At 38.3% G+C, this 110,153-nt stretch overlaps 1 protein-coding gene and 2 pseudogenes across 2 annotated transcripts; all 3 read left to right on the top strand.

Moving 5' to 3' along the window:
• Window positions 1-7,016: 7,016 nt before the first annotated feature.
• Window positions 7,017-104,084, top strand: SMC5 (structural maintenance of chromosomes 5). Of its 2 annotated transcripts, XM_047829557.1 has the most exons (25): window positions 7,017-7,289; window positions 9,649-9,790; window positions 23,823-23,875; window positions 31,108-31,270; window positions 32,263-32,397; window positions 34,280-34,420; window positions 35,810-35,971; window positions 36,987-37,058; window positions 57,161-57,416; window positions 60,014-60,168; window positions 63,801-63,914; window positions 66,398-66,492; window positions 67,091-67,223; window positions 69,627-69,800; window positions 69,895-70,064; window positions 82,129-82,252; window positions 82,616-82,738; window positions 95,155-95,280; window positions 97,997-98,041; window positions 98,460-98,555; window positions 98,997-99,101; window positions 99,304-99,423; window positions 100,242-100,421; window positions 100,501-100,596; window positions 101,741-104,084. In XM_047829557.1, the coding sequence occupies exons 1-25, from the start codon at window positions 7,096-7,098 to the stop codon at window positions 101,879-101,881; spliced, it is 3,315 nt and encodes a 1,104-aa protein (XP_047685513.1). In that variant the 5' UTR covers window positions 7,017-7,095; the 3' UTR covers window positions 101,882-104,084. The 2 variants fall into 2 exon arrangements, with proteins under 2 accessions (XP_047685513.1, XP_047685514.1); XM_047829558.1 differs by lacking the exon at window positions 97,997-98,041.
• LOC125150445 (complement component 1 Q subcomponent-binding protein, mitochondrial-like) lies at window positions 13,341-14,070 on the top strand (annotated as a pseudogene).
• LOC125150444 (circadian locomoter output cycles protein kaput-like) lies at window positions 73,846-76,908 on the top strand (annotated as a pseudogene).
• Window positions 104,085-110,153: the final 6,069 nt, after the last annotated feature.

Here is a 110,153-nt window from a genome sequence, read left to right as displayed (position 1 = left end):
CACAAAACAACACATTCATTATCGCACAGTTCTGGAAGTCAGAGTCCCGAAAATGAATCTCATGGAGCTAAAATTAAGCTTTCGGCAGGGCTTTGTTTCTAATGGAGACTCTAGCAGAAAATTCATTTCTTGTCTTTCCCAGCTTTTAGAGGCTTCCCGCATTCCTTGGCTCATGGCCCATCTCCAGCTATGCCCTCGCTCTGATTTCATTGTCTGACTCTGACCCCCTGCCTCTCTCTTCGAAGGACACTTCTGATTATACATGTCCACTGGATGATCCAGGATAATCACCCCATCTCAACACTCTTCACTTACTCACGTCTACAAATTCCCTTTTGCCCTGTAAGCTGCCCTATTCACAAGTCTCAGGGATTACAATGTGGGCATTTTCGAGGAGCCATTATGCTGCCTACAGCAATTTTCTTTTGCTGTAGATTTCTTAATAAGGCCCGTTTTGGTTTTCCTTTTTTAACTCCTCCAGCTGCTCTATTTTCTTAAGTGATTTGGCAGGCTAAGATCTCCATAAAGTGCTCAATAGAAGGAGTAATAGAATTGTCCTGAACTTGTTCCAGAACTTAAGACAATATTGCTAAACATTCCATCATTGAACAGGAGTTTGCTGAAGGGTTCTGAAGTTGCCTTTTCCTGGTCAAAGGGAGTTTTCTTCTACTTGTGTTTTCCTAGAAATTTCCTAGAAAATTCCTTCTACTTGTATTTCCTAGACCATGAATGTGTGTTGAAAACAATTGAATGCTTTTCTTTTTCTGCCTTTATCTTTCTCCTATAAGTTTCTAATCTGGAGAATCATAGTGATTTATTTGATTTGCTAGTATTTAATCAACCTTGAATTCCTATCACAAACCCAATTAGGTCACGATATATTTACTTTTACGAGCATTGCTATATATTTGCACATATGTCCATGAGTAAGATAGATAGATAGGAAATTTTCATTTCCATTAATTTACCAAGAAATTAGGAGATTTAGACATGGTAAGATTCATAAGAGGAGTTGGAAAGGCTTCCTTCTTCTTCTGTACTCAGAAAGTATGGGTAGGATTAGAGTGCTGCTTCTCAGCTTGGGGGACGGGGGCAATTTTACCTCTTCAGCGACATTTACCAGTGTCTGGTGACATTTTTTGTTGTCAAATCTGTGGAGACACTGCTGGCTTCTAGCGCACAGAGGCCAAGGATGCTGCTGTCTTACAATGCACAGGACAGCTGCCTCCTCTTTCCCCCAGAAAAGAATTTTATCTTACCCCAAATGTCAACAGTGCTGAGGCTGGGGGTTTCTTCTCACTCTGAAATAAATCATCACCATCCTAATTTGTAATTTTGTATTTTTTGAGAGGGGCTTCAAAACTTTTATAAGTTTCTAGGACCTAGATCTTGTGGGAAAAAGAGAGAGCACTGTGTAGAGGACAGGTGTGTGTGTGTGTGTGTGTGTGTGTGTACGCGCGCGCGCGCGCGTGTGTGTAAGCAAGAGAGACAGACAGGGAACAGCCAGCTATTGGGCCAAAGCCAATATGAGAAACAGGTGGAAAAAGAGAGAGATTTTTGTCTTCATATAATTCTCAATCACAGTTAGTAAGAAATTGGCCACATGCAACAATGTCAAGAAACTGAAGGAAAGTCATCAGTGTGGTATATAGTCTAGCGATTTTAATTCTTGGTATCTATCCTAGAGAAATGCTAGCACATATACATAAAGTTGTGTCTGAGGATATTCCCTGAAGCAATGTTTGTAAAAATGAAAAATTGGAAGCAATCTGTATGTCAAATCAGAGCAATAAAGTGAGATACAGTCATACAAAAACCCTACAGCAGTTATAAAGGAACTAGTTTTATATGTGTCAACATGGATATATCTCAAAAATACATTTTTTCATGAAAAACAAAATTGCATAACTATTCTTACCATATTTTGAATGTTAATACATTTATATATGTATGCATGTAATATCTTATATCTCTATACAATACATTTATGTAATGCATTCACACTCAAAATAATACTACATATTTTCAGTAGGTAAAATGCATGTAAATATAAAAATGGCCTTAAAGGACATCATGTTACACCCTGAACAAGTGTATAGAGGTATCTAACTCTGGAGAATAAGGAGTACAGCAACAAGATTGAGAAAAAAAATGTCAAGTGCACACTAATTTGATCTGTGTTGTTCTAATTTTTAAGAAGAGAATGTATACATGTGTTTCGTGGGTTATTGTTTAAAAAGTAGACAATGGAAAGACAATGAAATCATGCCCCATTGTTAACAGTGTTCATTCTCGATTGCAGGAATAATGCATGGTTGTTGGTTTCTGGTTTGAGTTCTTTTGGGTTTTCCAACTTCCTAAAATCATAACAAAAACACAAGTACAATTTTAATTGTGAAAGGAACATGATGGCTATTAGTCAAAGTGTTGGAGGTGAGAACTTAAAACCAACAAGTTCCTGGGAGAGTTTATCATTTGTGTGGCCGATTTCAACAGATTTAGCATGGTTCTGACAGTCACCAACTTTCTTTCCTTTGGGAAGTAACACGGTGCGGGGGGAGACACTCGCCCTTCCCTTGGAGACCCCTGACCTAGTCTGAACGAGGACCATCAAATCATTTTGCAAGGACTGGTGGAGGGGATTGCTCCTAGCACCTTGTTCCTGATCTTTCCGAAATTGAAGGCAAATTCCTCTCAGAGCAAGTTAATACCGTTCTTCCCATTTCATATCCTTAAAAGAAATGAAGGCCCATTTAGCTGTATAGACTCTCTGTCATGCCACATTACAAAGCACATGTGAAACCTGATATTAATCCCTAATGATCTTTCGATCTTTCCATTGGTTTCTGTATCCAAGAGATGGAAAATTGAGAAAGACGCAAATCTGTTGAGATACTGATCCAGAATAGAAAAATGAGTTATGAAAAGGTACTTAGAACAGTAGTTGGTATATATGGTATATGCTGTTAGTATTAGCTATTACTACTAATGGCATAGCTATTACCACAACCAATTCCAAGGCTAATAACACCACGGGAAGAAGAAGCAGATATTTTGATTGTTTAGAGCTTTTCTATGACGTTAGAAACAAATTTTTTAGAAGTTAAAATCTAGAGAGAAAGTGTCCTTATCTCTAGCAGAAGCTTGTTGTATGTGGTGTAAGTTCCCCCCCCCCCCCCCCCCGGGAAGGGCGTTCACTCTCCTCAGGACCCCTCATCCCTGCCTACATCCTCCCCAGCTGTACTTTAACAGAGTTAATCAGAAAGTGTGGATGAGGGGGAGCTGGGGAAGAGGGGTTGTTTCTGGGTCCCAAGGACTTCCGTTTCAGCACCCTTTTCCCTCCTTTTCAAGCCTTGAGGGCTCACTTTCCACTATACGAATTTGCCGGAAGCGAAGGTAGCATTTCCTCTCACTTGGTATATAAACCAGGAGATCATCTCTGTCATTCTGTGAAGGTTCTTATCAGAACTGGAAGAGTAAACCATCTTAGTCCGTGAAGCCTCTGCAGAGTCTCAGTTCGTGTATCTTGCCCCACCTTCTTGCTATTCTAGCACCATTATCAAGGGCTTGGAGTAAAGCCAAGAAAGACAACACAGAAGGTGGCATTTTGAGGGGGAGGTGAAATATATTCATGGTCCTTGACCCTGCCCCTTTCTTAACTTTTTAAAGTTTGTTTATTTATTTATTTAGAGAGAGGGACAGAGAGAGCTCATGAGCAGGGAAGGGACAGAGGGCGGGGTGGGGGGGGCGGTGGTGGGTAGAGAGAGGAAATCACAAGCAGGCTCTGCACTGTCAGCACAGAGCCCCATGCAGGACTCAAACTCATGAACAGTGAGATCATGACCTGAGCCAAAACCAAGAGTGGGACAGTTAACCTACTGATCTATCCAGGCATTCTGAGTCTGCCCCTTTCTGCCAGCTTTTTGCCAGTAAATAGTTTATTTATTTTGAGAGGGAGAGAGGGAGAGAACGTTTGAGCAGGAAAAGGACAGAGAGAGAGAGGGAGAGATAGAAAATCCCAAGAAGGATTCCTACTATCAGTGCAGAGCCCGACATGGGGCTTGAACCCATAGACCATGAGATCATGACCTGAGCCATGATCTATTTAGAAGATCTATTAGTAAATAGCTATTTACTATTTATTTATTTTCAGAGGGAGAGAGAGCAAGTGGGGGAGGGGCAGAGAAAGGGAGAGAGAGAATTCCAGGCAGACTCTGCACTGTCAGTGAGGAGCCCGATGTGGGGCTCAAACCCATGAACCATGAGATCATGACCTGAGCCAACATCAGATGCTTAACTGAATGAGCCACCCAGGTGCCCCTATAAATAAATAGACTTAAAAAAAAAAACAAACCTATATCTCAGAAAAATATTTAATTTCATGGAAATACAATCATAATATATTATGTGAGAAAAAGAGGGTGTAATAAGAGTATTATAAAATAATATAATTCATGCAGCATCATCCTGAGGTTTTTTTGGCAGAGGGGAACAAAAGGAGTATATATATCATACATACACAAGGAAAAAGATTTAAAAAAATGCACTAAAACCTTAGCAGTGATTAGTCTGGGTAGAGTAATTAGGAGAAAATTTTCCTTTTGTGTATGTTTTCCTGTGTGCTCCCAAAGTTCCTACAGGAACTTAACCAGTTCCTATACTGGTTTTGTAATTAGAAGCAAAAGCAATAATATTTTCCTTTTTAAAAGGTGGTCGTAGAGCATGACTGGCTGGCTCTTTAGATAAGAACTCATAGCCTGTGTGCATTTGTGGGTCATCATACGCTCAGGGACCCCTTCTCAACTTTCAAGGTCATAAGCACAATTTGATTCCTCCACTAAAGAATAATGGTGCAGAAATGAGTTCCTGCCCTCAACCACCATTACTCTGCCTATGTTATATTTCCATTAGGATAGAGTCCCCCAAATGTAGTAATTTCTTCAAAGAATTCGACTCTTCGAAGGCTCTTGAAGTGCGGTAACAAATTACTTTTTAAAAACTTTGTAGTAGCGTGGTTAGGGAGCGACAGTCTAGCGCTCTCCTACACTGAGCATTTGGGCAGTTTTAAAATTCTTTTCTGTATTATAATTTGTATTTATTTCTAGTAACCCTGACAAGTTCATATGCTTTCTTTCTCATTATATGTTCTTTGGTAAAAACTTTTAGAGAGCACTGATTCCACTCGTGTGAGAGGAAGAAGCAGGCGCCTAGGAAAGGAACACTGTTCCTCGGAGTCAGGAATCAGGGTTCCTGATTTCTTTCTTTTTTTTTTTTTTTTTTTAAATGTTTATTTTTGAGAGAGTGAGCCAGAGCACAAGCCGGGGAGGGCAGAGAGAGAGGGAGACCAGAGGATCCCAAGCTGGTTCCATGACAACAGAGACCCGGATGTGGGCCCGAAACACACAAACCCTAGATCATGACTTGAGCCCAAGTCAGCAGCTCAACCGGATGAGCCACCCAGGCGCCTCTACTGCAATAGTTTTCTACATGGCCTCCCCACCTCCATGCTCAAGCCCCTCCAAACACCAACCAGAGGGATTCTTTAAAATTTTTAATCAGGGCCGCCTGGGTGGCTGAGTTAGTTAAGGGTCCAACTTCAGCTCAAGTCATGACCTCCCAATACTGAAACCCGTCAGGCCCTGCCACTGGGCTCTGTGCTGACAGCTCGCAGCTTGGAGCCTGGAGCCTGCTTCAGATTCTGGGTCTACCTCTCTCTCTGCCCCTCCCCTGCACCTGCTCTATCTCCCTCTCTCAAAAATAAATAAACATTAAAAAAAAAAACCCACAAAATCTTTAATCAGATCATGTCCTTCTCCTGCTTAAAACCATCCAATGGCTTCCCAGTGCTTCAAAAATAAAATTCAGCTCTTTCCTGGTGGGCAAGGCTCTGCTTTGCGACGCTGTTCACTTCACTGCAGCCACACCAGCCTTTCCTTTGTTCCTCAAACATCCCACTTATTGCCATTCCAGAGCTTTTGTCCTTGCCCGGAATACTCTTTTGTCATTTACCTTGGTTCCCCCTCATTCTGGGTTTAACTCAAGCATCGCCTCTGCGCCTCCCCCCATCACATTTGTTCTGGTTATTATTTTTCACAGCACCTAGCATAGCCTGGAAATGCCCTAATCCTTTCTCGCTTCACTGGTTCTTTTTCTGCCTCCCGCATCAGAAAGCGCCCAGACACCCAAGCTTGACTGGCTCCTTCAGTGCCCCGGCCCCAGCCTCTTGTAGGTTGCCCATTATTAGCCGAGTAAATGAGGAGCTGCGTAACCCTCCGTGCACCTCTTCTTCAGGGAGGTTAACCACCTGCGTGCGAGTAGGTTTCAGTGAAAGCACGCGCTCATTGAAGCCAGTGAAGCCTAGCTCGTGGATTTCTAGAAACTTCGGGAGAGGAAGCCTTAAAAGGCAAGGAGGGAGCCAGGGGGGCAGAGAGTCTCTGCCGAGTCTGTTCACAAGTGGGAGCGCGCAGGGGACCTAGCCCGACGCTTTTAGGGGAGACACGGGCATAGGGTCATTGCAAGAGTTTTCTTTTTGGGACGCGGGGACCTGATTGAAGGCAAACAGGGAGCCAAGTGAGAAGACGAAGAGCCAAAGACCGACGAGCCCGGGTGCGCTCGGTCGGTGTCCCGACACAGCTGGTCGGAGGTCGCCCGCCCTCGCTCTCAGGTGTCGCCGCGAACGCCTCCCTCTGTCCCCTCGCCGATGGGCTTCCTCAGAGGGCTGAAAGGACTTTCAAAGTACTAAATGCCATTGACATCTCTGAGTTAAAAAACAAACAAACAAACAAACACCCAACTCTGAAAAATGCACAAACGCTCGTAGAGAAAGATGAGGTAGCCGTCTCCCGGGAGGACGCCGCCCCCACCCGCTCGCGACCCTCATCCTCGCCCGCGTTCTCTTTGCCTCCCGCCTCCTAGGCCGCGCGCCGAAGGGCGGGGCGGCCCGCAGACGCCGCCGGGCCGGGACTGCGCAGGCGCGGGGGCGGGCTCGCGGGCGGTGTCGCGCGCCGGGCAGTTCGCGCGGGAGCCGGGCGCAGGGGCGCCGGGGCTGCAGGTCAGTGGGAACGGAAGCGCTTGCGGGGCGGAGGGGAAGCTAGGATGGCGACTCCGAGTAGGAAGACGTCGACCCCAAGCTCCCTGGCCTCCAAGAGAGCTCTCCCGAGAGACCCCTCGTCGGAGGTCCCGAGCAAAAGAAAGAGCTCGGCCCCGCCGGCGCCGCCGCCGCTGCCGCTGCAGTCGTCCAGGCCTTTCGTGGAAGGCTCGATCGTCCGTATCGTGATGGAGAACTTCTTGTGAGTGGCCGGAGGCCGCGCCGCGGCGGGGGGGCAAGCTGCGTGGGTGGGTGAGGGTGGGTGGATGTGTGGCCGGCTGTGGGTCTGGTCGTGAATTCAAGTCGGCGTTACCGTGAGGATTTTTACTGAGAGGCCGTGGGGATTGACGTAGGTGTTGGTGTGGTAGGTGTGCGTCTGATGTGATGCGGATATTTTATTCATTCAGCCAGCGTTTTCTGAAGGCGTCATATGGCGGGCAGTGGACGTGGTAGGGAATAGATTTCTGGCGGCAGGGAGTCACGGCCTACAGACGGAGGACATAATCTGTAATTGACCAAAGTATGGGCGCTGGGAACTCACAGGAAGCAACAGTTAAATCAGAGGGGCAGTGACGCTGTGGCAGAATCGTGAAGAGTAAGCAGTTGCCAGGGGGACAAAATGGTGAAGGTTGTCGCGGATGGAGGTTGAAATGTACCAGAAAATTAAGCCTTACTCTCAATTGTTGGACCTCCCAGCAGACCCTTGACCCCTCCAAATCCAGCTATCTTTCCTGGTTCCTTTTCTTTCTCTCCAGACAACTAATAATCATAATAATCGTCTTAGAATTTAGTATGTTTTAGCACAAATACTGTGTATCTCTCTAGCATCTTACATTTCTTTTGATCGAAGCCTTTTTTTTTTTTTTTCTTTAAAGCTTGCACATAGTGGCTTAGGGTAACAGAATTGTGGTAGCAATACCAGCGTGTTTTTCTTACCCCCAAGTATCTATCCTGTGCCAAGTGTAGAAGTAGATGCTTTATTTACACAGTGCTCTCATTCTTGTAACATCTCTTCATCTCCATTGATGAGATGAGCTTGGAAAGGTTAATTTACTCATGTTTACACTGCTAGTAAGTAGCTGAATTGCTGTTTGAGTGCAGGTCAGGAAAGATAAATATAATCAAATGAGTTATCTACCATAATAATATAGATGAGTGTGTGTGTGTGTGTGTGTGTGTGTGTGTGTATGTATTTGTGCCATGGGGCACAAAGGATGAAGTGGTTAATTTCATCCACAACTGTGAGAAAGAGCTTTGTACCGGAGGTTATAAAAGTCTTGAAGGAAGAGTGTTGTAGATGGAACCACCTGCAACAGTTTGTATATTTAGGAAGTGTCTAGTATTTTAGTATGGCTGGAACGTAGGATGTGAGCAAATATGTGAGCAGAGCTGATACTGAAGAGGGAGGCAGCTATTGAGAATCTGCGTTTTCTATACTAAGAAATTCCAATTTCATCCTGTTGGCAACCAGGATGCATTTTAAGCAGGAAATGACATGTGATTTATATTACTCTGGAAGCAGTGTGAAGGATGATTTAGAAAGGGTGCAAGATTGGAGGCAAGAAGACTTACAACAGTAAGGGATGATCAGAGTTTGAACCTTGGAGTAGCAGTGGGAAGTAGGAGCAGAAAGAAGAGATTTGTCAGGATTTGGCTTTAGACTGGGAGGCTGAGGGTAAGAGAGTTATGCAGTATTTTTCTCAAGTCTCTGCCTTGGTTCTTGGTCAGATGTGATGTTATTCAGCAGAAGGAACAATTTGGGGGGAAGAATAGTAAATGCTTTTTGGATCCTGTGATTTGAAGTTTCCTGTGGGACATCTGAAAAAGATCTCACATAGGCAGTGTTTTTAAGGGTCAGGAAAAGTGAACAGGTGAGAGATTTGAAAATCATGCATGTAAGTTGCAGAAATGCTTGAGATTGCCCAAAGGGAAATATTAATAGGAATAGAAGGCCAAGTATAGAGCCCTGGAGGAATGCCAACATTTAAGGATGAGCACAAGAGGACCTCGGACTGAGAAGGAAGTGTTCAGAGAGGCAAGAGGAGAACCATGGGAGAGTATTCTCTCAGAAGCCTAGTGGAAAAAGTGTTTCAAAAATATCTGCTGCACCGGAGTTGGATAATAAGACTGAAAAGAGCCCACTGCGTTTAGCAAGTAGAAAATCTTTTACCCTTTGAAGCCATGGAAGCAGAAAATTTTGCAAGTCCTAGAAGAATGAATGAATGTGAGGAAATAAAGCTTGGGTGTGAAGAGAAAGAAAAAGGTGGCTGCAAAGTGTAGAGCTAGCCTGTTTTATTTTCAGGATGAGTGGACTTTGAGTTTTAGGAATGAGGTAGGAGATAGGAGAGGTAGGCTTAGAGAACCGAAGTGGCCTGGAAGACAGTGGTTACTGGAAGAATTCCTATGAGTGAACCAAGTCCAGTTGGATTAGACGGTAAGGTCAGCTGGCCTTTAAAGGAACTCAAGAAAAACCTGTAGGTAATGTAAAGCAAGAATAAATGTTTTGGCAAAGAAAATATTCACTTCTTATGTCTTAGTAATTTCGCCTTTTTACAATTCAGGACGTATGATGTCTGTGAAGTATCTCCCGGACCTCACTTGAATATGATTATTGGAGCTAATGGGACAGGAAAGTCGAGCATCGTGTGTGCCATTTGTCTTGGGTTGGCAGGCAAACCCGCTTTCATGGGACGGGCAGACAAGGTGAGTTAACAGAAGTATTTTTTAAAAATTTGGAGTTGTGACTTGCTTTTAGTATCGAATCACTTCCTGTATCTCAATTCCTCGGGTGTAACAAACATATAGAGCTTGAATATAAAGAATGAAGTTGGCAGGTAGAGATGGCTGGAGGAGATTGCCACTGTAAAGGTATTTTGGACTATATATGAATCTAGAGAATTCTCCAAGTATGTGACACTTAAAATTCTTAGGAGTAGAGTAAAATGTCTTCTTAAATGTGTATTGTTGGGCTTGTGGAAAGGTGAAGTAAATTTACCAAGGGCAGAAACAAAATTGTGTGGATCTGAAGACTTAAGCTCTGGAGTTGTTTCCCCAGGGGCATTTGCTTACTTTGCACCCTAAAGCCTAGTTTTTGATTGGTTGCTCTGGATTGGGGGTCCTGAAGGTAAAGGAGGGCTAGAAGATGAAACTTGAAGTCAAGCACTGTATTTAGTAGGAAAAATAAACACTGCAGAATGAGATACAGAGTTACTTACTTACTTACCCTGATTGTTAGCTCTGAATTTGGTGGAGAAAAAAAAAAGAATTACTATTATTTTCTATTGAAAAATAATTGACATACGATATTGTATTAGTTTCAGGTATACAATATAGTCAATATTTATATATGTATGAAATGGTCACAATAAGTCTAGTTGCTGTCTATCACTATACAAAGTTGTTAGAATATTATTGACAATATTCCCTATGCTGTAATTACGTCCCTATGTCTTACTTATTTTATAACTGGAAGATTGTACCTCTGAATCCACTTCATCTGTTTTGTCCACTCCCCTGTCTCCCCTCTGGCAATCATCAGTTCTCTGTGTTTATGAGTTTGTTTCTGTTTTGTCTTCCAAAGAATTCTTAACCACAAGCCTTAACACATGTTTAGAGCCACGATTCATCTTACCTCTGTGGCCTGATATCATAAATGATAATTTTAAAGTGGTCCCAGTTAGTAATATCTCCAGGCACCTGGCAGAAGCAGGTGCAAATCCTATGAAGAAAAATACATGAAATTCAGTCCTAAAAATTCTAACGTAAAAGTCCCGAGGAGTTCATGAATCCATACTTAACAATCAAAACATAGGAGGAAATGCCAACACAAATAGCAGATTGCATCATCAGACATGCAAAGCTTGTAGATGGAGAAAATAAACTAGGGATATTTAATTTGTTTAAGGAAATAAAAGAAGTTTGGAAGAATAACAGGAGTAAGTAACAGATGAAGTAAATTCGACACAGAATCAAATAGAACTTAATAAAAATATGTTCCTTGAAGATAGAAATTTGGTGGACAGGTGAAACAAAGCAGACATATTTGAGAAAAGAATTTGTAACTAAAATACTTGAACATATTTCTTAAAATATTATAGAAGTAAAAAGAGAAAAATCAAGGTTAAGACATGGTAGGTAAAGGAAGATGATCCACTGTATGTCTGAGTATTTCCAAAGAGAGACCATAGACGAGGAAAAAACAATATTTCAAGAAACCATGACTGAGAATTTTCTAGAAACCTTAAAGTTTAAATCCTCAGATTCAAGAAGCCTGATCTAGGCAGGATAAATAAAAGAAATACACAAGCAGACATGTTGTAGTGAATTACAGAAGAGCAGGCACAAAAGTATTGTTCTCAGAATGAAAGAAGTGGAAAAAAAAAGAAAGCCTGAAATTCTCTCACTGAAATATTTTTGAAAGTATATAATTTAGGAAGAAGGAAAAATAATCCTGGAAGAAAACTCTTAAGAAGTGAGAAGAAATGTTGAGCAAAAAAAAGGCAAATGTATAGGGAAATTATATGGAAACTGCATAAAATAATGTCTAATTTGTGAAGTTTAGATCAAACCAGATAGAACTGTTGTCTTTTCTGGTAGTAACCAGAGTTAAAACACTCCATGGATTTGTATTGTCAGGGAGAAGTTAAGATAATTGGTTAACTTCCAGTTTATTAAATTAAATATGCATGTTAAAGTTACATAGGTAAACCACTAAAACAATTGAAATTTATAAATCCTCCAAATAAAGATAAAAACATAGAGAGATGGGAAGGAAGAAACAATGACTGCCCAAATAAGACAGAAGAAGCCTTTAGAGAGGAGGAGAAAAGAAACAAATACAGAAAAGGAGATTATTACAAAACATAAAATGGTTGAATAGTCGCAATAATTATTAGTGGTCTAAGTTCATGTTTAATTTGGAAGTCTGCTGGAGTAGATAAAGAAAGAAAGCTCAGTTCTCCTGTTTACAACAAGCCTATTTAAAGTAAAAAGCAACAGAAAAGTTAAAAATGAAAAGATGAAGAAATACATAGGCAAATATATGAAAGAAAGGGATAACTGACTTGATACCAGGCAAAATAGACCTTAAGCAAAAAGTACTTATGGAAGTAGATACGGTCATTAAATATTGATGAAAGGTCCAGTTTAGCAAGAAGGTAATTCATTTCTCAACTTGAATTCACTTAATGTAGGTCTAAAACATATAAACAAAATCAGAATTCCTATTGACAAGTTAACAAATTCATAATCGTGGTTGGAGAGCTATCGGTAATCAGATCAGTCAGATAAAAATTAGAATACGGAAGATTTGAACAACAGTTAAGCTTGAGCTGGTGGTCAGGTTATAAACACTGCGCTAAACACTCGGAGAGCTCACATTCTTTTTAAGCACAAATGGAACATTACTAAATCCACATACTGAGCCATATGCAAATATAAAAAAAGTCAAAAGAATTGCTACCACACATACCATATTCTCTGATCATAATGCTATTAAGAGAGAAACAAGATAAGTAAAGTTTTCCCATTTGTTTGGAATGAAAAATATGCTTCTATATTATATATAGGTCAAAGAAGAAATCTTAATGGAAAATGAAAATAAGAGCAGAAATTAATTAAAAAAAAAAACCAAAACCCAAATCAGTAACTTTTGAGAAGAAAGGTGTTGGGGGTAGATAAAGTAGAAAAAAGGGATGGGGGTGCCTGGGTGGCTCACTCAGTTAAGTGTCCAGCTCTTGATTTCGGCTCTGGTCATGATCTCGTGGTTAGAGGGATCAAGCCCCACTTTGGGCTGTGCTCACAGCGTGGATCTTCCCCCCCTCCCCCTCTCTCTGCTCACACTCTGTCTCTCTTAAAATAAATAAACATTTAAAAAGGAAGAGAAAAAAGGAATGTAAAAATGCAATAAAGATATGTTGTGGGGTGATTGAAACAACTCCAAAATTTAAGTGGAGTTGTTTTTAAAAATAGAGAAGGTTAATTCTTGTTCTTGCTGCTTACCCAGTGTAGGCCCTTTTGTGGTCACTTGGGTACCTAGGCTCATGAGGTCTTCATTTCAATATATACTTCCATGATGGCCACCTTGGGAAAGGGAACTGGCTGTTCATATTTCCTCCAAAAACTCATGTATATTCTACTCACATTTTCACTGGACAGAGCCAGGTAAAACACCACACCTTGCATCAGAGGGAACGAGCAAATGCAGTCCTCCTGTGGGCTTGGAGCAGAGCTGGAGTTTTCATGAACTGTTGTAATGCCTACCACCAGGGCATTATCAGAATGCAGTCAAGATTTAAATGATTATAAGAGAATATCATGGTGCCTGCATGTGTCTGCCACTGTGGTGCTGCTTCTGTTGGGCCGTGTGCCTTGTGCACTGGGCTCAGCGGCCGCTGCCCACCGGGCCTGCCCTGCTGGGGACAAAGCTTTTGTTGAATTCGTGAGTGATGAAATTGAGGAGGAAAAGAAGATCTGGAAGCATAAATTCCTCCCCAAGATGTCCCGTGGTTGAGAGCTGGAAATGTATGGGACAGAAACCAAATTATTGCAGAAAGGTGCTGGAGAGAAGGTCACTATCACTTCAACATTAACAATAGCATGCTGCTACCATTTGATGGGGGGGAGGAGCCCTCCAAAGGGCAGAAGATTGAAGAACAGTCTGAATTGATGGCCACTCTCAATTTCTTGGAAGTTACAAAGAATGGCTTAGTGCTGGACTGTCACTGTCCAGAAGATGAGGTTGGGCACGAAGAGGAGGTTGGGAGTGATGTTTTCTCATCAGGGAAGTGAGCTATTGATCCATTGGCAAGTCTGCGTGGAAGGATATGAATTACACACTCAACACTGGTCCCCTGGGCTGAACTTTATATGACCACCTGATGGATTTCCCAGTGGACTGAGGATAACACTTTGGCAGATGAGTTGGTAGACTCAGCACAGCCCTGGAGCACCAGGAATACATGACTTTTTTCAAAGATCTCTAAGGTTTGTCAAGAGCCAGTAAAGCAGGCAAGATGTTGAACCCCTTAATTTTATGGCCGGCTTTGGCCAGGGAACAAAGCTACTCCGAAGCCAGACACACATGTACTTTGAGATAATTTTCATGCTAATATCATGGAAAATCATTCAAATTTAAATTATTTCCCTTGCCCTCTTACTTACTCATTTATGTCCTCTCTATAAATCTGTTGTTCCTGGAGTTTTGGATAATATAATGATGGACAATAAAATTGATTTATCTCCTCCAAAAAAACAAAAAAGACTATTATGAACAACTTCATGCTAGTAAAGCTTAAATTCTTAAAGTTGTAAATGTATAGTAGGTTTCTACCAATGTATAAATGATTCAAGCTGATTCTTAGTAGAAAAAAATCAGCTGTTAAATTTTTTCCTAGGACATCAAAGACCATTAGTTTTAACAACGGTCATTTTGTATTTTACACAAAGAACATGACTTAGGTACCAGAATCCATCAAGGAAAGAATGGGAAAACTATAAGCTAGTCTTACTCATGAGTATAGGAGCAAAAATCTCAAGAAAAAGGAACTATAGTCTGATGAATCTAATACATAAAATGCATCATACATTGTGACCAAATAGAATTTATTCAAGGAATGAGAGATTGAACATTAGAAAAAAATGAACACATCACGTTTTATTTTTATTTTTTACATGTCACATTTTAAAGGACAACTGCATGAGCATCTCAGAGAAAAAGCATTAAGTTCCACAGTAATTTATGATTTAAAAAACTCTTAGCAAATTAGGAGTAGAGGATACCTTTCTTTTTTCTTTTTTTATGAATATAATTTGTCAAATTGGCTTACATACAACACCCAGAGCTCATCCCAAAAAGTGCTCTCCTCAATGCCTATCACCCATTTTCCCTCTCCCTCACCACCACCCCCCCATCCACCCTTAGTTTGTTCTCTATATTTGAGTTTCTTGTGGTTTGCCTCCCTCCCTCTCTGTTTGTATCTATTTTTTCCCCCTTCCCTTCCCCTGTGGTCTTCTGTTCACTTTCTCAAGATCTACATATGAGTGAAAACATGATACCTGTCCTTCTCTTACTGACTTATTTCATTCCATGATACCTTCCAGTTCCATCCACATTGCTGCAAATGGCATGATTTCATTCTTTCTCGTTGCCAAGCAGTATTCCATTGAATATATAAACTTCATCTTTATCCATTCATCAATTGATGGACATTTAGGCTCTTTCTATAATTTGTTGAAAGCGCTGCTATAAACATTGAGGTACATATGCCCCTGTGCATCACCACTCCTGTATCCCTTGGGTAAATACCTAGCATTGCTATTGCTGGGTCATAGGGTAGCTCGATTTTTAATTATTTGAGGAACCTCCACACTGTTTTCCAGACAGCTGTACCAGTTTGCATTCCCACCAGCAGTGCAAGAGGTTTCCTGTTTCTCCGCATCCTTGCCAGCATCTGTGGTTTCCTGATTTGTTTATTTTAGCCACTCTGACCAGTGTGAGGTGGTATCTCAGTGTGGCTTTGATTTGTATTTCCCTGGCGATGAGTGACGTTGAGCATCTTTTCATGTGTCTGTTGCCATCTGGCTGTTTTCTTTGGATAAGTGCCTGTTCATGTCTTCTGCCCATTTTTTTACTGGATTATTTGTTTTTCAGGGTTGAGTTTGGAAAGTTCACTATAGATTTTGGATACTAACCCTTTATCTGATATGTCATTTGCAAATATTGTTTCCCATTCTGTCAGTCACCTTTCAGTTTTGTTGATTGTTTCCTTTGCACTGCAGAAGCTTTTTATCTTGATGAGGTCCCAGTAGTTCATTTTTGCTTTTAATTCCCTTGCCTTTGGAGATGTGTCGAGTAAGAAATTGCTGCAGCTGAGGTCAAAGAGGTTGTTCCCTGCTTTTTCTCTAGGGTTTTGATGGTTTCCTGTCTCACATTTAGGCCTTTCATCCATTTTGAGTTTATTTTTGTGTATGGTGTAAGAAGGTGGTGTAGTTTCATTCTTCTGCATGTTGCTGTCCAGTTCTCCCAGCACCATTTGCTAAAAAGACTGTCTTTTTTCCATTGGATGTTCTTTCCTGCTTTGTCAAAGATTAGTTGGCCCTACATTTGTGGGTCCAGTTCTGGGTTCTCTATTCTATTCCATTGGTCTATGTGTCTGTTTTTGCACCAATACATACCATGCTGCCTTGATGATTACAGCTTTGTAGTAGAAGCTCAAGTCTGGGATTGTGATGCCTCCCGCTTTGGTTTTCTTCTTCAATATTATTTTGGCTATTCGGGATCTTTTGTGGTTCCATACAAGTTTTAGGATTGTTTGTTCTAGCTTTGAGAAGGATGCCAGTGCAAGTTTGATTGGGATTGCATTGAATGTGTAGATTGCTTTGGGTAGTATTGACATTTTAACAAGATTTATTCTTCCAATCCATGGGCACAGAATGTTTTCCCATTTCTTTGTATCTTCAGTTTTCTTCATAAGCTTTCTGTAGTTTTCAGCATATAGGTCTTTTACATCTTTGGTTAAGTTTATTCCTAGGTATTTTATGCTTCTTGGTACAATTGTAAATGGGATCGATTTCTTTCTTTCTTTCTCTTTCTGTTGCTTCATTATTGGTGTATAAAAATGCAGCTGATTTCTGTACATTGATTTTGTACCCTGCAACTTTACTGAATTCATGTATCAGTTCTAGGAGTCTTTTGGTGGAGTCTTGTGGGTTTTCCATGTAGAGTATCATGTTGTCTGTGAAAAGTGAAAGTTAGACTTTGCCAATTTTGATGACTTTTATTTCATTTTGTTGTCTGATTGCTGAGGCTAGGACTTCCAACACTATGTTAAACAACAGTGGTGAGAGTGGACATCCCTGTCGTGTTCCTGATCTCAGGGGGAAAGCTCTCAGTTTTTCCCCTTTGAGGATGATATTAGCTGCAGGCTTTTCATATATGGCTTTTATGATGTTTAAATATGTTCCTTCTATCCGTACTTTCTCGAGGGTTTTTATTAAGAAAGGATGATGTATTTTGTCAAATGCTTTTTCTGCATTTATTGACAGGATTATATGGTTCTTATCCTTTGTTTTGTTAATGTGATGTATCACACTGATTGATTTGCAAATATTGAACCAGCCCTGCAGCCCAGGTATGAATCCCACTTGATCATGGTGAATAATTCCTATATGATGTTGAACTCGATTTGCTAGTATCTTGTTAAGAATTTTTACATCTATGTTCATCAGGGATATTGGCTTGTAGTTCTCCTTTTTTGTGGGGTCTCTGTCTGGTTTAAGAATCAAGATAATGCTGGCTTCATAGAATGAGTCTGGAAGTTTTTTGGGAATCTGTTTTTTGGGAATGGCTTGAGAAGGATAGGTATTAATTCTGCTTTAAATGTCTGGTAGAATTCCCCACGGAACCCATCTGGTCCAGGACTCTCAATTTGCTGGGAGATTTTTGATAACTGATTCAGTTTCTTCACTAGTTACAGACGGGTCTGTTGAAATTTTCTATTTCTTCCTGTTTGAGTTTGGGTAGTGTGTGGGTGTCTAGGAATTTCTGAGGGATTGGTTCTGATAAATCCATTTTCATTCATGATTTTATCTATTTTGGTCTTCCTTTTGAGAAGTCTGGCTAGGGGTTCATCACTTTTGTTTGTTTTTTTCAAACAACCAACTTTTGGTTTCATTGGTCTGTTCTTTTGTTTTTTGTTTCTATATTGTTTATTTCTGCTCAGATCTTATTATTTCTCTTCCTCTGCTGGGTTTAGGGTTTCTTTGCTGTTCTGCTTCTAGTTCCTTTAGGTGTGCTGTTAGATTTTGTATTTGGGATTTTTCTTGTTTCTTGAGATAGGCCTGGATTGCAATGAATTTTCCTCTTAGGATTGCCTTTGCTGCATCCCAAAGGGTTTGGATTGTAGTATTTTCATTTTCATTTGTTTCCATATATTTTTTAATCCTTCTTTAATTGCCTGGTTGATCCACTCATTCTTTAGTAGGATGTTTTTTAACCTGCATGAATTTGGAGGTTTTCCAAACTTTTTCCTGTGGTTGATTTCAAGTTTCATAGCATTATGATCTGAATGTGTACATGGTATGATCTCAGTTCTTTTGTATTTATTGAGGGCTATTTTGTGAGCCAGTATGTGATCTATCTTAGAGAATGTTCCACGTGCACTTGAGAAGAATGTGTATTCTGTTGCTTTGGGGTGAAAAGTTCTAAATATATCTGTCAAGTCCATCTGGTCCAGTGTATCATTCTTTATGGGTTTTCTGTCTAGATGATCTGTCCATTGTTGTAAGTGGAGTATTAAAGTTCCCTGCAATGACCACATTCTTACCAATGAAAGTGCTTAGGTTTGTGATTAATTCCTTTATATATTTGGGTTCTTCCAAATTTGGTGCATAAACATTTGTAATCGTTATCTCTTCTTGATGAATAGACACTGTAATTATTATAGAATGCCCTTCCTCATCTCTTGTTACAGTCTTTAGTTTAAAATCTAGTTTGTCTGATATAAGTATAGCTACTCCAGCTTTCTTATGACTTCCACTAGCATGATAGATGGTTCTCTATCCCCTCACTTTCAATCTGAAGGTGTTCTCAGGTCTAAAATGTGTTTCTTGTAGACAGCAAATAGATGGGTCTTATTTTTTGTATCCATTCTGATACCCTGTGTCTTTGATTGGAGCATTTAGTCCATTTACATTCAGTGTTGTTATTGAAAGATATGGGTTTAGAGTCATTGTGTTATCTGTAGGTTTCATGCTTGTAGTGGTGTCTCTGGTCCTTTGTGGTCTTTGCAATACTCACACAGTCCCCCTTAGGATCTCTTGTAGGGCTGATTTAGTGGTGATGAATTCCTTCAGTTTTTGTTTGTTTGGGAAAACCTTTATTTCTCCTTCTATTCTGAATGACAGACTTGCTGGATAAAGGATTCTTGGATGCATATTTTTCCTATTCATCACGATGAAAATTTCCTGCCACTCCTTTTGGGCCTGCCAAGTTTCAGTAGACAAGTCTGCCACTACCCTTTTGTGTCTGCCTTATATGTTCACCCTGTAGGTGAGGGCTGTTTATTCCTGGCCGCTTTCAGAATTCTCTCTTTATCTTTATATTTTGCCAGTTTCACTATGACATGTCATATAGAAGATTGATTCAAGTTACATCTGAATGGAGTTCTCTGTACCTCCTGGATTTCCATGTCTGGTTCCTTCCCCAGATTGGGGAAGTTCTCAGCTATGATTTGTTAAGCACACCTTTGGCCCCTTTCTCTCTCTCTTCTTCTGGAACTCCTGTGATATGGAATTCGCTGCATTTCATTGAGTCACTTAGCTCTCTAATTCTCTCCTTGTGATCCAGAATGTTTTTATTTCTCTTTTTCTCAGCTTCATCTTTTTCCATAATTTTATCTTCTATATCAACTATTCTCCCCTCTGCCTCTTCAATTGTGGCTGTCCCCACCTCTAGTTTATTTTGCACCTTGTTTACAACATTTTTGAATTCATCATGACTATTTTTTGGTTCCTTGATCTCTGCAGTGGTAGATTCTCTGGTGTCTTCTGTGCTTTTTTCAAGTCCAGCAATTAATCTTATGACTGTTCTAAATTCTTGTTCAGTTATATTGTTTATATCTGTTTTGAGCAATTTGTTAGCTGTCATTTCTTCCTGGACTTTCTTTTGAGGGGCATTCTTCCATTTCATCATTTTGGGTAGTTTTTTGTCCCTTATGTGTTTTAAAAGCTTGTTATGTGCCCTACACCTGCGAGCACTACTATATTAAAGTGGGGTAGTACACTGTCTGGGGCCTGGCCCTTCAGGAGGTGTTTTTTGGAGAGTGTCACTTGCCCTCTGTTGTTGTAGTGTAGTTACTTTATCTCCCTACTTGTAGTGATGTTTTGAACCCTCCACTAGGTGTGCTTTGATTTGTTCCTTGAAGTGTCCTAGAAAGGAAAACAAAGAAACAAAAAACAAACAGAAAACAAAAACACCCAAACACACAAACAAACCCCAAAAACAAAAATCCAGAAACATCAGCCACAAGTAAACAATAGGGTAGAGGAGGTGTTGGTAGAAGAGGCCTTGTCCCAAACAAAGAGAGAAATGACAGGAGCAGGGAAAAAGAACGAATAAAAATTGACCAGAAAAACTATAGGGCTTAATCCAGAGAGTGAGAAAGGGGAATAAAGAAGGAGGTGTGGAACACGTATCAAGAGAATGGATTAAATATGTCTGCTTAAACGAACCGACAACCAGAGTAACCAGACTAGAGGAGGGAAGAGATAAGAAGGAGAAAAGGAAGGAAGAATATATCTATACAGTAAGAACTGTCTGAGAATTAAATCAGGCAATTAAATCAGTGCAACAGCGCTGGTCTGGAGGAAGGGCCGTCTGGTTCATCAGCTTCAATCCCACTCCAGTAGATACGCAGTTACCAGTCACGGAGGGGCGTGGTTTGGTGTAAGCAGGTCCTGCCTCCACTGTGGGCCCCGCTGTCCCTTTGCTGAAGTCTCCCCTTGTTGGTGATGGGAAGAAAAATGACGACACCGAAGTCTCTCCTCCATGGACCAGGTGTCCCAAACCACTCTTCTGGAGCAGTCTCACTGTGCCATGGGCACAAGTGAGGCGGTTTGTCCTGCTCCGCCAGCTCCTGTGCCTTGGCGTTTGGCAAACTCCTGCTCCGTTCACCCAGGTACTGGGGAAGTTCCTCTCAACGCTGCCGCATGAGTCGTCTGGCTGGCAGATGCAGGCAGGCTTTGGCCTGCCCCACTGTACTCCAGGGAGGGGATTGCTTTCTCCTACTGTGGACAGTGCCCTTGGCCTAGGCAGCTAGCCTGGGGCCGGCTCCCCTCTTACCCAGGTGTGCGACCCGGGCAGCCTGCCCCAGTCTGGAGAAAGCCCTTCAGAGATTGGCTCCTTCTATGTCCTGGTCCCTGTTTTTTTTTCTTGTCCACATACAGTCCTGTGCTTCCCCAGCTGCTCTTTCTCTTCCCTTTGTCTCTCCACAGAAGGGGAACCCTCCCCTCTGTTCATTTTCTCTCTCCCAGTTCACAATCACCCACCTATGGCTGGTCAGGTTGTCCCTGTGGGTCCCTGTAAGCAACTGTCTCTTTTCCTCCCGGACTTTGGAGTTCAGCATCCTTTAGCTTCAACACTGCTTTGTTTGTGAGATGAGGGAACTTAGGATCCCCCTACTTGTCCTCTATGTTGGCCCGTCCTTCAAGGATACCTTTCTTAATTGCATAAAAGACAGCTAAAATATACAGCAAGTTAAAGAACAAGTCAAGGTTGCCTACTATCTGTCACTCCTATTCAGCATTGTACTTGAAGTTCTAGACAGAACAGGAAGGTAAAACAAAAGATACAAGTTGGAAAGAAAGAAAAGTCATTTATAGGTTATATGAATGTTTGCAACGAAAACCACAAAAGAGTCCTCAGATAAGCCTTCTGATGAATTAATATGAAAATTTATTAAGATTGCTAAATACAAGATTATATAACAAATCTGTTGCATTTCTGTACACTAACAACAGAAAAATACAATTAAAACTTGATATCATTTACAGTAGCAACAAAAATGCAGCTTACATAGCAATAAGTTAACAAAGGATATGTAAGACTTACACACAATGTAGAAATTATACAACTTTTTTGAAAATATTAGGAGTTTATAATAGATGGAGAGATGTACAGTATGAACGGGCTGGAAGACCTAATATAAAAATTTCATTCTTCACATTGATGTACATATCAGCATCGTTCCAGTCATAGTTACAAGCAGGTTCTGAAATTCAGATGGAAGAGCAAAGGGCCAAGAATAGCTAAGATACTCATAAAGAAATTCAACACAATGGGAAAACTTGCCCTCTCAGGTATCAAGATTTAACATGAAGTTAAGACATCGTGTAGAATGTTATTCAGCCATGAAAAAGAATGAAATCTTGACATTTGCAACAGCCTGAATGGACCTAGAGGGTGTTATACTAAGTGAAATACGTTAGGGAAAGACAAATACCATATGATTTCACTTGTATGTGGAATCTAAAACAAAATAAAACAACCCACAAACAGACTAACAGACTCCAATATAGAACCAAGTGGTGGTTGCCAGAAGGGAAGAAGACAGATCTTACCCTGAGTGGTAGGGTTTTTGGTTTTTTTTTTTAATTTTTTTTAATGTTTTTATTTATTTTTGAGACAGAGAGAGACAGAGCATGAGCAGGGGAGGGGCAGAGAGAGAGGGAGACACAGAATCTGAAGCAGGGTCCAGGCTCTGAGCTGTCAGCACAGAGCCCGACGCAGGGCTCGAACTCACAGACTATGAGATCATGACCTGAGCTGAAGTCGGATGCTCAACCAACTGAGCCACCCAGATGCCCCTTGAGTGGTAGGGTTTTTGAAGAAGACTGTGGAGTGCAGGGTTTCTTAGGTGGCACATTGCAGACCTTTGGGTATCCCTAGATATATTTAGGGGCTGCACAAGTTCTCACTAAAAACATGTTTAATGTTGTATTTACAGTTAAATCCTGGTATGAAAATTTAACACTAGCATCTTCTATATCATCCATATGTACACTTGATAATAAGAACTGCCTCATGATTTTTTTCCTTCTTAGTGGTACCAAGTATTTTAACTGATGCAAGGCAGTGAGCAGATAGCACTCTTACAAAGATGCCATTGTTTTTTCATGTTTATGAAGAAACTAAAACAGTTTAAGTAGCCTCGTCAGAATCAAACAACTTATATGTTTATGGCAGAGTTGAGATTGGAATCTGAGTGGTGTATATTAATGCCTGTACTCTTAATCATTAAGCTGTACTTACTAGTTACAAGGCAAGTCCTCCTTTTTCATCTTTCTGGGCATCAGTTTCATCATCCGTAAAAGGGATGTAATATATACCTCATGAGATTGGTTATGAGTATTAAAAAAGGAAATTATAAATTGCTTAGCAGAGTAGCATATGGTAACGCATATTAATAAATGTTCACTGTTGTGGTTTCAGTTGTCATCATTGCCGTTACCACTATTAAAAAGATAATTATTTGCAAGGTATATTTTCACTTTTTTTTTTTTTTTTTTTAAGAATTATTTATAGCCTGATTCAAGATCCAGTCTGATTTATTGTTTTAGGCCCAGGGTCTGTCTCAGGCTTTTGGTCATACATGTATACAAACTAGCTTAAATATGAAATATGTCTGTTTTATCCCATAGATTGTACTTAAATTGTATTTCCTATGTGTATTGCTCTTTTTAAGAGAATGACAATTATATCTTCATTAATGACAGGATGGGTAATATTAGAGTGATTGTTGATATTTTATCGGTGCCACTCCAAAGAAGTCTCCAGTGGTAATAAGGAGATTTGGTATGGCTCTATAGTTAAACTGTAGAACCTATTTTCCCACTGGCTTTTTTGCCTATAAGGGGAGTTTTTAGTAGAGAGGCTAAGCACACAGACTCTGGAGCCAGATTATGTGGGTTCAGTTCTTTGCTCTGTATCACTTGCTGGCTTTGTCACGAGTTTTTTAAGAGGCTGTCTGGCACATAGAATGTTCGGTAAATGGTAACTAATTTTTGTCACTGGTGGGTGGAAACAATGGAGGGACTCAAATCTGGGAAAGTGATAGGAGTGGACAGAGAAAATACTTAATGAAAGAATTTTAATTTGATAAATAATAATGACTTCACTAAATCTGGGATAACCTGGGAATGTCATCGCTCAGTGCATATTGTTTTTTTTTTACTCTAGGTTGGCTTTTTTGTGAAGAGAGGATGTTCCAAAGGAATGGTTGAAATTGAATTGTAAGTGTTAAAAGTACTGAAACCACCGTTTTCTGTACAATTTCTTGATGTTCATGCATTCCTCATGACTTTAGAAAACAGTAATAACATAACGTTATGATGTAAATGTTGGAACTACTATTTCAAGGATGTTTTATCCAGAGAAGTTATTTTTTTAAGGTGTCTTTTAAAAACTAAATTGTAAGAATTTTTTTCAATAGAATTCTTAAAGAAATTACCTCTTGGCAGCCATTTCTGATGGATCAGAGTTAGTATTCAAGATGACACCAGTTAACCCTCCTTCGTGTATATACTTTCAGTCTTTTTTACACAGGTTTGTTTACTGCTTAGTTGATTTTTAGTGTTGTTTTTTGGAGTGTTCTACAAAGTCCTGGAATTTCTAGCTTTAGGTTTTAAAAATTATCTGATAGCCTCATCGTTTTATAGGATATGGGGATATGATCTTTTTACTCAAAAACTGTGGGGGAGATGTTATATTTATATAGCAATGAGAAATAGGCATACACAAAAGATTATACTCAGTTCATTAAAATGTAATGATAGTATTTTACTGAAAGATATAAAACCAAGACTTGAATAAATGGAGAAGCTTACTATGTTCCTAGAAGCATATAGTTAATATCATTATTAACATATCAGTCTTTTCCAAATTAATATATAAATTTGACACAATTCCAATCAGAGTATCAACAGGTAAGTTTGATTCTAAAGTTTATCTGGGAGAATAAATGTGCTGGAAAACCCAAGAAGATTTTGGAAAAGTAGAGTCATGAATAAGGTATTTGTGTACTAGATGTTAGAGTGGACTATAATCCTGTTGATAGTGTGGTGTATTAGTACAGAAAATTGGAGGAGCAGAATGGAAAAAGTAGGGACAGACCTGAATATGTAACAGGATTTATTGTAAAGATGGCAGTTTAAGCTTAGGCTATAAATTACTCAAATTGAAGTAAGTTAATTGGCTATTAATTTTGTTAACATAAATTTAGAGGTTTATCAAATATTCATGAATAAAACCTAGATGTGTTAAAGGCTGAGTGAAAAAATATGTAACTTTTGAAAATAATAGGGAAAAAAAATGTAGATTTCTTTAAGTCTTAGAAGAAGGAGGCTCTTCCAAGCACATAAAAGGAAGATAGGAAATTTAGATTGCATCCACATGCAGCTGAAAATAATGGTACTGTAATTAAAAATGAGTGATAGACGGGAGAAAACATTTTCAGCACAAATAACCTGTACATGTCTTAAATTTACTAAAATACCAAGTCTCATGCAAGTCAGTAAAATTACTAACTGGTAAAAGAAACAAACAAAAAAATTTAACACCAAGTAAAATAAGTGGCCAAAATTATAAAAAGGATATAACTCATTAGTTATCAAGGAAATCAAAATGAGGACTTTTTTCCTTTTAGCTTAGAAAAATTTTTAAATAAAATTTAGTAATATGAAGGTATAGAGAAGTGAATCCTGTCATGTACTGTGGGAATGTAAGCACTTTATCTTACTTGGGAGTATATTATCAGGTTTTAAATAAATCTTTGATCCGGTTACTGTCGTAGACATTGTTTACTCATTTGCACAAAATTAGCCTTTTCCTAATTTTAATAGTGAAAAATTGTAAACACCCCAAATGTCTATCGTCTGGTAAATGACTAAACAAAATGTGATACATTCACACAATATCTTATTCAGCTACAGAAAGGCAGGAAGTACTGATGGATCCTGTGACATGGGTGAACCTGGAGAACGTGCTTGGTGGAAGAAGCCAGACACAAATGCTACAGACTGTATCACTGCATTTATATGAAATGTCCAGAATAGGCAAATCTCCAGAGACAGAAAATAGATTTGTGGCTGCTTAGGAAGGAGGAGTGGAGAGAATAGGGAGTGACGACTTAACAGGTTTGGGCTCCTTTTTGGGGGTGGTGAAGAGATTTCGGAAATAGATGGTGGTGATGGTGACACAACCTTGTGAATATGTTAAAGACCATTGTTGAAGCACATCTTCCTTCAACTATACACCTAAAAATGGTTAAAGTGGTAAATTTTATGTTATGCACATTTTACCACAATGAAAAAAGCATTGATTCGTATATTTAAAATGGTATGTGAATTATATCTCCATTAGCCAAAGATAACTCCTGTGTTAACCTTGGTACCATTGATGGGTCACAGTGGTTTCTTCGATATTGCAACTGACATAAATATATGAAGCCAGGTATATTTCTGACATACAGAGGAAGTGTTAATACTTAAGTTTCAGTGTCTTTTACGGATGGCAGCAGGTGTTAAGCATTCCTGATTTTCTACTCCATCACCATGGCCCAATTGTTTTCTTACTTCTCTGAAGAGGCACACATGCTGGCATGCAATAGCCACTAGCTGTAATAATCTAACCAAGTGACCATGAACCAGAGTTCTGTTACCACATCTGACATGGGGGAGGTTTCCGTTTCCCCAAAGTCATTATAGTTACATTGTGGTCACTTGTTGGGAATACCAAACACAAAATGGCTCATCATTAGTTGAAATTACTGCTGTTGAACAAATCTGTTAACTGGTCACATACTCGTCGAGTGGAACAGTGGATAGAATAATCTCTGGCACACACTGATGCAGTCATTTTCAAGTAATTCTGGAGTACCTATACATTGAGGGGGAGGGGCGTACAGCATTCTGGAATTTATGGTTAGGGGCATGAGGAGAGGGACCGATACATAAATAGGTAAAATATTATTTTAGGTGATGATAGGTGCTAACGTAGAAAATCGAGCAGGAAAGGAGGACAGGGAGGGAGTGCCAGAGTAGAGTTTATGGTATTAAATAGGGTGATCAGGAAAGTTCTCACTCAGAAGATGGTACTTGAGCAAAGACTTAAAGGAGATAAGGTGATGAGCATGGAAATGCTTGGGGAAATAGCATTTTGGTGTCTGCAAATGCTAAGACTCAAGTGATATCTTGTGTGACCGCATTGCATTGAACAAGAGAATAGTAAGAGGTAAGGTCTGAAAAGATCAAGGAGCCGGCTCCTAGGGACTTGTAGGCTGCTGTGAGGACTTTGCATTTATTTATTTTCAGTAAGCTGTGAACCCACCAGGATTTGAGCAGAGACATGGCATGATCTAAATGTCTTCTGTAGTAGTATTAACCTCCTTTGTTTTTTTACCCCTTAATTTGAAGGATTTGATTTGTCAGTTTTGTTAGTCTTTTCAGTGAATTGACTTCTGCATTGTTGTTTCTCTGTTATATCATTGTTTTCTACTTCATTAATTTCTACACATATCTTTACTAATTTTTCTTTAAACTTTTGGGTTTTTTTTTTTTTTTTGCTTTTTCTAATTTCTTGAAATTGATATTTATTGTACAAATGTGTAGTCTTTTATTTTCCTTAATATAAACAGGTTAAAAATTTCCCTGTCAATACTGCTTAGCTCTTTCTCCTAAGTTTTGGTATACAAAGCATTTTCCTATTTTTCAGTTCTGAATATTTCCTTCATTTTCTTTATGAGTTCATAATTAGAAGTTCTTTAAAATTCTCATGTAGTGGTTTTCTTGTTATATTTTAGTATTGATTTCCACTTTGATGATAGTACTGTAGTAGAAAAAATATATATTATAAATATGTTAAATTATATATGTGCTATTGTATAATATATAACATTACTATATTATATAGAGTTATACATATATGGTCATGTTACCAACCCTTTGACATTTGTCAAGGTATACTTATCATAGTGAGCTTTCATAAATGTTACCCGCTGGATTGAAAGAATGAGTATTCTGCTCTTGTTATGTGCAGTATTGTCTATTTGTCCATTAGTTCAACTGATTAATTATATTTTTAAATCTTGTATATTTATGATTTGAGTCATCAGATCGATTCTTTACTGAGAAAGGTGTTTTACATTATACTTCTATGTAGATTTGTCAGTTAGCCTCATCCTGTCAGTTTTTGCTTTATGTATTTTCAGGACGTATTAGTTGCAGCTAAGATTCACATTGCTTGATCTTCTGAGTGAATTGAACTTTCTGTTGTTACATACTGACTTCTTTGTCTTTTGATGCATCACCCTTAGAATGTGTTTAACTTGCCACTAATGTAGTTGGCAGCTTTCTTTTTCAAGTATTTTTCAGGTTTTATTCATTTATTTCAAGTTTTTTTAGACCTTTAATATCTCATTTGCACAAGGATAGCTGGTGTTGTTTATATTGCTTTTTACATAATGCATATGATCCATTACATGTATTGAATGACTTACATTTTTGGATTTACTTTTACTGCCTTATTCCATGCTTTTTATTTGTTCTACTTTTCAGTATATCTTTTCTCTCATGCCTTTGTTTGGATTTTTGTTTGCCTTAATATTTTCTTTACTGTTTTGAAAATTAGTCCTTCTTGTTTTAGTGGTTAGAATTCTTAACATATATATTTGAATTTGAGTCTAGACTTAGATGTCTTTATTTTCCTATTGAATAAAGACCTTAGATTACTTTTATTTGAATAATTTCCCTGAACTATTTTAATTTTATCTTATCAAGTCTTTAAGACATAATAACTATAAATAACTCTCATTGTTTGTTTAGAATTATCCTATGTATTTTTGGTTTGCCTTGCTTTTTATTCTTTCTTGCATTTTTGTGATTTCCTCTGGGATTACTTTCTTTCTGCCAGAGGACATTTTTTAAAGTTTTCTTTAATGAGGATCTTCTAGTGGAACACTAAGTTTTTGTCTGAAAATGATGATCTTTTGCTATCAATCTTGAAAGGTGTATATGCTGGATATAAAAGTCTACATCGATAGGTCTTTTTTCTTTTTCTTTTCTTTCTTTCTTCTTTTTAAGGTTTATGTATTTTTGGGAAAGTGCATTCAGGGGAGGGGCAGAGAGAAGGGGACAGAGGATCTGAAGCGGACTCTGCACTGACAGCAGCGAGCCCAACGTGGGGCTTGAACTAACAAACTTCAAGATCACGACCTGAGCCAGAGTTGGGCTCTCAACAGACTGAGCCCTCCAGGTGCCCCAATAGGTCTTTTCTCAACATATGTGAAGTATTATTCCATTGTCTTCAGATGTGAGTCTGATCTTAGTTTCTTTCATAGTAATTCTCCTTTTCTGAAGTGATTTTTTAAAATCCTATCTCAGTTTTTGGTGTTTTATAGTTTTACACCATATATTTAGATGTGGATTTATTGTTTGTTTATTTTGCTTGGGATTTAGTGAGCTTCTTAAATTTATGGTTTGGAAAATTCTTATGTATTATCTCTTCATATATTGCCTCTGATCCATTCTTTGTCTCTCTTCCTTCTGGAACTGTATTTTTTTTTTTTTAACGCTTATTTTTGAGAAAGAGATAGAGGGAGGATGAGTGGGGGAGGGGCAGAGAGAAGTGGAAACACAGAATCCGAAGTAGGCTCTAGGCTCTGAGCTGTCAGCACAGAGCCCAGCGTGGGGCTCGAACTCAGAAACTGTGAGATCATGATCTGAACCAAAGTCAGACACTTAACAGACTGAGCCACCCAGGCTCCCCTGGCACTCTTATTAGATATTGGGCTCTAAGTCATCTGTGTCTCTTTACATCCTTCATATTTTTCATTTTTTTATGTCTTTGTGCTCCATTCTAGTCCATTTCCCTGTGGTTCTTTTTCAGATCCTAGATATAAGTCAATATTTTCCATCTTCTATTTCTTGAAATACAGTGAATATACTTATTCTGTACTTGCCCATTGTTTCCAGTATGATTCTTTGTTATTTCTGCTAGTTCGTACTCTTGATGCTTTGTTTTTGTGTGTGTTTCCAGTAAGCCGCTCCTTTCTCTTTGAACTTCGTGTTAATTCTTTGAGGGTAAAGGTAGATTCCTGCTGAGGGCATTTTCACTGACTTCTGCAGCAGATCATTGGATACTTTCAAACCAGGATCAAAATACACACAATTCTCAGTTGGTGCATTTTTAATCTTAGGTATGTCATGTAACTAAATTCAAGATACTAATCTGTTTGAGACTGACTTGTGGTTAATAAGCGTGTCAGGAGAGACTTTTTCCGTCAAGCCATAGTTTGCGACAGGCACTTCGCTGGGTCTGGTGATGGTGGTGGTGTACTTCTAGTTTACCCTTCCATGAGGGTGTAGTCTTCTGGGGCTGGTTTTTATTAGACCCTCTACTTTGGGTAGCTGTAGGCCTCCTCTGCAGCCCCTCTGCTGGGTGATTATGAAAATGTGTAAGGCTGTTTGGTGGAATACATGCTCCCAGGGTAAAAGCCATTTTCATTTTTCCACTTCTGGATCTCCACCTGCACTGGGATTTTGGCCAGAATTACTTACTTTCAAGCTAACTCATAAATGCATTTGTGAACATATTTTAATATTTCATTATTTGTAGTTTACAGCAAGAAGCTCAGGAACGGTAGTTCATTAGTCATTCTGCTGGAAATGAAAATTTAAAACGACTTTTTTTTAAGTTGTGAAATCTTAATGTTTGGAGTGTTCTGATTACAATATAGTCTATATACACAACATTTACAAATTATCATTGTCATTTAGCCATTGAATACCAATAATTTATCTTTCTACCACATGCTGCTGATTCCCAGTGAAGAAGATGGATGGGAGGTGTGGAGCAGTAGTACTTCTAAAAGCAAGAAATAAGTAAATACCCTTCTTTCAGATTCTGTATTGCTTAATGTTCCTTTATAAGGCTGTATGTTGTGGTCTCCTCTGAATTCAGAGTAGAGTACGTGATGAGGAAGGCATGGGCTACCTGTATGACTGGGCTAGTTCTGATGTCTGGAAGTGCTTATGCAAGAATTGGTTTCTATTCATGTATTTTCCAAGTAGTGGAAGTTTCAGCGTTTAGTTTTTATATGCTTTAATATGCCAACCTATTTTGAATTGCAGTCAACGCATGTGATTGGAGAATAACATAATTTAAAGGATAAATAACTTCAGATATAAATTCTCTGTCAGTGTTTGGAAATTAGTATTGGCATTTGCTGTAACAGTTTAAATAATTGTGATGTTGAATCTGTGGTAACTTACGTGTGGTCAATTAAGTATCATTACCAATAAAATATCAAGATTTCCTTCTTTGGAGGGGCCAAAATATCAGAAGGAATAAAAATTGTAGTAACAATCCTGTCTGGCAACCTTTGTTGCAAGAGAATTTTGGAAATTTTATTTCTAAAGTGATACATATAATTTTGAATGTAAGGATTTTTAAATTATTTTTTAAATAGGTTCAGAAATTCTGGAAATCTTACCATCACCCGTGAAATTGACGTGGCAAAAAATCAGTCGTCTTGGTTCATCAACAAAAAATCTACAACCCAGAAAGTGGTGGAAGAGCAAGTTGCAGCCTTAAATATCCAAGTGGGCAATCTTTGCCAATTTCTACCTCAGGTATGAGAGAAATCAATGTACAGATGGGAAAATTGCATGTTTCTTCCTCTTCATGCCATATGAGAATAGAAATACTTTTCATGAGATGTTCTCATGGGTGCTATTTAAACTAACAGCCTGGTAATGTTAATACTCACTGTTCTTTATAAAAGATAGCATCTCATCTCCTATTATGATCTTATTGTAGTGATTTGAAGTGATAAGAAGTTGAAAGTCTCAATTGCAGAATATTGTAAAGGGTATCAAGTTGTATTGTTTTGAAGTAGAGTAACTTGGATGGCCATGTGCTTACACTTTGTAGTCTCTTAAAATTTTGTTAATAAATAACTTCTTAATCGTGTTTTTGTATAAATACATCAAGTATACTTGATACACTAAAACTCTTAAATCGGTACATGTGCCTTCTAAAACTTTGTCATATTTTAAATTTTAGTAAAAATATCCTGAAAATGCACATTAGATGTTAAATGTTGAAGTGAATGTTATTACATCTTTGAGTGCTGTCTAGTTTCTGAATCATAGTTCATATTTTCCATTCAGAAACAATGATTTGATTACATATGTCCAAATTAAATACAGATTTAAAATTTGAAAGCATTGTTAGCTGGTGTCTGATATGAAGTAGATGTTTGAAATGTCTTTTTTCTTAACTTCTAACATTCCAACTGATGAGTGGTAGATAATGATCATTTCAATCCAGGGGACTGTTTTTTCTTTTATTCCCAAGCTATTTATTATGTGTATATAAACACTTTGCCTTAGAAATATTGGCATAGAAATTTTTAAAAGGTTCTCAGAAAGATGAGAGTTCATACCCTAAGTTTATATTTATCATTTTAAAGAATAGTATATGAGGGACATTTATATTGGCACATCTTATAATTTTTTTCTTTTCAAAGTTTCATCTTGACAGGCGCGATCATTGAATGATATATGTTTTGAAGATATTTATAAGTGATAATAGTTGTTGATATTTAAATTTTGTGCTCTAGGATAAAGTTGGAGAATTTGCTAAACTGAGTAAAATTGAACTCCTTGAAGCTACTGAGAAGTCCATTGGACCTCCAGAAATGCACAGATACCACTGTGAACTCAAAAACTTCAGGGAGAAAGAAAAACAACTAGAGGTATTTATAAATAGACAACTCATTTCTATTGTTCCTCACTTATTTTTGTCTTTCATAATGTGGAGAGTGAATAGGAGCTCTGATTCATTGAGTGACTTCATTTATTTGTGATTTTTTTCTCACGTAGGATTTTATTGCTAACATGAAACTAGGTGACAAAAAGTGAGAAATGGATTTGATCATGGAAAGTTTGAAAAATCTGACTACCATTTCATCAAACACATGTTACAAATTAAATTTCTAAAGAACCAATCATATTATTTTAAAGTATGTTTTTACCTCTCAGGAAGTTTCAATATTATTCTTTTACTCATTTAGCATTTCTTAAACACCTGCCATGAGTCAGGACCCAAAAGGCTTTGGGGGAGTACAGCAGATACCCTGTAGCTTTTGACACAGTGTCTCTTTTGAACCATTTCTATGTTTTTTCAGTTGCAGGAGGTAGGTTAGACTTTATGAGTCCTTTTATAGAATATCCTTTTAAAAGGTGTTTTGTGTAATGAATCATTCTCCATATCCCAGCCACTAAAATAAATCCAGTATATTTTTGTAATCAGACACCTTATAAACAAATGCTTTCTCTTACACCGTAACTGCCCATACTTAATAATATGCATATCGTTGTAATTTAATATTTATTATACTAAGTATAATACTTAGTATACTTAGTATATTGTACTATTATATTAGTATATCATATTATAATATTATATATATATAATATAATATAATATAATATAATATAATATAATATAATATAATATTAGTATATTATACTAAGTATGAATAATCATACTTAATCAGACTGACCTAAGGAGTAGTAATTATTTTATATTGCTCTAGATACTTATTAAGTCTTTTTACCTTTGCCCCCATGGACCAGTTTCATACATTAGTTTCCCCACCGCCCCCCTTCATGCTTTTAGTTATGCCATTTCATTTACCTGCGGTCACTCGCGGTCTAGAAGCAGATGATCCTCCTGACATATTGTCACAAGTACAGCAATAATCTGACATTACATCACAGTGCCTCTGTCGGTCACTTCACTTCACGTGCCATTTTATCACTCATGTCAGTCATCACAAGCAGAAGGGTGACAACAGTACAGTATTTTGAGAGAGACCACATCCACATGACTTTTATTACAGCATATTGTTACAGTTATTCTGTCATGTTATTGTCAGTCTCTGTGTCTCATTTATAAATTAAGCTTTATCATAGGTATGCATGTATAGGGAAAACCAGGTATGTAGGGTTTGGTACTATTGTGGTTTCGGGCATCATCTAGTGGTTTGGGGCTGTATTCCCCACAGATAGGGGAGGGACTACTGTACTCCATCTGAAACACTCACCGAGACCGCTGCCATCCTCTGAAAGAACGCAAGCATGTATTGTACTAGGTTCTGAGTACATCTTTGCGCTTGTGAACTCGCAGTCTGAAAGCCAGATCTCACCTTCCTTCGTCTCATTTCTTAGTCCTTAACTCATGAGTTACAAATCTTAATAACTCATAACATACAAATCTTAATAACTCATAACATACAAATCTTAATAATACTACTTTTCACGTTCCAGCTTTTGTTGAACTTGCACTTATAGTAAGTACATCACTTGTGCCCTTGAGGCGAGTGGGGCAGATACCTATCTTCTCTTTAGGCAGGAAGACTCTAGGCTCAGGTGTGGCAGGGCTTCCTCACAGTTGCCCGACTAACAAATTGTAGAGCCTAGACCAGAACTCAGGCATGCATGTTAGTTTTACACAGTTCTTAAGTACTCCTGTGAAATTCTTTATTGTGAAATTTTGCTAGCATTGTCTTTCATTATTAAAAGATTTGACCTGTTGTCTTCTCAGTTAAGCGACTTGTTACATATTTGTTTTAGACCTCGTGCAAAGAGAAAACTGAATATCTAGAGAAAATGATTCAGAGGAATGAAAGATATAAACAAGATGTGGAGAGATTCTATGAACGTAAGCGACATTTAGATTTGATCGAGATGCTTGAAGCGAAAAGACCATGGGTGGTAAGTCTTAATTATCAGAGGCAAAAATAGTGACTCTTTTTACTGGCAGAAAAGCTATGAAGAAGGCACTAATTGCTCTGTATTCAGATTAGGTGTTTTTGTTCATTTTTGCCTTAAAAATAATCATAAAGTTTGTCTCTGTGGTATGATGTAGCTGTATACTTGTATAGCTCTTTATTTGATTGTGCTCTTTATTTTTCTGGATATGAGTCCTCAACAGGTAGTTTTGTTTTATAAAATGTAATGATCTAAAAATGTTTACACATATAAAAATAAACTCTTGGAGTGTCCTTAGGTCGCTGAGAATTCACTTGGTGTGTACTACTGATACTGATTTTTGGTCTGGAAGGAGCTGCACGCTATGTTCTGTAATTCTCTACTCCTGCTTCATAAGCTTATTGATGCTGCTGTTTTCTTCCTAATCACCCTATGATGAATAGTGTCCCAGACCATAGTTTGGACTCAAGAGTCAGTTCCCTCAGTGCATTTCTTTTTGATGGGCGGAACAGATTGAGGAAGTTTCATAATGTTTGTTCCAGGCTTAGGATGGAAATAGTTGTTAATAGAATGGAAAAATGAGTGGCTGTATTTGTGGCCTTTCTCCCCCCACCTCATCACCCTCTCCTGTCCCACAATCCCATTATTCTTAAACTTTTTCCTTTCTTTAGCTTGTTTTGATTACATTTTCCTATGTCCATTATTAGTCTTAAACCTACTTTATGTTTCTCCTTTAAAGTCTTTTGGTTAATCCTTTTCTTTCTAAGATTGATTTCAATCTTTTTTCGTTTTTTAAAAATTTACTTACATGTTTATAATCTTTTCTTCCTCCCGTTCATTCTTACTGTATGCTCTCTTAGTACTCCACTTACTTTTGTTATTTTTTAGCAAATATTTATTAATTCCTGTGACATGACAAGCCTCATTTTTACCTGCATGCTGCTTTTTGTTCTCCTTTTGACCCATTTTCCTCGTTTTTTTTTCATTTTTACTTTTTACATTTTACTGTTTTTATTTTTACTTTTACCATAATTGAATTTCTTTTGTTTATTTGTAAGTTCTGATATCCTTCCTCTATTGAGAGACTAGAGGAAACCCTTATTTTAGTAGCAATTAGTGTGTAAGTTTCAGAACCCGGAAGGGATGGAAGTCGGAGTCTGACCTCGTAATAGAGGCAAGTACTAAGAGAGTGTCAAGCTTCTTTATACGTCATTGTTGGAATTCACTATATCTGACGTTGTTTCTTATGGCAAACTTTATACTCGTGGACCTGCCGAAAGGATATCAAAAGGGTTTTTTCATAGATTTGGTTTTTCCTGCACCTTGATTTTAGTATATGACTTAGTTTAAGCTAGTAGTGCATTAACTTCTGTTTTTTGAATTAATTGCAAGGAATATGAAAATGTCCGTCAGGAGTATGAAGAAGTAAAGCTAGCTCGAGACCGAGTGAAGGAAGAGGTCAGAAAACTTAAAGAAGGGCAGATCCCTATGACACGTCGAATTGAAGAAATTGAGAGGCAGCGTCAGAGTTTGGAGGCTCGAATCAAAGAGAAGGTACTTCTCTGGCTCATTTTTGAATTTTCTGTGTTTTATTTTAGCAAATACAAGAGCTCTTTTGCCATCTTTTAAGATATTTTGTAGATGGACTTGTAGCTTTCATCGTTTACATTCTCTGACTGAATTCGGCCACCACAGGGTTCTTAGGGTCTGATCATCACATTTGGACAGTTGCTACTTTATAGAAATTCCAAGATACAAAAGGGAAAACTGAAATGTGATTGTTTTAATTATAAGAGGATTCAGAGTAGTGTTCCTAGAAACATTGAACTCCTTTTGTGAGTGTATTGTAGAAAACCTTGTGTGTCTTAGAATACATAGTATTCTATGTATTCTATGCCATATTCTGTGGCATATGGAATATACTATTTTTTTAAAAATGTATTTAAAACATTTAAACCTAAGGGGTGCTTGAGTGGCTCAGTTGGTTAAGCAACTGACTCTTGGTTTGCCTGAGGTCATGATCTTGGGGTTTCTAAGCCGGTGCAGAACCTGCTTGGGATTCTCTCCCTTTCTTTCTGCCCCTCCCACTCACACACACGCATTCTCTCTCTTTCATGTGCTGTCTCTCTCTCTCTCTCTCTCTCTCTCTCTCTCTCTCTCAAAACAAATAAACTAAACATTTTAAACCTAAATTAAAAATTTTTATGGTCATGGCTGTTAACTTTAGGGAGATTTTGGAATCAGATGTTAAGAATGGTTTAAACTATGGGTTCCTGCTATCCTAATAGGATTATTTTTAGGATCAGATGAAATAACATGAGATAATAAATGTGAAGAAATAAAGAAAACATATGTATGCATATTGCTACAGCTGTTGTTAATATCAATAGGAATAACCTTTTATAGATTTGCAGGTAACTTAGTATTTTTGGTGATGATTATGAATTTGGTTTGAAAGAAATCATGAAAAAGCGTGGTGGGTTAATTTAATATTTTGATGGCTGGGGCCACATAATTTGCTTGCTTGAGATTTTAACTAAATTCCCCTCCTTCTGGTTCAATCTTACAGGCAACAGATATTAAAGAGACATCTCAAAAATGCAAACAAAAGCAAGATATTATAGAAAGGAAAGATAAACAGGTAAGATTTTGTATTGACATTTTTATTATGCTAATTTACCCTAACTTTTTTGTGTTCGGGTCTGGATTATGGGACGACTTTTTGTTTGGGAGTTGTTTAAAGTTTTCTTCATTCTCTGCCTCTTAATCTGTGAGGGATACTAAGATCTGGAAGTAGAGAAGTTGCACAGAGGGTGATTAGGAAAAATTCTCAAAACTACTTATCAATAAGCATTATGATCTTTGTAACTGGGTGGCTATAGTTTTTTAATGGTAAAATTGGCTTTAGTTATCTCAGTAGCAGAAATTAAATTTTTTTTTTTTTTTTTTTTTTTTTTTTTAATTTTTTTTTCAACGTTTATTTATTTTTGGGACAGAGACAGAGCATGAACGGGGGAGGGGCAGAGAGAGAGGGAGTCACAGAATCGGAAACAGGCTCCAGGCTCTGAGCCATCAGCCCAGAGCCCGACGCGGGGCTCGAACTCACGGACCGCGAGATCGTGACCTGGCTGAAGTCGGACGCTTAACCGACTGCGCCACCCAGGTGCCCCGCAGAAATTAAATTTTAAGAGATTCTGTTTATGTTAAGATAGGACATTACAAAGCTAATGCAGATTCTTTGTGCACAGGTGTGGGGCTTGATGGCAAAATTATTTTAGGATGACTATGCAAGAAGACGGGCTTTTTAGCTAAGAGATCCCCGGCTATATGTGGGGTTTTGTTCCTTAGAACCATTCAGAAACTAAAATTTGAATTACCTCTCTTAGGGAAAGGTGTATAACCTGAAGCATTCCTGGCAGTTGAAGCATTATGTTAATCTTCCAGTTTTCAGCCTCACCCTTTTTTCTGTGCCTTCATCTTCAAAGCCCAGGCAGGCACCTCTCTAATTTCTCCAGAGAATAAACCTCACATTTCCTTGGCAGAAGCTAGGCTGTCCGTGTCAGGTGCTCAGGTTGTCTGTACGGATGGGGTGCAGGAGGTAGGGCAGGGCAGTCCTTTTGTACTTGCCATCTCCTAGTTGTTGAGAGTCTCTGGGATTTGTATTTTGGTTTTTGTTTTGGAAGAGTCTTTTCCGTGTCCTTTCATGCCTTTTACCCTGTAGCTCTTAGACTAACTAGGCTGCTAAATTAGTTGTCCCTGTGCTGTCTCTCCTTTTATGAATGTTATTGAAATCTCCCAATTGCTGGTGTCTCCTCCCTTGTTCCCTCTATCCTTGTGGGAGTGAACCCTTTTTTTAGAGTTTAGAAGGGAAAAGGCATAAAGATTTCATCTTTAAAACCCTGAACAGGAATACAGGTTGATAAGTTGTGTAATTAAACCATCCTTATGTTTCTGTCACACATCTTACTTGGTATTTTAATATATTGCTGGATTCAACTAGAAAATCTTGTATTTAGGATTTTTCGCACCATGTGAGATTGGCCTAAAATTTTCTTTTGTTTCATCCTTAACTGGTTTTTCAGTGTTATGCTGACTTCTTAAATAGTTTAATGCTCCTTGAACCAATATTGTCTTTTTTTTTCCCTAATGTATTTGTTAGGGCTTGTCATTTTTATAAGTTATTTCATTTTTAACTTTTAATAAATAACATTTTAGGGTATAAATACTTTTCTCGTTATCACTTGGTTGTATCTCCTATGTGTTGATAAGTGCATTTCTTTTTTTTCCCTTTAAGATTTTATATTTTCAGTTTAATATTTTTATTCATTTAAGATTATATAGGAGTTCATACTGTTTTAATGTCTATGAATATGTAATTTCAAAACCTTAATGTAGAGTTCTGATTCTGTTCCTTGATGGTTAATAAATGTCGACTTTATTGTAGATATTTTGAGATCTCTTTGGACTTTTATATTTGGTTTTATACATGTTCTTTATATATATTCAAAAAGAATGTGTATTCAGTCTTTAGGTGTGGAGTTTTATATGTGTGTGTGTATATATATTTGTATGTACGTATGAATATACTTACATATGTGTTAGAACAGGTTTACCATGCTTATATTATGCAGATGTTCTACATACTTTCTTACCTACCTGATTTATCCATTTTTAAAGTGAAATACTTTCTGTGAGTGTAGATATGTCTATTTTGCCTCAAAATTATATTAGTTTTTGCTTCCTAGATTTTAAAACTATGGTGTTTTGTTACTTCTGCATCATGTTTTGATTTATTTGATCTGGTATGAGTAGTATATACTGGGTTTTGTTTTGTAGTTTTTGTTAATTTCGTGTGTTGACACTTTTTCATACAGTAAGGGAGTTGAACCAGTTCCATTTACTGTTGTTTTCTACTTACTATGCTTTTTGTTTGATTTCTCCTGCTTCCCTTCCTACTTTCTGTTGCTGTTGATAAAGGTTTTCTTACTCCATTTTTCCCCTAAAATTATATATTCTAAGCCTATTCTACTGATTACTCTTAAAGTTTAAATAACATGTTTTCCATAGTTATCAGCATTTGTATTCTTCCATTTAATTAAGTTACTTTCTCTTCCTCCGCTCCATGTCTGTACTCAGAAATTTTACTTGTCAGTTATTTAAAATGTTATTTTTTACCATCTGTGGTTATTTAGACTTAATAATGTTTTATTGGCTTTTTCGATCTTAGTACTTCTTATATCATCCTTCTGCCTCTTAGGAGGTGGTTTTTTTGTTGTTTTTTTTCTTGCTGGATATTTTCTGTGGGTGTTTTAGAGATACGCTTTGGGTGATGAACTTTCTGAGGCCTTATATGTTGGAAAATACATCTTTTGCGCTCATTCTAGAATATTAATATTGATGAATCAAATTCTAAATTCTAAATTGTTTTTTCTTAACACTTTGACAGTCTTTCCTGTGTGTCCCACGAGGTCCAGTATTGTTCCTGAGAAACAGCAGATATGAGAGGCCCTTGAAGAAAAAAGAAGGGAAATTAAATTTGATTGTAAATGCTGTGAGAAACTCAGAGGGTGTTGGAGGTTTTTAAGCCAGAGAGAAACAGTATTTCATATATTTTTTTAATAACACCCAGGATTGCCTTATGGAGAATGGACCATGTGGGACAAAAAAGTAGAGGGTTCAGTTATGAGGCTGCCGAGGTAGGCTAGGCACATGAGAACGGTGGCTTCCCCTCACGTGGTAGCAGTTGACAAGCTAATTTAGAAAACTGAACCACAAAATTTGCTGAGGGAGTAGATAGAAGGATTGAATTGTGGAGGAATCAAGGATCATATCTAACATTTTCACTTCACAATTGGATGGATAGTTGTTCCTTGTACTGAAATGAGGATTGCGAAGAGGGGGGAAATGCAGAGTTCTGTTTGACTATAGAAAGTTTCATCCTTTTACTTTAAACCTGTTTGTGTCTTCAAATCTAAAATGTGTTTCCTAGGGCACCTGGGTGGCTTAGTCGGTTAAGCATCCAACTTCTGCTCAGGTCATGATATTAGTGTTCGTGGGTTTGAGCCTCACGTTGGGCTCTGTGCTAACAGCTGGGAGCCTGGAGTCTGCTTTGGATTCTGTGTCTCCCTTTCTCTCTGCCCCTCCCCTGCTCACACTCTGTCTTTCTCTCTCTGTCTCTCTTTCTCTCTCCCTCAAAAATAAATGTTAAAAAAAAAATTAAAATGTTTTTCTGGTGGATCACGGCTTTTCCTTTGTCTAATCGAAATAAATATTAACGTACAGTGTTACGCTGGTTTCAGGTGTACCACATACTGATTCAACAGTTCTGTATATTACTCCTTGCTTATCATAAGTGTAGTCATCACCTATCATCATATGTTGTTATTCCAATATTATTGACTGTTTCCTTATGTTCTTTTCATCTCTGTGGTTTATTTTATAACTGGAGGTTTTTATCTCCTTAATCCCCTTTACTTCACCCATCACCCCACTCACTCCCTTCTGGCAACCACCAGTTTGTTTTTTGTACTTAAGAGTCTTTGTTCATTTGTGCGTTTTTTAGATTCCATATATAAGTGAAATCATATGGCATTTGTCTTTGACTTATTTCACTTAGCATCATTCCTCTAAGTCCATTTATGTTGTTGCAAATGGAAAGATCTCATTCTTTTTTATGGCTAAGTAATATTCTGGTTGTGTGTGTGTGTGTGTGTGTGTGTGTGTGTGTGTGTGTGTGTTCTTTATCCATTCATTTACGGATGGACACTTAGGTTGCTTCCATATTTTGCCTGTTGTAAATAATGCTATGGTAAACGTAGGGGTGCATATATATTTTCAAACTGGTGTTTTCGTTTTCTTTGGGTAGTGGAATTACTGGATCTTACAGCATTTCTGTTTTTTATTTTTAAGTTTTCAGGGAACCTGTATACTGTTGTCCACAGTGACAAATGGTCTGCACCATTTTATATTCCTTCCAGCAGAACACAATGGTTACATCCTTGCTACGCTTGTTAATTGCCTTTTTGATACTAACCTTTCTGACTGGTGCTAAGTGTTCACTCATTGTGGTTTTGATTTGCATTTCCCCAATGATGAGAGATGTTGGGCACCTTTTTATTTATCTTTTGGCCATCTGTATGTCTGCTTTGGGAGAATGTCTGTTCAGGTTCTCTGCCCATGTGTTAATCAGGTTGGTTGTTTTTTGTAGTTTTTTTTGGTATTGAGTTGCATAAGATCTTTATATATTGGATATTAACTTCTTACCAGATTGGATATTAACCTTGTATTGCATGCAAACATCTTTTTGTTCACTAGATTGCCTTTTTGTTTTGTTGATAGTTTCCTTCACTGTGCAAAAGCTTTTCATTTTGGTATACTAGTAGTTGTATTTGGTATACCAGTAGGCCCAATATTTATTTTTGCTTTTGTTTTCCCTTGCCTGAGGAGACATAGCCATAAATACCTTGCTGAGGACAATGTCAAAAAAATTACTGCCTATGCTGTCTTCTAGGAGTTTTATGGTTTCAGGTCTTACATTTAGGGAATTTAATCCATTTTAGTTAATTTTTGTGTATGGTGTAAGGAAGCAGCCCAGTTTCATTCTTTTACACGTAGCTATTGAGTTTTATCAACAGCATTTATTGAAAAGACTGTCTTGTCTTTATTGTATATTCTTTCCTCCTTTGTTGTAGATTGACTATATGGGTGTGGGTTTATTTCCAGGCTCTGTGTTCTGTTCCACTGATCAGTGTGCCTGTTTTTTTGGACTGGTGCCATACTGTTTTGATCACTATAGCTTTGTAGTATATCCTAAAATTTGGGATTGAGATACTTCCAGCTTTGCTTTCTTTCAAATTTTCTTTGGCTATTCAAGATCTTTTCTGTTTCCATCCAAAGTTTAGGATTATTCTAATTCTGTGAAAAAATGCTCTTGGTATTTTCATAGGGATTGCATTGAATCTGTAGATTGTTTTGGACAACAGAACAATTTAATGATACTAATTCTTCCATTCCATGAGCATGGTCTGTCTTTCATTTGTGTCACCTTTGGTTTCTTTTATCAGTGTGTTGTAGTTTTCAGAGTGTATGTCTTTCACCTCCTTGGTTAAATTTATTCCTCGGTATTTTATATTTTGGGGGTGCAGTTATAAATAGGATCATTTTCTTAATTTCTCTTTTTGCCCTTATATTAATAGTGTATGGAAATGCAACAGATTTCTTTATATTAATTTTGTATTCTGCGTCTTTACTGAATTCACTTATCAGTTCTAACAGTTTTTTGGTGGAGGCGTTAGAGTTTTCTGTATGTTAGTGTCACGCCATCTGCAGATAGTGACAATTTTTACTTCTTTTACCAGTTTGGATGTCTTTTATTTTTCTTGTTTGGTTGTTGCAGCTACAACTTCCAGTATTATGTTGAATAAAAGTGGTGATAGTGGATGTTCTTTTCTTGTTCTTGATCTTAAAGGAAAAGCTTTCAGTTCTTCATCGAGTGTGATGTTAGATACGGGTTTTTCATAGATAGTCTTTATTATGTTATGTTTCTCTCTAAACATGAATGGATGTTGTATTTTGTCACATGTGTTTTTCTGCATATATTGAGATGGTGATAGGATTTTTATACCAGAGTATCACATTGATTGATTTGTGAATATTGAACCACCTTGCATCCATGGAATAACTTCTACTTGGTCATGGTGAATGATCCTTTTAATGTGCTGTCGAATTTGGATTGCTAATACTGTACTTTGTTGAGGATTTTGCATCTGTATTCATCAGATACTGGCCTGTAGTTTTTTGGTTGGTTGGTTGGTTGGTTGGTTGGTTGGTAGTATCTTTGGTTTTGGTATTAGCGAAATGCTGGCCTCATAGAATGAATTTGGAAGTTTTATTTCCTGTTCCAATTTTTGGAATAGTTTGAGAATAGGTATTAACTCTTTAAATGTGTAGTAGATTTCACCTGTGAAGCCATCTGGTCCTGGCCTTGTTTGCTGAGAGATTTTTGAGTAGTGATTCAATTTCATTACTAGTATTTGGTCTGTTTGAATTTTCTGTTTCTTCCTGATTTAGGGAAGTTATAGGTTTCTAGGGATTTATCCATTCCTCCTAGGTTGTCCTATTTATTGGCCTATAATTTTTCATAATATTTTCTTATTTATATTTCTGTGGTGTCCATTATTTCTTTTCCTTCACTTGAGATTTTGAGTCCTCCCTTTTTTTTTTTCTTGATGCGTCCAGCTAAAGGTTTATCGATTTTGTTTAATCTTTTCAAAGAACCAGGTCTTGGTTTCTTTTATCTTTTTTTATCTTTCTATATTTCATTTGTTTCTACTTTCATCTTTATTATTTTCTTCCTTTTACTAGCTTTGGGTTTGCTTTGTTCTTTTTCTAGCTTCTTTCAGTGTAAGGTTAGGTTGTTTGAGATTTCCTTGTGGAGATAGGCCCTGTATCACTATGAAATTCCCTCTTAGAACTGCTTTTACTGTGTCCCAAAGATTTGGGCCCATTGTGTTTTCATTTTCTTTTGCCTCTGTGTATTTTTTTATTTCCTCATTAATTTCTTGGTTGACCCGTTCATTGTTAAGTAACATTTTGTTTAGCTTCCATGTGCTTATGTACTTTCCAGATTTTTCTTGTAATTGATTTCTAACTTTATACCATTGTAATCAGAAAAGGTGCTTGATATGATATGATTTCAGTCTTCTTAATTATTGAGACTTTGTGGCCCAATGTGATCTATTTTGGAGAATGTTCTGTGTGCACTTGAAAAGAATGTGTATTCTGTTTTTGGATGGAATGTTTTGTATATATCTGTTAGATCCATCTAATCTAAGTGTTGATCAAAGCTACTGTTTCTTTGTTGATTTTTTTTTTTTTTTGGTCTGGATGATCAAAGTGTTAAAGTCCTCTACTATTGATTTCTCACTTTGTCTGTTAATATTTACTTTATATATTTAGTTGCTCCTTTGTTGGTTACATAGTTATTTACAGTTGTTATATCTTCTTGCTGGACTGATCTCTATCAGTGTGTAATGCTGTAGTTCTTTGTCTCTTGCTTTAGTATTTGTTTTAATGTCTGTTTTGTCTGATATACACACTGCGACCCTTGCTTTTTGTGTTCTGCTTTATTTGCATGGAATATCTTTTTCCATCCCTTCACTTTGGTCTGTAGGTGTCTTGATGTCTGAGGTGAGTCTCTTAAAGGCAGCGTATACATGGGTATTTTTTTTTCTAATCCATTTAGTCATCCTATGTCTTTTGACCGGAGTGCTTAATCCATTTACATTTGAAGTAATTATTGACAGGTATGTACTTATTGTTGTTTTGTTTATATTGTTTTCTGGTTCTTTTTGTAGTTCTGTTCATTTCTTCTCTTGCTCTTATATTATGGTTGAAACTTTTCTTTAGTGTTATGCTTGTATTCCTTTCTGTGTTTTTTTGTGTATCTATTTTAGGTTTTTGATTTGTGGATACCACTGAGTTCATATATAGCATCATATGTGTGTAGCAGTCTATTTTAAGTTAGTGGTTCCTTAAATTCAGACACATTCTAAAATCACTACATTTTTGCTCCCCCTTTCACATTTTATGTATATGATACTGTACATCTTTTTATTTGGGTATCCCTTGACTAATTTTTGTTGTTTTTTTTAAATTTTTTTTTTTCAACATTTATTTATTTTTGGGACAGAGAGAGACAGAGCATGAACGGGGGAGGGGCAGAGAGAGGGAGACACAGAATCGGAAGCAGGCTCCAGGCTCTGAGCCATCAGCCCAGAGCCTGACGCGGGGCTCAAACGCACGGACCGTGAGATCGTGACCTGGCTGAAGTCGGACGCTTAACCGACTGCGCCACCCAGGCGCCCCCCCTTGACTAATTTTTGTAGGTGTAATTGATTTTACTACTTTTGTATTTTAACTTCCATACTGACTTTATAAGTGATTAATCTACCTTTTAGTAGATGTTTGCTTTTACCTATGAGACTTTTTTCATTTCATCATTTTCTTCTAGTTGTGGCCTTTTCTTACAACTTAAAGAGCTCCTGTTAAGTTTAGTGAGAACTCTATTAATTTTTGTTTGTGTGAAAAACTCTTTCATCTCTCCTCCTATTCTAAATGATAACTTTGCTGGGTAGAGTATTCTTGGTTGTGAGTTTTTTCTTATCGGCACTTTGAATATATCACTGACCCTCCCTTTTGGCAGGCAGAGTTTCTGCTGAAAAATCACCTGATAGCCTTAGGAGGTTTCTCTTGTGTTTAACTTTTCTCTTGCTCCTCTAAAAATTTTCTCTTTATCATTACTTTTTGGCATTTTAATTATTATGTATCTTGGTGTGGTCCTCCTGGGATTTATCTTGTTAGGGGCTGTCAGTGGTTCCTAGACTTGGATGTTTTTCCTTCCCCAGATTAGGAAATTTTTTAGCTAGTATTTTTTAAAATAAGTTTTCTGCCCCCTTTTTCCTCTCTTCTCTTCTCTCTCTCTCTCTCTCTTTTTAATGTTTACTTATTTTTGAGAGAGAGACAGAGACTGAGCATAAGTGAGGGAGGGGCAGAGAGAGAGGGAGACACAGAATCTGAAGCAGGCTTCAGGCTCCGAGCTGTCAGCACAGAGCCCACGTGGGTCTCAAACCCACAGAACACAAGATGATGACCTGAGCCAAAGTCAGACACCCAACTGACTGAGCCACCCAGCCGCCCCACTCTCTCTTCTCTTTCTGGGATCCCTATAATGTGAATGTTATTATGCTTAATGATGTTGCTGAATTCCCTTAACCTAGCCTCATTTATGTATTATTTTTTCTTTTTGATATTCAGCTTGATTGCTTTCCATTACCCCACCAGATCATTGATACATCCTCTAATCTGTTGATTCCTTTAGTATATTTTTTCAGTTATTAAATTCTTCTACTCTGTCATATTTTCTTCGTTGAAGTTCTCATTGAGATCATCTGTTTTCTGAAGTCCCAATTTTTGTTACCTTTGTTTTGAGGGTTTTTTTTTTTTTTTTAAGTTATTTATTTTGAGAGAGAGAAAGACATGAGCAGGGGAGGGGCAGAGAGAGAATCCTAAGTAGACTTCATGCTGTTGGTGCAGAGCCCAGTGCCGGTCTCAATCTCATGAACCATGAGACCTGAGCCAAAAGAAACCTAGAGTCTGACATTTAACCAGCTGAGTCACCCAGGTGCCCCTAAATTCTTTATTAGGCATGTTGTTTATCTCCTCTGCATTTAGCTTTGTGAATTTTGTCTTGTTCTTTCATTTGGGACATATCACTATCTCATTTTGTCTTTTGTTTCTATGTATTAAGTAGGTCAGCTACATCTCCTAGTCTTGAAAGTCATGGCCTTGTGTAGAAGGTGGTCCTGTGGTACCCTATAGCGTAGTCACCCACTGGTCTCCAGAATTTGGTGTTCCAGGAGTCCCCTCTGTGTGGGCTGTGTATGCCCTGCTCTTGTGACTGAGCCTCTCTCACCTCTGGCCTTGCTGGCTGCAGTGACCCCAGATATTTGGTGTGGGTGCACTAGGCGGGGTTTGGTCCCTGCGCTGAGGCCTGAGGTTGCCTCGGGCTTGCTGGTGTGCAGGACTTGCCGGCAGCCTAGGTGTCTGCAGTTAGCCTCGATGCCATACTTGCAGGAGCGTCAAAGGCCATAACTGGCTCCCTGCACAGCCAGCTAAGAGTCTGGGCTGCTGGAACTGCGGATGTGCGGGTGTGTGGGGTTATGTCCCCCCAGGGCAGGAGTCACTTTGGAGTGGCACCCCTAACTGCTGGGGCTGTCTGCAGCATATGGTGGGTTAGGGGCAGTTGTTTGGGTGGGCTGGCCCCCAGGAGACTGCTTGGGCGGAGCATGTGATGCTAGCAAGGTAGATGGAGTGTTAATGCCGGCAGACAAGCTACCTAAACGGAGGGAATGGAAGGGCAGCGTCATCTGCGGCATCGCCAGCACTTTTGTTCCTGGAGAGATCTCCTGAAGATCCCTGCCCCTTTGGTACACATTCTAAGATTGGTCAGTAAATTCACTTGTCTTACATACCAGGTACTTCTCAAACTGCTGCTTCTGTACTGTCTTGAGCAGAGTTTTTTTGTTATGTTGGTTCTTTAAGGGCACAGGCTGAATTTCCTCTTGCCCTCTGGCTCTTTCAGAGTTAAATTCTGCTGTGTGTGTTTTTGTTTTTTTTTTGTTGTTTGTTTTTTTTTTTTTTAAACACACACGCAAATTGGAGAGGGGCAGAAAGAGAGGGAGACAGAATCAGACGCAGGCTCCAGGCTCTGAGCTGTCAGCGCAGAGTCCAACATGGGGCTCAAACCCACGAACTGTTTGATCATGAGCCAAAGTCGGACGCTTAACCGACTGAGCCACCCAGGTGCCCCAAATTCTGCTGATTTTTAAAGCCACATGTTACGGTCTTCCCAGTGCCAGGATTGGCTGGTGTGGAGTCGGATCCTCTCACTTCTCTGTGCTTGTAGGGTCTTTGCCATTTGTGGTTACTCCCTCCAGGGCTTTACTTCCCAGAAGTGTCTCTGCCCTTCCTCTCTTTTTTTTTTTTTCCTTTAATGTTTGTTGATTTTTGAGAGAGAGAGTACTTGCAAATGCACACGAGTGGGGGAGGGGCAGAGAGCCAGGGAGACAGGATCTGAAGCGGGCCCCATGCTGACAGCAGAGAGCCCAACGAGGGAGCTCGAACTCCATGAACTGTGAGATCATGACCTGAGCCAAAGTTGGACACTTAGCCAACTAAGCCACCCACGTGTCCCCTTCCCATCATTTTCTCTGTGGCCTCCTCTTTTCAGTTGACTGTGGAAGATGTGTTTTGCTAGTCTTTCAGATTGCTTTCAGGGTTAGTTTCATAGATGTTACTGTTACCTTGATGTGTCTTTGGGACAAAATGAGCTCAAGATCCTCCTACCTAGCCATCTTCTGTATCCATTTTGCCTCTTCCTGCCTTTAATTGGGAGTATTTAATCCATTTGATGTAATTACTGGCAAGGCAGCATTTTTGCTAATTTGTTTCCAGTGTATCTTAGGACTTTTTTGTTCCTCTAGTTCTCCATTACTAGTTTATGTTAATAAGCATTTTCTGTTGTACCATTTAAATTCCCTTCTTTACCATGTATTTTTTGAGCTATTTTCTTTGTGGCTGCCTTTAGGATAACAGTATCTTAATTTATAGTAATCTAATTTATATTAATACCAACTTAATTTCAGTAGTATGCAAAACTTTGCCCCTATATATAGCTCCATTCCATTCTCCCTCCTTTGTGGCTGTTACTGTCCTACAAATTGTACTTTCATTAGTATAAGCCTGTTAGCACAGTTTATAATTCTTTCTTCATGCAGTTTTGTTTTTGTAATGATGTTTGATTCTCTGACACCAGCCGTGTCCTACATTCAATTCAGTTTGGATACTAACTACCTGGAATTAGAGCAGACTATAAGCTAAGGGCTTGGTCCCATAGGACAGCCTTTGCTTCATATATTAGTCTCAAGGACCCAGGACCCAGGGCAAGATAAAAGATAAATCAGTCCTGGTACTGATAAAAAAAGATACAGTTGGTCTTACTCCCTAGTTCCTGGTTTGGAGTTCTTAACATCCTTGAAATTGCCTGAGTGACAGGAGTATCTTTTGTTATTGATACCTGCACTTCTGCTGGACTTGACTACAAGTGCAGGGATTCCCACGGTCCCCCTTTAGGTTCTACATTCATTACAGTGACTCACAGAGCCCAGGAAAATGTTACACCTAACAATTCCCATTTTTTTGTTTTTTGGGGTTTTTTAAAAATTTTTAATTTTTAAAAAATTTTTTAATTAAAAAATTTTTTAAATGTTTATTTACTTATGAGAGAGGAAGAGAGACCAAGCGAGTGAGCCAGGGAGGGGCCGAGAGGGAGACAGAATCCGAAGCAGGTTCCAGGCTCCAAGCTGTCAGTACAGAGCCTGATGTGGGCTCAAACTCTTGAACCGTGAGATCGTGACCTGAGCTGAAGTCGGACACTTAACCGTTTGAGCCACCCTGGTGCCCCAAGAATTTTAAATTTTTAATTAATCTCTATACCCAGTGTGGGACTTGAACTCAAAACCCTGAGATCAGGAGTCTCATGCTCTATCAGTTGAACCAACCAAGGTGCCCTAACAACTGCTGGTTGATTATAAAGGATACAACTCAGTAACAGCCAGATGGAAGAGATGCGTAGGACAAGATATGGGGGTGGGGTGTTCAGAGCTTTCGTTCACCTCTACTAGGTGCTTTGTCTTCCCGGCATATTGACCTCTTCACCAACCCGGAAGCTCCAGAACTTTGTCGTTTTTATTGACATTTTATTATGAGTTTTTATTGACATTTTATTATGTAGGCATAATTGAATAAATTATTGGCCATTGGTAAATGAACTCTATCTCCAGTTCTTTTCTCCTCCAGGAGGTCAGGGCATGGGGCTGAAAGTTCCAGCCCTCTGATCTTGTGGTTGATTCTTTGGACAACCAGTCCCCATTCTGAAGCGATCTCAGGACCCTTCCAAGAATCATCTTATTGGCATAAAATCAGGCATGTTCAAACGTGCTCAGTATCAATAACAAAAGATACTCCTGTCACTCAGGCAATTTCAAGGATGTTAAGAAGTCCAAACCAGGAACTAGGGAGTAAGACCAACTGTATCTTTTTTATCAGTACCAGGACTGATTTATCTTTTAAATCAGAAAAGAGAAAAAAAGTTACAAACAACAGATACATTTTAACTATTTTTTATATTAATTATGTAGTTACCTTTACTGGTGCTCTTTGTTTCTTTGTATAGATTCAAGTTACTGTCTAGTGTCTTTTCATCTTGGCATGAAAGACTGACTTTAGGATTTCTTGTAGGGCAGGTGTGCTAGTGATGAATTATCCCGGTTCACATTTATCTAGCAATGTCTTAAATTATCCTTTGTTTCTGAAGGATAGTTTTACTGGATACAGAATTCTTGTTTTTTTTTCCCCCCAGCACTTTGAATACGACATCCTGCTGCCCTCTAGCCTCCTTGGTTTCTGATGAGGAAGGAGTCAGCTGTTAATCTTCTTGGGGATCCCTTGTACTTGATGAGTTACTTTTATCTTGCTTTCAACGTTTTGTCTTTTAGCAGTTAACAATGATGTTTTTCACTTTATCCTACTGGGAAGTTATTTAGCTTTTTGGATATGCAGATTAATGTTTTAGATCAAAGTTGGGAAGTTTGGGGTTTTTAATTTCCTCAGGTAGTCATTTTGCCTGTTTTTGTTCTCTCCTTCTGAGATTCCTATTCTGCGTATTTCCATCTACATGATGGTACACTTTGATACACATTTTATTCATTTGTTTTCTTTTCATCAAACTGGATAATCTCAAGTGACTGATGTTCAGTTTCCCTTTGTTTTGCTTATTCAGATCTGCTTTTAGCTCTACTAGTGATTTTTTTATTTCAGTTATTGTACTTTTCAACTCCACAGTTTCTAGTTGGCTCTTTTTTATACTTGATTTCTGTATTAATCCTCTATTCATTGAGACATTATTTCCTTGTCTTTAGTAATCTAGACATGGTTTTCTTTAGTTCATTGAAAACATTTTTAAAATAGTTGTTGTAAAGTCTTTACTTTGTAAGTCTATTTCTGGACTTCCTCGGGGATATTTTCTATTGACTGCTAATTTTCTGGTGTATGACCTATATTTTGTTTTTGTTGAAACTGGCAGTTTAAATAGCATGATGTGGCAACTGAAATCATTTGTCCTTCCCTCCCCAGGCTTTTGTTGCTGTTTGTTGATAATGTTTTTGTTGCTGTTGGTTTAGTTACTTTCCTAACTGATGCTTTGAAATTTGTAGTTTTTGTTGTGTGTGACAACGGAAGTCTGTGCTGAGTTAGCATACTGGGCAGATATTTCCTTAAATGATTGCAACCACTCTGTCTCCCAGTCTTTGTTGAGTGTCTCTTCATGCATGTTAGGTCACACCTTCAACACATAGCAGGGCAGTGTTTTTACTTTCCACCAAGATTCAGTAAATGCTCCCTGGGTTGTTGCAAACTTCGGTTAATATCCAGTGCTAGTTTACAGCTCTGTTTTGGGTTTCACTTCCTACTTGCACATAGCCTCAAGGTGAAACATTCTTTGCACAGAGCCTCTGTGAGAGCTTAGGATCTCCTCCAGTCTTTCTGGAGAACGTGTACCATCCTAGGCATGCGCACTGTCCTACTCATATAGCCTTCTAGATTCTCAGGAGCTTCCAGAGTCTCCTATGGGTGTCCTCTCCAGCTTTTTAAGTTTTTTTTGGTTAGCTTTGCCACAACGGTTATTCGGTTATTCGAAACAACTGTGGTGTTAAAACACTGGCCACTGATTGTCTTTGACAAATGCCTTCAGGGGAAAGACTTCCAGCTGTGGTGGAGTCACATCAAAAAAAGACAACCTTTGCAGGTAAGGTTTTCGAGTAAGTGCAGACGGATCAGATAATGGCACTTATCTGAGAATGAGAGCTTGAAAACTTTCTAACCTTGTTCTGACCTCTACAGTGGCCGTTAAGTAGCTGATTTGATTTCACTATGATTGTGGGCAGTTGATTTTCAGGGCTGCCAGCGAACTGGAAGGGAATAGGACATGTTTAAAATCCCACACATCTTGGGGTGCCTGGGTGGCTCAGTCGGGTAAGCGTCCTGCTTTAGCTCAGGTCATGATCTCAGGGTTTGTGAGTTGGAGCCCCACATCGGGCTCTGCGCTGACAACTCGAGGCCTGGGGCCTGCTTCAGATTCTGTGTCTCCCTCTCTCTCTCTTTCTCGCTCTTTCAAAATAAACATTAAAAAAAATTTTTTTTTAATCCCATACATCTTGCTGTTTTTACCAAGATTCAGGCATTTTTCTTGAATAAACAGTCTCCAGGTTATTATAAGCCTTTGATTAAATTCCAGAATTTCAAAAAAGTTAATTTTGACAACTTTTTTTTTTTTTTCAATGTTTTATTTTTTATTTTTGGGACAGAGAGAGACAGAGCATGAACGGGGGAGGGGCAGAGAGAGAGGGAGTCACAGAATCGGAAACAGGCTCCAGGCTCTGAGCCATCAACCCAGAGCCCGACGCGGGGCTCGAACTCACGGACCGCGAGATCGTGACCTGGCTGAAGTCGGACGCTTAACCGACTGCGCCACCCAGGCGCCCCTAATTTTGACAACTTTTGTCAGTGCTTTCATTGCTTTTTTGGAGGAGAGGATTTTCAGTTTGATTTTGCCATTCCTGATGATTTCGAAATCTTTTCTGTATCTATAAAAAATGTTGCTGGGATTTTAATAGGAATTGCATTAAACGTGTATATCAGTTTGGGGAGAATTGAAACCTTTACTTTATTGGGTCTTCCAGTCTTTCAACATGGTATGTCTCCATCTATTTAGATCTTTTATTTCTTCAGTGACCACTGTGTAGTTTTCAGCGTGCAAGTTGTTCTCTGTGTTTTGTGAGATTACACCTAAGTATTTTTTTCTCTCCCTTTCTCTTTTTAAAAAATAGAGTCCCTGGGATTTTCTGCATAGGCAATCGTGTCATCTACACATGGAGACAGGTTTTTTTTTTTTTTTTTCTGATTTGTATGCCTTTTAATTCCTTTCTTGCCTTACTGCACTGGCTAGAACTTCCCGCACTGTGTTGAATAAGAACGGCAAGAGTGGACATCTTTACCTCATTCATGATCTTAAGAGGAAAGCAGTTTGTTTTTTATCATTAAGTGTATTGTTACTGTAGGTTTTTTTATAGATTTTTTTAATCAAGTTTGGTAATTTTCACTCTATTCCTATGTTTCTGGGAGTGTTTATCGTTGAGTGTTGGATTTTGTTAAGTGCTTTTTTTTTTTGGCATTTGTTGATATGATAGTGTTCATGTTCACCTTTAGCATTGCATTACCTTGACCTTGATTTTTTTTTTTTTAATCATCAAATCAACCTTACATCCATGAAAATCCTTCTTGGTTGTGGTATATAATTTTATAATTGTTGAATTCTGTTGACTAACAGTTAAAGGATTTTTGTGTCTGTGAGGGATATGCTCTGTATAGTTTTCTTTTTGTACCATCTGTTTTTGGTGTCAGAATACTAACTAGCTTTATAAGATAAATTTGGAAGTGTTTCACCTCTTCTGTTGTTTTTTTTTTTTATAGAAGAGACTGTGAAGAATTGGCGTTAATTCTTTAAACATTCTGAATAATTCTCAAATGACACTATCTGGGTCTTTAAGATTTTGGCGGAGGGAGGGGAGTTAAAATTATGAATTAAATTTAATTAAGAACTATTCAAATCTATTTCATACTTAATGAGTTGTGGTAGTGTTTTTTGAGGGATTGATCTGTTGTGTCTAAGTTGTCAAATTTGTGCAGAGTTTTTTACTATCCTTTTGATGCCTGTAGTGATACAGTCATACTCCTATTTCATTTCTGATATTGGTAATTTGTGTCTTCTTTTTGGGGAGGAAAGGCAATCTTGCTAGAAGTTTATTAATTTTATTGGTTTTTGCAAAGAACCAGCTCTTTGCTTCATAGATTTTGTTGTTCTCTTTTTAATTATATTGACGTCTGTTCATATCCTAATTATTTCCTCTTTTCTGCTTGATGTGGGTTTATTTTGCTCTTTTTCCAGGTTCTTGAGGTGAAATCTCAAGATTACTGATTTGAGACTTTTGTGTATGGACTTAATGCTATAAACTTGCCTCTCGTCACTGCTTTAGATGTGTCCACAAATTTTGATACTTTGTATTATTATTTTTGTTTAGTTTGATATACTTTTTCACTTTTCTTGAGACCACAATTTATTCACCTATTGATGGACATTAAGATTGTTTCTGGTTTGGGGCTATTACCAGTAAAGCTGCCATGAGTATTCTTGTGCAAGTTTTTGTATAAAATATATGCTTTAATTTTCTTTGGTAGTTTCCTAAGAGTAGAATATCATAGGTATATATTTTACTTTTGAAGGAATTAACAACCTGTTTTCCAAAATGATTGTAATTTATTGTAGTTGTCATTGATAAAAGTTGACTTTTGATGGCTTGGAATTTTTAAAACATGGTCCTTCACCATAAGTAATTAGAGAGACACTGCTTGAAATGGCCTCCTTTAGATCTAGGTAGCTACAAGGACTGTCCTTGTACAAGATAAAATGGAGTGAGTATAGATGGAGATACGGTGATGGGTTTTAAAGCAGGAATTTTAACTATGCTGTTAATGAAGTGTGAGGCAAGGTCATCAGCTGAGTGAGCAGAGGGCCTGCAGCAATAAAGGATTGAGGAAGGTGGAAGACAAGATGTGAAGTCACTTGAGAATGAGCACACATTGATTAGAGAAATGTGATAGGTGTGTCTGGTAGTTTTGAGTTTGTATTTTTGTGGCCGTCAATTCAAAGTGAGATGCCTTTTTGGAGAGTTTCTTCAATTAGTTCAGCCTCTTGGATAGAGATAGACAGAAGGTATGTAGTTAGGTTTGATAGAGACTATGCTTTTTTTTCCTGGCTGATGTGACATAGGAATGGTGGAGGAACAAGAGGTCTTTGCAGTGGGTCCTGTACTGGGTTGTAGAACCTAAGGAGGTTAAAAAAAGAAATGAAGGGGATGATGGATTGTGAAAAGATAGTAGGGTCACTGCATTACAGGACTCTGTGGGGTCAAAGAATAGTGTGAATAATACCACAGTAAATAAAATGCAAGTAAAGGGGACTGGAAGAACAGGATTGTAGAAATGGTTTTCAGGTGGATGATTTTGGGTGATTTACATGATTTGAAGTATAACCATAGGAGAAGGTAGCTGCAGAGGGGTTTAGGAAAAGATGGTTGAAGTTGAAGTCCAGGAACACAAGGACCAAAGAGATTGATTTTCTATATATGTGATGGGCATAATGATAGGAAAGCAGTGAGTGGGGAGCTACAATCATCAACGAATGGAGTGATGAAGGTTTTTTGAGGGAGGTAGTTAACACAGCAACAGAGATAAGGGTGGTAAAGCCTGATACCATGGTCTTGAAGGGAATTCCAGTGGGGCTCAGTTAATGGAAGAAATAGTACAATGGGGATTCATGAGGATTAACACCCTCTCCCCACCTCTGAGTCCTGAAGCAGTCTGAAGGATTATGGCAGGAGAAGGTCTAGAGAGGGCTCTGGAAGTGTGTTTCAGGAATAGCCAAGTGTCAGTTGGAACAATAGAGAACATTCATGGAAATTGAAGATGATGAGTATGGGATTAGCATGGAAGTTTCTTGGATGAGAGTGACACATGAATTAGCGTTCAGAAAACTTAGCTGGAAGGGCAGGGATATTGGGCTGCTTCCCAGTTTTTCAAGTCAGACAAAGACCTCTTGGTACAGATTTCTTTAGTAGTCCAGTGATTTTTGGTAGCTTGGTGGGTCTGTTTTGCTGGGAGTGCAAAGGTTTTGTTAAATTTCTTGTCCCTTTTTCATGGAGCTGGACTGCCTCATGTATTTGGTGATTCTTAATTCTGTACCTGTTAATTCTCATTGCCTTGGACTTCATGGATTTCCAGCCCAAGGTGTGGCTTCTTGTCTCCTTTCTTCTTTTAATCCTATTGAACATTGTGAACTTTCAGGCACAGATATGTCTCTTAATTTTTTCATATATTTCCATCTTCTCCATGTTTGTTATGGAGAGGTGATTTTGGCATATTTCAGTTTGTTATCGTGACACTGTCAAAGTTAAATTTTTAGAAAGGAAAAAGTTGATACCAACCCAGATGTCCAACAATAGGGAATAGGACAAAATATCCATAGATATTATATCCAATGAACATTACACAGAAACCAAAATTTTGTTTTGCCAAGGACATGGGAGAAATGAGAAACTGTTCTCAATACATATTTAGTGGTGTCATTTAATAAAACATATGTTCTATAGAAACATGTAAATAAGTAGGTATTAAAATGGAAGTGTTTAAGGACATTGAGATTATAGATGATTTTTATTAAGTTTCTGTTTTCCATATTTTCTATAATGAATATCTTCCTACTTTTATAATGGGGAGGAGGTAAGGGAGTAAATATGACTTGGAAGGAAAGCAAGCTAACAAATTATGTGATATGTTAACCTTAATTACTATAATATGAAATTCTATTTCTGTAAAAAAACAATAGGTTGTATACATGTACGTGTGTGGGTCTTAAAAATCTTAGCTCTAGGTAGGCTTTATATGGTTTTGATAAAAATCTAGCAGATATGATTTTTTGTTTTTGTTTTTTAATAATTTACCCTGAATATAAGTCAGCAAATCTAAACATGTAGATTGACAATTAAAATCTCAAAATATTAATTTCAAGTAATAGTAGTAAATAATTTTGTTGAAAGACAATAGTTAATTTCAGTTTAAAATTAAGGGTTACATAATCATAATCATCATTTATATTCCTGCTTAATTGAAAGTCTGTCATATACCATACAAATGCTGTTTTAATTTCAGTCTTCTGGTGTGTAGTATGCATTGACTTTCTGTCTGTATTTAGAAATCTCTCATTGGCTTTATAAATATTTTGTTCATTGAGCACATATTTAATGAGTGCTGACTGTAAGCTAAGCTTTGCTCTAGGTAGGTAGGATGTATTAGTGAACAAATAAAGATAACCCAGGTGGTCTGGTAGGAATAACAGCCCACAACACAATACCTTTTAGTGAAGAAAACACCTATGTACTTAGTTTGCATTTTAAAGACTGTATTACTATAAAAGTCTTGTAAAGCAGTACTAACCTACTTTTGTTTTATTAGATTGAGGAACTGCAACAGGCTTTAACAGTAAAACAGAATGAAGAACACGATCGCCAGAGGAGGATAAGTAACACACGGAAGATGATCGAAGATTTGCAAAATGAACTGAAGACCGCAGAAAACTGTGAGAATCTTCAGCCCCAAATTGATGCCATCACAAATGATTTGAGACGAATTCAAGATGAAAAGGCATCATGTGAAGGCGAGGTGATCGATAAGCGAGGAGAGAAGGAAACCCTAGAGAAGGAGAAAAAGAGTAAGTTTTATTAAACTTAGTGAGAAGAGATGTTTATAAAATGGAGATCTGTTTCTGTTGATGGACTTTCTTCTTCCCCTGGAACCAGGTCTTTACCTGCTCAAATCCCCTTGTTGAGGAATCTCCCCTAGGGTTTTCCAAATTGATGCCTTAATTACCTAGATGTATTATATACCGTGCTTTGCCACTGGCTACCACTGTCTTATGTCAGATAATGGTGGTTGATTTAATTCTCCAAAAATGCTTTCCTTTATTTTCTTCACAAAGTCCTCCACCATTGTTTATCAGATCAGATTTAAGCTCTTCATTCTAGTCTTCATAACCTTCCATTAACTTTGCCCCTTCAAACCTGTCCCAAATCATCTTTGCTTTTCTTTCCTGTAGACCATGAAAATAGATTTATAACATGAGTCACATAAAACAGGTCTTAAATTCTATCTGCTCAGTGTATACAACTAAGATCAGTAAAAAAGAACAAAAACCCCTAACTTGGTCTGTTTATCAAAGTATGAGATATGTGTGGTTAAAAAAAAAAAAAAGAAAGAAAAACTAGAACAAAAGTGTGGCCCAACCTCTTTCTAACCTCCAGACCTGCTCTCAGGACAAAGCATGTTTAACTCCCTCGGCAGCGTTTTCTTAATTTTTTTTTTTTTTTAACGTTTATTTATTTTTGAAACAGAGAGAGACAGAGCATGAACGGGGGAGGGTCAGTGAGAGGGAGACACAAAATCTGAAACAGGCTCCAGGCTCTGAGCTGTCAGCGCAGAGCCCAACGCGGGGCTCGAACTCACAGACCGCGAGATCATGACCTGAGCCGAAGTTGGCCGCTTAACCGACTGAGCCACCCAGGCGCCCCTCGGCAGTGTTTTCTAATAGACCTTCATTTATATTTTTATCATGTTCTTGTTTTGCCCTGGCTAGATGAATCAACTTTAGACATTATCTTTTGATGTTTTGTACTTTGGATTTAGATTCCTGCTCATAACATCTCCTGTCCCTATTGTAATTCCTCAAGTGGCATTATTGTATTAATACTAATTACTAATCTTTAACATTTATTATCGGTTAACTGTAGTATCTTTAAATCTTGTCATTTAACAATTGTCAGTATTGCTTGAGTGCACACTTTGTCAGCTAAAAATACCGATACTTTCATCCTGTTTACTTTTCACCCTTCTGACACTCTAATTTGGTCTCTTGAAATTTCTTTCAAGGCTGAAAACATTTTATTGAACACCATATCAAGTTTTATGGGCTCTGTGTATGGGTTAATTCTAAAAGCTAGAAATATCAAGTATTACTTGTTACTACAACAGTGAAACTTATTCACAGAAGAGCCAGGTAGTACATTTTGATCTGATTTCCTTTTATTGATATTTTTTATTTTATTATTTTTTTAAATGTTTATTTTTGAGAGGGAGTGCAAGCAGGGGAGGATCAGAGAGAGAGGGAGACAGAGGATCTGAAGCAGGCTATGTATGCACAGTTAGGTGCTAACAGCAGAGAGACCAATATGGGGCTTGAATTCGTGATCCACAAGACCATGACCTGAGCTAAAGTCATATGTTTAACTGACTGAGGCACCCAGGCACCCTGATAGCTTTTTTAAAGGTTTTAGTTTTCCTTCAAAAACAAAAACAAAAACAGAAAAACATTTGCTGTAGCGTTTCCTTAAAAAACAATTGAGGTGCCTGGCTAGCTTAGTCAGTAGAGCATGTGACTCTTGATCTCAGGGTTGTGAGTTCAAGCTCCATGTTGGGTGTGCCGCCTACTTAAAAAACAAAAACAATTAGGCATTCTTGTGAGTTCTGGAGCCCCCCTATCCCCCTCCTTCCACCTAAATGGATTGTTTTCAAAGCCTCCCATGTGTCTGCCATCTGGGATTTGTCACAGATCCTTGTCTGTATTGGATAAAACTATTCCGTGTCTTTTTCTTGCATTGCTCCATTATACATCTTTGGGTAACCTTGTAAGAAGAGATATTTGGAATTTAATTACAGATATCTGGGATTTAATGACAACACCTTCATTTCATGGTCCCCTTTTATTTTTTTTCTTCTTTTTTTTTTTTTTTAATTTATTTTTGGGACAGAGAGAGACAGAGCATGAACGGGGGAGGGGCAGAGAGAGAGGGAGACACAGAATCGGAAACAGGCTCCAGGCTCTGAGCCATCAGCCCAGAGCCCGACGCGGGGCTCGAACTCACGGACCGCGAGATCGTGACCTGGCTGAAGTCGGACGCTTAACTGACTGCGCCATCCAGGCGCCCCTCATGGTCCCCTTTTAACCTGGTTTTGTTGTATATATGACTCTAGGTTGAAAATAATTTTTCTCTCCCAAGTTTGAAGGCCTATTGCAATCACCTCGTGTTAGGAAATATAGCGATTTCTTAATCTTCTTTATGTGGCCTATTTGTTTTTGATAGCTTAAAGATCATTTTTTTATCCCAAGTGTTTGGAAATTTGATAATTTCTCCAGGGTTTTGCTTTCTCACTGTGTTGGGTACTTGCTGAGTGGTGCTAACTTTGAGATCTAAGATACCCTTTTGTATTATTTAATGCAAGTTTTCAAAGGTATACTTTGTTTTCCTTTTTTAGGTGTGGGTGATAATATTGTACGATTTGACAATCTTATGAATCAAAAGGAAGATAAGCTGAGACAGAGATACCGTGACACATATGATGCTGTTTTATGGCTAAGAAATAACCGGGACAAATTTAAGCAAAGGGTCTGTGAACCTATAATGCTCACGGTAAGAAATTTTGTTTGTCTTGGTAGCATCTGTTAGTTTTATTATTGCAATCGTTATAGATTTTTGTTGTTTTAAGAATTCTTAGTTTTATTAACAACATGCTTTTCTATTATCAGACTTGTGGCAGTTGGTAGGCTGCTGAATCCATACCTGAGTTTTCTAAAGGGCCCTTGACCAACAATAGGAAAAGTAGGAAACTTAGCTTATTGACCAGGAATCATGTATAAAATTAGTTTGGTTAGCTAGTTCCTTCTGGCTGTTGTTTTTCTTAGGTTAGATAGCAGGCAATAGATTAAATGCTGCCAAAGGGCTGGAAACTATTGTAAATAACTATGTTGATATGGGGGAACTGATAGAAGACAGAAGAGAATTACCTACAAATATTAGCATTCTGAGAATTCTGAGAATGAAACCAGCATAAACCTTTGATAGCTCTTTTTGATGATCATGGGTCATTAAGAAGAAGGTAAGCTATATTTAGCAAATCATTTAATGAAGTGTGGCTTCATTGGAATTTAGATGGAATGGCTAGGACAATTTCCATCTAAAATATTTAAAATAATAATTTTGGCCGTGGAAAGGGAAAAGAAAGTAAACACCACAGTCTTTGGTAGCGATATATTAGGTATAATATGAACGTAAAACTTACACCAAAATGACTTAAGGATTGTTTTTGCTGGGTAATTTTTTTTTTTTTTTTTTTTTTACTTTAGAAAAGAATGCACTATAGATCCTTGCAGGATTCATGAAAAATTCTATTTTCTGTAATTCGTGTTTGTGTTATCCTTTATTTAAAATCATTTCATGTAGTTTTCTTTTTTATATCTTAGATTATGTTAGCAAAATTAATATGCATAATACTGTATTCTCTTCTTGCTCAGGTATGTATTATTAGAGTATTTTTGCCAGATCAAGAAGGGAATATCTATTTTGGATGCAGACATTATTGTTTTGATTAATCTGGTAAGGACTGAAAGAAAATATAAGAAAATATTTTGATCCTTAATAAATTATAATGCAAATAATTGTCAACAGATTTTTGTTAAAATGTCAACCTCAAAATTATAATTCACAATGTTAATAAATTTGCCATCCTTCTATCATTTCATCTCCTATCAGTAGCCTGTCACCAAGAGGGATTACTAGCAGGCATATATTTACATTACAAATTACATTCGAATCTTTGAGATGAAAAGATAATACCCTTCTTTTTTTTATCCTTTCTGAAATAACCCTTCACCTTTCCTACCACCTTCTTCCAACTGTGTTGCTCCCCTAGCCCCATCCCGATACACACACTTACCTAACCCTCCAATATCTAGTTGAAATGTCATCAAGGTAGGCAAATTAACAATATATCAACTTAAAATTTTAGTCATAGAAGTTGTCAACTGGCAGTCCATTTCTAGGCATTATTTCTGACCATTCCAATCTACGATGGGAGAAGTGTGCAAAGATTTGTTTATAGTTCTGTTCCTCACAGCAGTGTTTATAATACTGTAATGGTGGTGGGACAGAGAATGAAATTCCCAAAGCTGTTGTTTGGTCATGCAAATTACTGTACATCCATTGAATGGAATACTATGCAGCCATTAAAAATGTTCTAGGTCTCTTGATATAAAAGGACATTTATGACTTATTAATGAATTATAAAGCAGGTTATAAGATAGGATGTATAGAAAGATTTTATTTTTTTAATGTTTACTTGTTTTTGAGAGAGAGAGAAAGAGCTTGAACTGGGGAGGGGCAGAGAGAGAGGGAGGGAGACATAGAATCTGAAGCACGCTCCAGCTTCTGAGCTGTCAGTATAGAGCCCAACGAGGGGCTCAAGCCCACCAGCCCCGAGATCATGACCTGAGCTGAAGTCAGATACTTAACTGACTGAGCCACGCAGGCACCCTGAAAAAGAGTGCATTTTAAAGAGCTGAAACACAAGTCTGCCATCAGCCACCACCTCACCTTGGAGTGCTGTGCCTCCTCTGTCTACCTCTGTGTGTCTTTAGTACGTCGCAAAGACATGGCCTTGAAGAACTTAGCCAGGTATCTTCTTTACCAAAGAAGCTAGTGACATGATGAAATCTTCCTTCAGGATGTCACGAGGCCAGAATGAGTGCAATGCAGTTTGCATTCTACCTGGGGAGAAACGTGTGACTTAGTCACTCCTGGAAGTGCACCAGCTGGGTGGGGATAGAAATGACCCCCCACCTGTGTGACTTAATTTTGAGACTCACTGTCTAAATGAACAAGTGTAATTCTTCAAAGAAATGAATGACCATGTAACCAACTCACACAAGACGGAGGCCCAAAGATGTGACATCTGTTACAGGAGAGAGTGATAAGGAGAGCTGAGTCTTAGGCTGGCTTATCCACAACTATTTTAAAAAGGTGACTTCCAGCAGTCACATTGGGGTTACTTTAACCCTTTCTAAAAGTTATAGCTAACGCCCACTTAAATTTTCTTTCATTTATACCATTCCTTCTAATGAAGTAATTTGGTACCAAAAAATATTGTGAAACAGTAAACACTAACTTGGTATAGTGTCTATGTCCTGGTGATGGTATTAATTTTTTTGTTCGTCTATCAGTTTTCCCATTCTTATGCTAATTGGTATTTTATAATTTAAAATACTAATATTTGCCAACATTTACATGATAAGCATTGCACTAAATTTTTTATTCTGTCTTAATCCTTTTATTCCTGAGATACAGACTATTTTACTATACCCATTTTGGTAAAAAACTAAAATTTTAAGAAATTTAAGTTGTACCTGATTTGAAGCAACATCTGTCTGATCCCAGAGACTTAGCTCTTAACTAGTATGCTATATTTTATATATAGTACATATACTTTTTCTTTCATAAATCTTTATTTTTTCAAGAACACTGATTTCCATCTGCTGAAGGTAATCTATCCGAGCTCCCAAAATTCCATAGATAGCACTTTTTATGCACCTCTGTTATAGAGCTTTATCTTGTGTTCTGCTTTTCAACATACTTACCATCTGCAAAAAATAATAGCGTAGTCTTTTTGAAATAATCTGTTTTCTTGACCAATCTTAGTATTTTCCATAGCATTGAGTGTCACATGCAGAAGTGCCTTATTTGTTAATATTTTAAAAATAAATCTTAAAGTTTCTGTTCTAGTGGTACAAGCCTAGGATTTCTCTTGCAAACACTGTTAAAATTCATTCAGAGCAAGTTTTTTTTTTTCATTGTTTTTTAACTGATTGGTTATTGCCGTGTATAGTATGAATTCCTCTTGAAGATTAAGAAGAAAAATACTAAAAGTGTGGGGATAGAGGAGAAATGTTTATACTCTTAGATTACAATCTAAGCCTATTTCAGAGGTTTTTAATGAGTGGACTAGAAAGGAACTTCATTATTTCTTGAATAGTATCAAATTGATAAGCTTCAGGTACTCATTCGTGTGTTGGCTTTTGTTTTACTATGTATTGAATGTTTCCCGGTACTAACTTATAGAGGTGTTGAAATGTTGTCTCAGTACAAAGTGTTTTTCATTTTTTCCCCTTAAGTATTTAATCTGATTAAATACATCTAAGTAAAACTAATGTTCTTGCAATCAGTTTGGATTTCATGAAAATCAACTTTTATTTTCTTTTCATTTTGTTTAGATCAATATGAAAGATAATAAAAATGCCAAATATATTGAAAATCATATTTCATCAAATGACCTAAGAGCTTTTGTATTTGAAAGTCAAGAAGATATGGAGGTTTTCCTCAAAGAGGCAAGTAACCATCATAATACTTTGATTCATCTGGTGCTTACCCTCTAGTGCTTAAGTTTTTAAATTCAAACTACAACAAAAATAGTGACTAATACCAGCAGTAACTCTTGTGTAAAATCATTCAATTTTGTTAATTTCTTTTTTAATCTGTGTCATTACTGGGGAATGAATTTGTTTTGCAAGAGAAAAAACAGCCCATAATTCCACCTGAAATGTGTTTTGAAGTTATTTGGAATTCGTAAAAATAATTCTGTCACACTCTTTTAAGAGAAAAAAATGTAATGAAGGGCCTTTGGTCTTAGAAATCCTTTTTGGAAATGTATTGGAATGAACTCGGTTTTTCTTTGGCGGGGAGCGTGGGAATCAATATGTTGTTGCTTTCAATAAAACCTCTTCAAAAAGGATGAGAATTCTGTATCTGGCTACAGAAACACCACTGAGAATCTAAGGCACTAAAAGGCAATGTGGATGGCTTAGTAGTTAGAAGCATAGACCTACATACAGGTAGGCTGCCAAGATTTGAATTCTGGCTTTGCTACTAAATTGGTCAAGTTTCCTGTATGTTTTATGCCATAATTTCCTCATCTGTAAAATGCAGATCCATTATCTACAAGATGGTTGTGAGGATTAATTCTATTAATAAATGGAAAAGTATTTAGAACAGTGCTTGCAAATATTTTTATTATCTATGGGTATCTATAAGTAATTTTTTTAATGTTTATTTTTGAAAGAGAGAGAGACAGAGTGCAAGCAGGGGAGGGGTAGAAAGACAGGGAGACAGAGAATCTGAAGCAGGCTCCAGGCTCCCAACTGTCAGCACAGAGCCTGACATGGGGCTCGAACTCGCAAGATGTGAAATGACCTGAGCCGAAGTCAGATGCTTAACTGCCTGAGCCACCCGGGTTATGGTTATCTATAAAACATACATTGTTAGCTGTTATTTGCTATGGTAAGATTTCTTTCCTTTTACATACACCTTCTGCTTCTTTTAAAAGCCCTAAAGATTATGTTTAGATTTTGTTTTGGTTAAACTTTCGCTACAAGTATGAGCGAGGACAGGATCCTGAGTCAGCTGCAGTGGTCCTCTTTGTGTGGTACACTAGTGATTGGAAAGAATCCCTTACTTTCTTTGGCTTTTATCGAAGTGCCCTCCTGGTTTGGGAGTTGGCAGGGAATGTGAATATATGGTAACTGGATGAGAAGTCGCATGTATCAAATTATAGAATGGACTCCCAGAAGTTAGACATTTGTATAGTTTAGAATTCTTTAAGCTTAACCAGTGAGTTTTTGGTCCAGTGTGAGAAGTAGGGCATTTGGATTACAAGTGGAGGACACACTGCAAAGGGCATTCAGTCGGGTGTAATTAGATGCTTTCTGTTGGAAATGACCAGCTTAGCCTACACTGAATACCTTTTTTGAGTCAAAAACTCAATGCTTCGTCTGTGCTAAGGATTTGAATCTCATATCGATAATGTGACGTGGGTTCCTAAAACTTTGACCTGTATTTTTGTGTGTGTGCTCTGATAATTAACTTTCCATAACTTCTCCTCAACAGGACCAGAACTCCCTCATACATGTATGACTTTGTATTTTAAATTGTGAAATGTATTTAACTGCCTCCTGTACTCATATCTACTAGAGTACCATTTCCAATACTGTGTATAAGTATTATGTCTGCTATACATCTATCATAGACACCCTTTATCAGGTTAAGGAAGTTTCCTTCTAGTTCTGGTTTGCTGAGAATTTATCATATTTTTCTGTATCTGCTGGGATGGTCATATGGCTTTTGTACTTTAGTCCATTGATATAATTAGATCGAGTTTTGAATGTTACATCTAGAATTTCTGGGATAAACTCTACTTGGTCATGTGTACTATTCTTACATTAATGGATTCGGTGTACTAATATTTTGTAGAGGCTTTTTGCATATGTATTCATGAGGGATATTGTTTTTGTCAGGTGTTGGTGTCAGGATTGTGCTGGAATCATAAAAAGGATTTGGGAAATGCCTGTTCCATTCTTCCTGTGTCTGAACGAGTTTTGGTATTACTGCTTATCTGTTAGAGCATATCTCTTTCACTATTTTCACTGATAAACTCTTTAAAAACATGGAAGTGTAATAATCATTTTCACACTAAAAAAATTCCTTGTAAGTACCATTAAAGGGGCGCCTGAGTGGCTCAGTCAGTTAAGCCTCTGATTCTTGGTTTCTGCTCAGGTCATGATCTTGCAGTTCATGAGTTCAAGCCCTATATCAGGCTCTGCACTGACAGTGCGGAGCCTGCTTAGGATTCTCTCTCTCTGCCCCTCCCATGCTCACTCTCTTAATATAAATAAACTTAAAAAAAAAAAAAAAAGGTAAGTACCGTTAAATATCCAGCTTCTGATCATCCCATGGATGCCAGGAGGAATGTAACTTAAAAAATCATTTTGATTGATAGTATATGGTAATTAAAATATTTTCTTTTCCTTATATTCAGATTCGTGACAATAAAAAATTAAGAGTAAATGCTGTTATTGCTCCCAAGAGTTCATATGCAGACAAAGCCCCTTCAAGATCTCTGAATGACCTCAAGTAAGTCTTAAAAATACTATTAGAACTAACCTGTTCTTTGAATATTGAATAACCATGTTTAGCTCTTATATATATTTTAATTATCTCTCACATAAATATGGATGTTATAGGCTGTATTATTCCTTTTTAGGATCTCTACTTAAGTCTAAAATAAGGAAATATCTAAGAACAGACAAACCATGGAATACTTACTATATGATGGTGATGTTTCAAATCAGTGCAATAATATTGGACTGTTTACTAAAAGATCCTAAAATAGTTGGTTAGGTATTGGGAAAATAAAACAAATCATCACTTCATAATGCAGAAATAATTCCAGAAGGACTAAATGGAAAATTTGCAATTATAGAACAGCTATAAGTAATTAACTCTGGATGTAAGTAGACATTCTAAATGTAAACACAATGGAAGAAACGAATATATTAATAAACTTTCTGACAAAGAAGTCTTAATCACTTAAGTGATTTTAAAAGACACCAAGAAAAACTTTTTCTGTACTATCATTAAATTACATTTTGTTTATTTGCCACTTGTCGACTGTCAGATTTCTGTAAATGATTTTTAAGAAGAAAAATCTAAGAAGTGCTTTTCATTTCAGACAGTATGGGTTTTTCTCTTACTTGCGAGAGTTATTTGATGCACCTGATCCCGTCATGAGCTTTCTTTGCTGCCATTATCATATTCATGAAGTTCCTGTAGGAACTGAAAGGACCAGAGAAAAAATTGAACGGGTAAGGAAGTACTGAATCAGTACCCAAACCTTGTTTTGTTCAAACTTCTTGGGGCACCTGGGTGGCTCAGTCGGTTAAGCGTCCAACTTGGGCTCAGGTCACGATCTTTCTGTTCGTGAGTTCGAGCCCCGTGTTGGGCTCTCTGCTGACAGCTCGGAGCCTGGAGCCTGCTTCCGATTCTCTGTCTCCCTCGCTCTCTGCCCCTCCCCCATGTGTGCATGCTCTCACGTGCTCTCTCTCTCTCAAAAATAAATACTAAAAAAAAATTTAAAAAAAACTTCTTAGCATATTCAAGAAGTAGGTCATTCTGTTGTTTTTAACCACACAGATTCTTTGTATTTTACATTTTTAATACAACACAAAACATTTTTAATACAACAGAAAACTATTGACTAATACTTTATGACAGGTGTGATGTGGAGGCCCCTAGAGTAAATACTCTAGATCTGTATTTATTGAAGAAAGCTGAGGCCTGTAAAGAGACACCTGTCACTCTTACCTCATTTTTTTCCTGCTTGACAAACCTATGTTGAGACATTATATTAATGGTTTTGTCATTTAAGTTCTCGTATTCTAGATTGTTTTTCAGATACATTACACTTTAGGATGATAGGCTGGGATAGAGAACTGTTTCGGTAAGCCCTTTCTTTCTTTAAGCTGCTGCTTAAGATTATTTCATATATGAGGGTCGCCTGGGTGGCTCAGTGAGTTAAGCATCTGACTCCTGATTTTGGCTCAGGTCATGAGCTCACGGTTTGTGAGTTCAAGTTCCACATTGCCCTCTGCTCTGTCAGTACACAGAACCTGCTTGGGCATCTCTGTCTACTCTCTCTGTGTCCCTCCCCCATTCGTTCTGTCTCTCTCTCACAAAACTAAATAAACTTAAAAAAAATATTATCTTCTATATGAATGACCTCCATTTTAGGATCTCATCTTCCTGGCTAGCATAGCACACAAACTCATAGCTCCCATATTCTGCTAATGCTGCTGGGAGTTCTCTACTCCTCATATAAATCTCCAAGACTCCAAAATACATTCATTGCTTCTGTTACAGACAGAAACAGGAAAGAAATCTCTTCATCCAAAACAGGTTTTTTTCATAACACCAGGTTGCATATTTTTGCTTGTAAGTATCTAGGACCCAGCTAGAGACCTAACTACTATTACATTGGATTTATTTAAAAATATGTTTTAAAATTTTAACACCTCATGTACCAGTATCCCTAGGACAATTTATTTGTAATATAGGGACTCTTTGTACTTTACTGACAGCAGATAAGAAATGAGGGCTCATTACCAATGCATTTTGCCAGGGGGCATGGACACCTCACCAAGCTAATTATAGTAAGTTGCCCGTGTCTTTGATTAAAAATTACATTCTGGGAAATATTTGGGGAAATGAATACTAGAACTCTGCATGTGGGTACATCTCTTTTCTATCTTATGAAAACAGGATAAGACCATACATGGAATTGTTCTCATTAATTTCCAGGACTCTCCCCTTTGGTTAAAGGATCTCCTGCCAGCCTTAACTCAGGGTGTCCTTTTTGCTGGGAGTGCCCTTCCCTCACCATCTCTATCAATTTAAATTCATTAGAACTAGAGTAGGCTAACTTCTTCTAGGCTTTCCTTTCATTCCAGAGTATTCAGCAGTTTATAGATGCCACGTTATACCTTGTTGAACTGAGTGTGCTTAAGTAGGTCTAATTTCTTTACTTAGACTATAAACTTCTGGTTAGAAGCAAGCCACAACAGTATTGGTGGTGAGGCTGCAGAGATCAGAAAAAGCTGTACTACAAAAGGCTATTCTTAACTAATATATAGAAATACAGTAACACTTTAGTGTTTAGAACGTGCTTTAGTTTACGGAACTTTTTGTATAAGTTCTTGAGAGACAAGATCTCCAAAAAATGCAAAGAAAAAGTTTGAAGTAAAGTGTTTCCATTTAAGTATTCTTCCAAATATACAGGAATTGAATATGATCATGTGTCTCTGAACAGTAGAACTGAGGGAAGGTGAGAGTAAATGATTTACTTGAGCTCCCCACATTTCTGTCTCTCGGGCAGCTGGTTCCTCGTATCTCCTCCATAGATCTAGCAAAACTCCAAAAGGACACTTACATAGGAGAGATTGTAAAGTCAGGTAGAAACGTAGCCACCTTTGCTACAGATGTTTTGGTTTTCTCCCTTCTCTCTTCTTCAGTGTTTTCCATAATAATAATCTGAAGTGTATCAGCCACGTTTTTAGAGATATACCTGGATAAGTTTTAAAAAAAAAAAGAAAAGAAAATATATTTTGATCTTCTAAAATGGACTTGGTCTGTGTTTTCAATGGTTTAATCCTTTTAAAAATATTTAATTACTATTACATGTGCACTAATACTTGTTTGACATTGTTTGACAGGTAATACAAGAAACCCGGTTAAAACAAATGTACACAGCAGAAGAAAAGTACGTAGTGAAAACTTCCTTTTATTCAAATAAAGTTATTTCTAGCAACACATCCCTGAAAGTAGCCCAGTTTCTCACAGTCACCGTGGACCTAGAGCAAAGAAGACACTTAGAAGAACAGCTAAAGGTTGGTTATTTTGAGTACTGTATTAGAAAATATTAACTGGATTTGTAATACTTTAAGTAGATCTGTTTTTAAAATAATTTTGAATATCTCATAGGAAATTAATAGAAAACTGCAAGCCGTGGAAGCAGGGCTGATTGCCCTGTATGAGAGAAACAAGCATCTAGAACACAAAGACAATGAACTTAGACAGAAGAAGAAGGAGCTTCTTGAAAGGAAAACCAAGAAAAGACAACTGGAGCAAAAAATTAGTTCCAAACTAGGAAGGTACCATTCAGCCCCTTTGGGTAGAGGGGGCGGGCACAAAGCACTGCGAGGCTATTATGAGTTACATAGGCATACCTCGTTTTATTGCGCTTTGCAGATGCTGCGTTTTCTTTCGTTTTGTTTACAAATTGAAGGTCTGGCAACCCTGTGTCAAGCAAGTCCGTTGGCACCATTTTTCCAGTAGCTTTTGTTTATGTTGTGCCTCTGTGTCACATTTTGGCGATTCTCACATTATTTCAAACTATTTGATTATGTGTTGTGATCTGTGATCAGTGATTAGGACTCTGAAATCTCAGATAACTTAGCATTCTTAAGCAGCAAAGTATTCTTTAATTAAGGTACATACATTGTTTTTAGATACAACGCTGTGGCCCACTAAATAGACTATAGCATAGTGTAAGCATGACTCTTACACGCATTGGGAAACCACAAAATTCTTTTGACCTGCTTTATTGCAGTGGTCTGGAACAAAATCTGCAATATTTCTGAGGTATGCCTGTACCCTGTAAGGCTGATGCAATTCCCAAAAACACGTTTTGTAATAATTTCCCTCAAACTTTAATCCTACTGCCCAAAATAAAATTGTAGGGCAAAGGTTGGTGAATTTTAAGTGCTGTTCTTCTGTCCTTTGATCAACTGTTTTGACCCCTGGACCTCTTGCCATGCTTAAAAGTTATTGAGGACCTTGAGGAAGTTTCACTTATATATCTAGTGATATTTATACATTAGTAATTAAAACAGAATGTTTAAAATATTTATGAAAACCACTGTTTTCCAAACAAAATACATTTAGCAAGAAGAGTGGCATTGCTTTGCATTTTATCAACCTGTTTTGATAAAGTTACTTGTTTATTTCATATCTGCTTTTACTTTCAGTCTATTGTGAGAGGTTGCTTTGAAGTAGATTGATAGAATTTTCAGATAGTTACCTATATCGTCTTGTTTAATATTGCATCAAAACCTGCCAAGATTGTGGTTTGTTAAAGTTCATTTGCACTGTGGAGTCTGCAATTAGTGAGGTAGATGATTATTATGTTAAAACTCATTGTATTGTAATTGGATCTTTTACCCAGTGATCTTGTTCCATCATGCATTGGTCATTTATAGGTCTTTCAAATATTGACATTTTAGTGTGTAAAGAAAATAATTATGTTGATTTCCAATCCCATCAGAAGGATCTTTAAGAATTGGGAAGCTATCAAGCTTACAGTGGTAGATAAAGATTTTCCAAATTCTACTTTTCACTTGAAAGTTGAATTTTATCATTGGGGGCAAATATTATCAGTTATTTTTCTTGAAGTGATAGGCTCACTTCATTCACTTTGGGTTGGAAGGAACAGTCTGCCAAATACCCGAGTCTAACCATAGTTTGTCTGTTATTCTTTCAAGAAAAACTGGTATTTCATGAAAAAAGTAGTCCAGCTCCCAACTCAGTCACGCAAATGCTTTTCCTTGAGGCCGCCATCATACTTTGGTATACATTAGAAGTACTGTGTACTGTATACTTCATCACGCTATTATAAAGATGTATGTAGTCAGTTACCATGGGGAGATGGTTCAAGATGGCAGCATAGGGAGATACTGAATTCCCCCCCTGCCACAGACACAGCATATCAACTGCTACATATGAAACAATTTGCTCTGAAAAAGATCAGAAAACTAGCTGAACTGCTCTTCTGTAACAAGGGATGTAAGGTCCACATCAAGGGGGGTAGGAACTACAGAGATAGGGTCTCAAAACCCCGCCCCTAGTGTGGTGACCAATACTCCGGTAGTGTTGTGATCCATATCACAAATATGGAGCTCTTCCCTGAGGAGTTTGTGCCTACAGCAGGCACCCCAACCCTTGGGACCTGCACCAGAGAGATGAGTCCCCAAAACATCTGGCTTTGGAAACCAAGGGGGCTTATATCTAGGAGAAAGGTACAGCAGTAGAGAATACAGGTTCTGCTCTTAAAGGGCTCATTCAAAGACTACAGGACCCTGGGCAAAGTAACCGTTTGAAAAGTAGTTAGCCCCTATGTGAAGGAGATTCATTTGCTAATCTTAAAGTATCCACCCAAGAGGCAAGAGCCTAATGGAAATTCCTCCTGGGACAGAGGCACTGGTGGGCATCATTTTTGCACTCTGCCTATAATCTGCTGGCACTGGTGGGTATATGCCATGCCCACATCCCCGCCAGAGCTGGGTGGCCAAGGTTCTGAAATGATCAGAGACAGTTCTTGGCAAGCTACTATCCCATGGCCCTGCATAGACAGCAATCAGAAACACTCTCTAGTCGTCTTATGGAAAAGACCCCTTCGTCCTAGAACCACAGCTTCAGGGGTTCCAGGACTACCACACATCTAGAGGCTACAAAATTGTCCTCAGGCAACATGGTCTAGGAGATGTCATCTCTGTCATACTGTGTGTTGGCCTTGCCACAGCCCACCAGTACCTCCGAGAAAGGGCTCCTCTGGAGCCCTCATTTTTGCAGCAGTTTCCGAGGAGACCCCTCCAGATTGTGTGGTGTGTAAGTCAACAGGGTTTATGGTTGTGGTCCCGTAGGACTCTCTCTATATATTTGCATAGCTTAAAAGCTGCTGCCTGAAGTTCTGGCTTCTATTCTAGCTTCTGTTCAGCCTGAAACTAGGGGCAGACTGAAATCCCATCCTCTGGAACACTCACAGCGCTTGGCAGTCCCTCAGCAACTGGGCTGTATTGAGGGTAAATCAGGCTGCTTAGACCACAAAGGTTCATGTGACAACTAAGAGCTAAGCACAGTTGAATGACAGGGTTCATTTCCATAAGGCCAGTTCAAGACTTGTTGAAGCTTGAGAGGGTTGAAGGTTGTTTCATCTGCTGCTTAGAAATTAACACAGGACAGGGGCGCCTGGGTGGCGTAGTCGGTTAAGCGTCCGACTTCAGCCAGGTCACGATCTCGCGGCCCGTGAGTTCGAGCCCCGCGTCAGGCTCTGGGCTGATGGCTCAGAGCCTGGAGCCTGTTTCCGATTCTGTGTCTCCCTCTCTCTCTGCCCCTCCCCCGTTCATGCTCTGTCTCTCTCTGTCCCAAAAATAAATGTTGAAAAAAAAATTTTTTTTTAATTAAAAAAAAAAAAAGAAATCAACACAGGACCAAAAAAGAAAAAAAGAAAGAAAGAAGAAAGAAAGAAAGAAAGAAAGAAAGAAAGAAATCAACACAGAATCAAGCAAAATGAAGAGACAAAGGAGTGCGTTTCAAATGAAAGAACAAGATAAAACACCAGAACAAGAACCATTATGAAATGGTGATAGTTTACCTAAAAAAGAATTCAAAGTAATGGTCCTAAAACAAGAGGAATGAATACAGCAAGAACTTCGCTAAGGAGAAATACAAATAAAGTCCCACACAGACTTCACAATGCTGACGAACACAGTAACTGAAACGAAAAATACACTGGAGGGATTCCAGCAACAGACTAGATGAAGCAGAAGAAAAATCAGTAATGTGGGAGACAGGGTAGTAGAATTCATCCAAAAACAATAACAAAAAAGAAATAATTTTAAAAAGTAAAAATAGCTTAAGGGACAACATCAAGCAGAGTAACTTTTGCATTATATGAGTCACAGAAGCATAAAGAGAGAAAGGAGCAGAAAAACATATTTGAAGAAATAAATGAGAAGTTCCCTAACCTCAGGAAGGAATAGACATCCAGATCCAGGAAGCCCAGAGAGTTCCACGTGAGCACAAGAGGAAATCTCTTCTGCAGAAGAGCATTGATTTTTTTTTTTTTTTTTTTTTTTTTTTTTTTACTGAAAACAAATCACTTTACAGTCGGATGCCAGTGACATTTGACAGTACTGGAAACTGGCATTCCTCAGTAGCGAAGAATTTACACAGTCAATGTTCAAGGCTCTTGGTGTTTCATTTTTAAGCATCCCTGATAGATGGGAGCATATTATTTGTGTCTGAGAGTATGTAACTTCATCACTTTAATGTGTACCATCTGATGTTATGAATCAAAGTATTTTATCTCAGAGAGGGAACATTCACTGGTTTATAAAATGCTCTCTCCCCATCTGCTTGAAAGTGATTCATTAATGCCTGAATATTTAAAATCAGTTAGAATTCTCTTTTCGTATGCTTTGAGGAACAGTAGACCCAAAGGAGTAATACACTTATGAATATGTGGAATTTATAGGAAATTTCAAATCATTAAACACTTCACCACGGAAGGGTTTTGAAGGAACTGTACAAGCTGTCATAGGCCTTATGATGATTGAGATTGTATTGTAGCTATTGTCAGATGAGCTACACCTCAGTTCATCAAAGATGTGTACTGTTGAAGAGCCTAATGAAGAGTGTTAGACATCTAGACGTAGTTTAGAATTCTATTTCTAGGTTACAAGGAATTACCTGTGATAGGGCATTTGCCATTTGAAGTTCTCTGGACATCAGGGTAGGATTACATCATGTGGATGGTCTAGAACATTTGGCAAAGCTGTCATGAGCACCTAATGCAGTCTGGGAAAGGCAAGTCATGTGGCTATAGCTCACTGATCAAAGGTCCACAGTGGATTTGGCTTCACAGTCATCATATCGTTTATCATCAGTGGAATTCAAGGCCAGAGTTTGTTGTTGGTAGTCACACCATAGTAAATTAACTCAGTAGGTGGGACTGGAAGATGAGTACTTGGCATTGAAGAGTCTCTTTCTGAGACAACTGCTGACAAAGGCCAAGATTCTGTGTCTGATAATCCTATAGACCCAGTCTCAACGAAGTATTGGAAAAGTGTGATCATAGCCCAGCCCCTTCTGCTTCCTTCCAGAGTTCAAGAAAATTATCTCACGCAGCAGTCTCAGACCACTCCTCAACACCAACCAAGACCCAGCAGATAGCTGCACTCCTCCCAGACAGTATGTACTAGCTCCTAAAAAGATGACACAAAGGAGGTCATTGTTTAGTCCATAAATTCCCCATCTGTTGTTCAGTCATTAATACAGCTTGATGTCTCAAGCTGCATCTGTACCAGTTCCTTAAAACATGTCTCCGTGTCAGTTTTTAGCTCAGTTATGAGCCATGCAGCATCTTGAGAGACCAATCAGAGCAACAGACTTGGATGATAGAGGCAAATATTTATCAGCCAGAAGATATAAGAAAAGAAAAATTCAAGAACAGCTTCAAATGGTCCATGGTTAAGGGCTGCAGATTTGGTTTTTTTTTTAATTTTTAATTTTAGGGAGTGAGCAGGGGAGAGGTATAAGGGAGAGAGAGAATCTTAAGCAGGCTTCACACTAAGTGCAGAGCCCGAGACAGGGGTCAATCCCACAACACTGGGACCACGACCTGAGCCAAAATCAAGAGCAGAACACTCGACCAAATGAGCCACCCAGGCGCCCCAAGGGCTGCAGTTTTTTTTTTTTTTTTTTAAGTGATCAGCCCCTGGGTTGAATATTGATTCTGTTCAGCTTTCTTCTGAATTCATCTAACATCTTGCAGCTTGTATCTATAAATATTAATGACCAGGTTGTTTAACCAAAATCAAAGTGGAATGAATACTGGACACATTGGCTCCACTCTGCATAGGACACGACAGCAGCCTTTAGAAAGTACATCAAGTCAGAGTCAACAGAATATACTGAGCTGGCACAGACCGTAAACACCTCTTTCCAGTCACAGCACTCTTACAGCCCCACTGTATGGACACTATTATGATTTCGTAGCTAGAAGCATGGTCCCCATTCCACCTAGTATGCCACAAAACCGTACCCAAAGTGCTGCAGTAACTGCATTCACTCAGGACAGACAAGATTTTCTCAAGGTCAGCAGTTTGTGATTAGAGATTAAATTACTAACTGCTCCTGTAGCTTATGGGGCCGTCTTGGTACCTAGCACTATGCCTACGGGTCAGGTGGTGACTGCCTGCCCTACTTTGGCTACACAGCAGCAGCAGCCGCAGCCACAGACTTTGTCAGTCACACGGCACAGTTCCCAGGAATCTCCGGCTCAGCTCACCCAACTACTGCAGCAGTTTTTACAGACTTGAAGGATCCTCAGGGAGCATCCTTGAAATCAGCATATCCTCTCTGCTGCTTTTCCACTACAACAGAGCACTTTCCCCACGATCACATTACCAGCAATACCGGTCTCAGCAACAGCAATATCTGAGTCGGCACAGGACTGACAGTTTGACCTGTTCTTCTAAGGTTCACCCACGGTAGCACATATGCCTCTTCTGACCTCCAGGAAGGAGGGGATTGGCCATCAAGAGTTGCTCAGATGGTCTGAAGCTAGGAGAAGTCCTGGCAGCTTCGCAAGAAGCAGTGTTGAATGTTCTAGTTCCTGGAATTAGTTAGCAGGGAAAATGCTGCCTATTGCTCCAAATACACATTAATTACCAGCCAACAGGAGATGATCTTGGGGCCATAGCCAATTCTGACAGTGTTCTACTTGCCCATCTATTTTTCGATGGAGAAAAGTGTATTGCCAAATGTCAAGCTCAGCTGTGAAACATGATCTTCAGTCATCAGAAAGGCACCAACATTATTAGTAATTTAGTGGTTCTGTGCCTGTTTTCAGGTGTTAGAGGACACATCACTGTCATGTTTGGTTTGCTTACAATAATGCCATGGAGGTAGTCTAGAAGACTCAGTAGGCCCTTTCTCTCTTCCTCTCCTTTTCCAGATAAGGATAGAACAGTAGTTAGTGTCAGAAATTATAGTAAGGACTGTATATGGCAAGTGTATAGCTAACCTCATATTCAACAGTGAAAAGCTAAAGTCTTTTCCTTTAATATTAGGATCAAGGCCAGGAGGCCCACTCTGTGCACTTTTATTCAGCATAGTATTAGAAGTGCTAGGGGCACCTGAGTAACTCAGTTAAGCATCAGACTCTTGATTTTAGCTCAGGTCATGATCTCACGGTTGTGAGATTGAGCCCCACGTTGGGCACTGCGCTGAATGTGGAGCCTGCTTGAGATTCTCTGCCTCTCTCCCCCTCCTGTGCTCTCTTAAAAAAAAAAAAAAAATCTGTCCCTCTGCTTGAAAAAAAGCAAGCAAGCCTAGCTAGAGCAATTAGGCAAGAGAGAAAAAGCAGAAGAAGTAAAACTATTTGTGAGTGACAGGATTTTACATAGAAAACCCTAAACCTATGACCCAGCAATAGCACTGCTAGGAATTTATCCAAGGGATACAGGAGCACTGATGCATAGGGCCACTTGTACCCCAATGTTCATAGCAGCACTCTCAACAATAGCCAAATTATGGAAAGAGCCTAAATGTCCATCAACTGATGAATGGATAAAGAAATTGTGGTTTATATACACAATGGAATATTACGTGGCAATGAGAAAAAATGAAATATGGCCTTTTGTAGCAATGTGGATGGAACTGGAGAGTGTGATGCTAAGTGAAATAAGCCATACAGAGAAAGACAGATACCATATGGTTTCACTCTTATGTGGATCCTGAGAAACTTCACAGGAACCCATGGGGGAGGGGAAGGAAAAAAAAAAAAAAAAGAGGTTAGAATGGGAGAGAGCCAAAGCATAAGAGACTTAAAAACTGAGAACAAACTGAGGGTTGATGGGGGGTGGGTGATGGGTATTGAGGAGGGCACCTTTTGGGATGAGCACTGGGTGTTGTATGGAAACCAATTTGTCAATAAATTTCATAAAAAAAAAAAAAAGAAAATTGACATTTTGAAAAGAAAATTTCTTTCCTGATTAAAAATGAAAAATAAAAGTTTACTACACAGAAATGGGGAAATAGCAAAAAAAAAAAAAAAAAAAAAGAAAACCCTAAACCTTTCTCTACCAAAACAAACTGGTAGAACTAATCAACAACTTCAATAAAGTTGCAGGGTACAAAATCACCATACACAAATCTGTTGTATTTTTATATACTAACAAGATACTCTGAAAGGTGAATTAAGAAAACAGTCCCAGGGCACCTGGGTGGCTCAGTCGGTTAAGCATCTTGACTTCACCTCAGGTTATGATCTCATGGTTGGTGGGTTCGAGCCCTGTATACTGACAGCTATGAGCCTGGAGCCTGCTTCAGATTCTGTGTCTCCCTCTCTGCCCCTTCCCCACTCAGTGTGTCTCTCTTTCAAAAATAGGTAACAAAAAACATTAATAATTAAAAAAAAAGAAAAAAACAGCCTCATTTACAAAAGAAAATGAAAAAGCAAATGCAAAGGAGTAACTTTGATCAATGAGGTAGAAGACCTGTATAGTGAACACTGTAACACATTGAGGAAATAAACTGAATAGGACATAAATAATTAGTAATTATTATTACTATTATTAGTAATTCTGTGCTCATGGATCAGAAGATTGTTTAAATGTCCATATTTCCCATAGCCATCTGTAGATTCAGCGCAAGTCCCATTTCCAAATTCCAGTGGCATTTTTCAGAATTAGAACTCCTAAAAATTTTGGGGACCATAAAAGATACCAAATAACAACAGTTAGGGTATTGACATAAATACACATAGATCATTACAACAGAACAGAGAGCCCACAAATAAACCCATGTATCTATGGTCAATTAATTTGTGACAAAAGAGGTAAGAATATACAATGAGGAAAGGGTAGTCTCTTCAATACATGGTGCTGGGAAAACTGGACCACTCTCTTACACCATGCAGAAAAATCAACTTAAAATGAGTTAGAGACTTGAATGTAAGACCAGAAATCATAAAGCTCCTGGAAAACAACAGGTGGTAAGTTTCCTGATATGGATGGATGTTGGCAGTAATTTTTTTGGAATCCACTTCAAAGGCCTCGGTAACAAAGCGAAAATAAACAAATGGGACTGTATCAAACTAAAAAGCTTCTGCACGGTAAAGGAAACCATCGACACACCAAGAAAGCAACCTATGGAATGGGAGAAGATACTTGCAAATCATATATTGGATAAGGGCTTAATATCTAAAATCTGTAAAGAACTCAATCAAGTCAATAGCAAAAAAACCAATCTATAACAGATGGGCAGAGGATCTGAATAGACATTTTTTCAAAGACCTACAGATGACCAAGAGGCACATGAGTTAAAAATAGAACTACCATACGATCCAGTAATTCCACTTCGGGCTGTTCATTCAAGGAAATGAAAGCACGGATTTGAAAAGATACCTTTTGTGTTCATTACAGCATTATTTACAAAAGCCAAGACATGGAAGCAAGGTAAGTATCCACTGATGGATGAATGAGTAAAGAAGATGTGAGAGACGTGCACACGCTGCAATATTACTAAGCCATTAAAAGAATGAAATCTTGGGGCACCTGGGTAGCTCAGTCGTTTCAGTGTCTGACTTCAGCTCAGGCCATGATCTCACAGTCCATGAGTTTAAGCCCCACGTCAGGCTCTGTGCTGACAGCTCAGAGCCTGGAACCTGCTTCGGATTCTTTGTCTCTCTCTTTCTCTGCTCCTCTCCCACTCTTTCTCTGTCTCTCAAAAATAAATAAATAAATAAATGTTAAAAAAAAGGGGGGGGCGTTTAAAAAAAATAAGAGAATGAAATCTTTTGTGACAACAGAAGTGGAACTTGAGGGTATTATGCTAAGTGAAATAAGTCAGAAAGACAAATACCATTTGATTGCCCTGTAGTTGAAAAAACAAATGAACAAACAAAACAATGCATAGATAAGAGAAAGGGGATTGGTGGTTGCCAGAGGGAGGAGTGTTGGGGGGCTGATTACTTGGGTAAAGGTCATCAAGAGGTACACACCTGCAGTTATAAAAACTCATGGGAATGTAATGTATGGCATGTGACTACGGGTAATAATACTGTATTGCATATTTGAAAGTGGCTGAGAGAGTAGATCTTAAAAGTGTTCATTACTAGAAAGAAAACTTACAACTATGGTGACAAACGTTGACAAGATTTTTGTGGTGATCATTTTGCAGTGTATACAAATATCAAATCATTACGTTGTACACTGGAAACTAATACAACGTTAGGTCAATTATACTTGAAGTAAAAAAATAACATACTCAAAATACATGATTTAATAAAATTAATTTTTGCTGTCATCAAGAATATGAATTTATTAACTATAAGTACACTGTGGGGCTACTACCCAGATTCATTCTAGAGTGCTTGCATTTTTATTCACCACTGCTGGTGTCCCATCAGTACAAATATCACTACAGTGAAAAGGGCAACTGAGATCATCTTACAACAGTGAAAATGGTTCATGATTCGCCTGAAATGGTTTCAGGGGTCCCCAGAGGTCTCTGAACCACGCTTTGAGAACCACTGACCTAGACTTGTATCCATTGAATTTGGATTGGTGGGAGAGGAGAGAGGAAGGTACAGGCAGGGAGATTATCAATCCAAGCTATTAGGCTATGTGCTTTCTCACCGATTCTGAAAGTAGTAATAGGCAAGGAGGAGAATGTGCTGATTTTCACAGAAGAGAATGGGCAACTGGGGTGTGTATCTCCTTCAATTGTAATCTCCCTTATTACAAGTAGAATTACGTTTGCTTGGCCTTAATGGACACAGATTCCACAGAATCCTATAAAAAGATGTGAATAGTCTTCACAAGTCTTTTCCTAAAAGATAACTGCCAGCTTACTGTGAATGTCCCTGCAACCGTTCTTAGAACTGACTATATATTTTGTTTTGTATTTGGGTATTTTATAGAAAGTGGAATATAGAAGGGGGTATAAAAGCTATTGGGGGGGTTCTTTCTAGGGGAAAGTAACATGGCTTCAAGTTTAAAGGTGTTCCCCATATCCTGCCTCAGACCTTTTTGTGATTATTCTTTTATGACTTTCTCTGTAAAGATTTAGATATGACTGACATAGTCAGTCTTTGATAGTAAGTGACCATTCGTTGCCTTTAGTTATGTTTACCTTGACCTAATATAGTATGTGGTTTTAAATACATTTGTAAATTGAATCATATATGAAATGCATTAAGAGAATTTTTTTTTTAAGTAAACAATTGTCCATTAACTATTACTGGACAAATAATGTACCTTGGTTGCTTAAAGCAAGATATTATTTAGTCTGGCTGCCCAGGTTTTTCATCTCTACACCTCTTTTCAGCCTTCACCTTTGGCATCATTTCTATCTTTAATCATCTATAAGACACTTAACCTTTCTGTTTGACCGTTGTGTCGGACCCATGGTCTAAAACTCAGCTTTCTCTGTATAATGTTGTTTTTTGTAGTGAAATGGCCTTTCATACCCATCACCCCGCCACCTATAGTTACAACACTCCTTTCCTTTAGATTGACTTTCAAATTTTCCCAGTCTCCTTTCACTTGACCTATTTCACCTCAGCTCCCTAGCCTCCTCCACACTCTCTTCCATGTTCTGTTGAAGCCCCTCTCTGCCACATCTGCTGAACTTGTTCATCCTTGTTTATTATTGCTTCCAAAGTGTGTTCTTGCCTTTACCTTACTTTTGCCCTGGAGGCAATGCGGCGGAGTAGAAAGTACTTGGACTTTGGTGTCAGACACCTCTTACCACGTACTATACATGATCTTATGTAACTTAATTAATTTCTGATCCTTAGTTTCATCTCAGATAACAAAGTATTAATTTTTAGGATTGTTGTATTACCCTTTTACTATATATTTTTAATCTGTTAATCAAATCTCCCAGTTAAGCTCCTTAAGGTGAGTGATTGTGTGTAAACAACATTAATAACAACAGTAGTAAATAATATTTATCAATCAGTTCAGGGCCAGGCAGTATACTAAGTGTGTTGCATATTTTACCTTTTTTAAAGCTTCACCATTGCCCTATAGGAGAAGTATTATTTTTTGCAGTTTATAGATAAGGAAACTAAAGTTCAGAAGAGTAACTTGTCTGGTTACACTGCTCATTACTGGCAAAAGGAGATTCAAATCCACCTTTTTGACTCTAGGTCCTACACCATTATGGCATCATTACTTAAACTGTGCTGGGCACATAATATCTCAACAAATACATTTTGATCCTGCATGGTCACATGATTGTTTAGTCCAGAAGCCAGTAGTTTATGTCTGAGTAGCTTTGCTAAAAAAAAGCCCATGAAACGGCAGGAGACCTGGGCGCAGTCCTTGTGTTAACTCCGATTTCTACACGATTATGTGTTTCATATAGTTTAAAGCTGATGGAACAGGATACTTGCAACCTTGAGGAGGAAGAGCGAAAAGCAAGTACCAAAATCAAGGAAATCAATGTTCAAAAAGCAAAACTTGTTACTGAATTAACAAACTTTGTAAAGGTAAGGCATTTTCTTAATTTTGGTCACTTTATTATGGCAGGTAGATAAGTACATAGATTAAAAAAACTCTTGCTAAGATTTTACCATCGACAGTTTTAACTTTGCTTGATATTTCTCATTATAGGTCAATAATTTGGTTAAAAGCACTCATTAAGCTAAATTATTTTATTCTAGATGATTCAATTAAATCCAGAGAAAGACATTTTAAAAGTTTCTTGTAAGAAATAGTTGTAAAAAGAACTCTTTGAGGTATCAGATTAGAAAAATGTTATTTTTCTCCTGGTTTGTAATTTTTTAAAAAACTATATTTTTTTTTTCCTTAGTTGTAAAACAAATTAAACTTTCAGGGGTTTTTGTTCCTAGATTTGTACTTCTTTGCATATACAAAAAGTTGATTTAATTCTTCAAAATACTACAGTGATCTCCGAGAAGAACAAATTAGAATCAGATTACATGGCTGCTTCATCACAGCTCCGTCTCACAGAGGTACAATTTTTGCTTTTAGTTTTTGATTATGGGGTGCCAGCCTCAGACCAGTTTGAAAACCTGTATCATCATTTGAAATATACATTTTGTTATATGCTCTCTAATTTACAAATTTAATGCATTCTGCTGATGAGGAAGCCCTGTGTTAAACACTGTACAATGCATCTTACATTATTGATTGGAGGAGGTGTGGTAATGTGAGAAATGAGAGCATCTTAAGTCACTTGACAGGCAAAGTCTCCTATCTGTCCCTTTAACCCATAAAAACTTCAGTCATTCTGTCACCACGTAGCCACTAGTAGCTTTTATTACAGTTTGTACGTCTCATAAAGTCAACTGCAGGTGAGTTATAATCAACACTGAGCGTGGCCTTCGTGTACAGTTTTGGTGATTTAATCTTCTGTTAATATCATTCTGTGAAATGATAAATACTAAAATAGCTTGCAGAGGGTGAAATGTGATGCACTAAGGTCATGAAAATCCCCAAGAAGAACTGGCAACAAAATGATGGTGACAGTGACATCGTCTTTTGAGTCTTCCGAATCCTTTTCCAAAAAATGGAAGAACAGCTAGGATAGCAGCCACAAGCCCATGGACAGCGTATAGAGCGAAACTAAGTTTCAGAGTATCTCTGTTGCTGGTCCACAGTACACTCTCCCACCACCCGCCCAGAGTTAGCATCCGACTGGACAAGGTAAGGGCATGGTCTCCAGCAAGACTCAACTAGCCCCTTTCCCCGGAAGGCTCAAGAATAAGTCCGGAGTGCCTGGGTGGCTTCGCTGGTTGAGCTTCTGACTTTAGCTCAGGGCATGATCTCACACTTCGTGGGTTTGAGCCCCATATCAGGCTCTCTGCTGTCAGCATGGAACCCACTTTGGGTCTTCTGTCCCCTTCTGTGTGCCGGTCCCCCACTTGCACTCTCTCTCTCAAAATAAATAAATAAACTTAAAAAAAAAAAAAAAAGGTAAGACAGTCATAGGACTCAGAACCCCAACCCTCTAACCACAGGATTTGTCCTTCTGGCATTGCCTATCCCCATCTTGAGTCATCTCCTAAGCCTGAGTGTAGGTGTGATTGAAGGAGAAGTGTAGCTCCTCGTGAATAACAAAGACATTCCTATAACTCAGAAAATTCCTAGGGCTTTACAGTCTCCTTCCCAAGAACCAGGGAGTAAGGCCTGATTCTTTCTTACACAACACCTGAGAACTCCAGAATATCAGCAGGTAAGATTAAGTCAGCAGCAAGCTAGCCTGGTATCAGGAAGTACATGCTAAGCAGAGGGAAAGCTCAGAGAAGCCAAAAATGAAGTCACCAGCAGGTTCTCCTTTCTAAAGGAAAGAGGCCCCACTAGGTGTGGAAAGCTCTGCAGATCAGTTTGAAAACCGCTGAAGGTGACTGTCGACTCTAGGAAGGTCGATGGTGCTGTGGAGGTCCAGGCTTGGCGAACTCTCAAATTAGCCTAGACTGCTGTGCAGAAGCACGCTGCTTACTGAGAAGTAGACCTATACTTCTACTGAGTACTCACTACTTCTACTGAGAAGTGATAGACCAGGAAGACCGCAGAATTGGTATTTATATGGTTATAAGGCAGACAGGGTAGCTAACACACAACACTAAAATGGGGGAAGGGAGACAATAGAAGTAAAATAGAATATACTTCCTGATTGTCCTATAGGAATTGTAAGGAAATAAAAGGATATTACTTCAAAGTGGGTACTTTGGGAGACGAAGTAAGGGAGAATTTCAGTATTACTTACAGTGGGAACCAACAGACAGTATTCTAAAAAAGATATAAAGGACATAAGGGTATTATATAAGGTATTTGTGTAAACTTTCCTAAATACCAAAAGATAGAAAAGGGGAAGGAGATAATAAAACAGATCATGTCACTAAAGATATTTTATATATATACATATATGACATGAAAATAAATATGACATAAAAAAGAAAGGGATTCAGAAAGGTTTAAAAAGGAAGACGAAGAGCCCAAGGGATTTTTTTTAAATCACAAAGGCTCAAAAATACCTAAATTTATGAAATCATAATGATACTTAATATTGGTCACCTTTGGAGGATACTGGAGAACTAGCTCATTATTTTGAAAAATGGCAAAGAAAAAATCAAGCATTTATCCAGAACTTCCTAGGTGTTTTTTTTTTGTTTGTTTTTTTTTTTTTTTTTTTGAGAGAGGGAGAGAGAGCACAAGTCAGGGAGAGAGAATCCCAAGCAGACTCCACGCACAGCTTGGAGTCCGACTCTGAGCTCAGTCCCATGACCTAACCCAAAATCAAGAATTGAACACTCAACCTACCGAGCCACCCAGGTGCCCCTGTGTGAACTACTATCTTGGTTAAACAAGTAGAAGTGCCTCTTTACAGAAGCATTTCAGATAATAAATGCAGAAGGAATGATAGTATTAGAATATCCCCCTTGCAGCTGATTATGAATCGGTGGCTCACATTAGCTGCTGACATCACAGAAAAATACCCAGATATTTACGTATGTGCCGACGAAGAGACATAATATGAAATTATTTTATGAAAAAATTCCACTCTGATTAGGCCTCTGGAACAGGGTGTGTTCACATCATCACGGTCAACATTTTATACTGGAAAATTCTTACTGTGGGAGCTGTGCTGTGCATTGTAGGATGTTGAAATTTAAACCCAGTATCCCTGGCCTTTACTTTCTAGATGCCAGTAGTGTACCCCTCCCCACTCCATTGTGACAACCAAATGTGTCTCCAGACATTGCCCAGATGTACCCTGGGGAACAAAATGGCTCCCATTTCAGAACCACCGCCCTAAAACTACCAGTTTAGTCTTCAGAATAATCCATTTAATACTCACATCTCAATTTAGATGATAAATTGTCATCAGAAATATTTGATCGTATTTTGATTTTATAAAAGTTACAGTTGAAGGGCACTTGGGTTACTCAGTCGGTTGAGCATCTGACTCTTGATTTCGGCTCAGGTCATGATCCCAGGGTAGTGGGGTCCAGACCTGCTTTGGGCTCCGTGCAGAGTGTGGAGCCTGCTGGATTCTCTCTTTGTCTGTCTCGCTCTCTCCTTCTGCCTCTCCCCTCCCCTCAAAAGACGTTTATAGTTAAAAAAGTAAATATGTATACTCAAGTTGTTCTAACTAAACATTTTCTAATAGCTGGAGTATTTGTTTTTAAGTTAAACTAAAAATTTAGTTTCTCAGTCACACTAGTCACATTTTAAATGCTTAATGGCTGCATTGGACTTGTTCCTTCTTTACTGGATAGTGCAGTATCTAAGAACAAAAGGAAAAAGGAGATAGAGGACCTAGAAGTTAAAAAGTATTTTAAAACATTAACCAAATACAATGTGTGGACATAATTTAGATCTTGATTTGAACAAAGCAATTGCAAAAATTTTTTTTTTCTAAGAAAGGCATATGAAGGAAATAGAATGTTGGAATTCCTTCAAAATCTTCCAGAAAGGGGGCTTTTTAGGAAGGGAGCATGGATGACACAGTCTTGGTCACAGGTTGATAATTGTTGAAGCTGGACGATAGGTACATGAAGGTTCATTATACTGTTCTCTCTGCATTCATACATTGTTGAAATTTTCCACAATAAAAACCAAAAAGCCTCCATTCTTGGCCATGATGAAATAGCAGGGGCCAAATGTACCCACTTTAAACCACTAAAAGATAGGACTAAATATATGAAACAGTGATGTGCAGACACTGGATAACAGGCAGCACAGGACAGTGATTTTGGGGAGAAGGAACAGTGCGAGGTGAGCCCTGTGGCTCCCTCAGCTTACTTCAGGGAGAGCTTCCGGGCCACAATGTAGGCAAAAGGAACCCGGCGGGAGATCTAACATAGCACTGCAGTTCTTAGATGTGGTAAGCGGGTGTCAGGAGAATATGGTGAACAACTTTCTGGCAGTAAATTTGACAATTCAGAAGAAATGGGCAAACTTTAGAAGCCATGAACTATCAAAAGTTCCTGAAGAGCAATTAGAATAGCCCTCTTTTTACTAAAGAAATTAAATTTGTACTTAAAAACCTTACCACAAAGAAAGCTCCAGGCCCAAGCACGTAACTGAAGAATTAATAGCAATTCTACCTGAAGAGGAGGGGAATACTTCTCAACACATTGTATGAGGCTAGCATTCCCCAGTATCAAAATCACACAATGGAAACTACAGACCAGTATCACTCATGAACCTTAGATGCAAAAATTCTTTTAAAAAGGTGAGCAGATTTAGAAAGTTAGCAAATGAAATCCAACAGCATGTAAAAGAGTATTACATCCTAACCAAATGAGTTTATCCCAGAAGTATACAAAGTTGATCTCACGTTTGGAAAGTCATCAGTGTAGTTCATTATGTGGACAGTACACAAAAACCAGATGATCATCTCAGTGTATACAGAGTAAATATTTGCCAACATCTAGCATCCTTTTTATGATAGAAACTTTCTGCATCTAAGAATAGAAGGACATTTTATCCAGCTTATGAAGGGCATTCACCCAAAACCGTTAGCTGATACCATACCCCTTGGCGAAGGAATGGAAGGAAGCTTTCTCCTACTGATTGCGAACAAGGAAATGCTCACTACTCACCTCTGTTCCACACTGTTCTAGCCAATGCAATAAGGAAAAAACAAAAACCTATTTCAGACAGACATCATTTCTGTGGAAAATGTTAAAGAATTTACAAAAATGCTGTAAGTTCTGTTAGTGCATTTAGCAAGGTTGCGGAATACAAGTTCAATACAGAAGTTCAAAATCAGTTGTGGCTCCGTCTACTAGCAATGAACAGTTGGAAATCGAAGTTTAAAAACAACACTGTGTTTAATAGCTTCAAAAATATGAAATGCTTAGGGATACATTTATAAGACCTGTCTGTATACTGAAAAGTACAAAATTCTGCTGAAGTTAAAATAAGATGTAAGTAAGTGGAGAGAATCATTGTGTTCATGGATAATAGAATCAGGATTTGTTAAAATGTCAGTTCTCTCCCAAATCTATAGATTTAATGAAATTCCCAGCAGGGTTTTTTTTAGAAATTGACAAGCTTATTAGAACTTTGAAAAAGAAGAAGTTCCATGACTCACCCTTCCTAATTTTAAGACTTCTTATAAAGAAAGCTGCAGTAATGAAGACATCATTGTATTGGGGTAAAAATAGACCCATATGGCTCAGTGGGACAGAATAGGGAATCCAGAAATAGATTCACACATATATAGTCAGTTGTTTTTTGGCAAGGCGATATCAAGGCAATTCAATGGAGAAAGAATAGTCTAACAAATAGAGCTAGAACAATAGAATAGTCATATACAAAAAATGAACTACAACCCTTATCTCATACCACATGTAAATGGGTCATAGACTTAAGTAAGAACTAAAGCTAAAAGCTTTTTGAAGGCAAGAAAAGAAATCTTAGTGATCTTAGTTTTAGCAAAATAGAATGGAACACAAGAAGCATGAACTACATTAAGGAAAAGGAATCAGAAGTTTTACTTCAAAATGAACTTGCTTTTCAATAGATGCTGTTAAAGGGCAGGCTACAAATGGGGAGAATATATTTGTAACACATACAACTAATGAAGTGTATCAAGATGAAGGGCTGTCACAGGGGCCATATCTAGCCTAACATCTGCTTATACACAATCCTTACAAGCTAATAGTTTTTCCATTTTTTTTAAAAGATTATATATAAGCCCTCAACACCTAAAATACTTACCTGCTGGCCCTGTGTAGAAAAAGATTGCTGACCCCTGAACTTTTATACAACTATCAATACTAAGAAGACTAACAACCTACTCAGAAAATGGGCAAAAGGTTTTAGCATGATCTCCACTAAAGAAAATACACAGACAGCAAATAAGCACAGGGAAAGATGCTCAGCTTTGTCAGTCACTAGAGAGTGTGAATTAAACTTATAATGAGCTACTACCACAGATGCACTAGAATGACAGACTTTAAGACGGACCATACCAAAGTGCTGGTGAGGAAGTAAAGCACCTGGAACTCACATACATACTGGTAGAGACTTAAAGAATGTAACCACTTTGGAAAATCATTGGAGAGATTCATAAGTGCTAAACGTCTGTATGCCATATGATGCAGCCATTCCTTTCCTAGTATTTACCCAAAAGAAATGAAAGCTTGCATCCATGAAAGATGGGTACAGGAATGTGTGGCAGTATGGTAACAGCTAAAAGCTGAAAACAAATGTCCAGCAGCAGTAAGTGGTTGCAAATTATGGTCTATCCACATAAGGGGATATTACTCAGCCATTAAAAGGGATGAATTACTGAGACCCAGCATGATGGTTCTCAGTTAATGCTGAGTGTAAGAAGCCAGACCAAAAAAACTGACTCCATTTGTACGAATTCTATGGAACGTAGAATGCGCAGTAACAAATCAGTCAGCAGTTGCCTGGGCAGGGTCAGAGGGGATGGATTACAAAGCAGGACAAGGTGTTGACTGTGATAGATGTATTTGTCATCTTGGGGGTAACAGGTTCACTGTTGTGTATGTTCATCAGAACTCATCAGGTTGTACACTTGACGTGTAGTTTGTTCACCAATTACACTTCAACTCTGAAAACACATTTAAATAAAGTCTATTTTTCAAATATTTTTAAGTCTGAAATTGTAAAGCTACACCAGGGTAGGAGGAGTAACATAACTTCCATGTGCCCCTTATCCCTGACAGATGTAACACCGCCATATTTGTTGCGGCTTTTGAAAGCTTGTCATGTATTTGAAGTCCCCTTGTGCCCTTTGTCATCCACGCTCCTACCTTCCCAGGGTCTGCTACGCTCTGGCGGGGTCTGTAGATGATTCACTTTACGCCTGTCTCTTGGAGAACACTCGTGTTGTGCAGTAGTGAAGTGTTGTAGTGTCGTTCAGCAGCAACAGCCTGAGATGATAGGTTTTAAGAAATACAGGACCGCACAGAGAAGTGGAAACATTAAATCAGAGCAGACATGCAGCTTCATTATTTGGAAGGCAGCTTCTTCAGACTCCACTTCCTGAAAAAGCTTATGGCTCAAAGAAATCAGAAGAAACAAGATTTTGCTAGCAGATAAGCATCTGAGAGTAGTAAGCAAGCATAAACACACCTAGCCAGAAGGAGCTAAAGGTCAGGTTTGATATGGTAGGATTGATTAGTTCACTTAGAGCCAAAGCCAGAGGCTTAAAAGATGGGAAAGTCCTTCCCTCCCTTCTTCCCCTCCCAAGCAAAAAAGGGGGAGGAAGGAAGCAGGAGTAGCCATAGTCATTCTGAACATGTGGAAGGGATCCAGGAGAAAAAAGACAAAAACAAAGATAGTACCCAAATGGGGTGGGGGACGGGAGGCCATGGGTGCTCTGGGGGACTGGATATGGAACTCACCTCATCTGTATTTATTTCATGGAGTGTGAGGGAAGTCATCTGCCCTCCTGTGTTCTGTCGATAAATAATTATAGAGCCCGTGCTACACTGAGTGAGCCTGTGAACCTGGTTGTTCAGGATGGGAAGTGGTATCATAGATGGTATCATGAGGAAGTTGACCCATCATGCCAGTGCTGTGTGGACAGAGTCCAGTCACACAATACAGTCTTGGATCCTTGTGCCTCAAGTTTTAATTTCGAATTAAGCATTAATGAGCTGAAGAAACCTATGGGTTTGTGTCCTGTTTACAAAAGCATCAGGAAATCACCATGGCTTGGGGGAAGCGTTCTCCCAGACTTCACCCTACTCTTTGACATAGAGCTGCTCTTCCAGCCTTCGTTCTGTGTCAGGGTTTTCTGTGTTCGTAGCAGCAGCAGTGTTAATACTTTGAGTAGAGTGGACTACTCTAGGGAATAGGAAAGCCTCTTGGGAGGAGGTTTTGTTTTCAGTCCTTGAGTCAGTAATTTTTTACAAAGATGGCCCCATTATACCGTCCAGACAGATAATCTCTGGTTTGTTGCTTATCCCTTTAGATTTCGTTACCTGGAACTAGCCACTCAGTCGTCAGCCTCCTAACCCCTCGCAGACATGCCTGCACGCACACAGGTTTTTCCACACCGATCTTACTCGATGCTAGCCAACTTGAGTTTGCATTTCCTCAGCAGTATCTTGCACCATTCTGTTTCTCTTTGTAACGAGTTGATCTGAAAATTGCTTTCTCCATCTCCTTTGTAAGGTTGTTTGATTTTTTACGCTGGGTCCTCAGTAGTTGTTGCTGACTGACCGTGCTCCCTGAGCCCACATCTTGAATCATCCAAATGAGTGAGAGAATATGTGGTACGATGTGTGGCAGTGCACCTTCTCTTTCCCTTGTTCTCTTTCTTCAGCTGGCTGTCATTGACCCACAGATGCCCTTACTATTCTGTCTTGCTTTCCTCCTTCATTTCAAACAAGGAGAACTAGTGGGGTGTTTTTTCTGCTTGTCCCCTTGAACACATGGCAGGTTACACCAAGGACCCGTTAGTACCACTTCCCATTTTAGCCTCCTCATGAAAACATGTTCACAAAAGAATATTGACACAGAGTTTCAGTAGAGATTGTGTCCATGAGGGAACCCAAGGTGACTTAACCATCATGTAGTTTAAGAAGTCCTCAAACTGTTGGAAGGCAAATAGGGCAGCATGGTTCTGGACCTGTCAGACATCCCAAGGGAGGTGAATGGTGGTGAGCCTGTTTGGTAATGACGTCTGGAGTATCGTCAGGACAAGTTTGTAAGCTGTACGTCTAAATGTGGAGGTGGACACAATGGATATACCTATTACTTGGTTGGGTTTTTAGTTGCTTTTAAACCACGCACTGGTTTTCTAACTCTACTCCGTGTCTCTTGTTTGTTTACAGCCATAGGTATTAAAATACCTGTCTGACTTGTGGGAATATTGTGCTCGTTCACTTTTAAAAAATTTTTTTTAATGTTTATTTATTTTTAAGAGAAAGAGAGAGAGAGACCGAGTGTGAATAGGGGAGGGGCAGAGAGAGAGGGAGACACAGAATCTGAAGCAGGCTCCAGGCTCTGAGCTGTCAGCACAGAGCCTGACACAGGGCTTGAACTCACAAACTGTGAGATCATGACCTGAGCCGAAGTTGGACGCTCAACCGACTGAGCCACCCAGGCGCCCTCATTCACTTGAATATAGATCAAGATGCTTAAATACACTGTCTAGCACAAAGACAGTTTCCTTAAAAAATATAGATTTACATCAGAATTAGTGATAAGAATTAGAAATTGTTAAATGTATTTAGCCTCCTACTAAATTTAGAAATTCTGTTCTTTCATCTAGTATTGCCCTCTGTGGCTACCTGCTTACCTCTCCTGCAAAACGATTTCAGACTTTTTTTTTTATTTAAGGGAGATCTCTTTTGGGGTGAGGGGGGATCATTTAACAAGTCAATAGTATTATTGCCATTACTTCATTTGTTTTTACTATTTGATTGAAATAGAACTTGTAGTCTTGTATATTAGTCAAGATCACTATCTTTTCTTTACATATTTCTAAGATATGTATTCTATGTGATATGCACTAAAACTTAATGTTTAAATTTGAATCTGTTAAATTGCTATGAAATGTGATGCTTATATTTACAGTAGAGGAAAATTCAGGTAGAAATGTTTTTATTTACTAATATTCTAGTAGAAATCCATAAGACCTAGAACTCCAATTTTTTTTTCATACAGGAAATTTCATTTTGACTCTTCTTTTAATAAATTGTCAAGTAGAATACTTAACTGTGTTGATTTTGTGTGCAACATCCTATTTATAGTTTACAAGAAATGCTGTGAACAATTCTGATTTGTTCCACTAGAGGGCCCTCTTAGAGAAGTTTTTCCTTGTAAAATGTCCTTGGACGTGGTTCATGACCATTGAACTTTATCAAAAAGAATTTCAGAGAAAAGCTAATGCTTATTCTTTCAGAATATATACCCACAGAGTAGTTCTTTCTGAGATATTGGTGAGCCATAGTTGGTAAATTTGCCTTTTTCTCTCCCTAGGTCTTACACAGATTAAGTTTGTTGCCTATTAACTGTTAAAGGGTAGACTCTAAGCAAAATTATTAATAAAGCCTTTTTCACTAGTCTGACTTGACAACATTATCTTACATAATTGTATGCTCTCTTTCTTGCTGCCCCTTACTCCCCACAAAAAAAGCTCACCATGAATTCTGGTTTGGAGTGGGGGGCAAACAGGTGCTATATGTAGAGGTATGTCAAAAGCATGTATGTCCAGAAAGAACATTATTCTTTGGGAAAGATTTAATTAGGCAACTGTTGAGTGAGGTTTTGTCTTCTGAAGCCCAGAGGCCTCGATGTTCGACTCCTGTATTTCTTTGCTGTACTGTTGCGATCCTTTGTCAAGGCCCAGAGGAATACAAAGGAGTGGAAGACTCGAGGAGTGTTTGGTTTCCATCTGGCCCTTGTTTATACTGCTTCAGTGTGATCTGCCCTGAGAGCAAAGCAAGGGTGATAGGGAGTCTTTAACATTCTCTTTCTTTTCTCTCAGATATAGAGACCATAGTACCATTGATTCGTGTCAGGCTGGCTTTGTATTTTGAGTTCTGTTCAGTATGTACTCCTGAATTTATCTGCTATCCAACTTATATGCACAAAAATCACCTGAGTACCTTGTTAATAATACAAATGTCCAGGCCTCTGCCCTAGAGATCTTAATCAGGAGATCTGCCTCATGGCTGGGCATCAATACTGTTTTAACAGTCTTCACCATCCCCCTCCCTCACCCCTCTAGTTTTTTTGTGTGGGCAGACCAAAGTTTGAGGTTTAATGGAAAGAGCAAACTAGACTGGTTTTCTTAGGAACCTGTTTGCTTGCTATAACCTTGAGCAAGTTTCTTAGTATCTCTGAGCCACATGTAAAAAAGACAATGCATTTCTCTAAGACTGTAATGATGATTGGATCAATTAACACACAGGATAGTGGTTATAACCAACTTGGCCCACAGAAGGCATTCCACTCCGCCCCCCTCGTTACCCAGAAACTTAACATTTGGCTCTTACCTACCTTACCACTCTGATATTTACAACCTTACCTCCTCTCCAGCTATGGTAGTTTTGTCATTCCCTAAATAAGCCTCTAAGGAGGCTTTCCTTCCATCACATTTGTAATCAGGTGTCCTAGGAATGCTTTCTGCTGCTTCCTCTTTAGTCATTTCTTACTTGTCCTTGAAGACCATTCACCTGTCATAGCTTCTGTGACCACTCTGCCCTTCCTGCATTCTCCCCTCCCTCCCCCCCCCCCCCCCACCTCACATGCTGGCTTTGCTTTCCCCTGAGAGGCATGGTGCCATAATGAAAGGAGCAGGAGTTCTAGAAGCAGGCAAGGATGTGAATCCTGACAGCCTGCAACTAAATGTGTGAGGTTGGCCAAGATGCTTTAATTCTCTTTTTAATGTGCAAAATGGGAAATAATATCATTGTACGGTATTGTGAAGAGGGAATCCTATGTGAAGCGCACAGCACATAAGCTTTCAATAAATAGTAGCTGTTTCTTTTATGATAATAATTTTGTGTAGCTTTCTCCTTATTCACCTCTCTCTGTTCAGTGCATAATAAAATACTGACATTTATATAATGGATTCCCCGTAATTATCTGGTGAAGGAATGAATGGGTCCATGAATAAATGATAAGTACATGAAAGGCACTTGGAAAACTACCAAACACTATTGAAAGGTTCTCTTTACATTTGAGTACTGAGTTTTCAGATAGGAAACCTATGTACTGTGTATTTCAAATTTTATTCGAGCATGATTATATATATAGCTAAGATAAACTGTTTCAGGAGAAAGCGAATTTAAATTTCAGAGGTCTTAAGGACTAGAGAAATGTCACATTATGTGCTGATAAATTTTAAAGTTTAAGTTCAAATTTACTCTCTAACAAAAGCTCTCAGGATTTTTTGAGGTATGGTTTTTAGATGATTTATCAGTTTAAATTCCCTAATTTATTTCATATCAGGCATACCTCATTTTATTTCTTTACGTGCTACAATTCTTCAGATACTGCATAATATTTCATTATTATATTTGTTATGGTCACCTGTGGTAAGCAAGAGGCTTTGCTACTAGCTCATGTGGTGGTTACCATTTTTTTGGCAATAAAATTATTTTTTAAATAAGGTATGTACATTGTTTTTTTAGATAATGCTGTTGAACACTTACTAAACTACAGTATAGTAAATAACTTTTATATATATGACATATGTTTATGTGTGTGTGTGTGTGTGTGTGTGTGTATATATATATATATGTTTGGTTATATAGGAAACCAAAAAATTCATTTGCCTTGCTTTATTGTGATAGTCACTTGATTGAGGTGGTCTGGAACTGAATCCACAGTGCCTCCAAGATACATGTATAATGTGGTCATTTCATAAAGTCATCCTCTAACGGTAACCTACAAATTGTCAAAAATGTTTCCTTACATTTAGCAACATTTCATTGAGCTGGATGAAAGCAGACAGAGATTACTGCAGAAATGCAAGGAGCTGATGAAGAGAGCTAGGCAAGTATGTAACCTGGGCGCAGAGCAGACGGTTCCTCAAGAATACCAGACAGTAAGTATAAAAAGTATATACGGCTACAAGTTATATACTCAGCACGTTATTTTTAAGCTCAAAGTGTGTAGTCATTGTAATGTGCCATAAGAAACATAATGTGCTGAAAGAAATAATGGGATCTTCCCATTTTTAAGCTGAATGTGTATGTCATCAAGCTTAATGGATTTTCTTTACTGTCTTCAAACTTGGGCACCAGTTGTCGGTTGTTGCTGTCCCCTTGCCCAATTACCACTACCAGAACATTCATTCTTGCGACAAAAGGCTTTTTTCCCCCCAACCTACCTGTAAGAGGTGGGGGCAGGAGGTGGGGTGTAATTTTTTATGGACACATAGCATTGGTAATTAGTTTATAAGAAACAGTAAATAGAGGATGTTTAGAAAAAGGCAAAGTGAACATATTTTTCTGGAAATGAGGGTGCTTATTTATGGTTTGATCTTTAGGGCTAACATCTGTTGGTAAGAAAAGGAGAAAAAAGCCTTTCCTCCTTGTATTTTATGTGCTAACATACTGTTCAGTTCAGTTAATAAATGAGACGCTGCCCGTAGTTCATGTTCTACCATGACTTGGGGCCCCGTGACCCTAAGCTTTATCTGGCAAGTAGGGATCACACCTTGTCCAACATACCTACTTCTTGCAGAGTAATGTCTAAAGAAAATAGAAAACTACTTTTAAAATATTTAGATAAAATACTTTATCTTAATTTCAGTAGGTAGTGAAATATGTATTTCCCTATTTCAATAATTAATGTCTAATCTCTATTTTAATAACTAATGAATGTCTACTAAAGATATAAATAGAACTGGAAAAAACTCATTTAGATTGGAATTTTCAAATCCTCAAAGATTTTACTCTACTGTATCAGACCCAGACACCACAGAGAATGGATCTATTAGGGTACATAATGGGGATTTAGTAGCTATGAGACAAATTGTGTGGTTGTTGTTTCTATAAAAATATACTAGAACTTTTCCTAAGTACGCTTAGTTACAAAAGAAGTAAATATTAGTCCAGTGTCTGTAGTTTTTTTCAGAGTAGCAGTACAGTTCTACCCTTGATAAGTTGTACTGTTTTCGAAAGAAACAATATTAGAAGATAATTCGTATATTAAAAATGTTACTGATCTATCAGGCCTTGAACAAGACAGATACTTCTCTACTGAAATTTACATCCGAGTGTGGAGGGTGGGGCAGACAAACGAATTAAAAAGCAAATAGATAATGTCGGCTATTGAGAGGTGCTGAGAAGAAAAATAAAACAAGGTAAGAGGATAGAGTGTCAGAGAAGGTTCCTTTGAGAAGATAACTATTTTAGATGATTCCTGAATGCAGAGAAGAAATTAGTCAAGTGAGTGTTTGGGGAGAAAAGTGTTCCAGGCAGAGAAAATTGCTCCTCATGAAGCCCCTAGGCAGAAGTGTATGCGTCATGTTTCAGTATGGAAGGAATCTCAGTCGGTTGAAACTTGGTGATCCAGGCATAAACGAAGGCACAAGTCACACCATGTAGGGTCTTACTGCCCACAGAAGGAGTTTGGGTTATATTTTGAGATGGCACCCACTGGAAGATTATGAAGAGGGATGTGGCTGACGGGCATGTAGGAACGCACTCTAACTGCCAGCCAGGCAAAGAATCAAGTAGGGACACAGAACTAGTGCAGTGAGACTGTTCAGAAGATTATTGCTTTGGACCAGGCCAGAAATAATAGCAGCAGGGATCAGGGTGGGAGGCTGGAGAAGAGGGAAGCGTGCCAATCTGCGGATCTGTTACTGACAGTAGCAGGACTTGCTGATGGATTAGAGGTGGAGGGTGAGAGAGAAAACCAACCCCTACATTCTGCCATTGACTGAGATGACGAAGATAGAAGGAGAAATAGGTTTGTTCACATTGGTAGGGAGGGTGTGTGAAGTCAAGATTTCTGCGTGACCATCTAAGATTTAGGATGCCCGTTAGGGAGTCAGGTGAAGACACCCAGCACATTTAAGTCAAGCACAGGGTGAAAGCCCAGCGGACAAGTCACGTCGACAGCGGATACTTCCTATCTGAAGGGCTGTAGATGTTGAACTGCTTTCGAAACAGTTAAAAGACATAAGATATTAATTATTTCAAGGTCTTTTTCAGAGTTTTAAGATTCATTTTGTACTTCATACCACGCGGTCATTGCAGGTTGTGCTAGCAACACAGTGTACCGTTTTCCTCCCAGATAGGAAGGGGTCTGCCCTGACTTGTCTCTACCGCCTGGACTCCAAAGGTCGTACAGGTGACCCTCGAACAACAGGGGTTTGAACTGTGAGGGTCCACTTATGTGTAAATTTTTTTTCCATAAATAACAGTGCTATATTTTTCTCATGTTTTTCTTAACATTTCCTTTTCTCCAGCCTCCTTTATTGTAAGAGTACAGTATATAAAACATGTATTATCCACAATATGTGTTGATCCACTGTTAATGTTATCAGTAAGGATTCCAGTCAGCAGTAGGCTGTGGGTAGTTACGTTTAGGAGAGTCAAAAGTTATACATATATTTTTGACTCACAGTGGGGGTCGGCCTCCCCAACCTTGTGTTGGTCGAGGGTCAGCTGTACTACGGTGAGATTCTGCCGTCAAAGTAACCGGATTCTTAAGATGCTTTTGTCGTTCTTCATAAGTACAGTATAAAGTTCTAACTTCTTGCTCTCTTTCAATGCCCCACATATTCTGGACCCATTCTACCAATTCAGCAAGTACCCACCATTCCAAATGGACACAACTCCTCACCCCCCATGGTATGCAGCACTCATTCTTTTTTCCAAGCTTCCTGTCTCCCCTCTGCCTTGCCTTTCCCTAGCTACTTGCTCTAAGGCCCAGAGATGAAGTTGAGGCCTCTTACCTTCTCTTAACTCTCTTGTAGCTCCTCTAGCATGAACTGATACTTCCCTTAGTCTGTATGATATGTACTGCTTACTGTAATACTCAACATTGATACTCTGCCTTAAGGTGTTACCCAGTGTTATTCAGTCAATATGTTTCGCATTTTTTAAAGTGTAAGCTATTTGAAGGCCCAAAACCCTGTTTAGTTCCTTTGATTTCTTGTATGCTAGCATGCTGTTGAACACATAGTAGATACTCAGCAGAATATTTATTCAAATTGAACTGCCTTTGCTGTACTGTCTGCTAATAATAGACCATTCTTTTCTTCTTTAGGCTTTCCAGGATCTTCCAAACACGTTGGATGAAATTGATGCTTTATTAACTGAAGAAAGATCAAGAGCTTCTTGCTTCACAGGACTGAATCCCACAGTATGCTTCTTCCCCTTTGGCCTCCCTCAGGCACCGCCACTCTCCCCACACACCCCACACGCACGCGCGTGCACACACTTCGCTCCAGTGCCGGCCTCCCACTCTGTACTAGAGCTCTTGGTAATAATAAGCTAGACAGCAGGAACAATGTGCTTTAAATGCCAGATTCTGAATCTATTAGAATTTTAAATAGACTCTTCCTAAGGAACACACTGTTCTGTGCCTTTCCTTTATAAAAAGAATAGTGGGGCTAACCTGGAATACTGCAGCGTCTATTTTTTTTTTGAGGATGAAAAACACTTTCAGTACAAGAACATAAATGAGTTGCATACAAACAGTGTGACACAATGAGCATTTTCACTTCACATTTTAATTGATGCACAATTCCCTGTAATTTTATCCTTTGGTAGATTTGTCTTCAATATTCTTTTTTCCTGGCAGGTTGTTGAGGAATACACAAAAAGAGAAGAAGAAATAGAGCAATTAACTGAGGAACTAAAGATAAAGAAAGTTGAACTGGATAAATACAGGGAAAACATTTCACAGGTAGTTATTTAACCTTTAGTTTTTCTTCTGTTGCGGGCTCACCATTTATCCCACGGGAACATAGAACGGCGCCAAGTGAAATTACATGGAACGAATAGTTACACATGTCCTCGTGGCTAGATTGATACTACATTTCTTAGGGACAGTTTTCTATCAATATAGTAATACTTCTTTTGTGTTTTTATATTGAATTTATTTGCAGGTAAAAGAAAGGTGGCTTAATCCTTTAAAAGAGCTCGTAGAAAAAATAAATGAAAAATTCAGCAATTTTTTTAGTTCCATGCAGTGTGCTGGTGAAGTTGATCTGCATACAGAAAATGAGGTAAAACTGCATTTCACGTGTTTCCTGGCGAGTAGTTTTAATTATGTGCTGAGAGTACGTGTGAATTGTTAATTGCAGAACGAGGCCTGTGACAGTTTTGCTTACTAAAAAATCGTTCAAAGGAAGAAAAATACCACTGCCGGAGTCCATTGCAGTCACTTGTGTTTGTGTGTGTGTGTGACATTTGAGATCAGTCGCTAGCATCTTACTGACTTTTTGTATCCGGGGAGGTAATGGTTATTTGGCTCTGCGTGAATTGAATTGATTTAAAAATCCACCACTGTCCACATTACAACATTCCTAAGCAGATTGGCAAACTTGACTGAAGTACAGTCTATTAGTGGTTTCCGTTTTTAGCAAGACAGAGTACACAGGAATGAAAATATTTGCAAATTTGTTACTAGTTTCTTGAGCTGTAAGTTAAGGCATTGCAAGTATAGGTAAAATAATTTCCTTTCAGAAATACATCAAGTGATCAACTGGGATTTGCTTTAAAATAATTGAAAAAAGGAGTTGGGAATTATAGATGAAACAGGATGATCGTTTAATCCTCACAGTTATTTTGTAAAGCAGGTACTATACCTCAGTTTTCTTTTTTTTTTTTAATTTACAAATAAACTGCAACAACAAAGTATCAAAGAACTAGTTGCCGTCTACAGGCCTTTAGGCATCTTCACAGATCTGTTGAAATAAAACTACAGTCACTAAATTTTACGGCTTTTCCTCTTCTAATGGATTTATTCAGTCTCTTTTCGAATAGTAGTATTTAAGTGCCCGAGAAACCTGGAACCTTCAACAAGTATGTGAACGTTTCACAGGAGGACTATGATAAGTACGGCATCCGGATTCGAGTCAAGTTCCGCAGCAGCACGCAGCTGCATGAGTTAACTCCACACCACCAGAGCGGGGGTGAAAGAAGTGTGTCCACGATGTTGTACTTGATGGCCCTTCAGGAACTCAATCGATGTCCGTTCAGAGTAGTTGATGAGATCAATCAGGTGTGGAGCTTACTCCTTTACCTGGGTTTTATTGCATCTTGTGGTGGATGTAAATGTAATCAGTATCATTGTTGTTTAGGGAATGGACCCAATCAATGAACGGAGAGTGTTTGAAATGGTTGTAAATACTGCTTGTAAAGAAAATACATCTCAGTACTTCTTTATTACACCAAAGGTGGGTAATCAGTAATCTTAAAGAGCTCATGTAACTCCGAGGTCCCCTGTGGCTTCATCATGTAGCAGATTTTGTGGCCCAATACATAAAGGTGAGCAGAAATACTCCCACAAAAGGAACTCCAAGGATTACAGTAGTATTTATATTACTAAAGGGGACAAGTTCCAGTGACATACTTAATCAGAGACCTTATTATTGCAAGAAGAAATGTAGGAGGCATAGAATTATGTTCTAGAACCAAGATTTCCTCCCTGGTTTTGGCACTTACTCCTTCTCTAGATAAGTTCTCTGTTAGCACTTTTTACAAGCGGCAGGGGATTCCACACTCAGACCTGAGATGCTCATGTCCCCAGAAGGGCCCGTCCAGGGATGCACTGCCCTTCACCGTTCACCAGCACCACTGCCCTGACCCAGAGGAAATCACAAGTTAAGCCAACGTCTTCTTTTCTCACATTAACTTCGATAAGAGCAGAATCATCCTTGCAGAGAATTTTCCGTAAGCTAGAACCATTACAACAGGAAATCGTCTTTTGTTACATCTTGTGCTGTAGGTGAATTGTAAGACCAGTAAACTCAAAGCTGGGTTTATTAACGTTACTGGATTTTCTTTTTAAAACTATGCATGAAAAATTTTATTGGCAAGTCCATCTTAAATGCACATTTTTATTGAAGAGTATAATCTGTCTTCTGGGTCTGGCACATACTCTCTGGAATAGCCAGACCTGTTAATGCTCTGTTGTCTACCAAACACCCTGCCCTTAAAAACCCACCCCTCTGTCACACACTTTTCAGGCTACCAATCTTTCACGACCGTACGAGTTGCTTGTGAAGTGTTTGTGGATAAATGAGTGAAAGAATGGATCCCAGGGATGTGCTGAAGGACTTACTTCCAGGGTCAACCTAGGAAGCTGTAGGATCTTATTTGGCCTGGGAAATACTGACAAGGCATGTTGATCATTAGGCCGGGCTTCAGGCGCGCTCGCTCAAGGAAGGATCACAGTCTGGCAGGGTTTATGTTGAACTGAGAACTTCAGAAGTATTTCATTTATGTTTGAAATAAAGTAACATTTGACTTGACCCACCACGTGAGGCCGGTAAATCGTGCTTAATATACGGCATTATGTGCCCCTTTGTTTTAACACAGCTCCTGCAGAATCTTCCTTATTCTGAAAAGATGACTGTGTTGTTTGTCTACAACGGTCCTCATATGTTGGAACCTAACAGGTGGAACCTAAAGGCTTTCCAGAGGCGGCGGCGGCGCATCACGTTCACTCAACCGCAGTGAAAGTAGAGGGTGACAGCTGTGACGTTTCTCTGGTTAAATCCTGTTTCTAAGTGTGGCTCGCTTGAATAAAAGGAGATTCACTAAAGACTAAGAGATCAGTCATTTTTGGAAACCTGTTAATCACAAACGGGTTGATGATTGGAGACCGTAGTAACTTCTGTCTGTGGAACATTATCCGGTAATAGAAATTAGTCTTCAGCTTTTGTTGAACTTGAGTCCTTGGCCCTCTGGCTGTATGTCACGGGGTTCCCGTGATAAAAGGTGTTGACTGTGTTACATCACAGGTGCAGGGGAAGTGTGGTGGGCCTGCTAACCTCCAGCTAGAATTCCAGAGTAACTTTAATTACTGTCAGAGTCTAAAGAGGACTCTGCAGCTCAAGTCATAGTTTCCTCCCAGTGTTCTATTTAATTTTTTAAAAATTGATACGGAAATGTCTAGACTAATGTATAATAATTTATGACAAGTCTATTCATTTCTTCCTATTAAAAAGGATTACCTTATCTCCACTAGGAAATGTGATTTTATGGGCCTTTAAAAAAAAACTTTATGAAACTTGACACTCTAATTGTATTGGTATCTCAAGGGAAAAACATGCTGGGCTTCAAAAACGGTAGGACTTGTTTGAAATGCCACAAGGTGGCCACTAGATGATGCAACATGCAGCAAAAGATTGACAGAAGAAAATCAAGTTTTTAAAGAATAACCCTGTAAAGTGTGTGTGGGGTGGGTTTGGTTTGGTTTTTTTTAATTTAAAGTCAACTGTATTTTACATCTTCAATTTCTAAAAGCATTTTTATAATTATTTTTAGAAGGGTTTTTTCTTAAGATTTCATATACTGGTTTCTACAGTTTATATTTGAAATTTCTCAGTGTTATGTCAAGAGTGAGGGAAAGCATTGATTTGTTTCAAAACATACTGTTTCTAGAACTTAAGCTTTGAGGTCCTTCCTTACCATGTTGATCCTACCCCACTGTCCTAGAAAATCTAGTTTGAACTGTTTTCTTTGAGCAGGGAAGAATTAGAGAATCATTTGTTTATCTCTGAGTTACACTAACTAACAGTGCCAAAACAGTTCTATTCTTTTAAAAGATAAATTTTGTGAGATAATGGACGAATCCAAGAACACGTCTCTCTGAACAATGGATTGGATCCATTCCAGTCATGACAGAATTATTTTTTTGACTTGGTAGCTTGAATAAATTGCAGAATCGCATTCAGTTTGGGCTTTGTATATTCATAAATAGCCATGGAAATTTATATTCTTATTAGGTCAAAAAATAATGAACTGCAAGTCTATATCCTCTCACTTGGACATTTTCTCTTTAAAAAGGTATTTTTTTCTTGAAAAAATTTTAAAAGAGCCTTCTCAGTCTAATGCATGTATTATGAAAATATTTTAAAAAACATTTTTACTGGTGTAACAAGTCACGTAAACATTGAAAAACTTGGTAACCTATTAAAGGGACAGTGCTCCCAAATGTTTCTGTTGTTTAATACTTTGCTTTCCACCAAAATATCTTTACTGATACACGCTTACTGTCCTGTGTTTTGTGTCTGAGTGCCAACCATCTTCCTTCTGCAGGCAGGTGACCCGTGGGCAGGCAGAGCTTGAAGATGAGTTGTTTGCAAATCAAATGGTCAAGTTTATTGCAATTTACATATGCCAGTAATTATTCCATACTTTGTTTGTAAGCATTTTATATTTCTCTACTGGACAAATATTTAGTTTTACATTGGATTTTGAACTGTAAATGAAAAATTATGTATTATTTTAACATATTAATAAGAGAATAAGTCTAACACATTATATTCTCAGCCACTTAAAACTTCATATATTTTCTGCAAAGGTTGATTTCTAATTACATACAAATTGTACAAAGGCCAAGTGAAAGTCTGATTTGATGAATAAAATATTCAAAACCTGAAGGTGACAAGTATTTTTAATGAGAAAATCCTCATTAATTTGCCTAAGGAGAGAGCCTCTATTCAAAGATTTTTAGTGTTCAAAGTAAAGATTTTTTGCTTTCTGATTGTCTTTTGGACACGTGCTTGTTTTCTTTGGAGTATGAATCTTTAGTCTGTGAAAAATGTAATTCTGTCCTGCCATAGTGTGTGTCTGTGTGCGTGCGTGTGTGTGTATCACTGGGGAAAAAGACCTCTGGGAAACGCTTTGTTGGTAATAAATGCATATTTTCATATTCTTTTGGAGTATGGTGTTTTTTATTTGAGAGAGAGAGAAAGTACATACGCGGGCAAATGAGTGGGGAAACCGGAGAGGGAGAGCAAGAATCCCAAGCAGGCCCTGTGCTAGGCATGGAGCCTGAGAGAAGGCTGGATCTCACAAATTGTGAGATCACGACCTGCGCCAAAATCAAGATTTGGACGCTCAACTGACCCAGGCCACCCAGGCACAGCTAGCGTAGGTTATTTTAATTAAAAACTGTTTTCACACTTTCAACCTTATTAAGAGTCATTTTTTTGCATTTAGTGAAAAACCAGTCTGTCTGGTGTGCTTTTGCCTGTCCATGTTCAAAAGCCATCAAATATTTAGTTCTTTGCCTGCCTGCAAGGAGATTACAGTCTAACGGAAGCAATGAACATCATGAAAAAAGGTTTCAACCATCTGAGGAAGCCACCTTGCAACACGAGTGGCAACAGTTTTTAGCCTGAAGCCCTAGATTTGCTAAAAACGTTCACAAGAATCATTGTGTCTTCATACATTAAGCTCCTGTCTCAACTCCGTTCCCTTGTTGTGAAATGAGAATACTTCATGCACAGAGTTGTGGAAGGGAGCAGATGAGCTGAGGGGCATCAACGGCACCTGGCATCCTAGTGGCACTTCATCAATGTCTCATTTTTTTCTCCAGCTTCATTGCAGTTTTGTAATTTAAATCTTAAAAAGCATAATATACGGTGTATTTTATACATCGAGGTCTGAGAATTCCCTTTCAAGTGAAGTTAACGTAGAGTTCTATCTTATTGATTGTGTCAGTTTTTCAAAGGACACAGGCACCTGTACGCTTTGAGGGAGACTTTTGATGTAGAGATAAAATTATTTTCTTACACCTTCATGAAATTTGAATCCGGTCCATGCGCTACCCTCAAGATACTCCACTCTGTCTCATTACTGTATACTCACACCATCTATTTTGGAAAGCTTCTAATTAATAATACGCTTTGCACATTGGGGAGATTTGACTCTTTTGACCATTCGGGCTTATTTTTTATTCCCGGGGGAAAATTTGGATTTTGGCGGGGGTGGGGGGGGGGGGGCTGGAGGTTGTTGTTGAGATAGGACTATGCCCTCACTGCTCTGAAATTAGTTAATTGGCGATTGGTTGGAAGATTTTGTTTTTTTTAGGTTTTTGTTTTTGTTTGTAGCCAGCTTTGTTTAACCCCAAAGAGAAAGAGCATGACTGCTCTGCCTAGATTCATTCTAGAGTGTTTGGAGAAGCTGAGAGGGGCCTATGTGCAGCTTTCGGACTCTGGGCCCCAGCTTCATCTGAGACACTGAGACGCAGGCTGGCTGTTCGGGGGCAGACTGCCATAAATTGTGCCTCACCTTTCTGGCCACCCAGTAAGAAACTCGTTATTTCCTTTATTCTCTGGGGAGCAAGCTTCCACACTCGGGTGGCGTCCAGGCCCACATGTGAAGAGGGGTGGGGGAAGGCACAGTGCCAGGGGGTCCCTTCATTCTTGCCAAATACCCACTGGGGAGTAGGTTGAGACACATCATTTCAGTGTAGAAGTTTGGGGACAAACTGTCCAGTGTTATGATAGAATAATAAATTTTAAGTTCTCTTCATATTATTTACAATCTTCACGTAGTGCCAGTGTTGTCTGACCTGTCATTCTTCACCTTCAAATATTAGCTGCTAGGCTGGAAACAATCTTCCAAGTGGCTTAGATCATTCTCTTCACAGTCTTAAATCATGAAGGGGAATTGTTGGAGTGATTAGGCTAGCCCTGGTAAGCCTCAAGTTACTTTGTAAACTAGATGGAGTAATAATCTGTTTATAAGCTGTATTGTACTCTCCAAGTATTTCCACCCAACAACCCTTTAACTGTAGATCAACAGAAACTTAGCAGTGGTAAGACTTCTGCAAACTTTTACTATTGGTAAATGGGAGAGGTGAGGCTGAAGAAACAGGCTTAATTTTTTTTTCCAGGATACCGTGCTGCCTTTTTATCAAGATACCTTGCCTTCTGGATTGTTGGGAGCTACCCCATAAACAGTTTTTCTGGTTATGTAATGCACGTTGTTAGGGCTAAGACACTGCCGTTCCCATCAATACTTATACCTTAGTTCAGGTGCAAGTTCTGCTGTAACAAAAACCCAGATAGAGCTTAGATAAGATAGAAGTTTATTCTTTTCTTAACAGAGCATAAGCAGTCTGGGATTCCTCAACCAGTTCCCATTTTGCTGCTCTGCCATCCTCGAAACTGGGTTCTTTCTCATGGTCCAAGGTGGAGCTGCTTCAACTCTTGCCACCATTTGTATCCAAATGATCAAGTAGGGAGAAAGGGGTAAGAGGAAGACACAGTCACCCCTTTTAAGAGAACCACATACAAGCGGCCCATGTTACTTTTGTTCTTCTCCTGAACGGAGTCACATGGCCTGTGCGACACTCGACTAGGTCATCTTTAGCTATGTGTCTCTTTTCCTAGTTAAACTCCAGCCACTCTGTTAAAAAGGGGAGAAGGACTACGGCTCAGTAACAGTATCATGAGCCAATCAATGCCCTCTCTCCCAGCACTGATGGATTTGCGCATATTCCATTATTTATATATTCAATCTTCATTTACATGTACTATAAGCCAAACACTTGCGTATGTATTTTAAGGGAAAAAAATCAGACCTGCATACAATTCCTCTCTCAAGAAACAGCCTAGGGTAGGGATTTGATTCGAGATGGGGACGTAGGAAGATCTCGAACTCCCTTCTTCCCACAGACAGTGAGCCTACAGCTACATAAGGAACAATGTCCTCAGAATAACCTAAAAGTTGACTGAGCAACACCTACACATTGGACAAAAGAGAAAACAAATCATGAGTGGGAGAGGCTGGGACACAAACTTGCCACAACCCCCCACTCCAGGTGCAGTGACCTACAATTAGGACGGAACTGCAAACCCAGAGCTTCTCCCTTAGTGAAGGGCTCAGCTCAAACCCATCAGGCACCCCAAATTTTAAAATGTGCACCTGAGAGACGAGCCCCCAAGACATCTAACTTTGTAAACCAATGGGGCTTGCAATCCCCCAAACACACAAGACTAGCAATCTGAGAAACAGCTGTGCAAGGGCTTGTGTGCTTGCACTCACCTGCCCCAGGACCCAGCTCAGACACAGCTGTTTGTGCCTACACAATACACAGAGCCTCATCTCCTTATGTTAAAGCACCAGCTTGAGAACCTGGCATCACATTTAACACACACATCTAGGAGCCTGTGGCTTATCTTGTACATGAATTCACTTCTTCAAGGCTAGGAGAGGTGGCTGCTTCATCTAACACATAGAAACCAACAGAGAGTTAAACAAAATGAAACAACAAAAAAGTAGGTTACAAATTGAAGAACAAGATAAAAACTCAGGGAAAAAACTTAATGAAATGGCAGTAAGTAATTTACCCATTAAAGATTTCGAAGTAATGGTCATAAAGAAGCTCACTAAACTGGGGAGAAAAATGGATGAATACGGTGAGAAATATAACAAAGAGATGTACAGTATGAGAAAGTACCAAATGGAAGTCGTAGAGCTGAAAAATACAATCAATGAACTAAAACACACACTAGAGGCATTTAACAACAGGTTACATGAAGCAGAAGAAAGGATCAGTGAACTCAAAGACAAAGCAGTAGAACTCACCCAATCTGAGCAGCAAAAAGAAAAATTAAAAAAAGTAAAGATAGCTTAAGAGCCTTATAGGGCAACAACAAATGAGTTAATGTTCGCATTATGGGAATTCCCGAAGAAGCAGAGAGAGGGGCAGAAGGCTTCTTTTTTAAAAATAATGCCTGAAAATTTTCCTAACCTGGGGAAGGAAACAAACATCCAAATCCAGGAAACCCACTAAGTTCCAAATAAGATGAACCCAAGGAGACCCACACTAAGACACATTATAATTAAGATGTCAAAAGTTAAAGATAAGGACAAAATCTTCAAAGCCAGAAGAAGAAACAAGTTGTTATGTACAAGGAAGCTTTCAGAAGACTATCAGATTTTTTTCAGCAGCAACTTTGCAGGCCAGAATAGGGTGGCATGATATATCCAAAGAACTAAAAGAAAAAAAAAAAAAAAAACCCTTCCAAGAATACACTACTCAGCAAAGTTATCATTCACAACTGAAAGTAAGATAAGGAATTTTCCAGACAAGAAAAGCTAAAGGCATTCATCACCATTAAACCAGCCTTACAAAAAAATGCTAAGGGACCTCTTTAAAAGCTGAAAGAAAAGGTTCTAATTAGTAACATATAAAAGAATAAATCTCACTAGAAAAGTAAATACAGAGTAAGGGAGATTAATCACTTTTAAAGCTAGTATGAAGGTTAAGACAAAAGTAGTAAAAATAACTATGATAACAATAATTAGTTAAGGAATACACAAGATAAAAAGACCTGATATGTGACATTAAAAACCTAAAATGTGGGGGAGAGAGTACTTTAGAATACATTCAAAGTTAAGTGTTACCAACATAAAATAGAGGAATAGATTTAAGTCGTTATGTGTAAGCCTGATAGTAACCACAAGCAAAAAACACAGAGAAAAGAATCTAAGCATCCTACTACAGAAAATTATCAAATAACACAAGAAAGGAACAAAAGAAGAAAGGAACAGAAGAACTAAAACAGAGCCACAAAGCAATAGCAAAATGGAAACAAACACATACCTATCATTAATCACTTTAAATGTAAATGGACTAAATTCTACTTTCAGTAGACAGAATGATGGAATGGATTAAACAACAGGACCCATCTCTATTTTGCCTACAAGATTCTCTAGATGTAGGGATACACACAGACTGGAAGTTAAGAGATGACTAAATCTATTCTATTCAAACAGAAACCAAGAGAGAGCTGGGGTAGCTATATTTACCTTTGACAAAACAGACTTTAAAACAAAAAAGACTATTGTAAGAGAAAAACAAGGGCATTACATAATGATAAAGTAATCAATTCAATAAAAGGATGTAACATTTGTCAATATTTGTGTACCCAACAAAATATAAAATTGATGTATACATCAATTATTAGATGGATAAATAGACAGCAATAAAGTGGGGAACTTTAATACCCAACTTACATCAATGTATAGATCATCCAGATAGTAAATCGATAAGGAAACATCGGCCTTAAACAACACATTAGGTCAGATAGACTTAACAGATATATCTGGAATATTCCAACCAAAAGCAACAAAATATACAATCTTCTCAAGTGCACAGGATAGATCATATGTTAGGCCACAAAACAAGACAATAAGGATTAATATATCAAGCATCTTTTCTGGCCACAATGGTATGAAACTACCCATTAATTATATCAAGAAAACCAGAAAATGAATAAATATGTAAAGAATAATATGATGCTGAACAACAAATGGATCAAAGAAGAAATCAAAAGAGAAATTTAAAAAATACCCTTAGACAAATGAAAATGGAAACATAGCATATGGGATGCTGCAAATACAGTACTAATAGAGAAACTCACAGCAATAAATGCCTACCTGAAGAAACAAGGACATCTGATAAACAACCAAAATTTTATACCTCAAGGAACTAGAAGAAAAAGATGAAGTCTACAGTTAATAGAAGGGAAGACTTAAAGATGACAGCAGAAAAAAAATAACAAAATGGCAATAAGTACCTGCCTGTCAATTGCTTTATTCAATTTATTAACGTAAATGGACTAAATGCTCTAATCAACAGATATAAGGTGGCAGAATTGTTTGGAAAGCAACAACAATGACCTATCTATATCCTGCCTTCAGGAGATTCACCTCAGACCTAAAAAGACGTTCAGACTGAAAGTGAAAGGATGGAAAAAAATTTCCCATGCAAATGGAGATGGGAGGGGGGGGAAGCCACGGTAACAACACTTTTATTGGACAAAATAAAGACTATAGCAGGAGACAAAGAAGGGCGTTACATAATGATAAAGGAATCAACCCAACGAGAGGATAGAACAATTGGAAATATCTACACACCCAACCTTGGAGTACCTCAATACATACAGCAAATATTAGTGGACATAAAGAGAGAAATTGATGGTAA

This window comes from Prionailurus viverrinus, chromosome D4, assembly GCF_022837055.1.
Source record: "Prionailurus viverrinus isolate Anna chromosome D4, UM_Priviv_1.0, whole genome shotgun sequence".
Classification (NCBI taxonomy): Eukaryota; Metazoa; Chordata; class Mammalia; order Carnivora; family Felidae; genus Prionailurus; species Prionailurus viverrinus.
The sequence above is the reverse complement of the archived record's forward strand: the minus strand, read 5'-3'. Positions and strand labels throughout refer to the sequence as shown.

Coding starts and splice junctions, on each gene's coding strand:
- SMC5 (XM_047829557.1), top strand. CDS start 7,096: ATGGCGACTCCGAGTAGGAAGACGTCGACCCCAAGCTCCCTGGCCTCC. Junction 35,972..36,986: donor AGGCTCGAATCAAAGAGAAG/GTACTTCTCTGG, acceptor TCAATCTTACAG/GCAACAGATATTAAAGAGAC. Junction 99,424..100,241: donor ATCTGCATACAGAAAATGAG/GTAAAACTGCAT, acceptor AACGTTTCACAG/GAGGACTATGATAAGTACGG.